Raw genomic sequence first — 141,340 nt, 5'->3', positions numbered from 1 at the left:
GAATATGGTAAAGTTGCAGGATACAAAATTAACATACAGAAATCAGTTGCATTTTTATACACTAACAGTGACATAGCAGAAAGGGAAATTAAGGAAATGATATCATTTACCATCATGCCAAAAAGAATAAAATACCTGGGAATAAGCCTATCCAAGGATGCAAAAGACTTGTATGCAGAAAACTATAAGACACTGATGAAGGAAATTGAAGATGACATAAACAAGTGGAAAGATATACCATGTTCCTGGATTGGAAGAATCAATATTGTTAAAATGGCCAAAATGACCAAGGCAATTTACAGATTCAATGCAATCTCTATCAAGTTAACAATGACATTTCTGCAGAGCTGGAACAAAAAAATGTTAAAATTTGTATGGAAACACAAAAGACCTTGAATAACCACAACAACCTTGAAAAAGAAGAATGGAGCTAGGGGAATTATGCTCCCTGACTCCAGACTATACTACAAAGCTACAGTAATCAAAACAGTATGGTACTGGCACCAAAACAGACACATGATCAATGGAACAGGATAGAAAGTCCACAAATAAACCCTCGCACGTGTGGTCAATCAATCTATGACAAAGTAGGCAAGAATATACAATGGAGAAAAGACAGTCTCTTCAATAACTGGTGCTGGGAAAACTGGACAGCTACTTGTAAATGACTGAGATTAGAACATTCCCTAACAGTATGTACAAAAATAAACTCAAGATGGATTAAAGACCTAAATGTAAGGCCAAATACTATAAAACTCCAAGAGGAAAACATAGGCAGAATGCTCATGGACATACATTACAGCAATATATTTTTTGAACCAGCTCCTGGAGTATTGGAATTAAAAGCAAAGATAAACAAATGGGATCTAATTAAACTTAAAAGCTTTTGCACAGCTAAGCATACCATCAACAAAACAAAAAGACACCATACAGAATGGGAGAAAGTATTTGCAAATAGTGTGACTGACAAGGGACTAATTTCCAAAATATACAAACAGCTTATACACCTTAATATCAAAGAAACAAGCAACCCAATCCAAAAATGGACAGAAGACCTAAGCAAGCAACTCTCCAATGAAGACATACAAATGGCCAATAAGCACGTGAAAAGATGCTCAGCATCGCTAATTGTCAAAGAAATGCAGATCAAAACTACAATGAGATATCACTTCACACCAGCCAGAATGGCCATCATTGAAAAGTCTACAAATGATAGACGTTGGAGAGGGTGTGGAGAAAAGGGAACCCTCCTACACTGTTGGTTGGAATATAAATTGGTGCAGCCACTATGGAGGAAAGTATGCAGGTTCCTTAAAAAACTGAAAATAGACTTACCACGTGATCCAGCAATCCCACTCCTGAGCATATATCCAGAGAAAAATAAAATTCAAAAAGACACATGCACCCCAATGTTCGGAGCAGCACTATTTATGATAGCCAAGACACGGAAACAACCCAAATGTCCATCAACAAATTACTGGATAAAGAAGATGTAGTTCGTATATACAATGGAACACTACTCAGCCATAAAAAAGAGTAAAATAATGCCATTGGCAGCAATATGGATGGACCTGAAGACTGTCATTCAAAGTGAAGTGGGCCAGAAAGAGAAAGAAAAATGCCATTGACATCATTTATATGAAGAATCTAAAAAATAATAAAAATAATAATAAGGACACAAATGAACTAATTATTATTTTGATTTCTTGAATATGTGTAAGCATATCTGACTGTCCTTTATGATTGCATTAGTGCATTCTGTTGTTTCTTATTTTGTAGTTGGCTTTATTCCTGCAATAACTATGTACGTTTAAAAAGCTAAAGATCTAATCTGTTCTTAGAAACAATAATTAGTACATACATGAAAACTAAAAGAATGTGCAGCATACTGTTTATATGTATTTACATGCAATATAATGTGTAAGTGCAGTCGAACTGTAATAATTCTACATAATAAAACTGGGGAAAAAACCCTATTAAAATTTATAGGCCATTTCTTTATGTTATATAAAAAAAGATGTTAACTAACTTTATTATGGTAATTATTTTGCACTATCCATTGATCTACCACTATGTGACGGTAAGAGGTGCCACTCCCACACCACTGAAAATCCGAAATGTAACTTTACAGTGAGCCCCTTGTACCTGTGCTTTTGGATCAGTGGATTCACCACTGGAGTACATATTTAGTGGGAAAAAAAATCATGTATAAGTGGACCTGCACATTTCCAACCTATGTAGTTCAAGGTATCGAGTCATCCCATTGTACACCTTAAACTTGCACAATGTTATGTGACAACTGTATCTCAACAAAGCTGGGGGCAAGTAAGCTACACCAGCAGGTGTAGGCACAGGTGGAAAAGTGAACATGTTCTCTGAGAAGCTGCTCACAGGTCAGATTTTATCGATTTCCATTGATGAATGGATGGGGATTTCCATTAAGCAAGTGAAAACTAACTTTGATCACTTTTCTAGATCCAAAGTTTACTTTATGATGGAAGGTCCACTGGGGCCAATGTACAACCTCAGATAGTGATTATCAATCCTCATTGAAAAACCTAATAAAATTTCCCAGGAGAATCATTTTGCATCTGGGGGTGGGGGGTGATTTGTTGCTCCTCTGGGCACATCAGGATGATTTTCAACAAACAAGGTCACGGAGACAGCGGGTGACAAGGTGACTCATTGGGAGCAGAAGTCCTGCCATCTCATCCTTTATATACAGACTTTGCAGGTCAGACCCAGTCTTTCCAAGATGCCTTATTTTGTTGGGGAAACCGACTGCTTTCCTTAAAGATCGGAGTCTCTCATTCTTGAGAAGAGAAGGAGGTACAGAGACCTTTTCAATATTCCTTGTCCTCATCTTGAGTTTCCTTACAGAGACTTCCTTTTTTATTTACCAGACTTAGCCTTCAGTTAATTTTCTGTCCATAGAAATATACTTTATCTTCTTTCTTAAATTATCACCTCTACGCTCGTTTCTTCCATATACGTTGCTTTAATTTTCTTCAATCTTCATTTCAGTTACTCACTAGTATCTCTTACAGCTCCCCAGTACTGTTTCATTGTCTCTATTTTGCATCAAATTAAAACCTTCTCAGACTTAACCTTATTCACTGTATCTTGACTTTTCAGTTTATTATTAACAACCTTATGAAAATTCAATACATTCCATGTGTTGGCTAATACCACCCCTTATTTATGATTTTTTTCTTTTGTGTTTCCTCCTCCTTCTCTATAGTTCATTGATATTTATTTACATGTGATAAAAATCTGCCTCTTAATTCCACTTCATTCTTTTTCCAGCCATCCGTTTGTCTCACTTTACTTCTCTATCTTTCATTTTCTTTTTATAGATAACACCATTTATTATACTACTTTCATGGATAACACCATTTATCTCAAATTATTATACATCATTTTCAGTTAAAATGCTTTAAACATATGTAGACCGAATTTTATCATTGTTTTCTCTTACAGGTTTTACACGTTTATCATCTACGAACTCCTAGGTTTAACAGATTTTTATGCTCTATTAATAGTGTCACTATTTAAATTGCACTTAAAAACTATTTTTAGGCTGGCATATAGGAATCCAAGTAATCTTTTTTCTTGATTTTGCTTTCAATAACCTTGACAATCACTCTTAGATATGCCAATAATTTAGTTAATGATTTTATTGGTTTCCGTCTTAAAACTTATATAATCTGTCATTAATAAAAAATAGGTTTTTTCCCAATTATAACAAATTTCACTTTCTTTCTTTACAGTAAAGCCCACAAAATCGGAAAATATGAGAAATAGAAGTGGTGAGAGCAGATATTTTTACTCAGAGCCCATCTCGAATGTAAAAGTCTCCCTAGGTAACCTTAAATATGATTTTCCACGTTGTAGATATTTTTGTCAGAGTAAGGTTATTCCTTTCTATTGCTAATAAGTAAAGATTTCTATCATAAATATATGTTGAATATTATCACATGATCTTATTATGTACATATTGAAGTGATCATGTATTTTTGGCTCTTAATCTGCTAGTGTGTGTAATTATGCAGATGAAGTTTCAACTGTTAAACTTGTGTTTTATGTTTGGGATACACCTTTGGTCCAATGCCTGATCTTCTTATGTTCGTGAATGTAATCTTGCAGTTATTCTGTATAGATCTTTTAAAATCTGGCTTATGAAATGGAGTTGTCATTGTCTTCCTCATACTTTCCTTTGTTACTATTTGCTACCAAAGTTAGGCTAAGCTTATAATGTGATGGCTGGAATATTCTCCACTTTTCTTTCGCAGTGGTTCAGAGATATTATATGTATCTGGTGTGTTTGCTATACTTCAACATCGACACTTTCTTTGAGATGCCTTCTGGAACACTTTCTCTCACTGTTCAAGTCATCACGAGGAAACTTGCACCTTTGTGTCTTTCTATGATTTCAATATATTGTTTTGGTAAGTTAAGTCCTCTAGAGTTTTGTCCTGAAATCTCTGAAATGTCCTAATTTATCAGCATAGAAGATCAGTGTATCCTGTTATTTTTCTAATATTTGCAACTTCGCCACTGCTGGCCCTTCAGTATTTTTCATCTTATGTCATTTGGGCCTTCCTATGGGGAAGTATCACATAGCTTTGTCAATTATATTATTTTTTTCAGGGAACTAACTTTTGACCTTCTTCTTTTCCGTCTGAAGGTTGTTAATCTACTAATTTCTGCTTTTACGTGCATCAGTTCCAATGATCTTTTAAGAAATAATTTGCTCGTCCTTTTCTGGCGTTACCATTTTCATTTTTCCTCCCATTTCAATTAGCAAGTTGAGTTCTACCTTCCTTACAAACTTACTTCTATATCTAAGGGTCTCAAGGATTCCCAGTATCTAGTATCAACTTCATGATATAATCAATTTTGTTTCATTAGAAACCTGGTTGACCTCATTATAACATATAAAACATCAATATAATAATGTTTTCAAGTGATGTGATTTGGAGGATTCTCTTCCTATTTCTTCTTTGGACTGGATTTATGGGGAACTCACTGCTCTTCATGTTATATATGTATATCTTCTTGAGTCAAAATCAGCTGACAAAACCAATAGATTTGATATGTGTCCATCTGACTTTGGTCAATGTCTTGGCCATCATGTTGAGGCTGATACCATATCTCGTGTCATCCTTTGGAGTAAGACATTTTCTGGATAATGTTGCTTGTAAGGCAACTTTGTTCACATACAGAGTCACCTGGGGTGTTTCCATCTGTTCAACTGCTCTCCTCAGTACCTTCCAAGCCATCACCATCAGTCCCAGGAATTCTAACTGGGCGTGGCTTAAGTCTAAAATCTCCACATGCATTTACCCCTTCTTCCTTTCCTTCTGGATCCTCAATATACTCATCTATGTTGACCTCATTAGAATTGCAGAAGCCCATCACAATTCCACACCTGTCACTTTTGAGTATGTTACACATTACTGCCAAACGAAGCAGTTTGAACACCACCATTTAACTGCATATACAACTCCCATAATAATTCGAGATCTCCTCTTTGTGGTCCTCATGATGTGGTCTAGTGTCTACACGGTAAATCTCCTCTACAAACACCATGAAAGATCTCAGCATCTTCACAGCTCCAGCCTCTCTTCCCAGTCATCTCCTGAAATCAAAGCCACCCACACAATTCTCCTGTTGGTAAGTTGTTTTATTTTATTTTATTTCTCAGACAACTTTTTTACTTACTATTTGTTTCATAAACCTGAGAAAAATTTACAACTGGAGAGAATGACTGCAATGATTTCATCCTGCTACCCAACCATCTGCCCTTTCGTGCTGATGAAAAATAACATAATTGTTTCCAAATGGACTTCTTCCCTTTCAAGGATGAGAATTATCTTTTCTTGAAAAACATTCAATAGATGATGTTACATCCACAACCTCCTATGGCAACAGAGGACTGTCTACAATGATATATACCAGAAAACAATGCCTTTTGGCTATGGAACACTGACATGGAGCTAGCAGGAACTGAGATGAGCTATACATTAAACATACATACAGATATGAAGTCTTACAATGCAAAAGAATGTATGAATATGAAATTAATAATTTTCATATTGACTCTTGTTTAAGTACAATATTTGGGGTTGAACAAAATAGAAATCTATGATTAAAGTGAACTTTATCTGCTAGGTTTTGGTCTCTTTAAAATGTAGGTTCAAGAAGTTTCAAATTATACTAGGGTTTAAATTAGATTTCTGTAAAACTGCACTGCACTATAGAAAGTCATGTATCTATCAACAAATATATATTGCATGCTTTACATATTCCAGGCACTATTTAAGGGCTGGATATACATTCATGAACAAGAAAGGAAAAATATAAGTACTGAGGAGATTATATAAATGTTTAGGGGGGAGGGTATAGCTCAGTAGTAGGGCACATGCTTAGCATGCAAAGATCCTGGGTTCAATCCCTGATACCTCCATTAAAAAAAAAAAAAGATGTCACTTGGGCCATGCCCCCTCTGAAACATGTAGGGAAAAGATCCTTCCTTGTTTCTTCCAGCTTCTAGTGGCCCCAGGTGTTCCGTGGCTTGTGGATACATTACCCCAAGCGCACATGGTCACATAGCGCTCTCCCTGTGTCTGTTCTTATTGTCTTCCCTCTGTATGTCTGTCCCTGTGTCCAGATTTTCTCTTTTAAAACTCTGATTCGGTGCCACCTAATGACCTCATTTTAATGTGATTGCCTCTGTAGAGTCTCTGTTTCCAATTAAGGTCTCATTCGGAGATACCAGAGTTTACAACCTCAGCATTTTGTGAGGAAGGTGCAGGGAGAGTTATGTTGCAATCCGTAACAGGGCCACAGAAGGTAGATAAGATTTCTGGACTAGTCTTTCTAAAGACTGGTATAGGTAAAGAAGCAAAGAGTCAATGCGGGGGCGGGCAGAGGGCAGAGCTCGTTGGTAGATTGTGTGCTTAGCATGCACGAGGTCCTGGGTTCAATCCCCAGTACCTCTACTAAGATAAATAAATAAATAAACCTAATTACCTACCCCCTCAAAAAGAAAACAATAAAAACCCCCACACAAAAGATGTATTTAAAAAAACTATACCAAAAAATGTTTTAAAAAACGTTCCCCAAAGAGTCTATGCATAAAGGGAATGGGGTGGGATAGCCCCAGCTGGAGGTGAGCAGAAAGACATTAAAGAACTGGGAACTGGCACACAGTCCCAGGCGCTGCTCTAAGTGCTTTCTGGTATGAACTCATTTGTTCCATAGCACGACCTGCTGAGGGAGGCACCATTATGATCCCATCTGATAGAAGAAGAATATGGGGCACAGAATTGTTATGTAATGTGGCCAACATCACAAGCCCTAAGTGGTAGAGCTGGGATTTGAACCTGGATGGGCAACCTTGAGAGTCCACGGTCCTAGCAAGTTCAAAAGGGAACATCAATGCCTGCTGGAGATGGTGTCGTTGTAGGACCCACTTCTTGTCCTTGCTTAGTCCACAGATGAGCTAGAACAATAGTTTCGGGCAACCACAGAGGGGATGTTAGTAACTGTATCTTCAGCAGTCAATGTAGGTGATGTCCATCATTTCTCACTCCTGTCCTCATCCCAGACCAGAGGTAACTCAGTTCAGGAGAGGGCACTGAATATGTGAGAAAAAAGGAGACCCCCTACTTCCACTTCACGTCACTGGAGCCACTGAATTTTCAAATGAGCAGAACCCTTCCTCACTCTCTTTTTCCTCAACTTGTTGGAATTTGGCACCTTTTGAATTTTGGACAAATCCAAGGGGAAAATCCAAGTTGTAAAAGCATTGATTGTATCCGCTGGGATTAGCAGATACAAACTACTGTATATAAAATAGATAAACAACAAGGACCTACAGTGTAGCACAGGGAACTATATTCAATAACTTGTAATAACCTACAGTGAAAAAGAATACATATATATTTATCACTGAATCACTATGCTGAAAATTGGAAATTAACATAACATTGTAAATCAACTATACTTCAATAAAAATAAAATAAAATAAAAAAAAATTGATTGTTTCCAAAGACAGGTGCACATTCCTACTTCATAGTTTTTGTTTGTTTGTTTTTTGTTTTTTGTTTTTTTGTTTGTTTTTTTTTAGGCATTTGGGAAGGGGACAGGTAGGCTACAGGACCTTCTAGCCCTGGTACTCATGTAATTTTTGACTCCTGAACTTTATAATGGAGTTGTGGACTTTGGATGTATATGAAATTTCTGTTAATGTACTGTAAACCAAGTCATCTGTTTGGCATAAGCAAATGCTCTCATGAGCACCCTGAGTCCACTGGACTGCAGAGAACCAGAGGGCTTAAGGCAGTGATAACAGCTGCAGGTGTACTTTTCAATCCTGTGTGATGTGTGACGCTGGTAACAATCAAAACCGTGTTGAATGATGAGGATCCTTGTACTTGGCATGAGAACAGGATGGGAGGGTCACACTGAAAAATGCCTCTTCTTTTTTTTTTTTTTTTTTTTCCCAAAATGCCCCTTGTAAGGCCGTTCTTAGATTCTGCACCTTTTTCTTTGATAACAATGAATTGAGTTTGTTTTACCTTCGTCATGACTAGAATTGGGGAGGGAGGAAGGTTAATGTTTAAGGGCATCTTGACATGAAGAGAAATTTGCTGTTTATTTATATAAATACGCTCAGCTCAAAAGGTGTTTTTCAGACTTGGTATTCCTCAGTGGGATTTGATTCTACTGCATTTTTCGGGGGAAGGTAATTAGGTTTATTTATTTTTAGTGGAAGTACTGGGGTTTGAACCCATGACCTTCTGCGTGCTAAGCACATACTTTGCCACTTGAGCTATACTCTCCCCATGAAGCTCCTTAAAATGTAGTGAGTTTAAATATTCACTTATGTTTTGGCAAACTCTGAATAAGGTCTGTACCTGAGTTAACAGAACTGTACCAGAATCAATCTCCTGCGTTTTCACCATATCCTGTGGGTATCTAAGGTAGTATCATGGGGGGAGCTGAGGGAAGGGCAGAGGGGAAGGCTCTGTGCTATTCTTGCAATTTTTGTGAGACTTAAACAATTTCAAAATAAAAAGCAACCCCCCAAAAAAGAAAAAAAGATCACTTCTACAGGGGCACTAGCCATATTTCTGACACTCAAAGGACCACATGGGCCTGGTGGTTAACATATTAGATGGCGTCCATGCAGAATCTTTCTAGCATTGCAGAAAGTTCTGTTGGATGGCACTGCCCTAACCAGGGCCTCAACTGGACCTGATCACCCTTCATTCCAGCTCTGGGGATCCTGGGCCCTCCTTGGTCCTCCATTGCCTGGTACCCAGCCCTCACCCATCCCGATGCACCCTCTGATGCTGCAGGAGGTTGCTGGGATGCGCGAAGCCCTTGCTGCAGATGTCGCACTTGTAGGGCGTGTCCCCCGTGTGCACCTTCTCGTGGACAGCACGGTAGTTCAGGTCCTTGAAGAGCTTCGGGCAGAAGCGGCAGGCGTGAGGGCGCACAGGGCTGTGCCCGCGGAGCTGCTGCAGGAGCAGCGAGGGTCGGGAGAAGGCCTTGCAGCAGGTGTCGCGGGGCAAGGGCCGCTCGCCCGAATGCACGCGACGGTGAGAGGCCAACACGTTGGACTGCTTGAAGGCCTTGGCACACAGCCTGCAGATGAAGGGCCAATCGCCCGTGTGCGCGCGCTCGTGCACCCGCAGGCTGTGGCCATAGGCGAAGCGCTTGCCGCACACTGCGCACGCGTGGGGCTGGTCCTCGCAGTGCTGCCGTCGGTGCAGAAGCAGGGCAGGCCCAGCTGCAAAGGCCTTGCCGCATCCTGGGCAGGGGAAGGGCGGCGCGGTCGCGTGCAGCCGCTGGTGGCGGTGCAGCTCATAGGGGGTCTTGAAGCACTTCGGGCAGGATGGGCAGGAGAAGGGGCGCTCGCCCGTGTGGATGCGCCGGTGCTCCTGGGGGACAGGGAGTGAGGAAAAGCAGATGACCTTTGCAAGACCCGCTTCTCCGGGTAGACTCACCCTGGTACTTGTCTCCCGAAGAGAGACCACATGTACGTACATATACCAATTGTCTAAACATTTTTTTGACTTCTTTTTAAAATGGTGGTACTGGGAATTGAACCCAGGACCTCGTGAATGCTGAGCACACGCTCTACCACTGAGACTCTATTCACTGCATTCTACCCTCCCCCTAAACATTTAAAAATTATAAATCAAACTGTTAGATAAACTATGTCTTCTTCCTACCTTGACAAATAGACTTTCACAATGACCTGCAAGGCTAGGTTGAAATGTGTATTTTTTGGAACCCTCAGAGTTCCACATGAGAACTTGGTGACCCAGGAGAGCTGGCTGGGGCTTCCCAGGCCTCAGGGGATATCGCACCCACACTGGGGCAGCCCAGCCCACATGCCCCAGGCTCCCTGACACCCTCCCAGCCTAGAGAGCACACGCCAGGCAGGGCAAAGTGCACCCTCGGGACGGTGGATCTGGAGAAAGCCCTGGAAGCAGCCTTGGGGCTCCTTGGGCAGAGAATTCCAGGGTCTCTTGTCCCCTTGGCCACAGAAGGAGGGGCATCAGGAGAGGCTCAGAGCAGCACCCAGTAACAGGAAGGATCCAGGCTAGGGCTCCGAGGACGGGGCTCCCTCCAGGCTAACCCAGGCCTCTCGTTTCCTCCCATCATGCTCTTCAGCACACATGCCCTCCCTTTCCCCAGCCATGGAAGCCTCCCTTTTCAGTACCTTCTCCTCCAGCTCTGACCTTGATCTCCTTCTTACCCTCCTCGAAAACCCATCCCTATTTCCTATGGTCTCATGACCATCTTAACTGCCACCCCCTTCGGTAGCAAGTCTCCTTTCTCTAGGCCTCTCCCCTAACATCTTCAGGGCCACTTCTACATTCTAGCCCACCTCCACATCCTTTTAACCCCTCCCCACCTGTACCGCCTGGTCACCCTACAGCCCCTATTCCCTTCAGGCCCAGCCCTGTTCTCCCTCTTGCGCTGGGCTCTGCTTTTCCCACCCGGCCCCACTCACCTCCAGCCCAAGGCCCTGCTCATCTTAGTCCCGGAAAGCTTCACTCCCTCCCTTCAGACCTGGCGCTGCACCCCATCCACCAACCTAAGCTGCACCTTTCCTGCAGGTCCCGCCCGCCTCCGGTTCATCGTCCTGCCCCTTTCCCGCAGGCCCCGCCCCTCCCTTCAGGCCTCGCCCACTTCTGGTCCACCGCAATGCCCCGCCCTTTCCCCATAGGCCCCGCCCAGGCCCCGCCCCCCGCTCCGCACCTGCAGGTTGCTGGCTCTCTTGAAGCGCTTGCCGCAGGCGTCGCAGCCGTGCGGCCGCTCGTCGCTGTGCACCAGCCGGTGGCTCTTGCAGTCCGAGTGGCGTTTGAAGGCGGCCGCACACAGGCCGCAGCGGAAGGGCCGCGCCGCCGTGTGCACCACCTCGTGGCTCAGCAGCTCCCACGAGCGCTTGAAGGCCTTCCCGCACGCCGCGCAGCTGAACGGCCTGGGCCGTGCCGGCCCCTCGGGGACCTCACGCAGCGAGCCTGGCACCGCCTTCCCAGAGCGCCCCACCGCCGCCCCTCTGCGGACGAGGCAGGCGGTCGAGTACTCCCCGTGCTCGTCGATGAGCTGCACCAGGGTCACAGCCTCCGGCTCGGCCCCTCCGGGCGCCTGGGAGAGGAGGAGAGGGGGCTCAGTCCTCGGGTCATCCCCTCATCCCACCGCGGCCCAGGCGTGACGGACGGTGGGCTTGGGGCTGAGGTCGCCTAGTCTGTGAAATGGGCAGACAACGGGACCTCCCTTCCTGGAGCTGCGATGCAGATTAAATGAGTTAATACGGAAACTCTGATGTCCCCACCCCTAACTCTGCTCCTGCGGACGCCGTCGTTTCAGCAAAAGGCAGCTCCTTCCTTTCCTTCCAAGTGCTCAGGGCAAAGATCGGAAACCCTATTCTCACACACCTTCATCTAATCCCTCATCAAGTCTGTTGGCTCTAACTTGAAAATACATCCAGAACTGGACCACTTCCCACCATCTGCACGGCCCCCACCCTCCCGTAAGCCAAAACCATCTCTTGCCGGGGCTATTGCTGTTTATTGTCTTCTCCCTAGGTTCCCTGCTCGGCCTTGGAGCCTTCAAGGTCTGTCCCCCACACGGCCGCCAGGCGGCGCCTGTTAACACCTAAGTCAGCTCACGTCCCTTCGCTCAGAGCCCTACCCTGGCTCTTTCACTCAGAGAAAAGCCCAAGTACTCACGGCGACCCGGGGAAGGCCCTGTACGACCCGCCTGCGTTCCCTCTTTGACCCCACCTCTCGCCCTCTCCCCTGGCTCACTTGACTCTGGCCGCACTCAAGGTCTCCTTCAGCTTCCTCAACAGAGTTGGTGCCTGGAACCCTCTTCGCCTGGACAGCTGCAGGGTCCCTCCCTCACCTGTCAGGCCTTTGGTCAAAAGTCACCTCTCCCTGAGGCCATTCCTGACCACTCTGTTTAAAACTGAAACCCATGCCCCCACTCTGATTCTTCCTACTGGCTTCCTGGCTTTACTTTTCTCCACAGCACTTATCTTTGGATGTGAGCCTGGAGCTGCCTGTATCCATCTTTTGAGCCCTGTGGGAAGAGTCAGCCTGGCAATGAAATGTCCATAGGAAAAAAATGGCACCAAGTGATGAGAGAGAGAGCTTCCTGATAAGCACCTAGATCTAGCTACACCTGAAGCATCCTTCCTCCGTTCTTTGGTTAGGAGAGGCAATAAATAACTTTTTGTCATTTAAGCAACTTTGAGTTGGGTTTCTTGTCATATGGCAGGCTGAATACCGGTCTCTAAGTATATCCAGGTCCTAGATCCCTGGAACTTGTAGATCTTGCCTTTAATGGTAATAGGGACTTTGCAGATGTGATTAAATTCAGGATCTTTGAAGATGGCAGAAGGGGCCAGAAGCCCAGGAATATAAGAAATACAGCCCTAGAAAAGGCAAGGAAGTGGTTTCTCCCCTGAGGCTTCACAGGGAACCCAGCCCTGCTGACACCTTGATTCCGGCCCTGTGAAATTGATTTTGAACTTCTGATCGCCAGACTGTAAGAAATAAATGTGCGTAGTGTTAAGTCATCAAGTCTGTCGTCATTGGTTCCAGCGGCCATGGGAAACAAATACGTGCCACGTGCCACTGAAACCACAGAGGGGACACTGCTAATTGGAATCTTTTATTTGGCCTTGATTTAACACTTTCTGGATACTAGGTACCAGACGGAGTGCTCACAACAACCCAGTCATCTGCAGAGAGATAGATGCTCAGAGGTGAGTCACTTGCCTGAGGTCACAGAGCTTGGAAGTGGAAGAGTCCAGGTTTGAATCTGGCAAGTCTGGCTTGAAAGCAGCCCTCACAAATCCAGACTCACCTGCGGATTCGGTGACAGCTGATTCGTCATCAGCTAATATTTATTGGCTACTTAGGGGATGCAGGCACTCATCGGAGCCATTCATGTGTATTAACTCCCTGAACTCACTCTAGGAGGTGGGGACTTTCATTATTCCCTTCTGACAGAAAACTGAGGCTCAGAAATTAAGAAACACCTGGATCACATCTTACAGCTAGTAAGAGGCAGGGGTGGGATTTGAACTCACAAGATCCTACCCCTATAATGATGAACTCTCATTTGATAGATGGGGACTCAAGGCTCCAGAGAGGCACAGGAATGATTCCAAAATCATTTAGCACTGATGGTCTTCCTGAGAGAACCAGCACTCCATACATCTACCACTGCCTCCTGTTCTGGGTACCAAAACAACAAATATGTTTGTTCTGCAACTGCTCAGGATCTGACACCATCTCCTGGAATCCCCACAACCAGAAAGATGCCATTTTCACAGAAGGAGAAACTGAGGCTCAGAGGAACGTGTCCGTGTGACAAATCACGAAGCTAGGAAGCAGGAGAGCTGGGAATCAAACCTACAGCTGCCTGAATCCCTATTCCTCCTGAGACCCAGCTCCTGGGATGGGTGGGGATCCAGGCGCTCACCTCTTCTTCTGGGATCTCGGTCTCCTTGGGGTGTATCCTCAGTTGAGATGGACCAAACCCCAGACAGTCTGAGGGGTCTCCGGGACCCACTTCTCCATCTCCCGCCTTCATTGGGTGGGGTCTGTCCCTGACCCAGCCCTTGGGCTCTGGGTGCCGAAGTGTCCGTGAGGTGGGGTGAGGAGGCAAAGGGGGCTGAGGAAGAGAAAAGGGACGTCACAGGCATCAGGGAGGGATTTCTCCATGCTGCTGGTGTCAGGAGAGAGGTCTCCTCCCAGGTTTCTTCGGCCCAGGGGACTCAGGGAGGCCATCTCTCTCCAAGACCGTCCTCGGGGAGATGAAAGGTATTCCCATGGCCTCAACCACCAACTATACACTGGTTTCTCCATCCCCACAGCCCTGAATCCAGCTCCTGCCTGTCCTTGCCCAGCCTCCTCCCTGGCCTCCCTGCTTCCAGTCTCCCCTCTTCAGTCCATCCCCCATGTGGCCCTAGAGGAGTCTTTCCATGCACCAGAGCTGTTCCTGCCTCCTCCCTGCTCACATTCCTCCCCTGGCTCCCCAGTGCCCCAGTAGAAAAATGAGCTCCCTGACCAGGCGTTCAAGACCCTTCACAATATGACCTCTTGAACTGAATCTTTGAGTTCACATCACTTCTCTCTCCCTAGCTGGCCCAATCACCCTCGTGGTACTAAGGACCAACCACAGCTGATAGCACTGGGACTTCACTCCTTGAATGACCCGCAGGTCCCTTACACTCACGACATCTGTGCTCACCTTAGAGTCTTCTTCCAAACACACTGCTCCTCCCAGGGTCCTCATGTGTGGGCGGCCTCATTGTCCACCCAGGGAGGTTCTCATCCCTCCCTCCTCCTCTTCCTCCTCCTCCTCCTTCTCATTCCCTACTCCCCCATCAGTCAGTCCCCAGACCCCATCCTTCCAGAATTTGCTTTGGTCTTGTATCCTCCCCACTGTCCCCACAGCCCCTGACTCAGCTCAGGTCTCTGCCTCTCCTCCAGGATCATCACCCCAGCCTCCTTTCTGGCCTCTCACCTCCTGCCTCCCCACTCCAAACCGTCCCACAGATGGTCCCAGAAAGGTCTTTCTACACCCATAGCTGATCTTGCCCCTCTCCTGCTCACAACTCTCCCATGGCTCCCCAGCACCATAGGACAGGGTCAGGCCCCTCAGCCTTTGATATGCCCCCTGCACACTCTCCAGCCTGTGGACCTTACATTCCAACAGGCAGCCCATCCTTCTGCAAGTAGATCCTTAACTCTTCCACCTGTTTGCACCTGTGGTTCGCCCACATCTCAGACCCTCTACTCCTGCTTCAAGGCACAATTCAAACCTGTAACTCGGGCCAACACTCACCCGGGCCCTCTCCATTCATATGCGCAGAAGTCACCCCAGTACTGCCCAAATCTCCCCGTACAATGGTCTCTCCCAACCAAATTCATCCCGCTCAGAGGGACACGCAGTGAACTGGCCCACCCCAACCTCCCACCCAATGATCTCACCCATTTAGAGGCCCCGCCTTCTTTCCCTGACAAAGGTCTCCCAGGCCCCGCCCCCTTCAAACAAGAGCCCCCTGAAGGCCACTCCGCTTCTCTTCCAACGGCTTGGGCCCCCTTTCCCCCTTTCCGCCCTTTTCTTCTGGCCTCCGTCGCAATGATCTCGCCCCCCGATGATCCCTTCCGCACCCAGGCCCACTCTCTCCATCCCTCTGCTGCAAACTTGGTATGTCCCGGAGTGGGAGACGGGAACGGGAATCGGACGAGACCATTACCCGAGGCGGGAGGGCAGACATGAGTCCCTTCAACTAGAGACTGGCTGGGCGTCTGGCTCCCCCGGTGCCTTTCAAATTCGATCCGTGTCTTCCCAGACTTCCCGCGCCTCACCTTGCAGTCCAGGTGTACTGCAGGTTCACAGGAGTCTCCATCCACTGAAGGACTCGGGGCAGCAGCCCTTTCGCCCCTCACGCCCCAACCCCGGGTGCGCATGCGTAATGAATTTCTGGTCCAGAGGCTGCTTTTTATCAGGCAGTTGACAAAGAGAGTTTTCCCTCCTTCTGCAGCATCACTCAAACCCCCTCAGACGTCAACCCACAGCTTCAGTCTCCCGAAAAGAAATAAGGAGGACTGATATATAATAATAACCAAAGACCGAGGCCCTTAGCATGCGCTAGACAGTGTAAGCACAGTATTTTCAGTTCTCAAAACCGCCTTGGAGAGTTACTATTATCCTCGTTTTCCTCATGAAGAAACTGAGGCTCACAGAGGAGCCTCAACAAGGGCGTGACAGTCGTATTGGGGGTCAGCTGCGTCTGATTCCATCCCCACACTCTTTCTGCTAAAATGAGAGCCATTGTAAGTGCAGGGTTGGAAGCTGAGGGGGCAAACTACCCTCCTCTGCTGTGTGTCCTTAGGCAAGTTACTGAATCTCTCTGATTTATTTTCCCCAGCTGGAAAACGGGCACAGTGCCTGTCTCCTGGGGTTTGGGGGGTGATGCTATAGGTAAACCACCAGCACAATGTCGTTCAGGGCTAATTAAATATCAGCACGGGGGCAGGCCTAGGACTTTGATGACTGAAGAAGACCAGATGGGGAGCTATGAAGAGAGTTCTGTACCATCCACACAGAAGAGACTTCCCGCTACCCATCTCCTGCCAATTTTTGCTACAAAGAACACAGGCCCCGTGTTGCCAGACATTCTGAGCTGGCCTGCTTCAGCAGAGTGGATTTCAAATCAGTTCTTTGGAGCCCTAAGGTTCTTCCCAGGTGCAGTGAGGCCAAGTTGGGGGCTAGGGTAGGGCAGAAGCAGGACCCTGTGTATCCCAACTCCTACTCGAACTTCAGTCATAATTTTGATGATGACAGGCAGTCTTCGAAACACATCCCATGTTTCACTGCAGTGAATCCTCAAACTTTTCTTTTTTATTGAATTATAGTCGAATTACAATGGGGTGTTAATTTCTGGCATACAGCATAGTGATTCAGTTGTACATATATATTCCTATTTATATTTTTTCATTATAGATCATCACAAGTTACTGAATATACTTCCCTGTCATTTGTTTTCTAATGTCCCTCTTACCGCCTTGTGCCCTAATTCCTCTTTTATCATCTGAATTCCTGGTACCAGTTCCTCTCCTATGTCCCCCAACTCCCCTATGACTCTCTTTCTCTAACACCCCCAATCTCCCCTGTAATATCACTGCTCTCAAATTCTGAATAGCCTCCATTCATTTAATCCGTGTAATTTATGGAGTGTCCCCTCCGTGCCAGGTACAATTTTGGGCACTGGAATTGTTCATGGTAAGCAGCTCAAGGCCACCCCCTAGTGGGAAGAATGGACATTGACCAGATAAATGGTGAAAAAGATCATTTTAGACACTGATAAAAATTTCTGAAAGAAATAATACAGGGGGATGGGATAGGTGCTGGTAGAGGGGAAGGGGTGGTGGCTTCTTTCAGTAGGGCTGTCCAGGGGATCCTCTCTTGGGAGGTGACATTTCAGCCTGAAGGGAAAAGAGTCCGATGGGCAGCCCAGGCAGAGGGAACCGCAGGGGCAAAAATTGAGTCAAGCTGGTCTTGTTTGGGGAATGGAGTGGAGTCCACTGCAGGTGACACAGGAGGGCGAGTGATAAGTGATAAGAGATATTCCCGACAATTAGGAACCGGGAAACTCCGCATTCGCTGTAGCATCCCAGTTTACCCTACATATCAGCGCTGGCAGACAGAACTTTCTCCAATGATGGAAATTTTGTAGATCTTCACTGTCCAGTACATTGAGTATCTGAAATGCGGTGAGTGTGACTGAGGAACTGGATTTTTCATGGTCTTTCATTTTAATTAATTTACTAGCCGCATGTGGCTACCTGCTACTCTATTGAACAACATAGTTATACAACTTCTCATTCGCTCTCAAAACACCAAACTCTTCCTATAACTCCCCGACCCTCCCCAGACATCCTAGCGCCCCCTACATGCCTCCACCCGCCCCTCACAGTAAGCTGCACATGCTCAGACAGCCCAGTTCTATGTGTTACAGGGATGACTCCAGGTCCAGACTGCCTGACTCCCAATCCTGGCTCTGCCACTTCCAATGTGTGATATTGGTAAAATTACTTAACGTCTCAGCGCCTGTTTCCTCATCTGTAAAACAGGGCAACAATAGTAATGCTACCTCATTGGATTGTTGAGATGCTTCAACATGGTGCTCATTTAAAGCAGAGATGGTGCAAGCAGTTTCATTATATCATCTGTTCAACTATTGTACCCTTGCCCCTCCATATCCTTGGAGGATTGGCTCCTGGACCCCCGAAGGTATCCACTGATTCTGAAGTCCATTATAGAAAATGGTGTGTATTACATATAACCTACACACATCTTTATACTTTAAATCATCTCTAGATGACTTATGATACCTAATACAATGTAAATGATATGTAAATAGCTGTATATGTGATGCAAATAGTATGCAAACAGTTACCAGGGTAGCAAATTCAGGTTCAGCTTTTTGGAACTTACTGGAATTTCTTTTTGGAATATTTTCCATGGTCGGTTGAATGCTTGAATGTGAAAAGAGATAGTGAGGGCCAACTGTGTAGGGCTGAAAATTCCGATAATAAAAAGCTTTTCAAAACAAAAGCACTTAAATGGGGGAGGGTCGAGTTCAGTGGTAGAGCGCATGTTTAGCGTGCTCGAGGTCCTGGGTTCAGTCCCAGTACCTCCATTAAAATAAATAAATAAATAAATAAATAAATAAATAAATAAATAACCTAGTTACCTCCTCCTACCCCTCCTAAAAGCCCTCAGCATAACCTAATTACCTCCCTCCCAAAATAAAGCACTTAGCACAGCCCCAGGCGTACAGTAAGCACTCCTCTTAGGGCTGGCTTCAACACAGACTACTTTTACTAACTACCCCCACCTCTCTTCCTACAACCCGATTACTCTATAATGTCCCAAGCCCCCTATAATAATCCATTCTTCCCAAACACCCCAGTTCTCCCAAATTAGGTTATCAGATAAAAATGCAGGATGCCTAATTAAATTTGAATTTCAGAGAAACAACGAATAACCGAAATACTCTGCATTGTGAAATTTGAATTTAACTGGGCATTGGTTTTCCTCTAAGTCTGGCGAGCCTATCGGTAGGCTATCTTTGCTCCTTGAGGAATCCCCAGGGCTTCCCAAAGCCTGGTACTTAGTTGGTCTTCTAATAGTGCCAGAATTAATTCACATAATATCCCAATTCCCTCCAACTTCTCCTTATAGCTCTGGTTCTTCCCGATTGCTTGTTTCTCCCATAAGCGACAAAACCCTTCTCTTTCTAGATCACTCTGATTCCTCCATAAAATCCCAAATCCTCTATAGTCACACCTGTACTGCTTCCCACTGTATTCCCAAAATCTAGCGGTGCCTGGCACATAATAGGACCTACAGGTAATTTCTGAATGACTGATAGATTAAACGTCCTAATTCTCCCTTCTGCATTTCCACTTCCCCCAAAGCATCCCAATATTAGAACACCGATTTCTCCAGTGACCTCCCCCTAACCTCTTGTTACATACGAATTCTCCCACGCCTTCAAAACACCCAGCCTTAGTATAATCCAGCTCCCCCTATCTCACACTGATTCCTCCAACACACTCTCCGTTCCACCATGAGCACCTCACTTCCTCGGCTGTTAACTCTAATTCCTCCCACGACATCCCTTAAAACCCTTCGTCTTACCCAGCTCGCTTGCGCTCCAGGGTTACCATGGCAACGCCCATCTTTACATGTCTCTCCACCCCTCCTGCAGCAACCCCTTGCACTGGCCGGGCCATCACCATGGAAACCGGAGCGGTCCCCTCCACCACCTTCACGCCAAGATGGAGATTCTGGGACCCAGACCCTTCGGACCCAGACCCTTCGAACCCAGTGCTCAGCGAGCAAAGGGTCCTCCCCATTCTTTTGACCCCATCAGGCTAAGCGCCCTATAAGCCGGCATACACTCAGATGGCAGCAGATTCTACTGTGCAGGCGCCCGCTCTTAGCAACCCGGCTGGAGGCGCTCAGCCTGCTGGGAGTTGTAGTTTTCGGACTGCTACCGCGGAAACACAGGTGGCCAATGGGTGAGCGGGATAGAAACCAGGTTACTGAAGCTGGGAGTCGTTGGGCGACTGTCACCATAGCAACGAGGAGGCACGATGAACCTCTAGATCTTCTAACCAATCTGCCATTTTTCTTCTTTCATCTTTCTTGCTCAGCGCTTACGTTGTACCGGACAATTCTAGGCATTGAAGACAGTGGGAGCTTATGCTTTGGTGAGGGGAGCTTGCCTATTAATAACACTGACAGACACAGATCACTAGCGAAAACAGTCTGTTCCAAGGTAATTCAGGTGCTTTGGGAGAAATGGAAATGCAGATAATGTGAGAACCTTGGTACACTCACAAAGCCCTGTGAGATAGGTGCCATTATTATCCCGGAACGTCCACAGAGATTAAGCAACAAAAGGGCATATAGCAAGTAGTGGAATTGCGATGCGAACCAAGACCATCTGTAAGGTATAACTACAGTGCTAAACTGTGGAGACCTGCGGCATAATTTCAGGCAGTGGTAAGTGTGGTGAAGAAGGATGCAGAGAAAGGGAATGAGATGACTCTTTAAACAGACTGTTCAGGGATGGCTTTTCCGAGGAGTTGACATTTGAGCAGAGACCTGAAGGGATTGTGCTGGGCACGTAGGGCATGTAGAGATTCAAGGGTCCCTGACCTTTCGATTTTCCCTTGCCTTCCCAAAGGGCAAACTGTTACACATGCTGTTTCCTCTGCCAAGAACGTGCTTCCCTCTTTTTTTTTTTTCCTGTGAAACACATCCTTCAAGATCTGGTCCTGTGGGATAAATTAGGAGTTTGGGATTTGCATATACACACTTGTATATATAAACTAGATAAAGAATAGGGTCCTACTGCATAACACAGGAAACTATACCCAATAGCTTGTAATAGCCTATAATGAAGAATATATATATTTATATACATATATATATACACATATATATAGTATATATATTTATATACATATATACACACATATATATAGTATATATATTTATATACATATATATATAAAACTGAATCACTATGCTGTACACCTGAAACTAACACAACAGTGTAAATCAACTATATTTCAATTAAATAAAAAAAGATCTGGTTCAGTGAAGAAAATACTGCTCTGCCTTGTTTTGCTGATCATAAATCTCTTCCTTGGCTGGACTCACATTTGATCCATTTGTCACAATAAAGCTGCCAGGGGTAATTTTAATTTTGTACAGCCAATCAAGCCATGCCCCTGCTTTAAAAAGTTTGCAACTGTTTTCCACTGCTCTCAAAATAAAGACTTACCTCCTCCTGTACCTATAAGGCCATGCTGATGTCACTATCCACATCTCTCCTTTTCTCCCCACCCCCCCTCACCGACTCAGCCTTCTCCAATTTATATTATGGTATGACCTCTTTCCCTCCCTCAGACTTTCTTTAACCCACATCCCAGAATCTAATGATAAAAGAGTCAAGCGGAGAGGTCTGGGACATTGGTCTGCACTGGACTATTGTTGGGTTTGCCTGCCCAGGATTCATCTTCCCTCCTCACTCTGATTCTGTACATTTTGTCTGCCCTGTCGACCTGCTAAAGGAAAGAGCAGATGTCCAGGCTGACTGATTAGGGCAGTGATTCTCCAAGTGTGGTCTCTGAACCAGAAGCAGCAGCATGATTTGGAACTGATTACACATGCAAATTCTCAAGCCCGACCTCAGACCTCTTGAATTAGAAACTCAGAGGATTGGGCTCCCCCTACCTGTGTTGTAACAAGATCTCTGTGTCATCAGTTTCCTAAGGTCTGCTCAAGTTGGAGCGCCTGATAAACAACAAACCATAAAAGACACATAAACCATAAGTGCTTATTGTTAAATACCTCTGAAGTGTCATGGGTGTTACACAGCATCAACATAACCATAATTAAGACTGATACACTTCGTAAGTCCAATCAGCTTCTTCCTTGAGATTTGATACTTGGATGCTGGTAGGAAGGTCCTTGGGGATCAAGATGTGAGGGGATGAGATTAGGGCTTCATGAAGCACTCATTCTCAGCCACAGGAGATAGCCTTCTTTTGAAGAAAACTATGACACAAAGGACAGAAGACAAGGGCAAAACCTGACATTATTTGAGACCCTGGATTCATCTGCCCTCAAAGACATTGATGTCTCGGTGACATGAATGGCTGGATGACCTTTTACATTGAGCTCCTTTTTTTGCTACTCAAAGTGCGCTCCCCAATCCAGCAGAAACCGCATCATCAGAAAAGCACCGCAGACCTCCGGATCCAGCTTTACTCTAACAAGGATGATGCGTGTTGACATTAAAGTTTGAACAGTGCTGAGCGAATTCCTCCCGGACATCTGTTACCGACAGAACTCAGTCCCCCTCACCAGTTGTGATAACAGAAATCCCAACTCAGATCGCCTCAAGCATGAAAATATCTTTTCTCTTAGGAAGCCCTCCAGTAGGGCAGACTCTAGGGACTCAATCAGGTCAAACATGTGTGCAGATTTTCTTTATCTCTTAGCTCTGTCATCCTCATGTGATAGCAAGATGCTTACAAGCAGGTCTAGTCCTAACCATCTCATTCAGGGGGTTCTCCTCGAGACTGAGAAATCCTTTGAAAGCCTTCCACCCTAAACAGACCCATCGGCCAGGATGGGGTCTCACACCCATCCTGAAACCAATCCCCAGCACAGTGGCCAAGATTGCCATGGTCTAGTCATTGGAGGGTGGAATCCATGGATGTTGGCAAGTTGCCACCATGGCACTCTGGTCCAGGCAGGGAGGATGAGGGCTGAGTTGCCATGGAGATGGATTCATCTGGGGCCCCTTCATTCTATCTAGCCCAGGAGGGCCCTGTTAGAAAAAAAAAAATGAAGGATTGCTGGATCATCTCAATTTCCCTGTGGGTCTGGGCCTCCCACCCTTCCCCATGAGCCAAGAACTCAGCACAGAAACCAAAATAATAGTTTTATTCCAATCTTGCACCACGATAGTCCAGACAGTTCCCCTCCCCCAATGGTGAGCCTCCAGCCCATCCCACCAGACTCCCAGTGTCCCCTCTCATTCTGCCTCTTCCGGGAATGAACAACCTGAAGGCAAAGGGGACCCAAGACTCCAGGCCTTACAGAAATACCAAAATCACTCCCCTCTCACTTCTTCCCTCCCCATCACCTGTACCTTTCCTTTGTCAGCTGCTTTTTCCTTCCCTCTCCACCATTCTTGTCTCTTTCTCCCCTCCCCGGCCCCTCTCTCCTCTCCTGCCTTCCTCTGCCTGCCCCCACTTCTTCCCTATTTCTGCCTCTTTTATTGTCCACTCTCCTCCATGTGTGTCGCCCCTTTGTCCTTCCACCCCTTACCTCTCCTTCATTACCCCTTGCTATTTCCCACCTCTGCCAGGCTGTCCCCTCATCCTGGTGTCCTCCCCTCCCCCACGTTTATCCCCTTCTTCCTCCTGCCCTGGGCTGACCTGTCTACATCCCTTATCACGCATTTCCTCTCCTGAGGGAAGCCCTTGGGATCCACCCTGGCCACCACCATCTCCCACAGCTGCGGCTCCAGGACCTCAGAGACCACACCGTCGGCTTCCCCTTGGACCCAGAGAGGCAAACTGCCAAGATGAGGTCACTGGATGACACAGGGGATGGCCGGGGGGCTGGGGTGGCCTCCTTGGCATCAGCCCTGTTATCTTTGGGATTGAAGAATGCCCTTCTGCCCTCATAGTGGAGGGTGACGGGCGGGGGCTGGGAGACTCAGGGCTCCGGGTCTCTCCCCCAGCAATCCCTGAGCAGGTCCATGTGGAATAAGGCTGCCCCGGTGAGGAGGCGCGCGGCGAAGAGGTGGCGGCAGGGCAGGCGGCGGGCGGCGTGGATGGAGCAGCTGCAGCGCGTCAGGGCTCCATCCAGGAAGAAGTCCGAGGTGCCGTCCTTCAGGGCAAAGCCGGCTCCCATCCAGTGGAAACCACGGGTCCCGTGCTGCCGGGCGAAGGCCAGCTCTTCCGCCACCAGGTCGGCCAGCTCTGGTCCGCAGGCTGCTCGGAACTTGGCCAGGGGCTCCCAGTCCACCTCCTCCTCTTCCGAGGGGCAGCAAGGCCTCTTCGGTTCCCTTGGGCCTTCTTCTCCACTTCCTTCCTGCAGGCTCTCCCCAGCTGCCAAGTCCATCCTCCTTATCCTTGCCCATTCTGGGTCACCCTCAAACACAGTCCCCATGGGGGTGCCGCTCGGGACTCCATTCCCCAGTGCTAGACACCTCCCTCCAGTGTCTCCACACTCCGCCCCCTGCACTCCTCTGCTTTGGGGGCCCCCAGACCGGGCACACCCTCCATCTCCATTCTGCAGGCCTGTCCCCCTCGGGTCCCCCAGCTGGACCAGAACTACATCCCCCAGGTCCCTCCTTCTTTTAACACCCAACCTCACTCCTCTCTCTTCTCTGGTCTCTGGCCCTTTCTGCCTCCCATCTCCCCACTGGGGCCCTCTTTGGTCTCCGTTCTCAGGGGCCAATTCCACCGGCTTCTCCATATGGCTCCCCCTCCAGTTTTGGACCTCCAGCCCCCTTCCTTTCTCCGCTTCCCACTGAGGCCCCTTCCAGTCTCTGGCTTTCAGTCCACTCGCCCTCTCATCTTGCAACCGGGCCCGGCTCCAGGTGTTCCCGTCCAGACTCCCGGCCCTCTCATAATCAAGCGGGGTCCCCCTCCCGTCTGCAGTCTCCAGCACCCTAACTCTTCGGTCCTCCAACTGGGCCACCCTCCGAGTGTACCCGTCCAATCCTCTCAACCTCTGGGCCTCCAACGGGGCCCCCCTCCAAATATAACCTTCTAGTCCGCCATCTTTCTCACCCTCCAACGGACTCCCCCTCCAGTCTCTGATCTCGGGACCTCTCAAGTGCTCCTTCTCCAACTGGGACCCTCTCCAGACATTCCCTTCTAGACCTCTTCCCTTCTGGTTTTCCGACTGGAACCCTCTCCAATCTCGAACTTGCAACCCCCTCCCCTTCTCGCTTTCTGCCTGAGCCCCTCCCCGGTCTCTGGGCTCCAGTCCTCTGATCCACTCCTTCTCTAACTGGGCTTCTCTCCAAATACTTCCTTCTTTCGGGGTCCCTCCCCAGTCCCCAGTCTCCTTCAGGCCCTTCAGCCTCTCCTTCTCCACCCGGCTTCCCCTCCCCGGCTCACTCTCCAGCCAAGGCCCCCCATCGTCGGAGAAGTCGGGCGCCGCCTCCCCAGCCGCATCGGCCCACTGCATGGCCACCAGGTCTCGCAGGCACTGCGCCACGCTGCGCGAGGGACTCAGGCGGCGCAGCAGGCGCCGGCGGTGGCCGCGCACCAGAGCGCACGCGTCCAGGTCCCGCGCCGCCTCGAAGGCGCGGAAGCGCACCCACATGTCGCGGCGAGGCGCCCAGTTGCGCTCGAAGTAATCGACGAAGGCCGCCGGGCCGTGGGCGCGCAGCTCGGCCAGCGCCTCGGCGTAGGCGGCGGGCGACAGGGCGCCCGCCAGGCGACACAGGCGCGGCCACAGGCCCGGGTCCTCGCGGCGGGCGCCGCCCAGCTCCTGCGCCTTGCTGAAGAGCGTCTCCAGGCCCTGCGCGCGGCAGATCTGCACGCGCGCGCCCGGCAGCAGCTGGCGCACGGCGGGCAGCTGCGCGGCCACCTCGGGCCCGGCCGTCAGGCAGCGCACGCGGCCCTTGACGTCGGGCGCGCTCTGCAGCAGCGAGGCCAGCGCGAAGCGCAGCAGGCTCGGCGTGCCCGGCCGCGCCACGCAGCAGGCGGCCTGGCGCGCTCGGCCCGCGCCGTCCACGCACAGCACCGCCAGCAGGTCCAGCGCGCCCTGCAGCCCCGGCAGCCGGTCCACCAGGAGCATGCGCGGGAAGCGCCGCAGCAGCGCCCGCGTGCGCGACGTCAGAAAGAACACGGTCTCCACCACCGCCTGGTCCTCCACGAACACCAGCTTCACCTGTGGGCGGAGACGGGGAGGCAGGGACAGCGGTCAGCAGACGCCGGAGGTCGGCCCGCCTGCGATTTGCCCCCATCCTAGGCAACGCGAATCCATCCATTCTTTCAGACGTGCGTGCATTGATTCCTTTGACCCGCAGGAGGCGGTGCAGGGGATGGTTAAAAACGCGGACCCCGGAGGCAGATTACCTGGTTTTACCATCCTGACACCGCCACCTAATAACTGTGATTTTTGCCTACTAGACCACCTCTCTGAGCCTCAGTTTCCCCTACTGGGAATTGAGTATTCATTCCTTCACGCGCTGCGAGGCAGCCTAGGACAGTGGTTCTCAAAGGGTAGGCCCCGGACCAGCAGTGTCAGTATCACTTGCTGGGACTTTGATAGAAATGCATATTCTCAGCCCCACCGCAGTCCTGCTGAGTCAGAAATTATGGGGAAGGGGCCCAGCAATCTGCCCTCCGAGGGATTCCCACGCATGTTCAAGTAAGAGAGCCACTGGGCTAGGAGTAAAACGCATAGACTGTGCAGGCAGACTGCCTAGGTTTGAGTCCTGGCCGCACCACTTTCTAACCTTGTGACTTCAGCTCCCTGTGCCTCAGTTTCCTCCTTAACCTCCTTGTTTCCCAGTTTTCCCTTCTGGGAACTGAAACTGCCCGGAGCCCCCACTTCCTGGCTGTGTGGCTTCTGGCAACTGCCCTGACCTTCATCTCATTCACCAAATGATGACGATGAGACTATGTCTGTGATTGGAAGAATGAAATGATTAGAACATTGAGAAACACTGCCTGGCACAAATATTACCATTATCCTACAAAACTCACTGGACAAATAGTAAGTGCTAAGTGTTTGTTATACTATAATTATCATCCCTGCTTAAAGACCACATGCTCATAAAAGTTCTCTGACCACCCCACCTAAGCAAATGTAATAAGGAAGAACAAATCTGACTCCATATTGGATCTGTTTCTTTTACTTTAACATTTGTATTCTATTGCTTTTGCTACAAGTTAATCACCAAAGGGATGTTGCCAATAAGCTTAAATTATACGTGAGGGCTCATCTCTGGGAACCCTGCCTCCCATGCCTGAGCCTTAAGCTAAAATGCCTTTGTTTAGCTCACAGGAAACACCCTGACCAGGCCCACCTATGCATGGCTGCAGGAAACAAATTTACACATCCCCTCTGGAGTCTGGCCAGAACCAGGAAATATTTACAACAGCTCACTGCCTTTTTCACTTTACCTCCTCATCTCCCCTGTCTTTGTTCTGTAAAAGAAACTAGCATCCAAACCCGGGCAAGATGTTTCTTTGGGACACTAGTCCACCATCTTCTCAGTCAGCTGGCTCTCTGAATAAAGTTGCTATTCCTTGCCCTAACAAGTCATCTCTAGATTTATTGGCCTGTCGTGTGGCAAGCAGTATGAGTTTGTACTCAGTGGCACAAACACCCTGGCTCTCTCTACACTTACAGCCATGACACCTCCGTGAAGCATGTTACATCTTTATTTATTAGTTTGCTTGTTGCCTGTTTACCCTTCCTAAAAGGTAAGCCCCCCAAGGGTATTGTTCCCGTTCACTTTTGCATCCCTCAGTGCTCTGAATGGCATCTGGCCTGGGCAAAAGCTCAATACATCCTGAATAACTGAGTGCACCAGGGTGCGAGTGTGCAGCATAACCATTGGCCTCTTCTCTGGAGTGCAAGTTCAGGGAATACAGTCTAGGTTTGAATCCTGTCTTTGTCTCTTTCTAGCTGTGGGACCCTGGGCAAGGGACTTCCCCTAGCATTTTAGTCTCAATTTCCTTGTCTGCAAAATGGGAATAATAATGTCTACCTAATAGTTGTGGTGAGGCTACAAGGAGATTATTCATGCTCAGAACTTGCAGTGATGCCTGGCATGTATCAAATCCCAGCCGTCACTACTATCTTACTTGAGTTCTCAGCAGCAATCAGTACAGTAATGCCGACCCTTTCTGGATCATGGGTCTCTCTTGGCTTCTGTCACCCTGGAGAATCCTGACTTTCCTCCTTCTTCCCAGGCCTCTCCTCTGCAGTCTCTTCTGCCTGCCCCTCGCCCCCTGCTCCACCTCTAAATGTCGCTGCATTGCAGATTCTGTCCTGGCCCACTCTTCTCCTCTCTCCTGTCTTTAGGCTCTGCGAAGGGCATCTCATTCAGTCACACGGCCTTCAGCATCTCTAAGTTGACAACTCCTAGGTCTGTATCCCCAGGCTCTAGACCTACCTATTTAACTGCTTCAGCAACAGTATGGCCCCTTGGACAGCTCACATGTCGCCTGAGATTGATGGCCCAAAGCCACCCTTGATTCTAAATACCCACCTTGATTCTAACCTGCCACTTCTGACTCCACCATCCACTCCAGAGCTCAGACTGGCTCTTGGTTCTTCTCTTTCTTCACTCTGCACATGCAATCCATCCCCACATCCTAGCAGCGACCTTCAAAAGGAGTCCAGAATCTGACCTCTTCTCCCCATGCCCATGGCCACTATCCTGGTCAAAGCTTCCCTGCCGTCTCTCATTTGAATTATTGTGACTGCCTCCTCACTGGGCTCCCTGTCTCCTCCTGAGCCCTCTTGTCTGTCCCCACATGGGGAGACATTTTTAAAACTCCAATCAGATCACCCCCACCCCACTTAAAAACCCTTCCCAGAACTTGCGATCACACTTCAAGTCAAATCCAGAGTTCATGCCACGGCTACGCACTGGGCGATCAGGCCCTTGGACCTCATCTTCTATCCCTCTTGTCTGCCTTGGCTTCAGCCAGTCTGGCCTCTTTATTATTGCACGAAAGACCTTTACTGGGGTAGGGAGATAAGCAACGATCAGCTAGGGCCCCCTCTACCAGGCAGGCGGCTATGCTCTTATAAGCCAGTCTCTGTCAGAGCTGACTCAAAGCTGCAGAACCCAGATTGGAATATGGTTTGAGCACGGATCTCTTCACAAATCATTCTGCCATGATCTAACTTCCTCCTACAAAACTGGTTAAAAAGCAATGCACAGTTCTTAGCTTTTAAAGGAAAAACAAAAATCAAACCCAATTCTGTTTTAAAAAAAGAAAGAAAAAAGGTTGAGTCGAGTCCAGAAAGAACAAGAAAATTGCTTCCCTAATCCTGAAATTATACATAAAGCATCTTAAATCAAAAAGAAATTCAATAAATGTTACAAAAAAGCCTACTCAGCTTATCGCTGAATAAGTTACATTTTTTTCAACCATTGTTAATTTTTATATCTGCTATGACTTTATGATTTCATTGGTCTCAGCCGATGTTTCCATCTAGAACTGCTCTGTCCAATATAGTAGCCTCCAGCCACATGTAGTTATTTACATTTAAATTAATATTTTTAAAGATATAAAAATTCAGTTGGTCAGTCACACTGGTCATATTTCAGTGCCCAAAAGCCACATGAGGCTAGTGCCTACTCCATTGGGTGGTGCAGATCAAGGATGTCTCCATCATCATAGAAAATTCTAGTTGACGACACCAGTTGAGAAACTAACATAAAGATAAAAGTCATCAGATGTTAACTAGACATAACATGGTAATCATTTCACTATATATAAATATCAAATCATTGTACTGTACACCTGAAATTAACATAATGTTATATGTCAATTACATCTCCCCCAAAAAAGAAGAACAAAATCGTAATAGGAACAATGGGTTAAAAACCAATACCTTACATGTTTCTATGGTATCAGGTAAGTTCTGATCTTTTTCTCCTTGAGAGGCAGGAATAAGAGAAAAGGAAATACAGCAAAATGTATTTACCTTGAGACTTTCCCAGAGATGGCAAGCACTTGTCTAATTAGAAGCTGACTTCCATTCTTAAAGAGAAAACTTAGATTTCTGATATTGGGGTTTCTTTCTAAAGAGGGCACAGAAGCTTTCCTTGCATAGCCTTTTGTTCATTGAACAGCATTTACTGAGCACCTAGTGTGTGCCTCATGTCATACTAGCCTTGAGGAGAGAGAGGGGACTGAGACTGGCCCCAGTCCTGCCCTGTTGGACTGGCCAAGACTCTGTGAACAATAGCACAACCAGTGTTGCCTTCAGCACAGAGGCCCAATGACTGGACAGTTAAGTGTTCCTGGACCCTGGAGCCAGACTCTAGGGATACAAAGCCAGGTTCTTCCTCTTACTAGCTGTGTGAATGTATGCACCAGCTGTGTGACTTAGGGAAAGTGTCTGAACTTCTCTGTGCTGTGTCTGAGCATGGGAGCTGCTCCCATCCTCAAAGGTGAGGAGCATAGCTACACTGACCCTACAAAGTTGCTATGAGGATTAAATGGGTTAATCTGCGTGAAGCGTGTAGCACAGTGCCTGGTGCAAGACCAGTGTTTATTGAGTGACAACTGTTATTATTACTATTATTATTTCCAGAGCATGGAGGGCATGCTAAAGAGAAGGGCTAGCGGTACTAGGGTTGGTGTGGGGCCCTCTGACTGAGTGAGGTTCATTGCTGAGACGGTGACCATTATCTTCCTTATATCATAGACATGGAAACTGAGGGTGAAAGATTCCAGGTTTGCAGTAAAGGATTAACTCAGCAGGTCTGGGTTGTCCAAATCCTGCACATTCCAAAGAAATATTTGGCTCTATCCTGACTCCTGGGAGAGCGCCTCCAAGCCCTTGGAATGTTCTGCCTGATAAGAGAGACTTCCTTCACCTGGGGGCTTGAGCCAATCTGGACAATCTATGCTAACAGCCGATTTACAGTGGGGGCCTTGGACTGACCTCTAGAGGGGCTGGAGCCTGAGGTCAGCCACTCAGGCAGTCAGTCATGTGTCCATGACCAAACCCCAATGAAAACTCGACTCAGGGCTCAGGTGAGCCTCCCCGGTGGGTGACACCCGGTGTGTGTTGTCACACATCATTGCCAGGAGAAATAATCACTGTCCAGATGCCTCCCCTGGGAGAGACAAATGTAAGCAGCATCTGGTCTCCCCAGACTCTGCCCCATGCACTCGTTGGCTGATTTCACTCTGTATCATTTCACTGTAATAAACTTTAACCGTGAGTATAAATAACAGCTTTGCTGAGTTGTATGAGTCTCATGGAACCCGACGGTGGTCTTAGGGACCCTGACTCCACAGGGGAGTGACTTGTTCCAGGCCATGGAGCCAACAAGCAGTGAGGCTGGGAGTCAAGCCCAGATCATTAAGAATGGTGGGGGCCATTGATATGTTTCCATTTGAATGTCTAGAGTAAGCAAATCTACAAAGACAGAAAGTAGATTGGTGGGTCCCAGGGGTTGGAGGGAGGAGGGAATGGGGAGTGAATGCTAACGGGGTAGGGGGTTTCTTTGGGGGATGACGAAAGTGCCCTGGAGTTAGATAGTGGTGATGGTTTTACAACTTGGTGAATATATTGAAAACACACTGAACTGTACACTTGAAAACAGGGAATGTTATGATATGGGAATTGTATCTCAATAAAGCTGTTAAATGAAAAAGAGAAAGAAAAAGAAAAAGAAAAAGAAAGGGAACGTGAGCCAAAGATTTTTCTGTCTAGCCGAACTGACTTTCAAATGGTTTTCATCAAGAAAGTACTCAGATACTCTCCACGAGCCCCTCCTGATCATCCACTTGACTGGGAGCTTCAGTTAACCAAAGTCCCTGGATCATTAAATAAATATAAATATATAAAATCTTGTGTGTATGTGTGTGTGTGTGTAAAGAAAAAAACAGGGTTGGGGGAAGCAAGGAGTTTGGGGAAATGCGTGGGTGACATTGAAGTGGTGTGGTGACATTTGATGAAGTTGGGGGAATACACAAACGAATGAATTTATCTACCAGATATGTTCTGAGCAAATCAGATGTGCTGAGCACTGCTTCAGGAGCCAGTAAGACACCTTAGAGGGGAAAGAGACAGCCTGCAAACCGAAGATAAACTTGCACAAGTTGATTTCAGGTGTATAAAGTGCTGAAGAGAACGAACCCCACACGCAAAGCGACTTCTCGGTGCCAAAAGTTCCAAGGCATTAACTCGTTCAATCCCCGTAACAATCCTGTACAACCGGTCCTGCTATTACCATCCCCATTTATCAGATGGGGAAACCAAGGCACAGAGTGGTTCAGTAGCTTGCCTGGAGTTACGCAGGTAGCAAGCACCAGAGCTGGGATTTGAACCCAGGCAGCTCGGGCCCAGGGGCCGTGCTCCTCACCACTATACTCTTTGTAAAAGTGATCCCACAGACCTGACTCACATGCTGCTGGGTTGAGGTGCACAGGGGGTGGCGGTGAACGGGGATGGAGCAGCCTAGGACGGGGCAGATTTGAAGATGCAAACGAGCGTGGGTACGCTCTCAGATACACAGATCGGTGGCACAGGGATGCAGCAACCACAGACGGTGGATTCCACAAGTGTGAACGTCGGAAACCATGCTCCTTAACACTTCACATCCGCACCTTTTCCTATATGCAAGCACATGCCCTCCTTTTTCACGTGATCAGAACAATACTATTCTCCAGACTGTCCCACAGTAAACAATGACAGAATAAAAACTATGTCTGAATAGCTACACTGTATAGAGCTTCCTACTTTCTGGGCACTGTTCCTTCCACACACACACATCTAATCCTCACACATCAGTTCTAACAACCTAGGAGACAATATCTATTATTGTCCCCATTCTACAGATGAACAAACCAAGGCCTGGAGAAGTTAAGTAACTTGTTCACAACCTCTTGGATGTTCCCCAGCCAGTAAAGGGCACAGCTAGAATGCATATGAAGCTTCTAGTGTCTATCAATATAAATCAGATCAAGTTTCCAGCTGTTACCATATCACCCCGAAAATGGCTGGTCTGTTGTAAAAATAGGCTATTGGACCCAGAGAAGATGCCCTTTGGGAGCCAGGAGGAGGGCAAAGGCTGAGACTGAGCTTCGAGAGGTCGGTGTTAACTACAGAGCAGGGAAAACAGGAGCCCCGGATTCAGACTGGGCTCCGGGAGGCCCTCACTGAAACTGCCCTCTGTAAACCTGTGGTTGTCTTTTACCCTGTGCCAAGTAATCGCAGCTCTCCCCTGACCTGGGCACTTGGCAGGGCTGCATCTCGGCACTCCTGCAGTTTGACAGGGTCATGTGACTTGCTTTGACCAATGAACAAGACTTAAATTTCAATGGGGCAAACCTGTGAGATTCGAGCGCTGCTTGTTACTACAGCAAAATCCAGGCCATCCTGACTGTCACCGTCTTAGGACCCTCATCGCTTATCCTGAAGTTTTCTTTTCTAGAGAGAAACAGACCAGTGTAGCACACTGGGACTATTGTCTATTTTTCATCTTCTCTCTTAAAATTAATTCTTCAAATGTGCAAAAATTCACGAGATCTCAAAGCCAAATAATACAAAGCTATCCAGCACCAGGTCCTCTTCCTACCTCTGTTTTCTAACCACTTTCTTGCCATTCGTTATTCTCATGTCCATCCACATCTCTTGCTATTATTCTTCCAGAGTTTCTTTATGTGAATACGAGCAAGCACACCTATATATTCTTTTCTTCATTTTATACATAAAACATGTTATGTACACTGTTTTGCTCCTTGCTTTTTTTTTTTTTTATAATGGAGAGATCTGTTCAGATCAGTTCCTAGAGTTGTCCTAATTCTTGCTCAAAGCTGCATAGTATTCCATCAATAGATGTCCCACCATCTTATGTAACCATTACCCATCGGTGGGTTTTAGTTATTTCCAATCTTTTGCTTTCATGAACACAATGATTAATCTTGCACAGAAGTCATTTGAAACCTGAACAACTATGTCTTCAGGACAAATTCTCATCAGGGAGAGGGAGTCAAAGGGTGAGTGATTTGGTCACTTTGATAGACATTGACAAATTGTACCAGTTGACCATTTAGTATTCCTCAAAAGTAGCACACTGATCAATGTTCACCCTTCTCAGACAAAGCATACACGTAAGAGAGGGCTGCAATATTTCCGTGTGAGATGCAGCTCTCTCCAGCTTGCTTGTTGGTTACCCTGGAGCCAGCCACAAAGAAGGCAACGGAGACGTGATTGGAATCCTCAGCCCATCATTCCCACCTCAGGGCAGATTATAAAAGGTCTTAACACCTCCCCAGTTGAAGCAGCCCCTCAGTCTTGACTATGGTTGGGGCTTTCGGGTACACTCTTCTTGTCTGACCCTTTCCCAAGGCCAGGTGAGCCACCTCAATGCAGGGGGTCCCAGACATTCAGCTGCTCAAAAATAATCCCTCTTTTGGGAAACTGCTAGAAGCAGAAAGAATAATATCTGATTGTTGCTGAGCCTAGTCTTGGGATGGGAATAAAGAATTCTTTATTACCTTAATGTGGTAATGATCCAGAACTCTTTTGATGTATCTTACAAGAAAAAAAAAAAAAAAAAAGCCAGGAGAAACTTCCATGTAAAGGTGATGAACTAAACACATCCCTCTAATTTCACTCTTTCCTGAACCCATAGAAAAGGGATTTTTTTTTTTTTTTTGAAGATGCAGAGGCAACAGGAAAGGAAGCCACAGGAATCAAACTTCGGAAGTTGGAAAGCAGATGGATAAGTTGACCACTGCCTACCCCCACCAAAAGAAAACAAAAACAAAAATGAAACTTGTTAGGATAGTGGTGAGGAAACAAACGAACAAACAAACAACAACAACAACAACAACAAAAACCCATGATTCCTAAGCTTGCAAGTGGGACCAACAGCAGAGTCCCCCAGAGGAACTGGCAAACTCAGGCAGGGTAGGAAGGTTTAAACGAAGAGTATGAGGTTGTTTTAGAAGCAGTTAGATCTTGGGCGGGAGGGTATAGCTCAGTGGTAGAGCATATATTTAACATGCATGAGGTCCTGGGTTCTATCCGCAGCACCATTAAAAATAAATAAGTAAACTGAATTACACCCCCAAAAAAAGATTTAAAAAAATTTTTTTTAAAGCAGCAGTTAAATCATCTGATGGCAGGGAGCAGGGGAGGGGGAACTTGAGGACTGAACGCCAGCTCCCCAGCCCTCTTCCCCTGTTGTGGCTCCCAGAAGCTGGCAGCTGGGTGGCTGGAGTTTTCTCAGGGGGATTTGACTGGCCCCAGAGGAAGAACAGAAAACTCTAGCAGCCAGTATGCCCCAACACATAAAGCAAGATGCAAAAAAGTGGGTATAAGATGCTACCTGGCTGGGGTAGGGGCTGAAACACGGTTAAAAATAGACATGCAAATCTATCTATGTAGGTACAGTGCTGTGCTGTCTGATATAGAAGCCACTAGCCACGTGGGACTGCTGAATTTCCATTAATTACATTAAATTAAGTCACACTAGCCACATTGCAAGCACCCAGTAGCCACATGAGCCACCCTACTGGACAGCGCAGACACAGATCATGTCGAGCACCATAGAAACATATATAAAAGATGGATAAGCAACTGGTACTCTGGCAGCCTCTGCGGAGACCTGAGGAATGGGAGGTGATAAGGGTATTTCACTACTTACCCTTCGGAACCTTTTGAATTTAGGACCATGTGTATGTTTTGCATATTCAAAAGGCCAAATTTTAAATGTTTTTTTAAAGGGAGTAACTCTTTCACTGGTCTCTTGGTTTTCTAGAAATTCTTTCCCATTTCTTTTAAAAATATTAAGGCAGGCCAAATCCCGGGATCCAACCTTGGTTTAGGCTAGATTTCACAACAGCTTTCAAATGAGAGTTAAAAGGACAATCCCTTGGCATTGAAGTTTTTTGCTATGAATGGGCCGCTTCTTACAGCGGCGACCCTACATAGGGTGTTTCCAGGAACGAGCTAGAACTGACAGGGAGGGGTCCAAGCCTCATTTCCAAACTGGGGAATAGCAGAGCGATGAAGAGCATGGCAATGGATCCAGAACATGCAGGTCTGAAGTCCAGCTCTGTCATTAAGTAGTTGTGTGACCTCGGGCCAGTTACTTGACCTTTCTGTGCTTCCATTTCCTTATTTGGAAAATGAAGATAAAAATGATGGACTCCTTCCTCGTCATGTGCTGGTAAGAGTTAAATGAATTACAACAGGTAAAGCACATAGCAAGTGCCTGATAAATGTTAGTTAAAATCATTATCAATATTATGTGTGGATAAAGGGCTGGGTTTGGGTTGGTGGCTTGAAAGAGGGCTGGTTATTGGGCATGAGATGGAGGTAGGGGGAGTGCTCTGGACCTGATTCTGGAAAGTGAGTTCATGCCTCATCTTCATCCTGAGTTGGGACCTCTTCCATGCATGAAAGAAAAGCATGTCCAGAAGGAGTAAGCACTTTTCTTCCCTTCCTTCCTCCCTTCCTTCCTTCCTTCCTTCCTTCCTTCCTTCCTTCTTTCCTTCATTCTTTCCCTCCCTTCAAGTCCACCCTGGCCCTGAAGTTGGATCAAAGCAGCAGAAACATTCCTCCCGAAGGGGCAGTATTCTCACTGTTCCTTCAACACATGGATATTGCTAGAGACTCTGGGCCTTAGAATTGGCTGTTCCCTCTGTCAGGAACTCGCTTCCTTCTGAAGACAGAATAGGGGTCCCCTCCCTCCAGTCTCTCTTCTCTGCCTCGCCATCATTTCCTCTGAGAAGCCTTTCTTGACCACTCAAATTAAAATAGCACCGTTACAACTGTCTGGGTCCACACTCTCACCCTCACCCTCGTCTCCTTTATGATACCCCCAGTCCATCACATTATGTCATGTAGCACCTTCCCTTCTGAGTCTTGATCTGCGAGATGGGCACAGAGGTGTTTTTACTTTGTGAACACTCATCAAACTGTATACTAATCATTGGTGCATTTTCTATTTGTGTTGTTCAGTTTAAAAAAAATTTTTTTTTCTTAAGGAGCACTTTCCATCACTTTGGACCCTCTTTTTCCTGGCCCTAACCCTACTGACATTATATCACATTTGGATGTGTCTGTCTATTGTTGGTTTCTCCCACGACAACGGCAGGGTTGTAGTAGCCAATCGCTGCCAGTGGCTATTTAAAATATCGCATCGTTAAAATAAAATAAAAAATAAAATTTAAAAAATTTGGTTCCTCCATCCTCCTGGCTACATTGCAAGTACCCAACAGCCACGCGTGGCTGGGGGCTACCATACTGGGCGGCCCAGAATCATACGGCATGAGCATCGCGGCAGAAAAGTTCTACTGGAGGCGCTGCCCTAGAGGATGAGGGTAGGGATGGTGTGTGTCTTGCCGGCCGCCTCCCCAAAGCCTGGATAAATACGTACGGAATGAACGCGCGAACGGATGAATGAGAGGAGAGGATGGATGGGTGGGAGGATGGATGAATGAATGGGCCCGCGAGACTTGGGAGTGGCTCTCCCCCGCCCCCAGCCTGCCTCTCGCGAGACCCCACCTTGGCCTCGGGGTCGGTGCGGAAGAGCCCCTCGAGCACGTGCAGGGCGTCCAGGACGCCGTGGTCGCGGCCCTTGCAGTAGGAGAGCAGGCGGCGCACGTCGGCCGGGGCCACGAACTGCTTGGAGATCTTGTTGGTGGTGCGCACCGGCAGGCAGGCGTTGGCCAGCAGGTGGCCCGGGCGGAAGTAGTAGGCGAACTCGAGCGGGCAGGCCGGGTGCGAGTGGGTCAGCTGGCACTCCGTCACCACGAGGCGGTCCCGCAGCGGGCTCAGCTTGACGATGATGAAGGCCGGGCAGCCGGGCTGGGGGGGCCTGCGGGAGGAAGGACCACGGCCGCCGTCACACCACCCTGCCGCCTGCCCTCTTCTGCCTTCGCGCTCTCCTTGATGCTTATCGTGATTTTTTTTTTCAACATTAAGAATTGTTTCAAGCATAGAGAAGAGTATGGTTCCCTGATAGTGTTTAAGTGGACGTCTGCTGTCTGAAAGGGGGTCTCTGTTTCTTCACGGAGGAGGGCTGATGTCAGCATTTTTGGTAGGACGTTTTACGTTTATAGAGCAGAGGTGGCGAGCTTGTTCTGCAAAGGTTGGGACAATAGGTACATCCTGTTTGCTAGATTGCAAACACAGCCACGGACCACTTGTAAATCAATGGGGGTGGCTGTGTGCCAATAAAACTTTATTTACAAAGATGAGGTGCAGGCTGCATTTGGCCCGAAGGCTCCTAGTTTGCCAACCCTTGTAACATAGACTGTTGGGGGCCTGGCATATAGTTGAGAAGCCTGGCTCCCAGGTGGTAAATGCCAGGGGCATCCCGCTCCACCAATATGCTCCCGTGTTGTTTCCAAATGGCCCCTGAGGAGGGGGAGACTTCCCAGGACCCACCCGGAGAACCTCTGGTCCAAACATTTAAGAACTGTGTTTGTCAAACCAGAAGAGGTTCCTTCACACAACCCTTTTCTCCTCCACCCACGAGGTAAAGAAAACCCAGGAGCCTGAGCGATTTTCAAAATTGACAGAGTTTGAGGCTTTTGGCCTTAATTGAAAGCAATGAAATCAATTCCCAACCTGCAGCCATTTCTGATCCACCAAAAGGGCAAGTTCATGGCGTTCTCCCCAGTACATTTCACTAGAACAGTTTCTTGGGCTTTCGTGAAACTCTCTTGTCTGACTTCTCTGGGCCTGGGGGTTTCAGCCCCTAGAACGAGCCCCCACTTAGAGGAGGTGACCTCCTCTGTGAAGCCATGCATCTTACCAGAGCATAGCACGTCCCTCTGTGGGGGCCCGGTATCTCAGTGTCTACTGTAGCCTCAACACCCCGTTTCTGCCATTTCTCTCCATCTATCTGGGGGAATAAAGCCACCCCCTCTAACTGTAAACTCCACGTGGGCAGGAATTTTAGTCTCTTTCATTTACTGCTGTGTTCCCTGCACCTCAAACATTCCCTAGTCCCTGGGAGGTGCTTAGTAAACATATGATGAGCAAATGACTGTATCCCACTGTCCGAACCCCAAGCACCAAGGCATACCTCTCATCACTCATCCCATCAAAGCCACCATCACCAAGTCTGGCCTATCATGCCTCCTAAACTCTCTAAACCGCCCACTTATCTTCCATTTCCACTGTTACCAACCGACTGTAAGTTCTTTCCTTCTTCATGAAACATCCTTCCTTCTCCCTTCTTTTCCCCTCGTTAACTCCTACTCATTCTTTGTAACTCAGAGCTAGCATCACCTCCTCCAGGAAGGATCATCCCTAGGCGAGGGCAGATTCCATCACGTATTGGGGTAATGACTAGATTGATGCCCACCTGTAACGAATGGTCCCCTACTGAATGGGGAGCTCTCCCACTGAAATTCCAGCATCTAAAACACACGCATCCTGCACACAGTGGGTGCTCAAAAGAAACCTCTTGGATGAATGAACAAACAGCATGGCCTCTAGGACCAAAAAGCCTTTTGGGTGTCGGCACACTTAACTCTCATATTTATGATCCATGACTGAAATGAAGATGAGAGGAAAGGGAGAGAGGGAGAGACAGAGAGAGAAAATGGTAAGTAAAAGCATGGGCTTTGTGGTCAAACTGTGTGGGTCCAAATTCTGGCTTTCCCCCCTTAGCAGCTGTGTTATCTTGGCAAAGTCCTTTAACCTCTCTGTGCCTCAGTTTGCTCATCTGGAAATTGGGGGTCATAGTAATACTGACCTTGCAGGGTCATTGGGAGGATTTAAACAAGAGGATGAAATTACATTAATGGTTAGAAAAGGGTCTGGTGCCTACTAAGTGGTTACTAAAAAGTAGCTCTATTTTGAAACATCTTTTTTTCTTCTAAAAGGACCATTGCTTTGTGTGGTCCACCAGCCCATTTCTTCGTGAACTTTCAGGTGCTCAAGATCTTTGTGTTTTCCAAGGCTGGTGTGTGTTGGGAAAGGTTGGCAATCTTGTTCTGGCAGGTGGGGCGGGGATAGTGTTGTGAGAGGCTAGGGGGTTGGAGGAGCCAGAGAGAGCTGGGGTGGGAGAGGGGAAGATGCGGCGATGGTGACTTGGGGGCCCCTGTGCAACTTCCAGGAAAGGGGGAGGGAGTGACCGGAAAGACAGTGCCTCTGGTCCAGCTGCCTCCCTGGCCTCTGGTTTCTCCCCTCCAGTCCATCCCCCACAAGTCCATTCCCAGAGGATCTTCCTACATCCAGAGCTGACCCTGCTCACAGCCCTCTGGAGGCTCCCCAGGGCCCCAGGATAAAGTCCCAGCCCTCAGACTCAGCCCCACAGGTCTGGGCCTTGGCACCATTCCAGCCACATCTCCTGCCTTTTCTCACATACAAATCCTCCAGACTTGGACCTTGGTCCCTGGGCACAGAAGAGGCTCTGCCCAAGCAGCTGGAGGGTAGAGGGGCTCAAAGTAATGGGCTCCATGCCATCATCCACCAGCTCATCAACCACCTCCACGCCTGGGCTCCCCATCCAGGGACCATCCCATTGTCCACCCAGTCGCCAGGCCCAAGCCCCAGACACCATTCTAACCCCCTTGACAGCCTGTCACTCTCCAGCCCAACCCTCCTGCCCCCTGGCTCCCTCTGGTATTTGTAGACGGACAGTGCCTTCATGCACAGTACGTGCCATGTGTTTAAGTCAAATACTATACATACATAAATGTGTAAGTAAGATCCTTCAAGACTCCACTTACTGGTCACCTCTTCCAGGAAGCCTTCCAGGACCACCCTGCTGTAAGCTCGCAGTAGAGCTGACCACTCCTCTTTTATCCTCCTCCATCTCCCTCTTTACTCTTTCTCATGACTTTGGGCTACTTTTCTTTTTCTTTTCTCTTTGTTATCTTTGTCTCCTCCATTAGGTCCTGAGCTGCCCAAGGGCAGAGACCAGCTCGGGGTTCATGTGCCCCACAAAGAACATGCACACAGTAGGGGTTCAGTAAGTGTCTGTTTCTAAGTCTGTTTCTAGAATAAGCAGTGGGCAAGCTACTGAGAATCGTAATTCTCACAATAAATGTTTAAATAACTGAGTAAGAATCACTGTTAGCAAGGCTTCTGAACAATTTGCCTGCATTTGCTCATTTAATCCTCACAAAATTTAGGAGATCAGTAGTATTACCATTCCCACTTTCCCAGGGAGGAAACTGAGGCCTCCAAAGGTGACGTCCCTTGCTCAGTGTCAGTGGGCTGATCGGCCGTGGCGCCGAGGCTGGCACCCAGGCTGCCAGCTGGCTGGTCTGTGCTCTCGACTCCTGTAACATCTATCTTGTACGCAGCCGCCCTGTGTTCCAGGCACTAGTTAAACGCCTTCCTGCGCTTGGGCTGCCGGTAGCCTCACAAAAGCCCCACGAGACAAATATGGTGATAACCCCCTTTCAGAGATGAGAACACTGAGGCTTGGAGATGTGAAGTCCTTGCCCAAAGAGACCCACCCAGGAAGTGGGGGAGCCGGCCTCAAGCAGCCTGCAGGCAGAGCCTGTGTTCCAAAGCACTCCCCTCCTGCCCGTGGCTCCTCACTCAAGGGTCTCCACCTCACACGCGTCAGGGCCAGGCAGGCAAAACGAGGAAGGAAGAGGTGGCAGAGAGCAGTGGGGTCTGGGGCAAACCTGAGCACCGATGCCCCACCTAATCAGGGTGGCCCTCTGCCACACGGGAACACTGGCTCAGCCTCTTCCCATGTTTCAAGGGATGCTGGAAACCCGACGTCGTACAGGGAAGGTTCAGGGTTTAAAATTGGGGTCAGTTAAAACACCCCTGGCCACCGGGGTATATTTCCTAGCCCTCTTGGCTTTCTTAAGCCCTTTGTGGCATTACAGTTGGAGGTAACTATTTGGTGAGCTTGTTCACATAATGTCAGTCTTCTGTCCTGTATGAAAGTTCCAGAAGGGTGGGGAATTTGTCGGTCGTGCTAAACTCCCCACCTCCTCTAAGTGAAATATCCTTGCTCCCAGCATGGGACCGGGCCCTGCATTTATTGACTGGATGGCTCTTTTTCTGTCTTTGTCCTGTGGCTTTCTCTGCAGCTCTTTGTATGTGTCCCAAACCTGGCTCTCCCCTGTTTTTCTGGGGTCTCTGGTGCCATGTCTCCATGTTTCTGGAGTTTTCTTTTTCTATGTCTCTTGGGTGTGTGTGTCTGCGTCTCTCTCCGCCTCTGAGTGGGTCTCTGTTACAAAGTCTGTTGTGGGGGGTATAGCTCAGCGGGAGAGCGCATGCTAAGCACGCATGAAGTCCTGGGTTCAACTCTCAGTACCTCCATTAAAAAAAGTTAAAAAAAATAGTCTGTTAAGTGAAGCTCAACCTCTATGTGTGCCTTTATCCCTCCAGCAAACTGGCTCTGTCTCCGTCTCAGGAAGCTTCCCCCCTGGACCCTCCTGGCCTCTCTGTATTTAGCGGTTTTAGGTGGCATCCTTCCCTCGCAGTCTCTGGGTCGGGGCTCATGCTTTCCCCTCCCCCCTGCTCCCCCTCCCCTCCCGCACCGGGCAGGACAGCAGCTCAGCTCACGCACCCCACGGCGGGCCGGCTGGGCGCGCGCACGTCCTTGCACACCAGCCGCACGTAGCTGTACTTGAGCACGTCGATGAGCGTGTAGAGCGGGGGCGCGCTGGCCCAGCGGCAGCGCGCTAGGTGCATGGAGCTCTTAACGAAGAAGAGGGCCAGCCGCTGCTGGCACCATGAGTCGAAGAAGCGGCTGAACTCGGCCCACGAGAAGAAAGCCCTCTCCCGCAGCTCCTGCTCCTCCTGCCCCGCCGCCGTGCCGGGTGGGGGCTCCATCCTGGGGCGCCTGAGTGGCAAGAGTGCGAGGACAAGTGGATGTCAGATCCTTCCCCTCCTGAGGTATCCAGCCTCCTCCATCTGCGGCCTGCGCCTTCTGCGCTGATTCCTCTATCCAGGTGGGGCCTGGGGCAGGATCTACCCGTTAATCTCTAGACAGGAAGCTCCAGCCCATCTCTGATCTCCTCTCACCCACTGCTTTATTCTTGGGACAGTTGGAACATATCTTCCTGATCATGAACTCCAATTCTGGTCCTCTCCTCCATCGCTGTGACCGCTAGGGACAGCTGGGGTCCCTCTCCCAAAATGACCTTTAAACTCAGAAGTGGACACTCCAAAGTGTTCCCAGTTTCCTGATAGGATCTCCTCCCTTTCTAGATGTGTCTCCTACATTTGGTGGTAACCTCTAGTGCCTCCATTTATATGGAACTCACCTTTCCATGCCTACACATGGGCTGTAACCCACATTCAGCTGTGTCCCCCTCTAAAGGCGTTCCATCTCCAGATGTGCTCTGCACACCCACAAATGGACCCCTCATCCCCTGTCATATTCTTCATATTCGGAGCACCCGTGGCTCCCTCCTACCCAGATGTGTCTATAATACTAGGCAGCTGTGGCCCCTCTCCTAGATGTGACCCCTGTGGGTTGCCACATCCTGCTGTGCCCCTGCTTCCCAGAGATGCTCCCATATCCAGACGTCCTCCCCACTAGTATGGACTCTTCGCCTACAGGTGTGTGCCCCATTCCCTTGTGGCCCATTCTCAGAAGTGCCACCAATATTCATCTGTGGTCCCCTCCTGCCCAGATGCACCGCCTAGTCTGCCTGTGACCCCCTCTTCCCATCTACAGCTGTCGTCCTCCCCAGATATGCGTCCTCGTCCTGGACAAGCGCCCCCCCCCGTCCTCAGATGGGCTTCATCACCTCGGTTGCTCCCCCACGTCCAGCTGCGCCTCCCACCTCGTGCAGCCCCTCCCAGCCGTCTCCTACCTCCTCAATCCCTCCCAGCCCCGCCCGCCGCGGCACTCCCCCCAGCCCCGCCCGCCGCAGCACCTCCCATCCCGGCTGTCCCACCCAGCTGTGCCTCTCCCCTCCCCCAGATGTGCACCCTTCCCGCCCCTCCCCACTCACCTACCCGCCCCAGAGCGGCGTCCACCTCCCACAATGCTCCGCGCCGATGCCCGGCCCGGCCCTTGCTCCCGGGATGCCCCGCGCGGCCTCCCGCCTCTCTTCCCGCCGTGCCTCGCGCAGCGGCTTCCACCGAATGTATTTCCCCGCTGGTCACTTCTCAGACCAGTAGCCACATCCACTCATTCAGAGCAAGAGAAGGCCCGGGGCTGTTTCCCAGCGTGCTCTGCGGGAGGGCTCGCCCCACTTCACCCTCTTTCCTGGCAGCCTCGTGTCCCGGAAACTACAACTTCCAGCGTCCTCCCCGTGGCGGCGGCCGCGGACGTCGCCCGGGCTCCGCCCCTCGACTCGGCCCCGCCCCGGCCCGCCGAAGTCTGCGCGCGAACGCCGTGGCGCGAATTTGGGACTGCCGTGTAGCGCCGGGCGGTTCCGGGTGTGACGCTCAGGACAGTGGCGCGCGGGGCCGGCGCGAGGCAAGTGGCACCGCTTGTGCGGGGCTGGAGGGCTGGGGAACGGCGCGCGTGTCGTAAACTTGGGGCTCCTGCCTTCGCCAGGTCGGTCGGCTGCAGAGGAGCGGACGTAGGGGACGCTGAGGCAGCCGGAAGCGCGGTGCGGAGGGGAGAGTGCGAGCAGTGGGCCGCTGGAGGGGGCGGGGCGGGGCGGCGCGGCGTCCGCCGAAGGGACAGAGCCAGGCAGAAGGTAGACGAGGGCCGGATCCCTTGGACTGTGCAAGGTCTGAAGAGAGGCCTGGAGGGGCGGAACTACCTGAAGGGGCGTGATTAGAGAGGGATGGGGGCGGGGTCAGGGAAAAGCTGTCAGTGGGCGGGGCCATCCGAAAATTCCAAGGGCCGGGGAAGGTGGGCTCAACTGGAAGGGGGTGGGGCTAGGGGAAAGTTTAATAGTGGGTGGAGCCGGGGGAAGGGTTGAAGGAGACGGGTCAGCTTTAAGAGGTAGGCCGGATTAAATATGGGGGTGAGGCCAGGGAGAAGTCGACGGTGAGATCTCAGGCTACGCAAAGGTCTTAATGAAAGTTAGGGAAACTTCTAACTGGGGAGAGGTCTGGCCTTGTGTGTGCCTGATGAGGGAGCGGAGCCAAGGGAAGAGCCATGAAGGGGTGGGCTGGATAGCGAGAAGGGGGCCAAGGCCTGGAAAGAGGTGGGGCCATAGAGAAATTTTCAGGGGCCAAGACAGAGTAGCTGAACTGTCCGGGCTTACTGTTGCTCAGCGGGGTGGAGGGAAGGCCATTAGCGCTTGGGAAGGGAAGAGAGAAGGATTTTGAGGTCCTTAAGTGAGAGGGAGTCTTCAGGGGTAAGGGCGAGGGCACTTGGCAGGAGAAGAGGGGCATTTGGAAAGGAGAGCTGGCGTCTGAAAGCTCAGGGGGATCAGTGAGGGGAGACGGCAAACAGTGGGATTAAGGACATCACTCCTTGGCCTCTATCCCCATTTCAGCCCCTTTGAGTCTCTGACTTACCAGGTAGCCTGAGAAGAAGGCATGAGGAAAAGGCAGGAAGGACGAGTGTTAGTAAAGTGAGATGTCTTAATTTCATCTCTTAGGATCCTCTGCATATTACCCCCTCTATTTGCAGAGATTCTGGGAGTCGGGTGGGGATATTTTAAACAGGAATCCCGGTCGGTCCTCAGAACCGGCACCCTCCGTTTCTTGTATCCATCCTTGACCGGCTGTGTGGCCCCAGACAAGACACTTTCCCACTCCTCTCTCAGCTTCCTTAGTTGTCTTTGGGAAGATGTTGAGCTGTTTTAAGCCTCAGAGCATCAGGGAGAGTAGCATATTTAGGGAAAATGGGTAAAACATTTCATAGGGGTGAGGTGGGGCCAGAGGGGCAGACAGGTCAGGAAATGTGAGCTTCTGTGAAGTAGAAGAAATGCAGACTTGAGCCTCCTGGCCTGTCCTCCTCAAACTATTCACCACCAGAGACCCTTTCACATTGCTCTTTGTTACCATGGTCTCCAGTTCTGAAAGATCCTGCTTATAAACCCTAAATTCGTTAGGGATGTTTTTGTTACCCCGATTTTTAGTAATCAAAGGAGTGTGTGTGGGCCAGTGCATCTGGTACTAGCACTGTTTTAGGTCCTATGGCCGTATCACCGAACAAATAGACAAAATCTCTATCTTTATGGAACTTAGATTTACGTCCTGCACAACTTAATACAGCAGCCACTAGCCACATGTAGCTCTTGAAATTTAAGTTAGACACAAATGAAAAACTCAGCTCCTCAGTCGCACTAGCTGCCTTTCAAATGCTCTGCAGCCACATATGGCTAGGGCTACCTTTTTGGACAATGCAGATAAGGCACATTTCTGTCATGCATAAAGTTCTGTTCGAAGCACTGCTCTAGAGGGTGAGACAGATTCTCGTTTATAAAGTCAGGTTGTGCTACGTGCTGTGAAGAAAAAGAGTGAGGGGCCAGTACAGCAGGCCAAGGATGGCAGTAGCGGGACCTGAGTCAGTGGCCACCATGGATTTTTTTAAATATTAAAAAAAAAATTACAGATAGTAAAATTTACTCTTTTTGGTATATAGCTTTGTAAATTTTGAAACATGAGGTATGTGATCACCACAATCACGGCAGAGAACAGTTCCATCACCCCTAAAAATGATGCCTGGTGCTCCTTCTATGTAATCTGCTCTTCCCCCTGGCAGCCGTGGATCCCACCCCACCCCTGTAGAGTGTCACTAGAGCGTTCCTTTTTATGGCCAAGTAAGCGTAAACAAAGTTGAGAACATTCTACAATGGACTACTATCCAACAATTAAAGGCACCGTATGATGTGCCAGTTTGTTCATCCATTCACCCATTGAAAGCCTTTTTTTTTATACAGTTTTTGGTGATTATACATAGACCTGCTGCTGTAAACATTTGCTTACTGGTTTTTGTGTGAACATAGGATTTCACTGGGTAAATACCTAGGAATGGGCTTGCCAGGTCAATATGCTAAATGTGTGCTTAGCTGTTTGAGAAACTGCCAAGCTTTCCGTTGGGCTTTGCAGTGGGCTGGACCATTTTACATTCCCACCAGAAATGTGTGACAGTTCCAGTTGCTCCATGTCCTCCCCAGCACTTGGTATTGTCACTTGTTTGGTAGTTAAATAATAGGTAGGTAGTAGGCTCTGAGGTTTTTGACCTGCGCATCTGGGTGAAAATAGCTACCAAGGCTGAGATGGGGAACATTGGAGGAGGAATAAATGTATGTGTGTCTAAGAGTTTGGATTTGGTTCATTGAGTTTGAGATGTTGAGACATCTGGAGAGAGATAATTAGCATAGAAAACTAGAAATAATGAGTCCTTGAGTTTAGGGGGGAAGTCACAGCCAGCGTTAGACATTTTGGGGTCACCATCACAGAGTATGTTTAAGCCATCAAACGGGGTAAGATTTCCAAGGCAGTAGGTGTAAATAGGACAGAGGAGACCCAGGGATTGGGCCTTGGGCACCGCAACAGAAAGTAAGTTGCTGCTGTAACAAATTACCACAAACTGAGGGGCTTTAGCAGTACATGTTTTATTGTCTTACAGAAGTCTAAAATTGGTTTCACTAAAATCGAGGTGTTGGCAAGGCTGCATACCTTCTGGGGGCTTTCCTTCTGGGGCCTTTCAGGAAAAATTATTTGCTTGCTTTTTCCAGCTGTTAGAGGCCCCCTGCATTCCTTGGCTGATGGCCCCTTCCTCCATCTTCAAAGCCAGCATCATAGCATCTTCAAATCTCTGATTCTAACCCCCTCCTTCTACTTATAAGAATCAGTTATCATCACTGATAGGTGATTACTTTGGGCTCACCTGAATAATCCGAAATACCCTCCCCATCTCAAAACCCTTAACTTCATCGCATCTGCAGAATCTCCCACCGTGTAAGGTAACATACCCACAGGTGTAGGATTTGCCTGTGGACATCTTTGGGGGCCCGTATCTGCTCACCACAATTACCGAGGAAGAACCGTCACAGGAATCCAGGAAATAGTGGACGCTGAGCTGAGGGTGTGGTTTGAAGGAAGAATTTCAGTGGAGCAAGGAGTCAGTTGTTTCTAATGCTGCTGACAGGCCGATATGAGGAGCGAGAAACCACTTCTGGATTTAGCAGCCCCCAGGCTCCCAATGACCTTGATGAGCTGGGTCAGCTGAGTGATGGGGGAAAACTTGAACTTGAAGGCTCTCGTGGCGATGGGAGGAGAGAGACTGGAGACGGTTCCTTGGGACAGTTCTTTCTAGGACTCTGAAAAGGGGAGCAGAGAAGAGGGACAATAGTTGCAGGAGCATGGGGGTCAAGAGAAGGTTTTTGGGGTTTTTTGGATTTTGCTTTTAAGATGGGAGGAACCACTGCAGATTTGTTAACTGAAAAGGATGATCAAGTAGAGAAGTTGAAGATGCAGGTGATAACACAGCATGGGGCTTGAGGAGGTGGAGGGGGCACGAGCTCTGGTGTGCAGGTGCGCAGGTCGAGGGTCTAGCCTTGGATGAGAGCACAGGTGGGTGGGTGGTGGTACCCGCAGCTGGGAGGCCGCAGGTGAGCGCAGGCGCAGTGGCACCACAGGCAGATAAAGCTGCGGGAGCTCGTCTTTCTCGCGACTGCTTCCCTGTCCTCAGCCAAGTGAAGGTGAGTGAAACCCAGTCTGGGAGAGCGAGAGACTTGCGTGGTCTGGGGAAATGGAGAGGCTTGTACCGCAGCCCAAAGGAACCCCAGAGACCAGTGCCTCTCAGCTCTCCGGGTGCCGGTCCGGGGTAGCTGGAGGGTTGGGTTGAATTGGCAGCAGTGGGGTTTTGCCCAGTGGGAGACGAAGGGAGGGAGGCGAGAGCAGGTGAGCGATGATGGGTGATAACGGTGCACCAGAATCCAGCCCAGTGAACGGAGGGAGGGAGGACGCGATGGAGCAGGGACGGTGAAAAGAGTGGGGACAAACCACTGGGGCTGTAGACTGAGGGAAGGGCGGGGACACTTTTGGAGTTGGGTTCCTAGAGGAAACTGGCTGGAGACTTAGGGGTGGGGGTTGGAGAACAGGACGTTTGAAACTGAGATAGAAATCAGCAAATAAATGGTATTTAATGCCAGGGCCCTGAGCTTTGAATGAAGAGACTGGGTTTTAGTGGAGTTTGTTAATTGGTGTATTTGCTCATTCCTTCCTTTGTGTACTCCCGTCTTTGTGTCTGTCCTTTGTTGGAGATGACCTGGCACATCTTCAAGATTGGGGCCCTAGAGCTTTTTCAAGCCAGGGACTGGGTTTCCTTTCCTGTTTGTCCCCAGAGACCAAAAGTCTTGGGAGACGTGCAGTGAATTCTGTGTGAGGCTCTGTTCTTCCTTGTTGTGGGAATGAATCCAGGGGCCCCCTAACTGGGAAGAAAAGATGCCAACATTTACAAAGAATTCATGCACTAGGTAGGTGAGAACTTTCTACAGTGAGGGACTCCTAATAATACTTGAGTGTTTTGAGGGGAAGAGGAGCTGGGTTATTCACTCCCTTTTGACTTTAATGAATTCTGAGCTTTGAGTTGTATATGCAAATTCTATTTTTGGTCCCAATTTTAGGTTACTTTTTCTTGTTTGACTCATAAACCTTTTCAAACTTACAGGAAAACTTATAGAGCAACTAGGATAACAATGTGCTATCACTTTGATATTACAGTTGTTAACATTTTGCTGTGTTTACACCATGTTATTTTCAGAAAAAAAATTGTTTATTGTAGAATTTTCAAACATCCACAGAAGTGAAGAGAGTAGTCTAATGAATCTGTATGTACCCATTACCCAGCTCCAGGAATTACCAAAATATATTTATTCTTACTTCATCTGTATTCTCCTTAATTCCCCCTCAAAAAAAAAAAAAACCTGAATTATTTTAAAGCAAACTTTAGGCATTTGCTGAAATATTTTAAGTAGTTTACAGACATGACATTTTGTCTTTGTTTATTTCAGCATGCTGCTTTAAGCAATAAAGGCAGTTTCCTTCTTTTTTCTTAAATTTATTTTAATTTTTAAAAAAAATTTTCCCCCTTAACGGAGGCACTGGGGATTAAACCCAGGACCTCGTGCACGCCAAGCATGCACTGTACCACTGAGCTCTACCCCCACCCTAGAGGCATTTTCTGATATGTGTTTCACAAATAAAAAAATTAACAAAATTGCCTAAGAAAACAAGGTGGTGTGTAGGTAGGATATTAAATAACCCTAAGGCAGGTGTAATAAGAAAGTGAATCACTTCATAGTCTCTTTCAGGTTGTCTTTAAGAGAAAGGCTTGGTTTGGTGCCCGGACTTTCACACCCCTCTCCAGCACTTGGCTAATTAGGCCTGGGCTCAGAGCCTCCGGCAGCCAACGCTGTTTAACTAGAACCTAATCATCTGGTTTTGTTCTTTTTTCTTTATTCTTGCGGCTGTCTCCTGTTTGTGATGAGCGATGCTCTTCTGTCTGCAGGAGTGACAAGACTGGGAGTGCAGGGCACCTTGGGTCTGGAGCCAGGCTGTCTGAATTTAAAACCTCCGTTTGCCACTTACAAGCTCTATGATTCAGGGCAAGTGATTCAGCCTTTCTGTGCCTCAGTTTTCTCACTGGGGAAATGGGGATGACAATTGAGGATGCTTGGTTGGGGGTTCAGGGTGACGTTATCGTTGTTACACGGTTGCTGTTACCTCAACGGCCCCAAGGTCTAGGGGCTGCCTCCACCTTCCTTGATCCCAGTCCAGAAGGGCTCCTACCTTCCTCATCCTCAAAATGGTGGTGGTTAAGGACACAGACTCTGGAGCCAGACAGTTGGCTTCAGATCCTGGCAACTCATTAGGCTGTGTGACCTCAAGCAAATTACTCTACCTCTCTGTGCTTCTGTGGCCTCATTTGTAAAATCAGGACGATAGTGAATTGTAGTAGGTTTTGCATGAATTAATTCATATAAAGACTTGGAATACTGCCTGCTGCTTGGTAAGCACCCCAGTTAGTAAAAAGATGACTCTTTCACAGAAAAAGTAATTAAGTAGAAAAAAAAGGTTTTATGTTGGCATGGTAGAAATTGCAGAGGTGCTGCGAGGAATGTCTGAAGGTTGGGAAATAAGTTTTGGAGGAGGTAGGAGTGAACCAGGCACAGCCCCCCGGCCCCAGAGCCCACATCTGATTGGGAAGATAAACTCTGAACGCAGTCCGGGGAACACGGGGTTGATGCCCTGTATGAGACAAGAAAAGTACTGAATAACCACCATGGAGAGGTCAGGAAAGTGAGCGGCTCTTACAAGCACCTTTTGTCGGTCCGTGTGGAAGAGGAGGCTTCTTGTCTTGTTCTCTGACTTGTAACTTTCACGTCACTAACAAATCTCACCAGCATGTCATTTTGGTCCATAAAAACAGGAGTTTCTTCCTGACAGGGGAACTCACGTTTCTGATTTTGTGGGCTTTTTTCCTTCTGAAAGGAGGTGTTGACACAAATAGTCAACAGATGATCTACACTAGGAATAGAAAAGAGTATTCTTCGAGCCAGACTGAGAACGCTAGCCGGCAAGACAGCCTCTCTGATAGCTCCGGGGAACCGCTCCGGGGAAGCCTGGTTTTCAGCACAGGTTTACATCTTGTTAGAACAAAGAACATACAGTAGACACGACCAGGGGTACATTCCTTCAAGGTTTCAAAAAGAAAAAAAAAAAGATGAGCGTGTGCACAGCGAGTCAGCATGGCCTTGGCCGTGGGAACGGGCCTTGTCTCTGGAGGGCTACCTGCCTGGTGTAGTAGGAAGGGGGGTGTTTACCTCTGTCTTCAGAGTGGACGTGTTTTACTCCTGGTAAATGCATTCTTACTACCCTTTAATTGGTTAAAGCAGATGTACAATGTCCGTTTGACAGGCCATGAGGCAGGCTGTTCCAGTTAGCATGAAGTTCAAACCAAATCAAGTGTACCCCAGAGCGATGGCCCCACACCTTGCAATGTGGAAGTTTCTCCCATCAGAGGTGTGTGTGTTTTGATCTCCGCACAATCAATATCCTCACCAAGTGTTTGGATGTCTGTTTCAGGAGGAGCGGAGCGGAGGAGTGGAGGAGGAGAGGGGAGGGAAGAATTCGGAAGCCGCCATCATGCAGCGAAGTATCATGTAAGCATCCCACCCGCATCCCACCGCCACCCCACCCGCCACCAGCCCTGCTCTCCAGCTCCCTGCACCTCTCTCTAGCCCGGTGCCTTTTCTTAGAAGATCTCGGGTTAGTCTCCACAGAGGAATTTCCAGGAGTTGAGCAGAATGGAAAATGGGGAGTGGGGTAGGATAGTGACTGAAATTTTTAGTCGCTACGTTCAGAAATGCTAACTCAGTGTTTCTCAGTCAGGGGCAGTTTTGCCCCCCAGGGAATGTTTTGGGTTGTCACAACTTGGGGAGGAGGGGTTCTTCATTAGCCTCTGGTGGGTAAAGGCCAGGCGGGCTGCTCAGCATCCTGCAAAGCACAGGAGAGCCCCATCAGCAAAGAACTGTCTGGCTGGAGATGCCCTGGGTGGGAAACCCTGCACTAACCCAAGCTGGCTTCAGGAAAAACAGAAAAGGAATCCCTCAGCTCCTGGAGTTAGGGGAAACCTGGAGTTAGGGGGCAGATCCAGTTGTCCCAACTTTGTCCCTGGGAATCTTTCTCCATCGTTCGGCTCCGCTTTCTTCGATGTTGTATCGCTCTGTTGGGCCCCCTTCCCTGAGCTTGTGGCAGCGTAGGGTCAGCAGTCCTAGTGGAAAGAGGTGGTCTCTCTCCCTACTGTCCCAACAAGATCTAGAGTCAAGTTTTGTTGGCCCCTCTCAGACTGCATGCCAGTCCCTGAACCAGCCACTGACCCCCGGGGATGCAGTGCCTTGACTGGCCAGGCCTGGGGCATGTGCCCGGCCTGGTTGTGGGGGAGAGGGCAGCCTCAAGCAGACCACAGGGACTGAGAGAATTTAGGGGAAGGCGTGTCCCAAGAGGAACGTGGAGGGCTGTTCCCAGGAGGGAATGGGTCCTAGACAGATCCGGACGAGGACGTCACCCCAGAGACCTGGGAGCTGGTGGCTCACACAGATCCCAGGCTGCGTTTTTCTCAGGTGATGAGAAATCTGGGGACAGTCTCTCCTGGGGTGATAGCACTTTTGATTGCTTTCTGTCACCTTGCTGGATTATATCTGATTTTTTAAAGAGAAAGTAAACTCTTAATGTTGGAGTTATTTCAGATGCACAGAGAAGCTGTAAAGATACCTGTCTTTTCCAGAACACTTAGCACCTCCGGACATTTTATATTTAGCTACTTGCTTAATATTTGCCTCCCCCACCAGTGTCGGCCCCTCGAGGGCAGGGGCTTTATGTGTCTGGGTCGCTGCCGGGCCCCTCGGTTCCCGGGACAGGCCCTGGCACGTAGTGAGTGCATAGCTAATACTTGTGGAGTGGACACTGGGGTGTGTCATCTCTCAGGTGGCAGGTGAGTTGGGAAAGACAAATAAGTGGAATGTTGCCTCTCTATCTGAGCCTCAGTTTCCCTATCGGTAGAAGGGGGTTCTTTGAAATCTTGTGTTGCCTGCTGGGATGTTTCTTGTGTTTCTGTGGGCGTGGAAATCTGTAGAATGTGGCACCTGTGGGAGAGGTTATTGGTACTGTTATAATTCCTGTTTTTGCCCCCTTTTCTGCTCCTCCAGGTCATTTTTCCAGCCCAAGAAAGAAGGCAAAGTGAAGAAGCCAGAGGAGACATCCAACAGCACCAGAGAAACAGAGTCCCCTCCAAAGTACGTTCTGGGCCTGGGTGTGGGGAGTCTGTTCCTTTATCAGTCAGGACTCTCTTGCCTGCAAGAGTTATAATCCCAACTAGGGATGTATCGGGGCCCCACAGGGAAATTTTTGACTCCAGTAACTTGGAAGGTCAAAGGTGGGTTCAGCTTCAGGCACAGCTGGATCCAGGGCCTCAGAGTTGTCTTCAGGGCTCTGTCCTGGTGTCTTGACTTCATTCTGGAGCAGACTTTCCCCATGAAGCAGAGAACCTGCCATTGGCTGCGTCCAAGTGGAAGAGAACAATGTTCTCTCCTCCAGCATCTTTGTCACAGGTTCTCAGGAAGACCCTGTCCCTGGACCAGTCAGCTTTCCAGACCGTGCACTCAAGGTAGATTCCGCTCACATCCCCAGTCTGGGGCCCTGGGCAAGTACCTTCACTTCCGGGCCCCAGCTTCCTCATGGGTAACAGAGTATCACGATCTCTATCAGGCTTTCTGTGTGGATTTGACGCATTAACACACTAACAACTTAGAGAACAGTGCCTGCTTCACCAAAGACGCTCAGTAAGCGCTAAGAATCACGTCATAATTTCTCAATACTCTTGATTTTTCTATCGGCTCCTTTTGCATTTACATTGCTATCTATACACGCTTTGGTTATTTTATTTTCTGTGGAATATTTTAGTTTCTTGAAAAATAGAGATCATACGTGTATGTTGTTTCTCGACTTGCTTTCTTCAGCAACAGTATGACTTAGAGATTTTTTTTCCCACTCGTGAGCACAGAGGGCCATCTGATCCCTTTCACTTTCTGCTTTGTGTTCCATTTTATGGGTGTACTGCAGAAATTATTTAGCATTCCCCTACTGATGGATATTTAGGTTGTTTCCAATTTTGGGCTGAAACAATCCACTCTGCAGTAAATAGTCTAATGTGTGATTCCTTGGGCCCACATGCAGATAGTTTTTCCAAGCACAGATACCCCTAGGCGGACGCACACATGGTAATTTTTCATTCGTCAACTCAGAGAAGTGGGTAAAGTAAAAACTTTGAAGTCCTTTCAGAATTCACTCCCCAGAGGAACTGCTATTGCCAATTTGAGTCATATCTTTCCATACCCTTTTTATATGCATTTAAACATACATGCACCTAACAGAGTTATCAACATAGTAGGTGCTCAGTAAATATTTGTCCCACATTTGTATATTGGATAGCAGGGACTCTTATTTTGATCACTGTTATATCTCAAGGAGCTGGTACAGGCCTGTCATCTAACAGATAATAATATACACCTTTAATTTATTTTTAAATAAGAAAAGCAGGATTGTTGTGTATGCAAGTTGCAGGTATATGCTGGCAAACATTCATGCACTTTTTATGTTCATGGAGTCCTACTGTACAGATTCATTTTTTCAACAAATAACTACTGAGTATCTCCTGTGTGCCCGGTACTGTTCTAGACCCTGTGGGGTTAGCAGTAAAATCAACAGCCACTCCTCTCGGAGATTTGACAGCCTGCTTGCTTTCCCCACAGAAAACATCTCAGAGCCAAGTGCTTCCTATAAACCCACTTTATTCTTTTTGATGATATTCTGTAACATGCTTGTGCCATCATTGACCTGTAAGGAGTGGTCTGTGTACACCTTGGTCTCTGTCCAGACCGCGAGCTCTGAGTGCAGAAAGCAGTAGGAATCAGCTGTATTCTCAGCCCCTTAAGAGACCTCTACCAGCGTGCACGTCACACTTTATTTTGACGGTGGCCTGTGTCACTGGCAGCCTCCCCCGACTTTCCTCCTCTCATGCTCTTATCTGCATCATCCAAGCAAGTCAGAGTACCAGGGGTCAGACAGCAGTGAGGACAGGCAGTCAGGAACAGGTGGCATGCCTCAGTCGGAACGCTTACATCCTGTTGGTCTGAACTCATCACGTGTCCGTACCTAACTGCAGGAGTGGCTGGGAATTGTAGTCCCTAGCTGAGTGGCCATGGACCTAGCTAAAACTCAAGGGGATTATATGACCAAGTGAAAGAAAGCAGGTCACTAGGTGGATGTCGGAGGACAGTCTCTGCCCTAAGTAAGGACATCACCTTCTCAGCATTGCCCACCACAGCGTGGGCACAGGGGAGACCTCCAGAGATGTGGGAGGGATGGATGACTAAGTGTATGCTGAGGAGGCCCCTGGAAAATGTTCGTTGAATGCTTGAAAGGCAAGGAGGGGAATGAAACGTAACGAAGAGGCTGGAGTGTTCTGGGCAGGGTCCCCACTCTGCCTGCCGGAAAAAATCCATTTTTCTCGCCTTCCAGGGCGGCTCTGAAAGAGCGGAATAGAATGGTGCCTGAGGGCGACTCTCCAGTGAAGAGGCCGGGGAGGAAGGTGGCCCGGGTCCTGGGCAGCGAGGGGGAGGAGGAGGAGGAAGCCCCCTCGCCCCTCAAAGGCCAGGTAAGCAGCCTGCCCATTTTTATCAGAAGAAACCGTCATTCCCACTGGGCTTTGGAACTGAGGGCAGCAGCTGCTCAGGAGAACTGGAGATAGCGCTCCAGAAGGTGGAAGAGCTGAGGGGTTGTGCGTGGTCCACACGCTCCTAACTCCGCCTCGGCCAGGATCAGCCAGGCTGCTTCTATACTGTTGCTTGTCGTCCCTAGACTTCCTTGTCCAAGTGAATGCCCACATTCAACCAGTGGGAAGACCTGGGCACCCCACTTGCCCTTAACTGAATGTTATTTGAACCAAGGGAAGTGTACATTATCTCCCCTTACATTGCATCATGTAGACCTAGGGCTCCTGGCCACACCTACCTGCAAGGCACCCTGGGAAGTGTAGTCCTCAGGCTTCTGACCACACCCAGCTGCAAGGCACCCTGGGAAATGTAGTTTTTAGTTGGGCCATATCATGCCTAGCTAAAAATCAAAGATTCTGTTACTTTAGAAAAAGAATTGTTGTTGGGGTCCATGATAGGGACATCTGGGACTATGACACTGTGCAGGTGGGTAGAGTGATGGCGCAGGTAAGAGGGGATGAGGCCTGAACTGGGGCTGAGTCCCTCTGTAGTCTCAAGTGTTTGGAAGATGACTTAGCTGAGTGCTCCCTCCTTCGTCCCCTCACTCAAGAATTGCTCTTTCTCACCCCTTCCAGAAGCCTGCACCAGACTCTCCACAGAACTCCCCTCCCCATCCTGTCACACTTCCCAAGAGCCCTTCCCTCTCCAACACCTCTCCAGCAGTCCTCTCCCCGCCGGCGATCCCGGCGATCCCAAAGCGTCGCACAGGTAATGACCTCCCAGCCCTGCCCCTTCAGTTGCCTGACTTTGTCCGCCCTTGGGTTTCTGTGTCATCCGGCCACCCTCACGACAGCTCTGAGCTTAGTGTTGTGGTAAAGAGCACGGCTCCACCATCCACTGGCGGTGTGACCTGGGGCAAAGGACTTACCTTCTCTGAGCTTTATCTGTAAAACAGATGATAATTACAGCACCTACCACATAGAAGTGCGGGGAGGATTAAAAGTGAACACGTGTGAAGTGCTTGGCACTGGGCTTGGCCCATAGTGAGGGTTCTGTAAATGTCTGTTGTTTTAATTGTGATTATGTGCGGTGATGGAATTCACTGTGGGAGCACAGGGGAGGGGTCATGACTCGAGGGGGACTTCTAGAAGAGAGCTTAGCCCAGCTGAGCCCTGAAGGACAAAAACAGGGACCGAGAAGGGAAGAGTTCCAGGCAGGGGGAGTGCGAGTTGAGAAAGCCCTTCGGGGCTGCAAGTGGGTTGGTGTGCTGGTCCTCAGAGCACAGGGTTGGGGACAGCCAGCCGTGAGACTGGAGAAGGTCTGTGAAAGCCAGCCTGAGGAGGGGTGTCTCTGTGCCCAGGGAGCTCGGGGAGATTTTGTAGAGGCTCAGAGCGACCCCCAGGTGATGCAGGGTGATGTGGCCCGCTGAGCCCCTGAACCGTGTTGGGTGTGACTGAGGAACTGAATTTGTAATGCTGTCTCATTTAAATTTGAAAGCAATGCTGGATTCTGTTATTAGAGACTTCCAAGTACATTTGAAACAACTTGGATAAGTGAATCTCCCTTTTCATGGTAAATTCTATGAACTCTAAATGCAGATGGAGTAATTCTGATGAAAATTGAGCCCCTAGTTGAGATGTCCTTGTAAGTGCATCAGATTTTGAATACTTAGCATAAAAAAAGAATGTTAATAACTTCTTTTAATGTTCAAAACATGTTGGAGTCATAATATTTTGGATATATTGGGTTGGGGAAACTGTATTATGAAAACTAAGCTCACTTGGTTTTTTCCCTTTTTCTCAATGTAGCTACTAGGAAGTTTAAGACGACGTAGGTGGCTCGCCCTGTATTTCCATGGGGTGGGGCTGGTGTGAGAAGTAATAGTGGTAATACCAGGCGCGGGCGGAGCTCAGGGTTGAGCCAGCCCGCAGGAGGTGATGTTGGGGCTGAGTCGTGGAAGATGGCTTAGGGTTGGCTGCATTAAGAAAGGGCAGCTGGGAAGTGTTGCAGCCGAGAAGGACACGTGCAAATGCCTCGGGGTGCACTGTGCAGAGGCCTCAGGGAGGGAACAGCGCGGCACGTCGCGGAACCCCATCACCTCAGTGTTCTGGAGAATCAAGCGCGATTTGAGGAGTAGGGAGCGTTTGTGGGTAGTGTGTGGGAGACACGAGGCAGAGAGGGCAGCAGGCACCAGCTCCCAAGGGGCCTGGCGTGCGGGGCTGCGCCTGGGTCTTGTCCTGGGGGAGCTGGGAGCCCTGGGAGGGCTGCAAGCTGGCAGGGCCACTGCGGGAGAGGTGGTCATAACGGGATAGCGGAGCGGCTCAGGCCCTGCCGGCAGCTCAGGGCCGACACTGAGCTTGGCCCTGGGAGGGGGCGGTGTCAGGGAATTCCTTTTAGAGGCAGTGACATCTGACCCTTGTCTCAGAAGGCCACTGAACAGCGGGTGTGAAGACGCAGAGGTGTGACATGGCCTGGAGTGTTTGGGAACAACAGCAGCTGAGCGATACTGGGGAATAAAGGGGACTGTCGTGTGGGAAGATCACAGGGTTCGGTGGGGAGAGGTCGGAGGGGACAGGGTGGCTAGCAAGTGAATTCATCCTGGAGTGCGGTGGGAGGAGGGGAGGGCTGGGGCCTGCCGCGGCTGGCAGAAGGTGGCTCGGGGGCCTTGTGCAGGAGCCACTGGGGTCCGGGAGACCAGGGAGAAGGTGAGAGATGATGAAAATGATGACAGCCGCCTCTTAGTGCGTTCCTCACCGTGTGTCAGTAGCTTGGTTTGGCGTCTTCTAGAAGCAGGCCCTGAAGCTCTGAAACAAGAATTCAAGTGTGAGCCGTCTCTTTGGGAAGTGCAGAGAGCACAGACAGGGAGGGACTCCGGGATGGAGAGGCAGCTGTGAGCATCTGGAGCTCAGTGGGTGAAGAGGCTTTTGGCCTCAGCGTTGTCCACGCAGGCGCGAAGAGCCGGGGTGTTGTTACCCCGACTCCATAAGTCACTAGCTGAGGGCCCCTCCCAGGGCCTTGATTCCCTGCCACTTCTGGACTTCCAAGGATCCAGAAAAGCTGTCTGGGTCCCACAGAGATGGTAAGACCCTAGGGATGCAGGCAGGGCACCGGGCGCATCTGCTGGAGTCTGGTCCTGGGCCAAGCATGGTCCATCGTGGTATAGCATTGTTCCCTTGGTAGGATTGTGCCCATCCTGCAGATAAGGGAGGGTGAGGCACGGAGAGATTAAGGACACACAGCCAGGGAGCAGCGAAGCCTGAAGGACGAGGCCTGTGCTGGGGCAGTGGCTGCAGGCAGGCAAGGGGGACAGGGGCCTAGGGCCTTCTTGGGGGCCCCATCATCACGGAGTCTGAGCTCACTGGGGCCGGTGGGCCAGTGAATAGGTCACACTGAGCCCTTCACCTTCCCAGCCCGGAAGCAGGTTCCTAAACGGACATTTCTGGAAGTCCTGGAAGAGCAGAGCAAGGACAGGGTCACAGAAGCCAAGAAGAAGAAGGAGGACAAAGGTGAGGCATGGGGGGTAGAGGGGGAGGGAGGGAAACAGAGACACTGGGGCAGGGGTCCTGGAAGGATGGGGGCCTGTCTAAGAGGACAGAGTGTGAGGACCCCACTGATTTGATGCCTCTGTCCAAGAATCCACACTTGTCCACCAGAGTCCCACACCCCAACATGGGGATTTTTGTTAGCAAAGCTTTTTGGAGTATATTCGTTTGGCCATCTTCCTTCAGTGTTAATGCATACACAGTTTCCTGGTTTTCTCTTCTATTTTTATGTTTATTGTATGGAAAACACTTTCCTTTACATGGTTTGTTTTTATTGTAAATTTTACCAGAAAGCAGAGAGGTTCCCAACCTTCCAGTGCCCTTTGTGTCTTAGTGATTTTTTTCATGGTGCCCCAAGGCCAGTGCCTTCACCGTTCCATTTATTAAGTTACGTCCAAACAACCATTTATGTTCTAGCAACTTGGGCATTTGAGAAAATAATACACATACATGGAAAGCAAAAACGCTGTTTGATCTCATTCTTAAATAATCACAATTACTTACTAATAGGATGTCACCTGGGCACTGCACAGTTTCTCAAACTTTGGAATCCAGTTGAGAACTGCCACGCTCACTTCCTGCTCTGTGTTGATTTTTGTGCACTGCTTGGTTTTTTATCACGCCGAGTACCCAGCTTTGCAGAAAGATAGTGTTAGGAATTGCAAAGAAAAGTGATCTAATTGTGATTAGACTACCTGAAGCTAGTTCATATGGTGTCCAACAGATGTCACTGGCCTCCCTTGAAAATGTCAGATATCCTGCTGTGTCCCCGTGGCTTCCCTGAATCTTGGTGCACGCGGGGAAGCACAGCCAGGAAGTCCCAAGCCGCTGATCATCTAGGCCTGCATGAGATCAGAAGGCTTGTAGCCTTTGCCACTGTTGGTTTGTGTGTGTGTTTAATAAAAGGTCCTTATTAGGCTCCTCTTTCCCAAGGAAGATTTGAATTTGGTGGAGATCTGATTTCCTGTTGGCCATTTTCAATCAGTAACAAATTTTAGGGGGAGGATATAGCTCAGTGGTAGAGTGCACGCCTAGTGTGCACGAGGTCCTGGGTTCAATCCCCAGTGCCTCCATTAAAAAATAAATAAATAAACCTACTTACCCCCCCCAATAAACTAGTTAATTAAAAAATTTTTAAATAACCCCATTTTAAAAAGTAATAATAATAAATAATCACCTCTCCCCCCAAAAAACATTTGGTACAAATTTTACTGTCAATCGTGCAGTTTTAGCTATTGTCTGTATCTGGGGGCGTGGTGGTGGGTGGTTTCTTTCTACGAAGGCAGATTTTTTTTCTTAAGTTAGTTGATGCAGTTTTTATTATTACTTAATAATAGCTTTAAAAAAAAGCTTTATGTTTATCTCTAAGAAGTTTCTCATTTGCATACTGAACCCCTTCCAAGTCTATTTCGCGGTGAATCATTCTGAAATAATGGTTTATAAGGGAGGACTGGCCCTCTCTATTTCCTAGCTGTATGGGCGAACACTGGGGTTGGTCACCCCAGAGGAGCCCAGGAGCGGGCTCTTACCCCCCTGTCACTTTACAGTCCAATCAGCCCAGTGCAAAACAAATGGGATCAGTGCCTTGGGAATTGAAATGCCCTTGAGGGGTCATAGTGACTTCCTGCCGTCTGACTTTTTTGCCTGTCAGCAGAACTAGAGACCCCATCAGAAAGCCTCACGGAGCCTGAAGTGGGCAAAAAGGAGGAGGCAGATGCGAAGGAGCAGCCCACGACGCCCCCCAGACCCCGAGAGACCCCCGGTGAGTTTCTGATGCTCATCTTCCCACAGCCCCATCTCTCTGGTTTTGAGGTCGGAGGTCTTTGGAAGACAGGGAATTTAAGTAAGACCTAGATGAGCTAAGCTTTAAATAAGATTCTCAAATGTGTTGTTTAAATGCAAATTCTAGGGAAATCATAGGTTCTGTTACTGTGACTGTTTTTATTGTTGTGGTCCTCCCACAGAATGTATTTTCCAGATATCATGGGCACTCAGTGTTATTAACTGAGCAGTGGTTTTTTTAAGTTAGAAAGCCAGGCTGAGGAGTAAGATCTTGGAGGCTGGGCCTACCCTCACGGGCCAGAGAACAACCCACGTAGTCCCGGCGTCCAGAGACTCCCGTGGTGGAAAGAACGCAGTGGGGGCACCTTCAGGATGCAGAATCCTATCTGACGTTCTGCATCTGCAGGAGCAGCGGGAACCTTTCCTTCTTACAGTGCTTACAGGGCCAGTATTTCTTTTTACCACTATCCATCAGTCTCCAGTGTCAGGCCAGATGCTAGAATTCCGTTGGTTAGCACTGAAGCATCGGGCCCAAGAGGCTCAAAGCCAACACTGTGGAAAGGAAAAGGGCAGAGTTGGTGATGTTTTCCATCTGTAGGTCAGAATGACGGGGATTAAAAAAGAAAAGTCTCAGGGTCTGACCCCTCCTGCTTTAGAAGCCGAGCCCCTGACAGAAAGTGTTTGCAAGCCTGAGATGGCAACGAAGCAGGGACCACAGGAGGACGGCCAGACACAGCCTCCCCGCCCAGCTGCCAAGACACTCAGCAGTTTCTTCTGTGAGTTTCTCCTCCTCACTCCGGGTAGCATGGGGGGGGGGTCTTCGTCCAGAGACAGGAATCCCTCCTGCCCTCCGGCAGGTGAGAAAGTCTGACTGGCCTCTCCTGCCATGTCGCCATCTCCCCGAGCACTGGGGTGATGCTGGCTGGGGAGGGGTCAGCAGGTGGGGGCTATCAGAAGGAGGAAGGACCCACAGTTTCCTGGCTTCATTCCCAGCCCCCCGAAAGCCGGCAGTCAAAAAGGAAGCTGAAGAAGAGGGACCTGGCTCTGTAAGAAAGGAGGCAGCCAAGGGGTGAGTCAGTATCTGCTGCCCAGCAGAGAGGACAGTGGATTGAAAAGAGTAACGCTCTGGGTCCAGGATTTCCTGATCTGGTTGTAGGTGGGCCTCCGAAACAGGCAGACAAACACCACCAGTTCTTTCAGCTTCGCAATTTCCTCATCAAGAGTTAATTATTCCAATCATAATGTTTCAGGGATTCTTTTTTTTTTTATTATTATTGAGATACAGTCAGTTTACAGTGTTGTGTCAATTTCTGGCTTACAACACAATGTCATACATGGATATACATATATTCATTTCCATATTCTTTTTCACCATAAGCTACTACAAGATATTGAATATATTTCCCTGTGCTATACAGTATAAACTTGTTTATCTATTTTATATTTACCAGTTAGTATCTGCAAATTTTGAACTCCCAGTTTATCCCTTCCCACCCGCCTACCCCCTGGCAAGCACAAGTCTGTATTCTGTGTCTGTGAGTCTGTTCCTGTTTTATATATAAGTTCATTTGTCTTTTTTTTTTTTTTAATTCCACATATGAGTGATATCATATGGTATTTTTCTTTCTCTTTCTGGCTTACTTACTTAGAATGATATTCTCCAGGGACATCCATGTTGCTGCAAATGAAATAATTTCATCATTTTTATGGCTGAGTAGTATTCCATTGTATAAATATACCACAACTTCATTATCCAGTCATCTGTCGGTGGACATTTAGGTTGTGTCCATGTCTTGGCTGTCGTAAATAGTGCTGCTGTGAACACTGGGGTGCAGGTGTCTTATTGAATTAGGTTTCCATCTGGATACATGCCCAGGAGTGGAATTGCTGGGTCATATGGTAGGTCTATTTTTAGTCTTTTGAGGATTCTCCACACTTTTCTACAGTGGCTGCACCAAACTGCATTCCCACCAGCAGTGCAGGAGGGTTCCCTTTTCTTCACAGCCTCTCCAGCATTTGTCATTTGTGGGCTTTTGAATGATAGCCATTCTGGTGTGAGGTGATACCTCATTGTAGTTTTGATTTGCATTTCTCTGATAATTAGTGATATTGAGCATTTTTTTCATATACCTGTTGGCCATTTGCATGTCTTCCTTGGAGAATTGCTTGTTTAGGTCTTCAGGGATTCTTAACATCAGTTTTGCCCCCTAGTTGAGACCTGACTAGTGAGATTACTGTGAGTGGCACACTTTAGCACGAGGCTGCACTAGGAGTGGTGCCCTCGCCTGGAATGCTCTTCTCTCTGATGCCCTGTGCCCTCCCTCACGTCACTCTGCCCAAACGCCTCCTCTCCGGTCTTCCCCAGCCACCCTCTGAAGTAGCATGTACCATCCCACTTTCTTCCTCTACTTGGCTTTGTTTTGTTCTCTGAAATATTTTTTAATACCTGAAATTATTGCTTTGCTTTTGTTTTGTTGGTTTGTTTTCCCTGACTCTCCACCAGCTTGTGAGCTCCAGGTTAGCAAATTATTTTCCTTCACTAGGACCTGGCACTTAGTAAGTGCTCAATAAATGTTAGCTGGAGGAATGACTTCTCATTGACCTCGGCATCTCCCCTGTAATATCCCTGTTCCCTCCACAGACACCTGGACCCACCCAGCTACAACCCGGCCAAGAACAACTACCATCCCATTGAAGATGCCTGCTGGCAGCCGGGCCAGAAGTGAGGCTTCTTCCTCCCCAGATTGTCCTCCTTCAGCCCCTGTCACTGCAGGAGGCCCTCCACTGGTGGCCGCAGGGGGAGGAAACTGTCCAATCTCTGCCTTCCGTGTTTTGGGACACTGTGGGCAGCACTGGAGGGCACAGAGAGGAAACCCTGGGCAGTGGGCAGCAGAGTTGCAGATGTGCTCTGGGGGACCAGTAAGGCTGTCCCCAGGGAGGTGTGGGGAGGCAGGAGGGGCCGCATGCGTGTGCACACCACTCTTGTGTCTCTTTTCCTCCCCAAGGGTCCCTTACCTGGCCGTGGCCCGGACCTTTGAGAAGATCGAGGAGGTTTCTGCTCGGTAATTAACCAAGCCTGCCTGGCATGGGCGGGAGGGGTGGGGACTCCGGCTCTGTCCCTCTGCTGGTCCCTGTGCCTCCAGCTGCTTAACCCTTCTGACCTCTCTTCCCTCGCACCCTCACCCTCACCCTCACCCTCACGCCAAGATCACAGACCACAGGCACACAGGAGCAGCCACGGGCCCTGTGGAGGCCCAGGCTCGGAGGGACCATGCCATCATTTCTGCCTCATTTGTTAGTCAGAGCAAGGCGTGAGGGTGAGCCTAGATTCTGGGGATGGGAAAACAGCGTCCACCTCCTGATGGCGGAAACTTAATCTACCCTAAGAAATCAGAAGTGGCCACAGCCTTGCTGACCTTTCTCAGCCTGTGTGAAGAAGTCCAGGTCTTGTTTGTAGCGAGAACTCCACTCCCAGTGGGGCTCTGGGCTGGCCCGGACCTGGTCTTCCCCCTCCCACCCCATCCCCAGGCTTTTCTCCTTTTCCCCCCCGCCCCCACTCCCCCTGTGTATTTAGTTGATGTCAGTGTTATTATGGGGTCTGCCTCTTCTGCTCCTACTGTTACTGTTTTCAGAGCTCTCTTCACTTTACTTTAAGCAGATCTCAGCTTGTTTGAACTGCTTGCTGCTGTCCCTTCATTTTCGCTTCTCCAACATTTAGACTATTCCTGACACCTTGTTCTTGCAAATGTGTGTCTTGGTAAATGTGGAGTAACCTCATCTGGGGCGTAAACCCCACCACGGAATCGCAGGGCACCAGGGGCGCAGGAAGGGCCTTGGATGCCAGGCTGAGGGGCTCACAAGGGCTGCGGAGTGAGGTCCCATGAGCCAAAGCCTTGCCCTGGGGTTCCGACAGGTGTGGGAGTGGGCCCCACTCTGCTGCTTCCTGGCTGTGTGACAGCGGGTAGGCGACCTAATCTCTCTGAGCTGTGGTCTCTCACTAGTAAGGTCTTGATTATCTGTCTCAAGGTTGCCGTGAGAACTGTGAAGTGAAAAAGTGACATGGTGTGGCATTTAGTTTCAGAAGAGACTGTCCAAAATCCCTTAGCTCAGGAGAACTGCGGGAGACTGTTCAAACCCCATCATCTGAAATAAGAGGGTTTAAAATTTTTTTAAACTCTATGGAAATAATTTTAGACTTACAGGAAAAGTGCAGAAATAGTACAGTGTCCCCATCCACCCTGACCTGCTTCCTCTCGTGTTCACATCTTACATCAGCATAGGAGACAGACCAAAACCAGGACATTAACGTCAGTACAGTCGTCCCTCTGTGTCCATGGGGAATTGAGTCTAGAACCCCCCTGCGGATGCCAAAGTCTGGGGGTGCTCAAGTCCCCTGCATAAAGTGGCAGGGTACAGCTGGCCCTCCATGTCGGCCGGCCGTCCATGCTCGTCAGGAATCTATAGACCGTTTGGATTTTGCTAGCTTCTCTGCGTGCAAGGCCAGGATCCACTGAGCTTAGCCGTCCCACCTCTCATCTCCTTCCTCCCCGACAGTTCCTCTGTCTTTATCCTTCCTCACCTCGACACTTGTGAGGAGTCCAGCAATTTCGTAGAATGTCTCTTGTTTAGCTTTGCTGTTTCTTCAGGAGGCGATGCGTCTTCCGTCGGGAGGTGCTTTCTCACAGCCTCCTTTCAGAGCTCGTGCCCCTGGGTGACACGGCTCTGGGACCATCGTCCAGGCATCTCCATCGCCCGTTTGCCTAGTTTCCCTCTGTGAGTTTCCCAGGCGTCTTGTTGGAGTGCGCTTTGAGTCTCTGCAAGGACTCTGTTTCTCCTCAAGCTCTCGCCCACTAATTCTGGCCTCTGAGTGAGTGTCCTAGGACTGCCGAACCAAATGACCGCAGACCCGGTGGCTTCCAACAGCAGGAGTGTGTCTTCTGTATTTTATAAGGACTCAAATCAAACTCAAGGCCCACCCTAATCCAGGATGATCTCGCCTTGGTCTTACCTGAATTACACCCGCCGAGACCTTGTTTCCAGTTAAGGCCCCCCTCTGAGTTCCTGTGTGGACGTGAGTGGGCATGCTGTTCCGTCCACCGCAGCATCCGGTGCCGGGTCTTCCCCGTCACGGTTAAGTCCGTGGTGATCCTGTGTTTCTCACATCGCTTCTGCCTTTGTTAACAGGACTTCGTAAGAAACACAGAGCTTGTCTTTTCAGTGAGACCCTCCGAGTTTGCCAACAGTAAACCCAGACGTTTCCACAGTTGCTGTGACACAGACAGAAATATTCTATTTTTTTAGAGGCAGCACAGCTTGGGAGCTGGGAGCCCAGGTCCTCGAGCAGACGGGCTCGGTTTGGTACTTACGAGCTCTATGACCTTGGGCAAGTTACATAGTCTTGCTGTGCCTCAGTTTCTTCATCTGTGAAATGGAATAATAATACCTGCCTTGGGGAGCTTTGAGAATTCAGGGAGTTAGGGAATGCTGCCGAGGGCTTAAAACCCGCGCCTGGAAAATGATCCGTCCGCATCGGCGGTTATTTCTCTGTAGATGATGGTCACTGGGTCACTGTCTTCATCATGGCTTCGCCAGGTGGAGTTCCTCTCCCTCCAACGGTCTGTGATTGTGTCTCTGCTCAGTCACACACCCGGTCTGGTCCTGAGCCTTTTCCTGTCTCTTTTCCAGATTCCTTTTATCCCCCCACTCCCCCTGACCTTGACCCGGAAATGCAGGGTGGTCTCACCCCCATCCCTCTCCTCACTAGGCTCCGCATGGTGGAGACACTGAGCAACTTGCTGCGCTCCGTGGTGGCCCTGTCACCTCCAGACCTCCTCCCCGTCCTCTACCTCAGCCTCAACCGCCTGGGGCCGCCCCAGCAGGGCCTGGAGCTGGGCATTGGTGACGGTATCCTTCTCAAGGCAGTGGCTCAGGCCACAGGTGAGACATGGGCTGTGGTGGAAGGCCAACAAGAGGGGAGCTTGAAGGAGGAGGGAGAGAGGCCAGGAGCATCTGGGAGATGACGGAGCGGCGCAGGGAAGAGGGGTGTTGGAGAGCCTGATGGGACAGACTGACTGGCAGGGTGCCGGCAGAGAGCATGACTGGGGACACTGAGACTGAGGTCACAGGGAAAGATGCTGTAGGCAAAGAGCAGGGCAGGGGGCTGGGAGGGAAGGTGAGGGCTTATGGAGGTAGCAGAGGTCCTAGAGGATGTCATCCGGTAGCGCGTCAGGAACTGGGCTCGCCAGGAGCGTGCACGCGGCCCAGATCTTGGGGAGATGATCTCGCAGAAGAGATCTCGGGGAGATGCGCGGCCACACCCCTCCTCGTCCTCAGCACCTGCACTCTCTGCTCCCCACCCCCACCCCCGAACCCCCAGGTCGGCAGCTGGAGTCGGTCCGGGCCGAGGCCACAGAGAAGGGCGACGTGGGGCTGGTGGCCGAGAGCAGCCGCAGCATGCAGAGACTCATGCTGCCCCCGCCTGCCCTGACCGCCGCCGGTGTCTTCGCCAAGTTCCGGGACATCGCCCAGCTGGCCGGCAATGCAGTGAGTGGGACAGGGCAGCTCACCCCATGCCCCAGACCCTCCGCTCTTCACCCAGGGGGCCTGAAGCCCAGCGAGTGGCAAGAAGGCTTCTTTCTGGTTAGACTGCTGAGAGCTGGATCGTGTCAGCCCTGCTTGTGTGATCAGAGCTGCCTTTCCTGCCGCTCTCAAAATTGCAGGAACCCCCCCTGAGATTCCAGCCCCGATCTAGTGCCTGCCAGGTGTTAGGACCCCATAAGTACGTGCTGATAAAGCTGCGGAGGGAGGCAGGGAGGAGAGTGAGCTTGTTACTGCAGCGTGAAATGAGAGGCAGGTATCCCAAGGGTGGCAGCTCCCCTGGCAGTGTGGCCAGCAGGGTGGTGTGGCCCCTCCCCTGCCTTCACCCCCAGGCGCTGACTGCCGGTCCTCTCTCTCTTTAGTCCACAACCAAGAAGATGGACATCATCAAAGGCCTCTTTGTTGCCTGCCGCCACTCAGAAGCTCGGTTCATCGCCAGGTGAGTGTGTGGGCCGGTGAGGAGAGCTGAAGGCAGGGAGGGACTGGCAGCCGGATCACCGCCAGTGCCCTGACCACCGTTGATGAGAACAGCGGGGGCGAGAAGCCCAGGCCCCGAGGGGGCGGGATGGGAACATAGGTTTCCTTTCATGGATCAGCTCCCTTCCTCAGTAGTGCAGTCCGGGAAAGGGTCTGGGGCTCACGGGTGAAGAGAGCCGAGATGGATTAGTGATGTCTGCCTTGGCCCGAGTAGGGGCAGCAAGCACGGAGCCAAGTGGTTGCCATGACAGTGAGAGAGGCACAGGGAGGTTACCCCTCCTGCCCACAGTCACTGGACAGGTTCTGGACCATCACGCTCAGGCACCCCTGGGACAGGCCATGTTCCAGTTCCAGGCTCGGCTCTGCCCTGCCTCACCTTCCCCGAGCTGCACTGCTTTCTCAGGGCAGCTGAGGGGAGAGGTGGAGATGCTGGTAAGGCCCCCAGTTCTGCCCACAGGCCCTGCCGGTGGTCATCGCTGTTACTGACCAGCCTTAGTTTCCCCTGTTCAGTGGTGCTGTGTGATCTCAGATCCCTTCAGGATCTGAAAGTTGTTCTAGTTTTGAGGGGAGGGTCGAGATGGGGGAGACTGGGGGAGGCAGGAGCAAGGGGTGGAGGGCACGAGGGTCCAGGGCCGACCAGCCCGCTCCCCGTCGCCTGCTATCTCCCCAGAGCCCTGAGTGGACGCCTGCGCCTCGGACTGGCAGAGCAGTCAGTGCTGGCCGCCCTCGCCCAGGCCGTGAGCCTCACACCCCCTGGCCAAGGTGAGCCCCTGTGGCCGGTCCCCAAAGTGGTTCCCACCTCCCGCTGCCACTCCAGGCTCCTCTGCCCTGAGGAACTTGTCCATGGCAGCCACTACCTACTGTGGACCCTGGGGGAGCTGGGCCCGTCCCAAAGCCTCTTCCTTTGGGCCTTGTCTTAGAATTCCCCCCGGCCGTGGTGGATGCTGGGAAGGGCAAGACAGCAGAGGCCAGAAAGACGTGGCTGGAGGAGCAAGGCATGATCCTGAAACAGACGTTCTGGTGAGACCCGAGCGTGGGCAGAGCCACGGGGGTGGTGGGTGGGGATCGAGGGGTCAGGGGTGATGTGGGAGGGGCCGCAAGCATTCTTGACCAGTGTTGGGCTGGTAAGAGAGCACGGGGTGGGGATCCAGACAAGATGGGTGCTGCACACGGGGAAGTGGAGCAGTGAAGGGATGGTGACACAGGGACAGGGAGAGGCAGAGGTGCTGGCAGCGGAGGAGAGCAGACAGCATCAGGAGGTTTCCAGGTTCCAGACAGGACTGCATGTGTGGAAAGGCCATGGGACCCAGAAAGGCTGGTGACCGACCACACAGTGAGAGGTCGTGAGAATCACAGAGAGGGCATTTGTGGAGTGACAGGGAGGGCTCCGGAGAGAGCCCAGGGCCTGTGACAGCGGGACGGTGACTGCCCAGAGAGACTGTCGGAGGCAGGAGGGCTGATGAGCAGCTCCACAAAGGCCCATGGGGCACCTCTCCAGGCTGCACCCACTGTGCTGGGCACACAAGGCCAAGGGGAACAGCCCCACGGAGCCCCTGGGGCCAGGGCGGCCTTAACTCTACCCCTGCGTGGGGACCGACAGACTAGCGCTCTCAGGCCTGCCCCAGACCAGTGAAACCAGGATCTCTGGAGGTGGAGGCTGGCCTTGAAGAAACACTTTTTCTGTCACGTCCTTGAGTGGTTCTGACGTGTAGTCCAGATGGGGAATCACTGGTCTCATGATGACAGGTGGCGGGTGATGGCAGGCCCAGATCGAGGGAGACGGAGCCAGAGTGATGTGTAGTGACACTGAGGGAGGACGGTGACAGAGACAGGGTGACAGAGGGAGTGGGAGATAGGCAGCAGGCCCCAGGACGAGGTGACAGGCAGAAGTGGATCTTGCAGCCAGGGAGCAGAGTTCCAGAAAGACCCCTCCCTCCTTATTCTTGCTCCCACCCCAGCGAGGTGCCAGATCTGGACCGGATCGTCCCTGTGCTGCTGGCACATGGCCTGGAGCAGCTGCCGGAGCACTGCAGGCTGAGCCCAGGTACGCGCCCCCTCGGGCCCCTCCGGAGCCTGACCACAGCCTCGCTGGGGGCCAGCCCGCCTCCAGGCTCCTCCTGCTCAAAGAACACCCCTCTGAGAAGCCGGAGAGTCCTCTCCTCCCAAATCGAGTCCTGTTCCCAGACTGAAAGCCGTTCTTTTTCTCCTCGGAGTTTCCCCTTCCATGTTAGAGCTGCCAGGACAAAGACGCCCCAGAAGGCAGTGGGTCAGGCCAGACACAATGTCTTTCTTTTGTCCCTTAGAGTCCAGAGGGAGGCAGGCAGCCTGGGAGGGTATGTGCTCGGGCCCAGGCATCACCCACCCAACTTCCATCTGCCTCACCATTTCATCCCCCCGAGGTTGTCACCCTGATGTGCGTGGTCAGAGACAGCCAGTGTTTCTGTTCTAGTTTTTGAGAAGAGGGAAAAGGGGGTGGCCAGGTTCCTTGTGATGACATGACCCAAGCGTTGCACGTGTCACTCCTGTGTGTAATTAGCAGTCTTCACCCCCCCCGCAACTCTGCCCCCATATAACGGAACCCACTCTCTCCTCCCCTCCCAGGGATCCCCCTGAAACCAATGTTGGCCCACCCCACCCGGGGCGTCGGCGAGGTCCTGAAACGCTTCGAGGAGGCAGCTTTCACCTGCGAGTACAAATACGATGGACAGAGGGCTCAGGTAAGGCGGGGGACGTGTCCCTTCAGCAGAAAGGGAAGCACCCTGGAGCAGGGGAGGGGGTCCCTCAGATCCCAGCTCAAGGCCAGCCTCTGCTCTGACTGCCCGTCTGACCTTGCCCATCTCTTGAGGCTTTAGTTCCCACCTCCTTGCAGTGGTGTGGTCATAGCGGCCTGACTGGCTTCTCTGAAAATTGATTTTTCTTGATAACATCGTCCAAATCCTGACCCACAGCAGCGGGCGCTCAAGAAATATGGGTTGCACTGGTGTCCTGTTGGTGGGTGTGTTCATGATAACTGGTGCTGGTGTGACCCTCAGTGCGGGAGACATGTCTGGTCTGATCCAGTTGGGTGCTTCTGGTGGCTCTTCTGTCCTGGCTGGGAGGGTGAGTGGGCACCTCTGTGTTCATCGCCTAGTGGTGGGCGCCCCACTGTGGTGCTTTGAGGCAGTAACACGTAGTGGATTTGAGAGACACGGCATCATAGATGGATCTTTGAAATAGCCCTGAAAAAAAATAAACCAAATGATTTACAGTGGTGACAACGAATTAAAATATATGCATATTTGAAGTCACGTGTCTACATTGTACACACACAACTGTCTCTCGTGATCATTATGTGTAAGTAGAGGGAAGGGTAATCAGTGGTAGAGCACGTGCTCAGCACATACCAGCTTCTGCGTTCAATCCCCAGGACCTTGTTAAAAAAATTAATACATGTGTATGTATGTATATACATGTAGGATGGCATATAGATGCTCAAAGACTGTGACCAAATGTATTAAAACAAATAAATTAAAATCATAGAAACCAAAATGATATTTACAGCATAACAACATTGAGACAAATCAAAATACACACTCACAGCAGAGCAGCCGTGCTTGCAGGGGGAGAAGGGCAGGTCAGAGATGAGGAAGAGGGGGCAGGGGCTTCCGGAAACAGGTGGGAGATGTTGTTTGAACCGAGGGGATAATTCACTCAGGTCTCTGCCCCAGTCCTTCCTCCAGAACTCTTGGAACCTTCTGCCAGTGAAAAGGGGGGTCAAGAAGAGAAAAGAGGGGACCTCAGGGACAGACTGGGCTCTGAGCTCCTCTCTCCTCCCCCGCTGCCACAGATCCACCTTCTGGAAGGTGGGGAGGTGAGGATCTTCAGCAGGAATCAGGAGGACAACACAGGAAGGTACCCCGACGTCATCAGCCGCGTCCCAAAGGTGGGTGTCTGCCGTGGCTTTGACTTGGGTGGGGCTGCAGAGAACTGAGGCTGGGCCGGGCCAGCTCGGCGCAGCCAGGCGCTCACTGGGAGGAGGGCGGAGTGCGTTTGGCTGCAGATGACAGAACACCTGCAGGTGTTCTTCTTCCTCAAAGAAATCTGGAGGCAGGTGGCCCGAGGCTGGCTCTGCTGAGGCTGATGTTCCCCCAAACCCAGCTTGGTTCTCCGTCCCCTGCTGTCCTTGGCTGGCTGCCTTTTCATCCTCGTGCTTGTCCCCTATAGTCTCCAAGTGGCTGCCACGCTTCCTAACAGACAGCCAGCAAAGGGGTTCCGGCTTCTTTTCCCTCCCGCAAGGAAAGTTAACGCTTTTCTATATACCTCTCACCGCCCCTGGCCAACTCCAGCTTGGGGTCCCTGTCCAGCACTGGGTGCCACGGCCACCCCGGTGCAGCAGATGCCGGGAGAGCCTCACTCTGACAGGGAGAAGGTCTGGGACGAGGGCGGAGGGGTCAGCCTGCAGATCAGCCCCACAGCCTAAGTAGGGCCGGGCTTCAAGGAGCCCTGGAGCTGGGGGCGTCTCTGCTACTGAGGGGGGTCTCAGGCCTGTTTCAGGAGTCCTCAGCCAAAGAGCAGTTCTCCTCGCCTACCCCTAACTGAATGAGAAACCAGCTCTTTCCTTGAGCAGCAAGGACAAGGGTACCGCACAGCACAGGCGTTAGTGGGGCTCCTGTTTTAAATCCCTTTTATTAAGACGTAGCTTCCATAAATGGCTCTGACTTTAAGTGTTGAGTTTTCACAGGTTCATACACCCATGTCATCAACATAGAAAACATTTCAGTATTTCCCTTGCTCCGAAATGTTTCCTCGTGCCCCTTGCCAGGCACCCCCTCTCCCCACCCCCACCCTCATCTCCCAGAGGCAGCGACCACGGATCCGCTTTGTCATTGGGACAGGTTAGTTTTCCTGTGCTAGAGCTTCCTGTGGGTGGCATCACACAGTACAGGCTCTTTAGTATCTGGCTTCTTTCACTCATTCATTCACCAAGTGTTCATTGGACATCTGCTCTGTGCTGAGCCCTGTGCTGGAGGCTGGGGGTTTAACCGAGACAGCGGGACAGGCAGGTCTCATTGGAGTCCTGCTGTTGCCTTTCTAAGTATATGTGGAGATTGGGCTCTAAAAAAAACATCCAGCGTTCTATGAGCCTTTACAAGAATCAAGCTCAACTGAGGCTTGATGTCAGGAAAGCAGGGTGGTCACCTTGCGTAGCCCCAGGAGGCAGTATGAATGGTGCCACTGGAGCTGGACAGCAGTGTTCCTTTGAGGGAAAGGAAGTCTTCACAGTGGAGGTGAGGGAAAGGGACAGGCATGCTAGAGTAAATGGCATGTGTAAAGGTCCTGTGGTTGAAGGGGGGCACAGCCTATTGAAATAGAGACACTAGTGTGTTGGGGTGCAGAGAGTGATTCCAAGGGGCCAGGTGAGGTGAGGGAGGGCCAGGGGCTGACCACGGAGAGCTGCCATAGCCTTGGGGAGCTGTGTGATGTAGAAATAAACAGATTTGGGTTTTGCCAAAAGCACTCAGGCTGCTGTGATGAGAGTGGATTAAACAGGGCCAGTGCAGGAGCCGGGAGACCAGTAGGATGCTGTCGCTTAGGCTGGACTGGGCCCAGTAAGCTGGTGAAAAGTGGATGGCTTAGAGATTTTGGAGGAGAAACTGACAAGCTCACTGGGGAACTGAATGTGAAGTGGGAGGAAGGGGAAGATGACAGAGGCTTCTGGGTTTCCAGCTTGGGGGACCAAATAGTAAGTCCTCAAAAAAACTTAGTGTTTTTCATCTCTCAGTGGGGAATGAGAAAAGGAGTCTGTGTTCATATATGTCCCTCTGACATCAGATGTCAGTGGACCTTCAGAGCTGTAGAACAAAGGGTATTTGTTTCCCTGTGTCTTTTGATCTCGTCCACCTCTCACCAGCCCTGGGTCTCCCTCTTCACCTTTCAGATTAAACTCCCATCAGTCACATCCTTCATTCTGGACACTGAAGCCGTGGCTTGGGACCAGGAAAAGAAGCAGATCCAGCCATTCCAAGTGCTCACCACCCGCAAACGCAAGGTAGCCTCTGCCCCAGTCTGCTACCTGCCGTGGTCCCCTACTCCCTTATCTTCTGCCCATTCCTACCCAATCCTAGAGAGAGTGTCAGTTGGGATGCAGTCCTCTCAGCCTTTTACAGTATGGCTGCCACAGCTCCAGCCATCATGGTCTCCTCCCAGCATGTCAAGTAGGAAGGGAGAAAGGACTCCTTTTCTACATCATTTTATTATGAAAGAAGATCTGTTCCAGGAGCCCCCACAACCCGCACCCCAGCAAACTTCTTTCCTCTCACTGGCCAAAACTGTCATTTCACCCCCATTAGCTGCAAGGGTGGCTGAGAGAGCAATTTTCTAGCAAAGGGGAATGAGGTGGTCGGGATTAGCTGAGAGCCATCACAGTTCGGTGCCTGTGGCTGGCAGCGTTGCCTCCTCACCAGTGTGCAGCCTGTCAGCTGGGGAGAAGGGACAAGTGGTCGGGGACAGGGGTGTCTGCCTCAGGCATGATGGGAGGAGACCCAGCCAGGCCTGTCTCACCTTCCCCCACTCCTGGTCTCCATCTGCCCTGACCCAGGAGGTGGACGCAGCGGAGATCCAGGTGCAGGTGTGTTTGTACGCCTTCGACCTCATCTACCTCAATGGAGAGGTGAGTTCCAGCATCAGAGCTCGGGCAGCTGGGCGATGACAGGGCGGGCAGGGGGTGAGCGCTTGGGAGTCAGAGGTCTGAGTTTTGTGTCCGACTCTGCCGTGTCACTTAGCTGCGAGGCCACACTCGGGCAGAGGTTCTCAAAGCGCGGTCCCTGAGGCCCTCCCTTTTCCGACTCCTCCACGTCTGTGTGAGGTGGATTTTCTCTCCGACTGCACCCGAAACAGTGTACTGCAGTGTCTGATGGCAGACACGGAGATGAGAGTCCGGCCCCTATTAAGGCAGATGTGAAAGAATTCAAGGAAATATAAAACAAGGCCCCTCTTCACACTCATTTCCATAAGCTGCGTGACTTGTGACCCGTCCGCTTCCGGCTCCTCCCGGGATTGGGGCTCCTTCTCTTTGTTTCCATGGTGACATCCCATCCTCTTGCCCTGCCCCACAGTCCCTGGTACGTGAGCCCCTCTCCCGACGCCGCCAGCTGCTCCGGGAGAACTTCGTGGAGACGGAGGGCGAGTTTGTCTTCGCCACCTCCCTGGACACCAAGGACACGGAGCAGATCGCTGAGTTCCTGGAGCAGTCGGTGAAAGGTGAGGGCCCTGCTCTTTTCTCTGCTAAGGTCCTACCCTCTGTGCCATCTGCACTGACCCCCGCCCCACCCTAGCCAATCAGACCAGACTCCTGACTGTGTTGGGGGGTGGGGGTAGCCGGCCCTCCACAGGCCTCTCATGTCTCCCTCAGACTCATGCGAGGGGCTGATGGTGAAGACCCTGGACACCGATGCCACCTACGAGATCGCCAAGAGATCGCACAACTGGCTCAAGGTGCCTCCCCCACTAGCCCCGCCTTCCTGCTCAGCTCGGGTCCTGGAGGCCTGTCCCTGCCGGGCAGTCGTTGCCTGGGCTCTGCACCTCACCCAGTTGTAGCTCAGGAGCCCTTGTCTCGATCCCTCCCGCTCCCTAGTGCAGCCAGCCCCAGCTCCTCTTCCCTCTGGCACAAATTCCCCAAGGACTGGTGGAGAAGCCCCAGCTAGGTGCCCCAGGTGCCGGGATGAGGGAGCCCGAGGAACTTTCTGTTCCCTCGGAACTTGCCTTCCATGTCAGGTGAGGCCTTCCAAGTCAGGACACGAATGGAATAAAGTCACAGAGTAATGAGCTCCATGAAGAAAGCACGTCCACTCGGGGCCAGCAAGGGTCCACAGCACTGTGGGCACTTGGGAAAAGCCTCTCCAGAGGCGATGTCTGGGTCAAGACAGGGATGACAGGAAGTGGTCTGTCACATGAAGATCAGGCAGAGGAGGTGGCAAGTGCAAAGGTCCTGAGGTAGAAACAAGCTCAGCGTGTGCAGAGGTTGAGGACAGTGGAGGTGTGAGGTGAGTTCAGGGCAGAGAGCGGGTCACAGATCACACAGCGTGGTGGAGGCTATAGTAAAATAAAACTGAGTTTTCTTCTAAGGGTTTCAGGAAGCCGGGGTAGGGGGGTTGGTTTTTTAAGGCAGAAGTCGCGTGGTCTGGTTGTCATTTTGCACAGGTCCAGTGGTGGTGACTCTGTGGATGGTGGCCGGGGGTGGGCTGCTGGGCAGGGTGGGAGCAGGCGGGCAGGAGGTAAGAGGTGATGGAGGCCTGAGCAGAGAGGGGGCGGTGAGGAGGGGGCCAGCAGACCTGAGCAGGAGAGAGCTGGGAGCCGGCCGGGCCAGACCTGCTGACTGGATTACCTTGCTGCTTTTAGTTGTTTATAGTCTGCCTCCCCAACTAGACTGTAAGCAGCCGTGCGGGTCCGAACCTTTCCTATCTTAGAAGATAGTCACTGTTGTACCCCCGGGGCTGCGCTCCTGCCGGGCACACAGTCAGCACAGTCACAGGGACAGATGTCCTCCACGTGAAGGAGGGAGTGGAGCGTCCCTCCACGCCAAAGGAAAGGGGGGTCCGGGTGACCCCGAGGTCTCCACGTCTCACCTGTCCCCTCCGCCCCGCCCCGCCTCCCCATTCTAGTCGCCTCTTTCTCATTGGCTCTTTCAGCCAAGAGCCCATTCCCTGTCCAGTGTCCTCCTAGGGACTGTCCTCAGCCTTCTCTCCCAGCCCTTCCTCCCTCCGCCGCTTCCCCTCCAGCAGTGGGGGCCACGCAGCCGCACCCCCACCCTCATCTCCCGCCTTCCCTCCTCCCAGCTGAAGAAGGACTACCTTGACGGCGTGGGCGACACCCTGGACCTCGTGGTGATCGGCGCCTACCTGGGCCGGGGGAAGCGGGCCGGCCGGTACGGGGGCTTCTTGCTGGCCTCCTACGACGAGGAGAGCGAGGAGCTGCAGGCCATATGCAAGGTGCCGGGGCCAGGGGCTGGCTGACTGCAGGGCAGGCGAGAGGGAGACTCGCCCAACCTGGGGAGGGCCCGGACCGAGAGGCTCGCAGGTCTTCCCTGCCAAGGATTACTTCTAGTTCTCATGTGCTTTTTCTGATTTTATGAGTAACTCCTACTTCAATGTAGGAGAATTGGGTCACTCTAAAAAGTGTAAGAAAGCTAAGTCAGTTAGGAGTTGAGTGCTGCAGAGGCAGAAAATGGTAGCTTCAATGAGAGAAGGATTTCTTTTTCTCTCATGGAAATAGAATTCCAGAGGAGGGCAGGCAGCACTCCAGGGTCATTATGGACCCAGGCTCCTCTTTCCCCAGAACGGGTTTTGTCATGAGCTTCTGGCCTTCTCTTCACAATGTGGCTGCAAGGGCTCCAGCCATCATGGCCAGGCATGCTCCAAACAGCAGGAAGGAGGAAGGAAGGCCCATGGGCAGGAGAGGCCAAGGACCACTTGGGGCAGCCTCAGCCAGAGAGCAACTTTTTCTTAAATCGCCTTAGTTAGAACTTTGCTCAGTGGCCCACCGCATCTGCGAGGGAGCCTGGAAAACGGAGTGGTTTTGTTTCTGCTTTAAGCTTCCCACATCACTGATTGAACAAATTTGGGGCTTTTGCTAAAGAAACAGAAAAAAACAGTCACCCATAATTCCACTGCCCAGAGGCAACTGCTAGTAACATTTGAGGGGATGTTTTCTTTGTATTTTTACCAAGTTGTGATCTTTCTAGATGAGTAATCTTCTGCTTTTTTTGCCCTATAAATACTTTAAATGCTATCAAATGTATTTAAGTAGTATCGTGGTAAGAAATGTTAGTGTTTTCACTTGCCATTCAGGGCTTTTATAAATGTGACTTGATGCTCACATGAAAGTTTCCAAGTAGACGTGCCCCAGTGTCCTGAACCGGCTCCCTGGCGATAGTTAAGTTGTTGCCAGCTTTTTTCGTACAAATAAGTCAGCACTGTACATACATCAACCCGTGTAATCTGTGATAGAAGTGATTTTACAATTCAGATATCTTTGGGCACCAATCTGTCACCATTTTACATTATTTAGAGTAGATTTTTTAAAGACCTGTTGCCAGGACAAAGGTGAGAAAAGTTTTTAGGATTCTGAATACAAACAGGGCTTCTGGTTGAAATTTCGTATGGCTTGTTTGAAGGTGTCCATCTTGCCACAAGTTTGTGGGGCACAGAACAGTATTTTTTATAAAGCTTTTACTCTTTGGTAGGCGGAGGAAAGCCCTTGACAGTGTTAAGATTGGAGGTAATAGAGTCACGGGGCAGGTGGGATGTGGGCGGCCCGAGGGGCGAGTTCCTGGGCCCGGGAGACAACGGAGCAGAAGGAGCAGGGCGGGCAGCTGGGAGAGTCGCTTCCCATCCGGGGTCGGTGAGGGACTGGTTGGATGCCCGGCGCCCCCGGCCCTTCCTCTGGGGTTTCTGTGGGTACCAGTTAGGCCGGAGCTGGGTGGGGCTCCTCGGGCAGGAGCAGGGAGGAAGCACTGCACGGCTGATCCACCTGTCCTCCTTGCAGCTGGGGACTGGCTTCAGTGACGAAGAGCTGGAAGAGCATCACCAGAGCCTCCAGGTGGGCGGCGGCGGCCGCGACGGAGACCTCGCCACCTCTCACAGCCCTCCCTCCGCGGGCACGGGGCTCCCACCCTCCACCGAGCCTCAGGGCGTGGGCCGGGTCCTGACAAGGGGCAGCGGGCAGTGGAGGGGCCTTTGGAGTCCGGGACGTCTAGGGTCAGGTCTCAGCTGCCGGCCAGAGCGCCGGTCAGGGAGCCTCATCTGCCCGGGCTCCGCGCCGCGGCCGCACAGGGGCCAGGCTCTGGGCAGGGCGCTGGGGCTGGTTCCCTGAGTTCGTCCTCAGGAGGCCAGTGGTCCCCTAGTACCTGGGAGTGTCTGCTGTCCTGGCCCCAGGCATTTGGGGGTGCACTGTCAGCTGTAACTCGCTCTGTCTAGTTTCTTGTCTCAGCTTCAGGCATCTCTGCCTTTTTACCCCCCTCCTCCTGTTTCCCTCACCACCACTTTGTACTTGGAAGGGTCCCTCCCCTTTCCCCGTCTTCCTCACTCCCCAACCCTCCAGCGCTCAGCCTTGACTTTGAGATCTGAGACTCTCTCTTCCTCATTCCCGCACTGACCGCAGGCCCTGGTGCTGCCCGCCCCACGCCCCTATGTCCGGGCAGACGGCGCCGTGACCCCCGACCACTGGCTGGACCCCAGCGCCGTGTGGGAGGTCAAGTGCGCCGACCTCTCCCTCTCCCCCATCTACCCCGCTGCCCGGGGCCTGGTGAGTAATGAGGGGACTATGGGGTGGGGACGGTGAGGAGGGGATCTTGGAGCACACGTCTGCACTTCCTGGGTGATGACTAGGAAAACTCGAGCTTGCGTTTTTTGGGGGTTTCAGATTATAGGGTCACATTCTCATTGAAAAAAAGAAAAGTTCCCCGGAAGTAGAAAGAAAACAGTGAAGTTGGTTTCCTACACATTATAACCTCACATTCAGCTTGTAAGTAATTTTTGAAACCAGTTCTTTGAAGTGAAAACTTCAGACACTTCCTGCTGAGCATTTATGTCAACTACCGCATTTCTTTGTCACCTGTAGTTAATGTTCACGCTACCAAGTTTTAAAATTCCTCGGCCAGTTTCTCTCCCTAGTGGTTCAGTCCTCAACACCAGCTAGCGGATCAGGGTCCGGGGAACCACTACCCCGCGACCAGCACTGGGGCAGCTCTTAGCTCTCACTTCCAAAGAACGGGAAATCTTCAATTAAAAATGCACTTCCTCTGAGATTTTTCCGATCCTTCAAAAATCTAGCATGTGCTGTTCTGATTAGCAGCAGACTCCCACGCCAAGGCAGAACTCATATTTTTTTAAATCTGATTTCCTTCTTGAAATTCCTCACTTGTGCTCCACATCAGGAAGTCGGGGTCCCCTGGACACAAGGGTGAAGGGAGCAGTGTTGACCAAGCGTTTATGTTAAGCAGACATGTCACTCGTTCACACTTATGTCATTGTCACAAAAACACTGAGCGTCCCCGTTTTACAGATGGGGACATAGAGCCCCGGGGGTGGAACTAGCCCCGGGCTGATGTGGCTCTTGAGAGTTGGGAGCTGGGGTTTGAATCCCACAGTCTGGTTCTAGAATCCACACGCGGACCCTGTGCTGTTCGGCCTCCGGGCGCTGATAGCAATGGCAGCGGCGTAAGAGCAGCCGCGGCAGCGGGCGTTCCAGCACTCAGCCACCAGTCACCGGTCCCCAGCACGCGATTACCTCATTTAATTTGTACGACGGCCCTCTGCTCAGCTGCATTGTTCTGGTCAGGAACCTGAGGCCAGAGGTGCAGGAGGAGGGTTAAGGAGGAGACTTTGGGTGGGGAGTCGCGGACTGCGGGCTGGACCCGCGTAGGGCCCCACCTGCACTGTCGTCTCCGCCAGGTGGACAGCGAGAAGGGCATCTCCCTGCGCTTCCCGCGGTTTCTGCGCGTCCGGGAGGACAAGAAGCCGGAGCAGGCCACCACCAGTGCGCAGGTGCGGCCCGGGAGCGGGAGGGCGGGCTCCAGGGGGCGGTGGGGGGGGGGTGGTTAGCCCCAGGCCTTCTGAGCCGCCCCCACCCCGCTCTCGCCTCAGGTGGCCTGTCTGTACAGGAAGCAAAGTCAGATTCAGAACCAGCACGGCGCAGAGCCGGACTCCGAGCCGGAGGATTTCTACTAGATGACTTCTGCTCTCCCCGGGGGCTTGGGCGGCAGAGGCCGAGGGGACCCAGGGGCGTCACCTCTGTGGCTAAGCACATCTGGTGTTGCAGTCTGCGTGGGTTCCGAGAGTCTGGTGTGTGTGGGGGGGGGGTGGGGATGCTTTAAGCTGGGGTCTGGGGTTCAGTCTTTTTTTTCCCCAATAAATAATTATTGAACACCTGCTCTGTGTCCGTGCTGGGCTCCGCGGGCGCAGCTCTGAGAGCTCACACTTCGGGAGCGTGTAACTGTGTGCCAGGAACCATCTAAACCAGCACCTTCCATAGAGATCGCGCGGTGATGGAAGTGTGTTATGTCCACACGTGGCTGTCAGGCACTGAAATGGGACCGGTGTGATTGAGGACTAGAAGATTTTAATTTATTTTCATCTAAATTGCTCCATGTGGTTAAATGGCTATTTTATTGGATGGTGGCCATCTAAACTCTGTAAATTAACTCATTTACCCTCCCAGCAATCCTACCACATAGGCACTGCCCAGAGCACTGTTTCCCAGATGAGGAACCACAGAGAGAGACGGTGGCTCCTCAAGGGCACTGGGAGGGCCAGCACACCGGGGTTCTGACTCAGCAGCCTGGCCCTGGGCCTCCCGTCTTTCAGGTATGGTCCCCATCCTGTTGGGAGACGGTACATGCCAGAACTTTTGTGAGATACCCACCTCTGCCACCTGCCATCTGGTGACCAGGCCTGGCCTCTGAATCGTCAGCGCAGTTTTCCAGACCTGACCCTGTGAGGGCAGGCAGTGGATGCACTGGTTTTACTCATCCTCACTTCCTTGGCCCATATAGCACCGTGCCTGGAGTGTGGTCAGGGCTGTTTTTCCTGATCAAAAAGGAGATCCAGTTGTGGCAGCCCTTCCTTGCTTCCTGCCCTGACTGTGGGTATGATGGTGGGAGCTGGGGCTGCCACTTTGTGATCATGAGGAACAAGGCAGAGAGTCACAGAGAAAGGCGCCCCGATGACCCTTAGTGAACTAAGGGCAGCAGCTGCCTAGCTGGGCTTCTTGTCCCTGGGGTGGACTGGAGGTGGGAGAATGACTAAATCCCACTGGGACTGCATGACTGTAAACATGCTTGCTTTTCATAGCTGAAAGCTGCATCCTGATACAGCACGAGGGGCAAGTTAATGTGCATTTATATTAAGTTCAAATAAAGCATTTAAGGGAAAATATTTGTTTGACTAGGTGTTAAATATTGTGTGTCTGGGGACCCCCAGACTGTCCAGCTCTACGTGGAGGGTTGGGCAGGGACATCCTCGCTTACCAATGACCCTCATGACACCCCCCCAGGTAGCTGCTTTTATCATCCGCATTGAGCAGATGAACACACTGACGCACAGGGATGTAAGTTACTTTCCCCAGGTTCACTGTCTAAGAAATGGAGGGCCAGGATTTGGTCTGGGCAGTCTGCAGGTGACCCTGCGCTCACCCCCCAACCAGAGTGCCTCGTGGAGAGCCCTGCGTGCCCCTGCAGGGGTGTGGAACCTTATCCCGCAGGCAGAGAAAGGGCACAGTGAGGTCTGGGGGTGAAAAGATCACGCTGACTGCTGGAGTACTTGGCCCCTGCAGAGATGAGCCTGGAGCTGAGGGGAGTGGCGGAGACCGGAGTCCCTGTGGTGTAAATCCTGTCCTAAAAATTGTCGGAAGCCATCAGGGGGAGATGATGCTGGGAGGGCTCTGGGAAGAGCATGCAGGAGAGCAGCCAGGGAGCTTTGCTGGAGTAAAAATTCATTATTCAGTATGAATTGAAATCCATCATTTTGATTTGTTACATTACTGATGATCATTTTAATCATTTAAGAAATTGCCAATGTAGGGGGAGGGTATAGCTCAGTGGCAGAGCACGTGCTTGCACGAGGTCCTGGGTCCTGGGTTCAACCCCTAGTACCTCCATTAAAAAATAAATAAACCTAATTGCCCCTCCCTCAAAAACAAACAAAAAATAAATAAAAACAAAAAAGAAAGTGTCTGCTAGGTTTTCCCACTATAAAGTGACCCTCTTTTGAAATTAGTATTTTGTGAGGACATCCTTTGAGCTATGTAAATATTATCAAACTTTCCGCTTATCTTTATCTTTGTATGGACTCCTGGTTTCCCACTTGTCCTATATAACTTGTTACTGTTAGTTTGATTTTCAAATTTCCCCTGATATGGCCAGTGGAGCTTCTTAAAGCTGAGCTCTGTGTTCTTTTGTCCTGTCCCCATAACTGAGCACATTCCTGCTTTATGGTGCCAGATGTTTTAGGCTCATCTTGTAATACTTGTCCTGCTCCAGACATGGAATCAGCTGTTTCTTCTAGGAGTCTTGGCTCCTATTTAGCAGAGAATGGTACTTAGAAGTCAAGATCTGGATGCCAGAGGTGTTCGTTAACACTAGGGTGCCGCTGCTTCCGTGTCCTCTTAGAGAATCTATGTTCCAGTGTCCTACACACACAGTGACATCTGGGCTCTCTGTATTGAAATCCATGAGCACATGCCAATGCTTTCAGTTCCATTCCAACACCACAGAGCTCCATGGACTCATCCTCCCCCTCCCAGGCCCCAACGGTCTGCACCATGCTGCCCCCACCGGGGCCTCCCCCCCACTCTACTACCTTACTGAAACTGGCTCCCCACACTGATGGCCCCCAGTCCCCTCCCCATCCTGAGCAGACAGGATTGCCTCCTTGGGCTCTGACCACCCCCAGCAGCATGGATGCCTACTTTGCCCCTCCCCCTGAATTATTCAGAAAAAAAAGGAAGGGGAGAGATGAGCAGAGGAAGAGCAAATACCATTCTCTTAACCACCACGTATACCTATTCCTAAAATCAGGTTGTCGTGTAATTTTTGCATTCTCATTTACACACATTCCTGACTTACTCAAGAGCTCTTTAATCCAGGCCATGTCCTCTCCATCTTCCCCTGCTCAAAGGGCAGCCGAGGCCAGGCTTACACAGCACTCAATGTGCCTGTTGGAACATGGTATGAATGGATGCCCTCTGCTCTAATCCTCGTTTCAAAACTATCCTTCCAATTCCATTCTGGGGATAAAAGGTCAGAGCCTGACACTGGCTCCCCCTCCAGCCTCACTCGAGCCAGATGGGGAGGCAGGAACAACTCTGATCCCTCCCCAACCCGAAAAGAGATTTCCAACCCAGCTGTCACAGCTCTTAGGGAGCTGGGGGACCGAGGAAGAGGCCAAGAGAGGCAGGAAGAGTTGGCAAAGGAGTGGTAGAGAAGATAAGGAGCCTGAGCCACCAAAGGGGACAGGAAGGAGGGGGAGCCATCTTGAGACTGGCACCTGGTGAGCTCTGCCCTGCCCACTCCATGCAGTTTCCCATGGGCCCTGCCTGCATCTTCTTAAGAAAAGGCATCGCTGAGAAACACCGGGTGAGGTGGTGGACAATGGGGAAGGATGGTGGGCAGGGCAAAGGGAGCTGGGATGTAGGCAAAAGAAGGGACACGGCGGGTGGGATGGAAAAGGGGGAGCAGGTGGGAGAGCAGCAACCAAGAAGGCAGAAGAATTCCAGGGAGCATAGTGGGGACACCTGGGGCAGTGAAATGGGTGAGAGTGAATTAGAAATCAGGACCAGAAAGTGGAAGATGAAGGAGGAGAATTAACAGGGGAACCGGGAAGATGTCACAGTTGTGATCACCATCATTCCTTTCTTTGGGCACCACAGTGATAATGGTGATGGTGGTGGTGATGGTGGTGGTGGTGGTGATGGTGGTGGTGGTGATGGTGGTGGTGGTGGTGATAACAGTACTGCCACTTATAAGTCATTGCCGTGTGCCCAGACTTTGCATCCCTGATGCCATTTAATCCTCAGAATGCCTCATGAGGTCCATAATCCTTTCATTCCCATTTTACTAGATGTGGAAACTAAGGCTCTGAGTCATGAAGTCCCTTGCTTTAAGCTTACACAATTAATAGGTGGCAGAGCCAGGTCTGCTTGATTCCAGTGTGCAGACTTTTAATTGTTAGTCTTTAAGATCACCAAAGAGACAGAGAGAGGATTGGGGTTGGGGGAGAGTAAGAAAGAGAAGCTGGGAGAAAGTCTGCACAGATAAAGGGAGATAGGGGGTGAAAGGGGCCAGTGGTTGACAGAATTTCCCAGTTGGCATGCCATGTACCCAAATCTGACCCTTCAGGTTTGTCCAGGAGTGGGTGGTAACATGATTGGAAATTCTTAAAAGTTTTAGGAATTAATCTTGCTGGCAGTCACCATCCTGCTTGGGTGCCACTGAGCACTGCTCCCACCCAACAGATTCTAACCCTTAGGAGAAAACATGGCGGCAGATGAAAAAAGAGTCAATGGAACAGAGTGGAAAGAATTCTGACCTGGGAGCCAAGAGCCCTGAATTCAAATCCCAGCTCTCAATGCACCTGACTTGCTGCATGACTTCTAGGGAGTGATTTACTATCTCCCTGCTTTGGGAAAGGGGTCTGCCATTATAAGCGGTGTGACCTCAGGCAGGTTCCTTAACCTTTCTGTCTCTCGGCTTCCCCTTAAATAAGATGGGAATGATATTTGGCTTCACCTCACAGAGTGGTTCTGAAGTTTAAATGAAACGATTATGGAAGCCTGGCACAGTCAGCACTCTGAATATGTTAGCTATGATTCCCAGTCTGGCTTCCTTCATCTGGAGAAGGCGGGGACTGGATTCCGTGGCCTCCAAGACCAAGACCCATTTCAGCACAATGGGATAGATGTCTATTTGGGAAAGGCAGGAGGGGAGATACTGAGATTGAAGGATGGGAGAGAGGAAATGAGAAGCGATGAGGAAGAGCAGGAGGAGAAAATAGCCATGGAATGGGAATCAGGAGATGGGAGAACGAAGGTGAGAGTGGTGGAGGGGAGTGAGCAAGGAAGGAAGAGAAACAGAAAAGGATGCGTGAAGGATGGAGAAGTCAATGTGGATCCCTGACCCTGTCTCCAAATCCCCTCCCCACCACATTCCTTTCCAGGAAAGACCACTGGGGCCAGATGAGATTGAAGGTAATAAATACTCTCACCCGCAAATGCCCCATATTGCCATCTACCTGCTTACCTGCTCTCTGTCCCTCTGTGCATTTCAGTACAAATCCCTTGACGTGAAAATTTTACATCACTCTCTCTTCTCACTCAACTGTGATTTTGTGGCAGCTTAAGTAGCTTCCAAAGTGTTTAGAAGGCATACCCATCCCCAAGCGTCTTAGAGATCCAGGAGTGACACATGAGTTTTAGGCTGCATCCAAAATTGTTGTTTTTTCCCTTGATGGTTCTGAAGTTTCCCATAACTTCACCCAAGAATGTGAAGGACTTCGGTGCTGTCATTTAGTGGTCTCAGAAAATTTTCCTCTTGCTAACACATTTCCTACATCACTCCTTTTTGAAATTTTGGGTTTTTATAATGTATTCTTCTTTGAGGAATCTCCAGTCAGTGCCACACTGATAGTTTCAAGGAATGCTATTCTCCCACATTGACTGTTTCAAGTTCCCCAAAGTTCTTCTCTCAACTTTCAGAGCTCCGGGAAGCATTTCTTGAATTTGACAAAGACCGAGATGGGTTCATCTCCTGTAAGGATTTGGGGAATCTCATGAGGACAATGGGGTACATGCCCACGGAGATGGAACTGATTGAACTGGGCCAGCAAATCCACATGAACTGTGAGGCTGGGCAGGGGTGGGAGGAATGACTGGGGTTTGGGGTGGGCTGAGGGTGGCACTGGGAAGGATATGGAGGTTGACAGTAGAGTTGGAGATATGGAGAAGGGAAGGGGGCTCGAAGTCTGGAAGGAAACAGTTTAGATTATACTTAGGGAGGGAGCACTTGAATTGGTTAAAAGAGTGACTTTTAGAGATACGTTGAGTTCAAGTCCCAGTTTTGTTATTTACTAATTGTAGTCATTTTGAAAAGTAGAGTTAGCCCCCACTCTTGAGCCTCAGTTTCCCTATCCACCCAGGGACGATGATATCACTCCTTACCTTGTGGGATTGTGGAAAGGATAAAGATGTTAATACAGGTAAAGGCTTAGCCTCCAGTAAATGCTCATTAAATGTAGGTTATTATCATCACCACTAAGATGCATGAGTGGACTGCAAGATTGGAGCTGTATTTGATGTTGGAAACAAACTTGGAGTTAAAGCCTAATGGTGAATAATTTTGCAAAAAGGATGAGTTTTTAGATGGAGACCAGAGCTGATTTTGTGACCAGAGCTGGGATAAAATTGCTACTGGGTTTGCTTCTGAGCATGTTACTGAGCAAACAATGTTGAATTCAAGGAGGTGATGTTATTCATATCTGGAAGGGATTTGGTGCTCATTTAATTCACACTCTCCCTTCTGCAGATCTACAGATGAGGACATCTAGATCTGAACCAATTAAGAGACTTGCTTAAGGTCACACGAACAGTTAGTTACTTCCACCATGCCACACCCCATCCACTCCTGTTCAGATGAGAGGGGCAAGAGGGCTTGAGTTGGCCAAAACAGGAACCTCTTAGAAGGCAGAGAGATTGAAGCAGATCTATTTCTTGAATGGAGTTGAAGGGAAAATGAGGTAACGGAGGGTTGGGAGCATACAGAATCTCACTAGACCTGCCTCTTCTGTTCACAGTGGGTGGCCGTGTAGACTTTGATGACTTTGTGGAGCTGATGGCCCCCAAATTGCTTGCAGAAACAGCTGGGATGATCGGTGTCCAGGAGATGCGAGATGCCTTCAAGGAAGTGAGTTAAGAGTTTGACAATGTTGGGGGTGGTTGACAGAGACCCCAAGGGTCTATGATTAGTCATTAACCATGGACAGAACCCACCAAAACCAATTCTTTTTCTAACTATGGTGCAATTAATAGGGAAGAAAAATAATATATTTCAAGCACTTGCAATGGACAAGGTCCTCTACGTATTTTATCTAATTTAGCATATTAGGAGTAAGTAGTCCTTTATCCCAATACTGCACATGAAGAAACAGAGGCTCCTGGAAATGACATATCATATCCAAGATCCTACACTTTCCGAAACACATGTTAGGACCTCTAATCTTCATGCCTGTAACAGGAAGAAGGAACTCAAGAATTTGAGATCCCAGGAGGGAACTCAAAGACATCATCTGGTTGAACCCACTTGTTGTAGAGATGCTTAAAAGAGATGAGATCCGAGGAGGGTAAGGGGCTTGCTGAAATTCACTTATATTCCCTAATAAAATGCTGTCCTCAGTCAGAGAGCTTTCAACTACACAAAGCAAAAATAAAGAATCGTATAGTGTTTGGAAGGAAAGACTCTGGAGTTGGGCAAACATGGGCCCAAATTCCAGGAAGATTGCCATCTACTTACTAGCTATGTGGTCCTTCTCTCTCGGCTTCTTGTAAAGATGTAGCGCCATATCATCCAGCAGAACTTCCTGTGACCCCAGAAATACTCTGCCTCCCATGGTAGCCACTGACCCCAAATGTGGCCAGTATGACCCAGGAACTGAATTTTTAATTGTATTGAATTTTGATTAATTTCAATTAAATTATTTCATTTCCACTTGCATTCCATTGACTATCATTTCAATTTGTTCAAATTTTAAAATGAATCCTGAAGACAATTACTGGAAAACTTTCTTTTGGAACAACTTGGGTATGTGAATCGACTTTCTCAACTATGATTTTTCCCGAAACCCAAATGCAAAAGAAATATTTCTGATAATATTTAGTGTCTGAATTGAGAAGTGTTGTGAGTGTAAAATGAACCCTGGGTTAAGATTTAATATCTTAGCTTAAGTATCCTTAAGTGGGCTAGGAAGCCAGTGGAGGTCTTTAAGCAAGGGAGGGACAAGATCTGATTAACATTTGAAATGAATGAGAATATCAAGTCCTGGTGTGTGGAGAACAGATGATGCAGGACCACAGTGAGAGCCAGAGGACCAGTTAGGAGGCTGTGGCCACCATCCAGACACGAGCTGATTGTGGTTTGAAACAGGTTAGCATCAGTGTTGCTAGAGGAGGACAGTTGGCCCCCAGATGTGATTGCACATAGAACAGAAAAGCCTCTCTGGTAGATTAGTTAAATCTCTGAGGAGCTGACTTCTAGCGGATGATGTGCAAAAGCTCTAAGCTGAGTTCCTGTCTCACGGGAAGTGATCACTAAACACTGCTCTGATTATTATTCTGATTATTGTTATTGATGTGGTCGTTGTGGCTAATATCGTCCCCTCTGTTCCTATTCAGTTTGACGCCAACGGAGACGGGGCGATCACCCTAGTGGAGCTGCAGCAGGCCATGCAAAGGCTGCTGGGGGACAAGCTCACCCCCCAGGAGATCTCCGAGATTGTCCAGGAAGCTGATGTCAACGGCGATGGCACCGTCGACTTCGAAGGTGATGTTGTGTGGCCGCGGCCACAGTGGGAGTCCACCTCCATCTCCCCTGTGTGACTTTTTCCCAAGTCAGCCGTTCCTTCTCCGTCTTTAAGGTTGGAGGAGGGGGCTGAGGGTTTGGAAGTGTTGGTTCCATCCCTTTCTGCCCATGTTGTGTCAGAGCGCTCAGGGTCTCTGCTGTCTGCTTGTTTCCGCACCTGGACGCTCCTTGGAACACCCTGTCCAGAAGCCCATTCCCGCTCCGCCTCCCCCATCCCTGTCTGGTTCACTGGGTGCCTCTGTCACAAGAACTGTCCCATCACAAGGAGCGTGGACTAGTTAGCAGCTGGGACACTGGGATCAGATTCGCAGGGCTCAGATTCAGCCTCGATGCTGACTAACTGTGCGGTCTTGTCCTAGTCGCTTACTCTCTTTAAGTGTCAGTTTTCCCGTCTGCAGGATGGGGGTTAAGGATGACACCTTTCTACCAAAGAAACACTAAAAGAGATCATGCACCAAGCACTCACAGAGCACTTCAAGTTCTAACTGATTCAAAAAATTTCAGCATCTAAACTGCTGCCTATGAGGCAAAAGTCCACAATTCTTAGTCTGATGTCCAGGCGCATCCATGATGCCTCCCCACCCACCCACCCACAGCCGTATCTTCTACACCCACTCTCTCAACTCTTATGCTCTGGTGTTACCTGCTCTGTGCTCTCCAACTTCTGTCCCTTTCTCGCTGCTCTTCCTTCCACTTACCACACCTTTTCCACGTCATCGATGCACTTTCCAATCGTATCCATCCCTGAGGAAGCTGCATGCAATGCCGATGCAACCCCTGCTAAGAACCTTCCCTTCATCCTGAGCTGAGTGTGTTCGTTCCAGCCACGAAGACTTACACGGGTTTTTCTATTCCTCTCCGAAGGAAGTTATGACCACAGACCGTGCTGTATTGAGTTGTGTTTGCCTCCTAGACTGTAAAATCTTGGCAGACAGTGAGAGAATTTCTCTAAACCATCTCTGCTCAATGATTTCCAATGTGGAAACTCAGTAGATGTTTGTTGCCGGGTTGCAACTTAGCAAATGTTTGCTGGGTGCCTGTTGGATGTAGCCAGTCTCAAGTGTACAGTGGGCATCAATGAAAAGCTGAAAGAGGTAATGTGATTTGAGAGGAAAGAAGCCTCAGGCCAACCGCAGATAAGGGAAGGACAGATTGGCCTCAAGACCTGGTGGGGCCAGTAAGCTCCTCTGACTTTGAGTCACAGTAAAATCAGGTACAACTTGTGTTCGTTCCAGGCTTCTCCAGTCACCACCTACGCGTCCTCAGACACACTGGGCAACCTCAGCAGCCTCAGTGTGCTCACCTGTAAAATAGTACTTACCCCTCCAGGGTTGGCTGAAAAGATGAAATCAGAGTCTCATAATTACAGTTTGTTGAATGCTGACTGCATCTTAGAAGTATTACATTCTTCAACCATCTTAAAAATCATCTAAGGTCAAAAGCAATCCTATGATTCCCATTTTGTGGATGAAGAAATTGAGGCATCGAGGGGTCAAGTAATTCACCTCCCAAAGACCCATCAGTGGCTCCCGACGTGTCGTAAAGGCTGAAAAAAATAATGGTGGCTGCTCTTACAAATAGGTGCCTCACCAGGAACTTTTTTGTTTTGCAGAGTTTGTGAAGATGATGTCCCGTTGAAGAGATTCTGGAATCCCCAGTCACCCTCCAGCTGGTCAACTGGGACCAAGCGCTGGTGGAGGACCAAATTCCCCAGGGCCCTTAGGGAGGGTGGGAGGGTGAGGTGAGGCTGTGGACTGAGGTTAGACCGGAAGTGAGAGCTCTGGCCGGATGGGGTGGGGGTTACGTCTCTAGAACTAGATTAAGAAGGAAGAGTCTGGGTGGAAATGTGAACAGTGCTGGGGTCTAGTTGCTGCTCCCCCAATTCCAAAGACTAATGACATCTTTTGACATCATATCATCCTAAATCCCTTCAACCTGCCAGAGTCTCTTCCTCAGATTCCTCTGGATTAAAATAGTCTTCTCTTCTGTTAGACTCAAAGAATTCAGCACCCAGTCTCCCCTTCCCCCTTCTTGCTTCAACTGCTTCAAGTCCCCTCAGTTTCTTTCTCTTTGTAGAAAAAAGCATGTCAATCACAAGGATAAAAACAGGGTCCTTGATAAGAGTGGGCTTGGAAATGGTTAATTAAAGAGGCATCCGAATGAGCTCACCCCCCTCTTTCCTTGATTTCCTGGAAGCACAGTCTGTTTTCATCTCTCCAGCCTCCTACTTCCTTCTCCTTGTGTCACATACTCAGGCCACTGAATTAAACCACAAATCTGGATTATCGAGGTTTAGAGCAAGCTGATCCGCCAGGAAATTAATCCCCCTCGAAATGACATCATGCACAGAGAGAGAGAGAAGACGGGACCCTCTAAATCCTCAGCTCGGCCAGGTTGCCGAGAAGCCATTCCTGGAAGCCACTTGCCTCTGTGGCGGTCTGCCCTGGGATGCTGAGAGGTGCCCTCCCACCCTGACCCTGATCTGCGCTGGGAAACCAGGAAGGCATCTTCCTCCTCACCTCTGCCTGTGAGCAGCACACGTCAGTAACGCCAGGGTCCTCACAATAAAGAGTTCCTTTCACACCTTCCTCTGAGTTTCTCTCACATTCAAAGTCCATCAGGTAGACATAGAAAATGGGTCATCTAGTTCAATATCCTCTTTTTATCACATTTCCATTTTAATTTAGAAAAGTGGAACTGGAATAATGTGCTTCCTAGCTCTGTTGCAGCTGCCCTTTTTGACCACTCTTCACTATCCCAAGACCATCTTCTTTTTCTTTTTTTTCCTATCTTTTAATTTTCAGTATTTCAGTTATGTTATATTTCTATGTCCTCTTTATTTATTTTTCTGGATTGAACCCAGGAGCTCGTGCATGCTAAACGTGTGCTTTACCACTGAGCTCTATACCCTCCCCTCCAAGATCATTTTATTTTTAAACTTCTTCCTTCCTTCCTCATTTTTTCCTTCCTTCTTTCCCTCCTTCTGCCCGCCCTTCATTTATTCAACAGCAGCATAGGAAGTGCTGGCTAGGCGCGAGGCACTCCTCCAAGCATGGGGCTGTAGTGGTGAATAAAATAGCCCCAAACCTCAGACCTCAGAAGCTTACATCGTAATGGGAGGAGACAGACACGAAACAAAATAAATGAGTAAATATAGCCATATCTGAGTGTTAGAAGGTGATGAGAGAGGTGGAAGAAATGGAGCAGGTAGTGGGGTTAAGGATGAGGAGGAGTTGCCATTCTAGGTATGGAGTTCATTGAGCACTGGGGTGGGGGGTGTGTCTGGGGAAGAGGTTTCAGACACAGTATAGTGCAAATGCAAAGGCCCTGAGGCAGGAACGTACCTGGAGCGTTGGAGGAATAGCAGGGAGACCAGGGTGGCTGAAGAGGGGTCAGAGTAGATCAGGGGTAAAATCATGCAAGTCTGTTCTTAGAGGCTATTTCGAGAACTTCGGAGGGTTTGGAGCAGAGGAGGGACATGGTCCAGATCACCTTTAAAAGAGGACTCCCGCCTCCTGTCTCAGCTCTGTCTCACTCCATCTATACACTAAAGTATCCACCTACACACTCTTTCGAGCACCTGTTCAATATATTTGCTGAGTCCCTACTAGTTGCCTGGCATTTTCCCAGATGATGGGAAAAGAGCAAGGAGAAGGACTTCAAGGAGCTCGCATTCTAGAGCCCTGCAATCCAGTAGGATCTTTGACGATGGTGGAATATTCTAGACCTGCATCGTCCTTTATGGTAGCCATGAGCCACGTGTGGCTATTGTGTGATAATTGTGGTGAGTGAGGCTGAGAGACTGGATTTTATCAAGTTAACAACATTTTATTAATAAATTATTGATATTACGAATTACTTAAGCTTACACAACCCCGTGTGGTCAGCGCATGTTCGTGCCATGAGTCGGATTATTCTAGGTCCTAGAGATAGCCTGATGATAAAGTCTTTGCTTTCTTGGAATTTATAGTGCAGTGTGGGGGTGGTGGGGGGAGAAAAAAAATCACTTAAGGGAAGTTCAGACAAGGATGAATACTTTGAGGGAGGTAAAGTGGAGTGGTTAGATACCCAGAGAATTGAAGGGAGCTGCAGAGGTGGCTTCACTAGCTAGAATGGTCAGAAAGGGCATTTCTTAGAGACGGGCTGTCTCTAGTTGGGTTCCCAGAGTTGCTCCTCTGTCTGAGAGTGGGAGCATGCAGTTTTATCAAGGAGTGTCCTTGGGATCGATACCTGGGGAAGGAACTTGGATTGGGCAGAGGGAGATGTTGAACGGCAATGCAAACTCAAGCAGTGGCTTGAGTGGAATGAGTGAGGGCACAGAGGTATAAAACGAGCTGAGGGAAGGTGCTAAATGAGATGGAGATGTGGGATCTGGGCAGAGGAGAACTATGCTTCCTATGGCATTTTTACAGGATCAAGTGAGGAGTGGCTCAGGTTGAGCTAAGCTACACTGGAAGAGATCTACCATAAATTTTCAGGCTTCTTTCACATCCATGCAACATAATTTTAATTTGACAACCCGATGGGAACCAGATGAGATTGAATGGCTAACGTCTATTCCTGCTATCTGGTTGTAGTGAGGAACAATGGTAGTCATTGCTCAGAGGGTATGAAGGAGGATGAGGACAGGGAGGGAGAAGAGGAGGATGGAGATAAGAGGGAGGTGGAGGGGGAGAGGGAAGAGGAGAAGGCAGGCAGGGATGGAGAGGAGGAGAAGAAAAATAACATGAGGTTGCATCTGGGCTCACGAACAGCTTCTGTAATCGATTATTGATGTCTGTCATGGGCACAGAAAAGGAATAGTTGAGGCAGTCTTGCAATGAATTTTCCACCTTCCATTTACTTACTAATTTATTTATTAATGATTTTATAAGCACTTGCAGATGCTCTACCCCAAATCTGTGATTTCCCAGAAAGAGACAGCAGGCTGCAATGACTTCCTAGGTCCCTGGGCTGAGAATCTGATCTTCCCACTATGAGACTTGCCAACCCAGTCACCAATGTTTCCTCCACCACACATTTGGATCCCTCACCATATTTCTCATTTTAGGAAGCAGAAGGAGGCAGCCCCAGAGTTAATTTGGGGTAACTTTATTGGTAGTTACACCATATTTTCACTCTGTACTTCACAAAGGACCAAGTGATTAAGCAGGATGGTGGACAGGGTGTTTCTAAAGGTGATTATCCAAGCTTGAAGGATGCAATGAAAAAGATAAAGCATGTTCCAGACTTCACAGGTCAGTCTTCCTCTGAAGATGTCTCCTCCCCTTGAAAACAGAACCAGTAGAGTTCAGGTAAATATGTAAACATTGACTCAACATGTAAAGTGAATTAAGAAGTGACTGTATTGATTTTCAAGACTCAATCAGAAGATGAAGCAGCTGAATCAAAAGCACCCCTGCCCGTCACCTGGCCAGTATGAACCATAAGTGCCTCAACCTCACCTCTACTGTAATAGGTCTGGTGGGAGGGGGACCTGCAGGAAGACAGAAGTTGGTGGCTTAGCACTAAAAATGTTCTCGGTCCTGGCCACAGACTGGGGACCACTGTAGGTGTTTTGTTTTTTTTTTTTTAAATGTCCATCCCATATCCAAATATCCCAAACCTACTCCCTTGCCTCTCCTTTGTTCAGGGAAGATAGCTTTCCCTGCCAAGCCAGACTTCAGGTCCATAAGCCACATGCACTGTAAGGGCAAATATTGCTGGAACAACCAGAACCATCCACACATCTAACGCAAGGGCTTCTTTTACTTTTAAATTCCAGAATTACAGAGTGATTAGGTCTGTGAATTTGAGCAGTAGGTCTAGAGAGAATTTCTACAGACTTTAGAATACAGAAGCCAGATGGAAAAGACTAGAAAAAAAGGATGAAGTTGGTCCTGTGGAGATAGTTGATGGTATGTGTGCTGACGTGGGGGTGGAGGGACAGAGGATGAAGAAGATGAGTGAACCTAATCTTTTCTTTGGTTAAGTATTTGATGATGGGGGTAATGGATCAACATCATGGCTTCTGGGGAGCAGAGGAGTCTTGGATACCTCGTTACAAGTCTGTTTTTTCATTTCACATTCCACTTTGAGAAATTCCACTGTCCCAATGGTTGCCACTCAAAGCTTCCCGGACCAAAACATTGGAATGGTGCTTTTCTGGGTCTGAAATCATTCTCCCACCTCCTCCCCCTGCTCTCCTGCTTGACACAGACATTCCAATTTCTTCCAGCCTTCTAAATTGGGAAACTGTCCCAGTCTTCCACTACCCACCCCTACCTATACCCATACTGAGTCCACTTTCTCTCCGAGAAACAAAACTCACTTTGCTGGGAACCTCAGCCAATCATGCTGGAAGGAAAAGATCTCACCTTTGCATCAACAGTACACCCAGGTGTGGTCCTGGTCATAGTTGTAAGAGGTTGCACACCACAAAAGGTTCTCCTCTGATCCTTTTCTGGTGCAGTTAAAATAATTCTTGTTTTTATAGTTGAATGGGAAGTGGCAGGGAAAGCCAGGAACCAGTGAGGAAACTCCTGAAGAGAAGAGGGAGGTAAGAGGGTTACGCCCGTGTCTTCATGCCCCAGTGAAGGTTTAAGCTTCATCACTGCATGTGGTTGTGTTGTTTGGGCATTGCTCAGGGGCTCCTGATGCAGGGTGAACTACTGACCTAACCCTAAGTGTCAGAAAAATTTTCTTCCCTCAGAAGCTACTCAACTTTAGGACTAGGGAAAGGGTGGGGGACAGACTGGAGGAGTGGAATGGGGACAAAGGGCAGAGTGAAAGCAGAAGGGGTCCTGGAGATGGAGGAGAAAGACAAGGTTAATGTCACCAGGAGAACCAGGGATCGGAGTGGAAGGCATGCAGAGGACAAAGTACAGGATGTCCTCTTTATTCATTCACAGATCTCGAATTTGCAAATTCGCCTACTCACTAAAATTTATCTGGAGCCCTGAAATCAATAGTCATGGTGCTTGGGTTGTTGGTTCACGGACATGGTGGAGTTTGCAGATGGCCTCTCTGGGGAGGTATAGTGTTGTTTGCCTTTCTGTCTGCTTTGATTGGCAACATGGACTCTGGAACGATTAGATGCAATTTGTAGAAGACGGCTACATTGTGAATAATTTTTGTTCAATAATTTCGTTCAATAAATTTTGTTCAATAATTCCAATAATTTCTCTCTGGTAGACAAGATAACCCCTAAGGTTTGATTGCCCTTTAGGTGTGAATGGATTTTGTATCTAATTTAGCAATCTAGTTTCAGCTCAAAGTTTTCTTCACTGACTATATACAGTCAACCTCTGTATCTGTGAGTTCTCTGAGGACTCAACCAATTCACGGAATTCAATACCCTCCACTGGTGAATCTGTGGATGCAGTGCTCGTGGATGTGGAGCCTGCGGATGTGGAACTCGCGAGTACCGAGTGCTGACTATTACACCATTTTATATGAGACTTGAGCATCCACGGATTTTTGCATTGGTGGGGATGTGGGAACCAATCCCCCACGGATGCTGAGGGAGGCTATATGTTTCTTGTAAGTCCTTTGAATTGGCTTTACCATCCTTCTACTTCCCTTATTAATAGATTTTTTAAAAATCTTAGCATGCACTGACTCTGTGTTTGTGTGTTAATATTTTGAAAATTTTATGTTGGTCCCCCATCTCTTGGATCTTCAGCGGACCCTATTTTGCCTGTTGCATTACAGTTTTGTTTATGCTATTGGTTCATCAGACCCATGAAGGGATGAATCTGCCTTATTCATCACTATATCCCCAGTGAGCAGCACAGGGTCTGGCACACAGTAGGGATGGAGTGGACGTTTGTTGAGTAAATGAGGGAAGGCATCCACCCACGCCCACCCAGTCCTCTTCCCCACGTTACTGGTGTCGGCACAGAGACTCCACTTTCTGTCATTATCCATATTCTCCGTGGTTGGGCACCAGAGCTTGTTGCTTTCGTCCTCAATGCACTCAGAGATCACATTATTTCTGTAGATGGAAGGGAAGATGCAGGGCTTGCTGAAAGAATTTCCCCCGTAGTCTGAAAATAAAGATGGAAATGTTACAGGTCAAGCAGAGATGATGAAATGGGCTTCCATTTATCACACATAAACTACATGCCAAGCTGTATCTCACGAACGGCAGTGTAATACTGAACACTCTCAAGCAAGTTCTTGGTGATATTATTTCCACTTTACAGATAAGTGAGAGCCAAAACCATCAACATCCAGTTTACTGTTTACATTCATCAGACTTTACTAGTCCACAGACCTCATCAACGCAGCTCTTCAGTCTAGGAAATTGTTGCCCAGGAACACAGAAATTGCAAATAACTTTACTGTTCACCTCAGGAATTTCCTGAAAAATCACTTCAATAAACACCAGAACTTTCAACTTTTCAGTAGCTCAAAAGACTGTTTAATCTTTCAGACTCTTTGAATCGTTCTCAGAAATTTAACCTTGCCAAGACCACCAACTCTAAACTCTATTTTCTGTATTATGATCCATACTTAATCCTAAGCACATCCCCACATTGAAAGACCCCAAGAACTTATTAATGCCCTGACTTTGCCCTTCCCCTGCAGGACACTATGAATACTCTGTCAAGGTGGTAATCTCCCTTACTTCGGTAAGCAAAAGACTCAGTATTGCCTAATTAAACAGGCTGCTTTGGTGGTGTTTTAAAAGAAGCCAGAATTTGACTAAGTCAGTACTTAGTGGTTAAGAGCATGATTTCTACAAATACATGTAGGTGTATGACTGAGACATTGTGCTGTACACCAGAAACTGACACACTGTAACTGACTGTACTTCAATCAATCAATCAATTAATCAACAATTCTTTTCAAAAAGAGCATGATTTCTGAAGCCTAGACTTCCTGGATCAAATCACAGCTCTACCACTTAGCAATTGAACATCTGTGAGCCTTAGTTTCCCTATCTGTAAAATGGGGCTAATAATCAAACGTTTTATTTTTTACCTCATAGGGTTTGTTGTGATGAATAAATGAGTTATTGCATGTGAAGCACTTAGAACAATGCCTGACATATAGCAAATGTTTGCTATAAGTTCACTATATTATGATCATTATCATTTTTATTATCTAATGTCTCCAAGATCACACAGCCAGTAAACTGCAACAGCAGACTTCTAACTATTAGAATTCTAACTTCAAAGCCCAAGTTTTGACTCCTGGCTCAGATGATAGGGAAGGTGGAAAACTCATATTTCTTAGGCATGTGGTATGTTCAGGACACCACAGCAGATAATTTTTGAAAGTGAACTCTCATTTTACAAAAGCTCTTGAAGGCAGATTTAGTGTCCTTATTTTGCAGTTAACAAAACTGACCAAGAGATTCAATAACTTTCCCCATGTAGATGGTGAAATCAGAACTAAAGGGTACCTTTTCTTCTAGTACCTTTTCTTGGGCATCTGTTTGATAATTTATGCAAATTCTAGAGCATGGAACATGGCCTCAGGACATTCCTGTCCCTTGTGGTTGTCATGATGGACTCTCTGAGAAGAGATTGGGTTCCCAGAAGTATTTCTCCTAGTTGCTCTGCTCTCTATTCTGCCATCATCCCCTCGTGAGCATCCTTGCTGTGCACCCTCCTCCCCACCAAACACATCATCCTTGCTCCAGTGCCTCACCATTTGTCTCACAGTACTTCCACTGCTGCTTCTCATCAAAGCTGGAGGTGACTGAGCACCACAGCCTTCCAAAGATGCTGCCTTCTGTGATGCACTTTTGATAGGATCTTCCTCGATAGATAAAGGGGAAGATGCATCGTGGGTAATCTGTACGGAAAGAAGTCCAGTAGTGGTTTGACTTTCTCTAGTCATTCCTAGGACAGAGTCATTTAATCTTCAGTCAGTCAATCAACCAACCACCAAAGTCCAGGACAAACATCAGGTTTGGAAGAGACTTTATACATTCATTTTATCAAGCATTTGGGAAGGAAAGCCTACTTCATATATGTTCACTCTTGAAGCTTCTCCAGTAGGGTTCCTAATCTCAACCCATGGTGCCCCTCCCAGGTGAACAAATGTAACATAATTCACATGGGGTTTTAAAAAAGAATCTGTTATTTTCACCAAAAGACTTACAGGAATAAAGTCAAAACAAAGAATTGCTATGGTTTATGACCAACCAATGAAGTCAAGGTTTTGATATACACAAAAAATGTTAAAATTACAGGAAAAAAATCAAATGTCAGTGAAGTCAAATATAGTAAAATTATCACCTAGGTGCTGGTGCCTTACTGCAACTTTCAGAAATAGACTGATTCTCCCACCACAAATGTAGGACAACAAATATAGTTTCCAGTATTATGTTTATAGTGGGTGGATGTACTCATGCACAAGGAGGGAATCAGGGTCATTGGGGGGAGAGGGAGGGACTGTCATAGATGAAGGAGTGAGTGAAGTCTTCCTTAAGCAGGTGACACTTGAAAAGACACCACACAATATGGAGAAGCCAGCCCTGCAAAAATCTGTGGGGAGTGAGTTCCAGGTAGAGGGAATAAAAGCGTGAAGAGTACAAAGACAGGAAGGCATTCAGAATATTCGAGAAACATGGCGACCACTGTAGCTGGAGCTCAGCAGGCAAAGAATGGAGTGGTAGAAGATGCAGACAGAGAAAGGCCAGGTCAGGTAGAGCTTTGCAGACCAAGGTGAAGGCTTTTCTTTCTCTCTTTTTTTTCTATTACATTGTATAAGTTCCTTTTATATTGTGGATATCAATCCCTTATCCAATATATAATTTGCAAATATGTTCTCCCATTCCATAGACTGCCTTTTCGTTTTGTTGATGGTTTCCTTTGCTGCACAGAAGCTTTTTGGTTTGGTGTCATCCCATTTGTTTATTTTTGCTTTTGTTGCCTTTGCTTTTGGTGTTAAATCCAAACAAATCATCACCAAGACCAAGACCAAGACAGATGATTAGGAGCTTACCACCTGTTTTCATCTAGGATTTTTATGGTTTCAGGTCTTTCATTTTGAGTTGATTTTTGTCTGTGGCATAAGATAGGGGTCCTATTTCATCCTTTTGCAAGTGGCTGTCCAGCTTCCCAGCACCATTTATTGAAGAGACTCTCCTTTCGCTCTTGTATATTCTTGGCTTCTTTGTTATAAATTAAATTGACCATAGATGCATGGGTTTATTCCTGGGCTCTCTATTTTGTTCCATTGATCTATGTGTCAATTTTTTATGCCAATACCATACTGTTTTGATTACTCTAGCTTTGTACTATAGTTTGAAATCAGGACACTTGATGCCTCTAGCTTTGTTTTTCTTTCTCAAGATCACATTGGCTATTTGGGGTTAGGGTATTCCCTGAAATGTGATGGTGAGCCATGGAGGGTCATGAGCAGGGGCGTGGTACTGCCTGACTTAACCTCAAAAGGTTACTTTGGCTGATACGTGGGGAAATAGATGAGGGATGTTGCTGTTTAGCAATATTTGGGGAACAAAGAGTTGATGGTGATTTGAAGAAAGGTAAGAGCATTGGAGGGGTAGGAAGAAGCTGAAGTTGGTATCTATTTTGAAGCAGAGTCAATGAGCTAGTTTGGGATTCACAGATACACATTACTATATATAAAATAGATAAACAGCAAGGTCCCACTGTCTAGCACAGGGAACTATATTCAATACCTGTAATAGCCTATAATGAAAAGAATATGAGAAGATATATATATTTATATTTATATATATATATAACTGAATCACTATGCTATACACCAGAAACACAACATTATAAACCAACTATACTTCAATTTAAAAAAAAAGGCAAGACTTCATCTGAGCAGGAGCCTAGATGATTTGGCTGCATGAGGCTGAATCAAAAGCAAGTGTTGAATTCTTTAATCTGTTCAAAACAATAAAATGATGGAATTAAATATCTCTAGACCCTGACTGTGTCTGTGTATAAACTCTTGGCAGAATTTTGCCTCCCTTTTGCATGTCTTAAGCATGTTCAGGGACTTCTTTTCTGGAATTAAAAAAAAAATGTCTGTTTCTAATTTTCTAATTCAGTTTCAGCCAGTTGCTCCTGATCTGCATTGTCTGAACTAGAGTGGAGGTTTTCAACAGAAGCAGGACACACACACATAATTTTATTGCTTTATCATGCTAGGCAGATATTGCATTTTTTTACAAATTGAAGGATCCTGGCAACCTTGCATCGAGTAAGTCAATCAGAGCCATTTTTTCCAATGGCATTTGCTTACTTCGAAATTAATAATTAATGTGTGCTCTGATTCCTCCGCCGACTGGCCGTTTCTCCATCTCTCTCCCTCATCCCAGGTCTCCCTGTTCCCTGAGACACAACAATATTGAAATTGGGCCAATTAATAACCCTACAGTGGCCTCTAAGTGTTCAGGTGAAAGGAAGTGGCACACGTCTCTCACTTTAAATCAAAATCCATAAATGAGTAAACTTAGTGAGGAGGGCATGTCGAAAACCGAGACAGGATGAAAGCTTGGCTTCTTTTGCAAACAGTTAGCTAAGTTGTGAGTGCAAACAAAAAGTTCTTGAAGGAAATTAAAAGTGCTCCTCTAGTGAACACACAAGTGAAATGATAGGAAAGTGAAACAGCCTTATTTCTGATGGGAAGAAAGCTTGAGTGGTCCAGGTAGAGGATCAAATTAGCCACAACCTTCCCTTAAGCCAAAGCCTAACCCAGAGCAAGACCCCAACTCTCCTCAATTCTATGAAGGCTGAGAGGGGTGAGGAAGCTGCAGAAGAAAAGTTTGAAGCCAGCAGAGGTTGGTTCATGAGGTTTAAGGAAAGATGCCGTTCCTTCTGGTCAACTTGTCTTATAATATTACAATGGAAAGAGCATAATTTTTAGCACTAGTATTCTTGACATTATTAACTATTATTAAAACTTATTAATGCCTTTCAGGGCATTTTCTATGCACACATACATATTATAACTTGTCTGCCAAAAATATGATCATATTATATGCAGTCCCACATTCTCTTTTGTAATCCATCATTTCAAGAAAGGTGCCAATGGGACGGTGTGGACCACTCACCTTCAACCATGCAGTATTTCCACTTTCCATCATAAACAGTCCTGGTTGCACACCAAGGGGAGAAGCTGTTGGCTCTGGTGCAAGAGAAGTAAGTAGAACCCTTGTAGGTGAAGGGAAAGACACATGAATCTTTCTTATCTGAAGGACAGAGGGACAAAATGGGGGATTAGTCCCAAAGAATGAGCCAAGGATGAGACTTGGTCTGGTTTTCATGATGGTCTGAAGGCTACACGTGTAGTCTTTGCATCCAGCCTCCTAATGACAGAAAGGTGTGTCCAGTTTATGTTTGGACCAAGGGTATTGGGGATGAGTTTCATAAACAATGAAGGCAACCCAAGGTACACCGTTCCTCCAGACCACTGCTTCTGCAAGCGGGCAGCTCTAAGGTCACGCAAGATACATCTGGTGAATCACGAGATCCTGTTAGATAACGTGGAGACACACATTAAACGATTTTGAAACATGGACTGAAAAACGATTTCCTTTTTCAATGCTCTTTCAATCCTTCTGATTATACCAAAGAGAAAGCTTCGATGTAATGCTAGTCTTTCTCTACCATGTCTCTAATACTTAATAATCTCCCCTTTTAACAAAAAGAGAGGGCAGGACTCAGGCTCAAAGCCTCCTTCGGACAAGGGCATCTAGTAGAATTTGATAAAAGGATCTTGTTCTCATGATATTTATTTTTATTTGTACTTCCTATTTATGGCAAGTAGTAGTGCTGTCATGGATTACAGAGCTGACGCTAACTATTCTTTTAAAAGAAATGTATTAAAGTGAAGGAAAGTGAGCACATTTAAAGAAAAATGTTGAATACATAGTATTTCTGGTGGCATAGATGTGGCAAGTATGACAGGGTGACACTTGGGTGAGTAAAGTTTAGGAAACACAATTCTTGACCTTTCTATTTTTCTGTACGAGGACCAGGGCTTTATCTCCTTTTAATTAATTTTTTATTTTATTTTATTTTTCATATATTTTTATTGAAGCGTAGTCAGTTTACAATGTTGTGTCAAGTTCTAGTGTACAGCATAATGCTTCAGTCATATAAGAACATACATATATTAATTTTCATATTCTCTTTCATTATAGGTTACTACAAGATATTGAATATAGTTCCCTGTGCTATACAGTATAAACTTGTTGTTTATCTATTTTATATATATTAGTTAGTATCTGCAAATCTTGAACTCCCAGTTTATCCCTTCCCACCCTCTTCCCCTCTGGGAACCATAAGTTTGTTTTCTATGTCTGTGAGTCTGTTTCTGTTTTGTAAATAAGTTCATTTGTCTTTTTTTTTTTCAAAGCTTCCACATATGAGTGATATCTTATGGTATTTTTCTTTCTCTTTCTGGCTTACTTCACTTAGAATGACATTCTCCAGGTCCATCCATGTTGCTTCAAATGGCATTATTTTATTATTTTGTATGGCTGAGTAATATTCCATTGTATAAATATACCACAACTTCCTTATCCAGTCATCTGTTGAGGGACATTTAGGTTGTTTCCATGTCTTGGCTATTGTAGATAGTGCTGCTACGAATATTGGGGTGCAGGTGTCTTTTTTAATTAAGGTTCCCTCTGGATATGTGCCCAGGAGTGGAATTGCTGGATCAGATGGTAAGTCTATCTTTTACACAGTGTATCCTCAGAACCTAGTATCGTGACTTGCTCATAGCAGATGTTTAAGAAATAACTGACAGAATAAAATAAGTCTGGGAAACGCCAGATGGTATAGGGTTAGTTTCCTTTAGCGAAGGACTTGTCAGAAACGTCCATATGCAAATGAGGATTGAATTCGCAGGAGCAGTATAGAGTGTATTGAGTTTTCCTTTTTTCCCCACCACTCAATAGCTCCAGAGACTAATGATCCTTGAAACACATCTTAAGTTCTTCATTTCATGAAGAAGCAAATGAAGACCCCCATAAGATAAGGAGTGATTTGAAGTTAATAGCTTTTTTTTTTTCAGCAGAACTAGAATGAGGACGTGGATTTTCATCTACTAGTCCAAGATGATGGCTTCACTCCTTGCCTTCATGTGCCTCCTTTCCTCCCCACTTCCTGCCTCCTCCCAGATATCATGATGGATTACTGTGAGTACGATACTCTCATAAGTTGTTTGTGTGTGCACACACATATGTGCACGCACACGTGTCTTCCCGCACGTGTATGTGTGTGTGTTAGCTCATGTTACAAAGATGGTGAGGCAAAGCTTCTGTGTCCTCACCAAATCCAGCTTCCTTTTCTTTCTGAGCTCATCACTAGAATCCATTTTTCAGCCTTTCTTATAGTTACGTGGGACCATGGAGTCAATTATGGCTCATAGGATGTGGGTGAAAATGATGTTATCATTCCGTGCCTCAAAAAGTCCCAAGCACCCTTCCACACCCCTTTCTTCCTCTGTCTGCCAGCTGGGTCTGGAACAGTGGTTCTCAATGGAGAAAGGGTGATTATGACCCAGCTTCCCCAGGGGACATTAGGTAATGTTTGAAGACATTTTTGGTTGTTACAAGAGAGAGTGGGAGACACAGGTAGCTCTGCTACTGGTATCTACTGGGTAGAGGCCAGGAATATTGCTAACCATCGTACCATGCAGAGGACGTGAGTCCAGAGCAAAGAGTCACCCCAATGTCAATAGTGCCAAGGTTGAGAAACTCTGAAAAGGAGGACCCTGCAGAGAATGCTGAGGCCTTAGGGGATGGTGGCACCACAAGACAGAAGGGTCCTGTGTCTCTGAATTACAACAAAAGAGACTTCCCACCAAACACCCACACGGAAGTTCAGACAAGTTCAATGTGAACCTCTATTGAGTTAAGCCACTGACATTTGGAAATTGTTATAGCAGTTAGCCCATTACTAACACAGATGGACAAGACAGTCTCTCTCTTCTGTCTGTAATCTAGCAGCTCCACCCTTGTTCTGGATCAGATTCTTACCCTGATTACTTTGGCAAAGGCCGTGAGAGGGATGAGAGATGGATTGGGAGAAAGCAGAGAAGGCCGATCTCCTTCTTTGAGACTCACCAATGGGTTGATGCCATTAGGGAATCCTTGAGTAACACTGCATTTTCCACCTCTGGGTCTCCTCTGGGTCTCAGAACTCTTTGGTCTTGGTTTTGTAAAGTTTAAAACAGTTAATATCTAGAAAGGGCTTAGAAAGGTATCCAGGCATGACTGCCACTCAACAAAAGTTAGTCATCATCATCTTCAACTTCATCATCATCAATGATTTTCCTCAACCAGTAATACCACTGAGTATGTGGGACGCTGGTGCTGACGGGGAGGGCAGGCAGGTACCCCTCCCCCCGCCCCGTACATAGAATTAAGTATATCCTTGGGAGTTGTTAGTAAAAATCAACACATAATAGATACTATTAGCCATCTGCAAAGTAATCCAGCAGATGGTCTAATCTTCTTAACTGGGTTAAAATCCTCCATAATCCGGGGCCCTGCTGACCTCTCTGTTCTCACTCCCTGATTAACATTTCCTTGACCTTACTCCGTGGTCCTTCTTGTCTCTGGAGTTCTGCTCATGCCCTTCATCCCACCTTGAATGCCCTTCCTCTCTGTCTAGTTTACTCCCTGCTCATTCATCCACTAAGACTTGGCTCAGCCTGGATTAATTCTCTTCTTCCCTCCCATCATACTCTTAGCCACTCTCTATAAATGGACTTACCAATTTTTGAAATGATAGAATTGTCTGTTTACTTATCTCTCACTCCCACTCACTATGAGTTCTCTGAGTGTAGGGAGTGGGTTTTACTTATTGCTCTGTTTCTGGCCCATAACACAGTGCCTGGCACTTAGGAATCACTCAGAAAGTATGTATTGAATAAATTAGTCTGTAAATCTGTGCGGGGTTGGGGTGGGGCTTGGAGATACTGAGTTTCAGCACAGAAATGTTGGGGGGGGTCGGTCTCAGGAAAGCATGACCAAAATGAGACAGTTTGACAATAGAAAGGCTGACAATTACCATACTTCAATATATACACACATACATACACACACACACACACACGCGCGCACGCACGCACACACATACACAAAAAGAAAAGAAAAAAGAAAAGCTGACAAGCAAGTACATTGTCTGAATAAACTATATGTTCTCAGCCTTCTAGGGACTTGTCGGTTCTTTTGGGAATCTGAACTTTCTCTCTAGGAAAATGCTCGTGTGCTCTGTGGTAGACACTGCTGCGTGTTCACCAAAACCAGCTTCATTGGCCTCCCAAACACACTGCTAAACTACATTTCCCAGACTCCCTTGCAGTTAGGCATTATGTGGGTCCTGGCCCTCGGAAGTGGGAGGAAGTGATATATGTAACTTCATGGCCTGGCCAAAAAAACTCTCCTCCCAAATCCTCCAGACTCTCTTGATCCTTGTCGATCAGCTAAAAGCAAAGAAACCACAAAGTACTCTCACGCCCTAGGGGATGGTGGAACCCAGAGACAGAAGGAGCCTGGATCCCTGCTGACCGGGTGTACCCTCAACGGACTTTGTAGGAACAAGTAATAAAATGTTATCGTGTTAAGCTACTGATAATTTGGAATGTGTCTGTTACAACGGCTACCCTCGCTGGCCTGATAATTACACATCTTTTTGATACAAATCCAGGGGTTCATGGACTCCAGTGCTTGCCAAGTGACCCCAAATTAGGAATCTCTGGAATATAGAATGTGATCACTGAAACGGGAATTCACGGGATCAAAGTGTAATGAATATGGGAGTGTTTCTTGAACCTTTTCCAAGGGAGAAAAATGTGTCAGGCAGAAAAAGATTCTAATATGGAGACTGTTTTACCATACCTTGAGTGAACTATGTATAATCAAGTTCTCTCTTTATTCTGCTTCGATGTGTACTGTACAATCTTTGGGTGGTTAATTTAGATTCCTAGATACATTAAGTGTGTAGCCTCACACCCACTAGAGCGGACACAATATTTTTTGTACCAATCCAATTAAAAAAAATTTTTTTTATTTTGGGTTTTTTTTTTTTAAACACCGTTATTTGGGTAAAGATACTATTTTTTAAGCAGAAAACAACACAGTGGCAAGGATTTGGGAAACACGGAACCCTTGTGCACTGCTGGTGGGAATGTAAAATGGCACAGCTGCTATGGGAAATTGTATGGCTGTTCCTCAAAAATTTAAAAACAGAGTTACCCTATGACCCAGCAAGTCCACTCCCGAGTGTATACTCAAAATAATTGAAAGTAGGTTCTCAAAGAGATGTTTCTAATACCCAGGTTCAAAACAGCATTGTTCACAATAGCCAGAAGGTGGAAACAATCCAAGTGTCCATCAATGGATGACTGGATAAATAAAAGTGAGGTGCATATATATATTTATTATATATTTTATATATATATGTATATACACACATACATAGATGTATAATGGAATATCATTCAGCCTTGAAAGGAAATTCTGGCACATTCTGCAGCATGGATGGTCTCTGAGTACATTATGCTAAGCCAGTCACAAAAATGCAAATGTTACATGATTCTACTTACAGGAGGTACCTACTGTAATCAAATTTGTAAAGCCAGGAGGTATAACGGTGGTTGCCAGGGGCAAGGGAGAGGGTGGAATGGGAGCTGTTTAACGGGTACAGAGTTTTAACTTTACAAAATGAAGAGTGCTGGATGCTCGCTGCACAACTATGTGACTGTACTTACTACTGAACTGTGCACCAAAAAAATGATCAAGAAGGTACATTTTATGTTCTGTGTACTTTACCACAATCTAAAAAAATGAGTATGAAGGGAGTGTCCAAGTAGGGGGTCTAGAGATTTCAGTGCATTGGAATTATTGAACCCCTCTTTTTAATTCATATATTTGCCTTCCCCCTGCCATGCTGAGTGTTATAAAAGATGCTTGTGTCTGTTATTTTATTTAATCTGTAAAATAGCCCCATGAGGTAAACGCCATTATTCCTCATTCAAGGTTGAGCACTTACTTTAGAGAGGTTACATCGCATGAGCAAGGTCACACAGAGAAAAAGTAGCAGATCCAGGGTCTAAACCCCACGTCTATGCGAGATTTCTACTAAAGTATCTCCTCCCTACTTGGATCCCGTAATCCTTACTTTGGTCCATTCACTTTTTCCCATTTCTAAATCCTCCCCATCATTTCCCAGTATACTTACCTCCACTTGTTTCACAGGAGGAGAGGAGGAAAGTCACGTATCCCACCAGGTAACTGGACCATCCATACATCTCGACTGGCCTCTTCTCCCTGGATTGAAGGACGACAAAAACTTTGCTCCCAAGGGTTTCTTTTCTCTTCCACTAACTCCCAGGTTTGATGTCATGGGTGCCATTTTCTTTCTATCCCCAGAGGGTGATAAAGAATAACTTATTCTTATAGAAAAGATAATTACCTCTACTGCCATTATGGATGGAATGGAGAGACAAAGCATTTGTTGAGCACTTACTGTATTCCAGGCTAGATGCTCAAATCACTTCATGCCACTTGGTTCTCAAACATCAAATAACAAACATTTTCCACCCCACTTTCTGGATGAGGAAATTGAGGCTCAAGAAGCCAAGTAATCTGCCTGAGGAAGTGGTAGGAGTCTAGCCAACATAAATGACTATAAATTATATCGGATTTTCAACTGGGCAATCAGTGCCCCTAACCCCCACATTGTTGAAGGGTTAACTGTACCTCTTAACTCGTGATAATTGCTGTGCAGGAGAACAGAGGCTGTGAAAAACAGCCTAAACCCCACGTCTATGCGAGATTTCTACTAAAGTATCTCCTCCCTACTTGGATCCCGTAATCCTTACTTTGGTCCATTCACTGGGGGCAAGGTTACTCTTGATTGACAGGTCAGGGGAGGCTCTTTTGAGAAATTCATTCTTTAATTCAGAATTCTCCACCATATTTATAATAAAATCCACAGTCCATGCCAAGCCCTTCCCCTTGAAACTCATTCGTTATCACTCTTGCTTTCCCTTGATCCGTACCCTAGTCTTTTTACTGTTTCTTGCATGAGCCAGCTGCGTTTGTTTTTATCTCAGGGCCTTCCTCTTCTCCCCGCCACCCCATGCTTTCCTATCGGATGCTTTCCTGTCCGCCCTCAACCCCAGCCCACACATTTGCATAGTTTGCTTCTTTGTGCCGTAAAGGATTTTGCACACAATTGAGGAGTTGATGTGGGCTGATATTCTGCAATGTTAATGGGTCCACTTGAATCAAGTCATGCATATTAAAAGAACATATGTTGGGGGTGGTTCAAGACAAAGATTGAACTGTGAAGTGAGCCTTAATAGCCAAATGCCTGGAACACTCAGGTTAGGACCGAGTTATTCTTCCAAAGCAAAGCGTTCAAACGCTTTGGAAGACATTTTGTCTCGGGCCGTGGGGTAGTTGGGGCTGGCATCCTGCCACTGTCACCATGTTGTTGGTTGGTAGGAAAGAGGGTTGCTGTGGCTTTGGAGTCAACCCACAGTCAGATGTGGATGCAGTTTTCTCAGTTATCAAGTGAGGGACAATAAAACCAGTAAGATCTTATAAGTGGGGTAGATGCTAGAAAGCACTTTGCAAATGGCAGAGGGCGTGCCAGGTAGATAATAACGACCATTTACGAATCTGGGGGAGAATCAAATGTTACCACTTCCTCTAAACCCTTTACCTACAGTTTCATGCTTCTGTCCCTGCCTCCTCCAAAACCCCAATATCTATACCTTCATTAATTCATTAACCTCAAGTTTTCATTTACCCCTCTTCCCAAGATTCAAATTTAATTAATATTTTTTTTTTGCTGATATACTCAGATCCCCAAAGGCAGAACTTTGTAATGCTTAAAAGCACCTGAACTGGATTTGAATGCTTTGCCTCTTACTTCCTTTATGACCTTAAAATAGTTATTCGTCCCTCTGGGTCTCAGTTCTTCATCTGTAAAATAGAGACAGTGATCATTGCTGTTGGCTCAGAAAGTTAGTACGAGGTAGTTAGAAGATGCTGTGATAGGCAGAACAGCCATTACCACCAAAAAGGTGTCCACGCCCTGGTCCCTGGAACCTGGGAATCTGTTCTATTACGTGGTAAGATTGGGTTAAGGATCTTGTGATGGGGGGATTACCCTGGATTATCTGAGTGGGCTCAATGTAATTACAAGAGTCCTTGTAAGAAGCAAAGGGAGGGTCTGAAAATCAGATGTAACACTGGAAGCAGAGGTTAGAATGATGCAAGGAAGGGGCCACGAGCCAAGGAATGCCAGTGGTCTCTAGAATCTGGAAAAGCTGGGAGATGGGTTCTCCCCTAGAACCACCAGAAGGCACACAGCCCTGCCAACACCTTGATTTTTGCCCAGTGAGTCTTCTGACCTACAGAGTATAAAAGCATAAATTTGTGCTGTTTTCAGCCAGGTAATTTGTTACAGCAGCCTCAGGAAACAAATATAGACACAAAGGGCTTAGAACACCACCTGGCCCATAAAATGCACTTAATGAGTATCAGTTGTCATCATTTTCATCATCACTGCCTCCGTCAGGGTCAGTCATCCTGGCAGATGTCCAGAAAAGATCGTCTCAAACCCCAGACCTCCCTCTCAAGCTGGCGGTGTAGCTTCAGACTAGCCATTTCACCACCCAGACTTTCCATGGTCACAACCGTTAAGTATATTCTTGGTTATGGCTTTGGCAGAGGACGGTCAGACTCCTCCAGGTGACCTTGAATGTGTTATGGAATGTGACTGACTTTCAATGTCCTCATCTGTATATGGGACTACTGAAATCAATCCCATAGGGTTGTTGTAAGAATTCAAAGAGACCATCCTCGCAGAATTCTTGGTCCATGGTGGGTGCTCAGTCATGGTTAACATTTACAGAGCATTTGCTGTGTGCAAGGTATAACTTTGAGCACTTCATTTAATTAGCATTTTTAAGCTTCTTTCTTCCTTCCTTCCTCCTTTCTTTCTTTCCTAATGGAGGTACTGGGGACTGAACCCAGGACCCTGTGCATGCTAAGCATGCACTCTACCACTGAGCTATACCCTCCCTCCAATTAGCATTTAATTATCACAAAACCCTGTGAGGCAGGAACTATTATTAGCCTGTGTTATAGAAAAATAGGCATGGAAAGGTAAGGTAATAACCTATAAAGGGGGACCCATAACTCAAACTAAGTGACATAAAGAGCCTGTTCTCTTAATCATTATATCAAACTTCTGGAGTGCAATAATGCCATTTGGAGCAACATGGTTGGACCTATAGAAATGATCATAGTAAAGTAAGTCAGACAGAGAAAGACAAATACCATATGATATCATTTATATGTGGAATCTAAAAAAAAAGATACAAATGAACTTACTTACAAAACAGAAAGAGACTCATAGACATAGAAAACAAGTGTATGGCTATCAAAGGGGAAGGGTGGGGGAGGGATAAATAAGGAGTTCGGGATCTGCACGTACAAACTGCTATATATAAAATCAACAGCAAGGTCCTACTGTCTAGCACAGGAAACTACATTCAGTATCTTGTAATAACCTAAAATGAAAAAGAGTATGTCTATATATAACTGCATCACTTTGCTGTACACCTGAAACTAACACTATAAATCAACTATACTTCAATAAAAAATAAAATATTTCAAAAATAATAAAATAAAATTTAAACATTTTAAGGTGGCTCCGTCACACAAAGGATAGCTCGTTGGACTTCTAAAAAATTTTTAAAATACATAAGATGGTCAGTTTTAGGTTATGCATATTTTACTGCCATAAAAAATTATCAAAACCAATTCAGAATGCGGTAAGTGCCATGAAGACAATAAACAGGGTGATTTGGTAGATGGTGCCTGACGGGTGTCTGTGTTAGGCTGTCAGGGAGGTCTTCTCTGAGCAGCTGAGGTTTGAGCTACACAAAGTCGCCGGGAAGAGCGTTCCAGGCAAGAGGACTGGTGTCACAGTGGAGCAGAGAGAGAAGAGTGACATCCAGCCAACCAGGGTTCAAAGCCCACCTCTTCTATTTATCTACTGGGTGGCCTTGGGAAGGCCGTTTTACCTCTCTGACCTCCAGTTTTCAACGTTCTCATCTGTTAAGTGGAAGTCACAATCCAGCCGTGGAAGCTATCATGAGAATTACAGAAGCTCATGGGCTTAAGTTCACTGGAGTAGAGTGTCTTCAAAATACTGAGTCCTTCTGCTCCTCCCCAGCAGATAGCTCCATGTCTGAAACAAAACCTCTCACATAACTAATATACATAAAAGAGATAAACAGCAAGATAAACAGGGAACCTTATTCAATATCTTGTAGTAACTTATGGTGAAAAAGAATATCGAAATGAATATATGTATGTTCCTGTATGACTGAAGCATTGCGCTGTACTCCAGAAACTGACACAGCATTGTAAACTGACTAGACTTCAATAAAATATATTTTTTAAAAGAAGACCTCCTCACAAACACACACACCCCTCGTCTATTCCGGGAGGAAGAAGCAACAGGACCTCAGGACGATCTCTTTGAATCTCAGCTTTCTCCTTCATCAGACAGGGAGAGTGCGCCTTACCTTAGAGGGGTGCTACAAAGACTCATGGACCCATGGAGACGTTAGTGCACTGCCAGAAACTTAACAGGCAGTTTGTCCAGGCTACTTTCCTTCTCTTCCATTGTTTTCCCCCAAGTTGGGATACAGGCAGCCTTCCTGAGCAATACATTTACTCATATAATCTGGCTTCACCCACTCCTTCGAGTTTCTTAACAGAGGAAGGAAGCTGCCCCCAAGACCCCCTCCCCACTTTCTCAGGCTTTTCATTTCCAGAGCTCTAGAGCTGCGCCGTCCAGCGTGGTGGCCGTCAGCCACTCGTGCCTCTGGAGCACTTGAAATGTAACAAGTTCTAATTGCCATATGTCACAAGTATAAAACACTAGACTCTGAAGATGAAAAAAATGTCAAGTATCTCATGAATATTTGCTTCTGCTGATGATATGTTAAGACAGTATTTTGAATATCATAGTTCAGCAAAACATATTATTAAAATAAATCGCATCTGTTTCTTCTTACTTTTTCCCAGCGTGGCCACCACGATAGAGATGGCTCATGCCTAGCTTCCTCCACTGGACGGCACGTCCCTCCTTCTGTGCTTTGGGGCCCCCAGGTCCCGCTTCTCACACCCTCCCAGATTTCCAGGTTGAGGTGTACCTTTGAGAGAGTCCTTCTTGGCCCTAGCTGTCTCCACGAGCCCCTCTTTAAGGTTCTGTTCCCCAGATCTCTGGATTTCCGGGGGACTGGCCCGACTGTTTTGGCCACAGCCTGCCTGTAGGATGAGACTGCAGCTCCCAGAAGGAGAGTGTTCTGTAAGTGGTTACAACCAAGGGCAATTTGGGTGGGATAGCCTCATGGTTAATGATGTCCCGCAATGACCTCATGCATATTCGTGAGGCCCATAAAATTCGATCATGTGTGTAGTAATGGGGTCTTGCGGGGGCTGGGGACAGGGACAGGAATGTTAATGAACAGAGGAGAAAGTGCTCCTGGATATTCAGCTACAAAGAAGTGGACAGATTTCAGCTGAATAATGAAAGACTAAGAGACTAAGAATTTTCTCATGTGAAGGGAAGCGTAGGAGAATCGAAACTAGCTCTCTGAAACACATTATTTGATCGTTCCTGATTTTTAAATTATATTTTCCCATTCTGGAACTTTTGGAAGAAGTCAAAAAAAAAAAAAAAAACCCACTCTCTTGCTAGCTTTCAGGACTGACACCACAGAGACCTACCAAATAATACAGTTGATTCCCCAATAGGACTTCTGGGTTTTACAGATGTGGAAACTGAGGCACAGATGGGCTTAGGAACCTGCCACATTGATAGGAAGAGCGGGACTTGAAGCAGCGCATCTGGGGTCTCATTTTATTGTCAATTTGGCGCCCTGTTCTCATTTCACAGGCTTGGGTGTTTTCAGAATAAGAGGCTTTGAGGTTCCCGTTTTCTCACATGGCAGCCCCCTGTCCACCGTCTGCTCGACCTCCGTCTCTGGCTCTGCCTTTACTTCTTCCTCTGAACTTTAGTAAGTCACTCTCTTTGTCAGTCTCGGCTGCACCGTCTTTCTTCTGCTCTCCCCCTTTCTCTCTCTGCCCGCGTCTCCTTTTCCCTCCTCTTTCTGTCTCTTTCTCTATTTCTGGCTTTGGATCCATCTCCCCTCTGTCTCCTGACTTTAAAATATCTATTTTTTCAAAAATATGTATATTTCAAATATATAGATATGTATGTATACATATATGTATTTCTCTCTTTTCTCGCCACTCTTGGCATTTGGCCAGTCTACGGCCTCGTTCAGTATCTTTCCTGGAATCTGCAAACGCTGGTTTGATCAATGATCTTTGTGATCACCTAGGCTGTTTCACTTTCCATGTGTATAAAATACATTTTACTATGCATGACATCAGCACTGCCAGCAAGGCATGTTGTTAAATTCACTTTTAATATATTAATACTCTTAAATATGAGTGTGCATTCTAGACTTGCCTGGCAAGTGAAACTGCCCGTGTATTTTAAACATAGAAATGATGTCAGTGAGACTATACGTCTCATGAGTTAATACAAAAGCAAAATGCAACAATAATCAGTGCTATTGTGAACACCATCACTTTCATACGAAGAAAAATCAGTTATTAAGCAGGGGAGGGTGTAGCTCAGTGGTAGAGCACATGCTTAGCGTGCATGAGGTCCTGGGTTCAACCCCCAGTACCTTCATTAAATAAATAAATAAATATCCTAATTACCTCTTCTCCACCCCCCTGAAAAAATGCCTATTATGGAGGAGCAGCAGAAGTCATGCAGTTGGGGTGTCAGGGAGGGGACTGTTTCCTTCTCTGTTCCTCTTGAGTTCTTGCAGCTGGACTCATCAACACAGGACAAATGGAAGAAAAAGAGACAGATTTTCATCGTGCTCATGGGGGTCTCATAGAAACGGGACCTAAGGAGTAGCCAAAGTAGGCAGCTTTTATATCTTTTAGGTAAAGGAACAATTGATTTGTGAGGAATTGACGGGACAAAGAAACCTAGGTTTTGGGTGCTGGATTTGTGGAGAATCTAAACAGAGTTTGGGCTGGGGACAGTAAATTAAAGAAGTAACAAGGTTTATTTTATGCAGGCTTCTTGGCTCTGAATTCACCACCTTTGATCATAAGGGTGTCCTTCCACCTCCAGATGCAGAGGGTGCACCTTTCACAAGAGAGGTTTAATTTCCTGCTTTCGGGGGGACAGAGGAGGGTAAGAGTTTCTTTCTTACATCAGTTGTTTCTCAAGCAACTTCCATTCAAAACAATCAATGTTCCTTTGTGGCATATTTAGTGGGCAGCCCACTCTGATCTGATAGCTGTTGATACTTTGATGGTTGTCATTTGGGGTCAGGACTTCCTTTTGCCATTTTTGTCCTCAAAGGAAATTTTCATCTTACTGATAAAAATAACAGAGACAAAATGGTTGACATGCTTTCAACTTTTAAGAATATTAATTAAGAAGACAGGAGGAAAAAAATACAGGAGGGTGTGTCTCAGAATTCATAGTTCATTTCCTTTTCAGAGTTGCAAAATCTGAGTGACCATAAATGGTGCATTGCTGTTCCCAGACCTGCACAGTCACCTGCAGCTCATTAGGTAAATCACCAAGGGCCACCAGAGAACACTGGTCCACACTGATCATTCCCAGAGCTTACGCAGAGATGCTTGGGTGGGGGAAGCAAACCGGCTTCTCCAGGCAGCCCCCTGGAACCCTCCAGGGGATTGTTCAGCCCTGGGCTTTCAAAGATCCATAAGGTCCAAGACATGGATGAATCTCTGACTGTTCCTGTGATTCTTGAGGATTGTTGTCATAGAAACCACCAGGAATTTCTCATCATGGCTCTAATCCTTGTCTTCTTGATTGCCAGTTAATTATTTCCTTTTGTGTATTTCATCCTATGCAAGGGGGGTGGTCTAGCTTTGGGGCAGAGAGAGAGAGAAAAAGGATAAAGACAAGGAGGAGGATGAAAAGGTGGTGGGGGAAGGGGGCATTAGAAGTAGGAAGGGGAGGGACTAAGGAGGTGACTGGGGCCAATGGAAGAACAGGAGAGGGAGGAGAAGGAACTAGGGAGAAGGAGGAGAGAGGAGGAGACAGGAGGAGAGAGGAGGAGACAGGAGGAGACAGTGGTTGTGGCTATAAAATCCTGAGGATGAGCTGGTGGACCAGCAGTCCCTGGAGGAAGGAGGATGGTGCTGCCCGTGGTGCTTCTGTTGGTTTGGGTCTGCTGGCTTCACAACGTGGCTGGTCTCCAACTTGGAGGTGAGGAGCAGTGTGACAGCGGCTGGGGTTGGACATTTAAAAACCGAGTCTTTGTACATCTCCTGCCATATGTGATCAAAGCTGAGATGCCATGGAGGGTAAAGGCCATCCTTATTTCATGGACCCTCAGAAAGAAAAACACACTCGTGTTTTTGAGGTATTTCCATTCAAGAGACACGATCCACTGACAGCCTTCTTAAAACAAAGAAGTAGATTCGACAAATAAAAACATAAGGACGGGAATGTACATTAGGAAATTTTATTGGCCAGAGTCGTGTTACTTGATCACCACGTGTCTTCTTCTGCACTAATATATTCTAAATGCCATCTGTTCCCCTCTCTCCTTCCCCAACGCGTCCCACCTCCCTCCAGGTAGAGGTGTCTCCTGGCTCCATCTGTGACCTCCCGCAAGGCTCTGAGCCTCAGGGTCTTGCTCTGAGTTTTCTTCATCCATTCATCCATCCAATGACATTTAGGCTGTTTCCATGTCTTGGCGATTGTGATCAATGCTGCAGTGAACACGGGAGTGCAGCTATGTCTTCAAGATCTTGGTTTCAATTCTTTCAGATAAATGCCCGCAAGTAGAGTTGCTGGATCCTATGGTAATTCTATTTTTAATATTTGGAGCAACTTCTATACTGTTTTCCACAGCGGCTGCATCATTTTACATTCCCGCCACAAACATTCCGTAATTCCTAATATTATGATTCGGTCAGGTTTTCTTTTAAAAACGTTTAAAATTCTTTGTGTCAGGGAAACATTCCCATGTCCTCCAAAGAATTGCTAATGCCCTCCCCTCTGTGAGTGGCAGAAAAAATTTCTAGAGACATTTCTCAGTTTGCTCACTAGAAATGTTTGAGTGAGACTTGCAGTGGAATTTTATCGCACAGGTGATACTGTATTACTTTTGCGTTGTGTTAATTTTGCTTTCTTTTTTAAGGGTGAACATTCCATCATAGGTATATACCATATTTTGTTTATCCAATTATTCATCAGTGGATATTTGGGTTGTTTCCACCTTTTGGCTATTGTGAATAATGCTGCTGTGAACATGAGTGTGCAAATACCTGTTTGACTTACTGATTTTAGTTTTCTTGGGAACATACCCAGGAGAAGACATTATCAGGATTTTTTTAAATCTCAGCTGGTAATTCTAATATGTAGCAAAGTTTGTGAACCACTGCTCTCGTCCATCATGGATATTTATTAATATGAATATTAATATGACTCAGGAAAAAGTTTTAATTTCCAGCCACCTTGGCAGCCAGAAGGATTCAGCTGAAACATAACCTTGTGGGATGAGAAAAGCAAAACAAAAAACACGAGCAAATAAGTAAACAGTCATTAAATAAACAAAAAGTACAATTTTGATGCATCGCCTTCAAAATGTTATTGTTCTTACTCAAATAGAATTTGGTAAAGTATTTTATTTCATTTTAAAGCTTAATCTAGTGAAATAAATATTCGCTTAAAATTGTGTCTTTCAGATGAATTTCCACCAACTGTTGGTGAGTTGATCAAAACTGTTTTTAAATTTTGCAATAAAATGTAAAGCCATTGAATATCATGCTTTTTTTCCTGGTAAGAAATCATATTTTTCATGAAACCACAATTTTATGTCCTTGTATATAAGATAAGTACATTCCATGTTTAAAGAAAAGTTAAGGAAAAGAAGAAAGAAATCATAATGTGATTTTATTTTTGCAAAAATAGAGCCTTCTAGAACATAATGAAATGGAAAATTTCTTTTGTCACCTAGAGATGAAGTGCAAATGTTTCCATATCTATTCATGTGCTCATCTTTGTTAATTCCTCATATTAAAAAGCTATATTTTATTTTTAAATTTCCTTAGTGATTGATATTTTTCAATTTATCTGTTTTTTTTTTTGTTTTGCTTTGTTTTTACTGTTATTAACCATGCCAAAATTAGCATTCTTAACCTGCATGTCATTCCAACTAAAACCAGGAAAGCACAGAGGTTTCTATTGTAACCAGTACTAATTACCATTATTGGGAGGGGATGGTTCTAACATATGTGATATTTCCAAAAGGAAATAATATATAAGGAAAAAATTATTTTATGATTGTATACTTGAAATCCCTAGGAAAACTCATTAAGACGTTTCGTTTCAGTAAGAGAATCTGGCTATAAGGCTGGATCTAAGCTAGACATACAAGAGTCAGCAGTTTTTCTCTGTACTGGTAAGAACCAACTAGACATTTATAGAAAAGGAAATCATTCTATTTTACATCAACGCCAAAAAAAATGCTTCGGAGTTAAATCAGCAGGAAGTATGCAGGACTTCTATAAAGTGAATAATAAAGTCCTGTTGAAGAATATAAAACAAGTTTTTTTTTTTTAAAAAGGCTCATGCCCTGGTCTTGGTTGGAAGACATGAGAATAGTGAAATAAATGTCAGCTTCAAATTTTATTTTTCAGAAACTATCACTCACCTTCCAGAAGTCAAAGGTAAGTTGATCAGAAAACTTTCACTATTAAAACATACTTTCTTTTAATTTTGTAAAAATAGAGAGATCTGTGGGGGGTTTTTTTCTGGTTAAAAAAAATCTTTTTTCTTTTCTCATAAAATGTAACATAAGTACCTTGTAAACAGAGAAAGAAAAATGAGAAAGAGAAATCACTCTGAACTTTCACTGGCACTGTATGTTTCTAGTCTTTAATTTCTGCCGATCTAATAGAGAATACCTGATTTTAAAATTCATATAGAAAAACTCATATAGAAAAAACGCCCAATAGTGATGAGGAATATTATGAGCAAAAATAGTGCTGGGGTGAAGAAACAACTTGTATTATCAGATATTTAAACAAACCACAAATATAGCAATATAAGTAGCATGGTGTCAGCCTAGAAAGAATCAAAGAAGAAAAGAAGAAAAAAGAAGAAATACTCTTTTTGTTGCTTGCTGCCCCCAGACCCTGTTCATTTGACCCCCATCTACCCCACGTCTCCAGTAATTTCAAAACACTTGATAGGAAATATAGACTGGATCCCAGGATGGATTCGAATCTAATACATGGTTTCAAATGTGTGCATGTTTAGAGGTACAAGCGGTTTATTTTACTGTCAATTTGTCTTATTGAATGTCTACTTGGAAGACAACAAAGTCGCACTCTCATCTTGTATTATGTACCAAAATAAATTTCTATTGAATCAAATTTCAAATGTAAAAGAAACAAAATCATTTAACGTAAGAAGAAAGTGGAGGAAAATATAGGTGTGTCTTGAGAACCAGGTCTTTTAAAGCATGACAGAAATCATCTGCTAGAGAAGTCAGCCTTTTAAAAGGGTATAGAAATGCTTCATGCCGGTGGAAATTCAGGTAAAAGAGGGCACTGGTGGGAAGCATGAATTACTATTATCCTTTGAGAGACCAATATCCATAGATGTTAAAAATTCAATGCACTTTAACCTAAAAACCTTACTTTGGAGAGTCTACGCTATAGAAACAAATGCTTTGATGCATAAGGCTTTACGTACATGGAATGCTTGCTGCGTCTTATTTATAGAGGGAAAAAAATCTGAATTCGGAATATATTGAGTAAATTGGGGCACCATCCATATCATAAATTATGAGTTAACAGTGGAAAGAGGTAAGAGCTACAGAAGTTAAAAGGATAAATGTTAAAGGATTTCTATGATGTGTTAAGTTAGAAAGTCAAGTTATGGAGATAAAGTATGATTCATTTCAGGAGGGAGCAAAAATCTGTGTGTGTGCCTGTGTGTGTGTGTATAATATATAAATAATTTCTGTCAATGTGAAAAGATACAAATATACAGGCTATATACATTGTGTGTTTGTGTGTGTGTGTTTGTGTGTGTGTGTGTGTGTATGTGTGTAAATGCCCATGATGGTGGGAGGGGATGAAGAAAAGAGATAGGGGAAGGCAGAAATCATTTAATAGATGCCCGCATTTATGTTTCTAAGCTTAGAATAGATTTCTAGAACTGGGGCCAACTGCTAAGCAAAATTTCAAGACTGTTTATACCATGGGAAAAGGTGGGACAGAAATACTAGTATAAAACAAAACAATTTTATCAGTAGAGGTCCAACAGCCCTGCTATTGTGTGACTCAATAGAGTTCAATAGAACTAGGTCCTGGCTTTGATTTCAGAGTGCAAACACCTGTAGCAGCAAAGTAGCTTTGTAACATCTCAACTAACTCCCCCAGAGAGGGACGAAGAATTTTTGTTCTCTCTAGATGGCAAGTGTTTCTTTCCATTCCACCACAGAGATGGAATCTTCTATGACTGTGTCAAGTTCAAGTCAAAACACAAGTGGTGCTCCTTGAATGAAACGTATCAAGGATACTGGAAATATTGTTCTGAAGAAGGTGAGTGTCTTGCCTCTGAACACAAGGTCTTGGGGACTGAGGGTCTGTGAGATTGCAAGAGGGTTCTGAAAAGGGAATCCAAAGTCTATTAAATTGTGAAAATAAAGTATGCACAGTTCTCTGACAGTACGAAAACCACATTATGAGAGCTCCAACCACATTATCATGAAAGGCAACCTTTCATCAGAACCTCAATCCCTCACCAATACTATTTCATATGCTTTTGCTGGACTAGAGCAGAGCAGACGGAGTGGGGTGTGTGTGTGTGTGTGTGTGTGTGTTTGACAAAGAGGAGGTACCAAATAGAAAGAGTTCTTATTTTGATTGCTTTTCCCTTTTCTATAGACTTTGCAAAATGTGTGTTTCCCTTCTGGTACAGACACCTGATATACTGGGAATGTACTGATGATGGGGATGCGTTTGGGAAAACATGGTGTTCACTGACCCAGAATTATAACAAGGATAAGATTTGGAAATACTGTGACTGATGGTGAGATTAACTGGGGGAGGGGATGAAGAGGTTTAATCATTCTCGTGGGAAAGAATCTACGGTTTTTGTTGGACAAGGAGGTAGGACCCTCACAAAAAAGGCTTTGTTTTTCTGAGGTATGAGTTGAAGGTGATCTGACTGTAAATAAGTTGGGGTTTTGATGACAGACTATGAGGTTTTGATTTGGAAACCTACACGCTAGTCTCAGCGCTTTTACTTGCTGATTGTGTAAAATTAGCCCCTTAAAAAAAATGTATGAATTTTAGGTGATAATGATGTGTCCATGTAGGTTCAGAAATCATAACAAATGTTGGGGGATGTCGATCATGGGGAAGGCTGTGCATGTGTCAGGGAATCTGTCTATCTTCTGCTCAATTTTGCCATGAACCTAAAACTGCCCTCAAAAAAGAAAGTCTGTTAAAATGCATTACCATAAGTCATTTTTGGGGAGTTCAAGATTTGCAGACACACTACTATATATAAAATAGATAAACAACAAGTTTCTACTGTCTAGCACAGGGAATAATATTCAATATCTTGTAGTAACCTATAATGAAAAAGAATGTGAAAAGGAATGTGTATATGGATGACTGAAACATTATGCCGTCCACCAGAAATTGATACCACATTGTAAACTGACCAGACTTCAATTTTTTTTTTTTAAGTCACGTTTTAAAAAACAAAAAAGTGAGTGACAACTGAGGTGGGACCTGAGGCAGGATCATAGGTGTTGATGAGATGATGTGTTAGAGTGAACAGTCTGTTTTATGGCTGACCCAAGCTGCACTGTACATCTGCTTTAGGTGTCAAAGAAAAGAACACATTTCAAAATCAAAATGGAGTGACTATGGTTCAGGCATCCAAATAGAGCCAGGTGGTCCTTGTGGATGTGGTTTCTGAGACGTTCCTCCATCACTGAGAACTTGACTTTTCACACTCGAGGATACCACCCATCATTCGCAAAACAATACCTGCCAGCAGCTGGCAGCTGTAACCTGATGGTCTCGAGGTCTTCCCTGGTTACTCTGCAACCATTGTGGACCCTAACCAAGCCTTGCGTAACAAGCACCCTTACTTCTTGCCAGCTCCAGTCCTAATTCTCGACAAACTTACATAATTTTGTGGCTTTGGCCTATATATGCTTCTCCCATTTGTAGTCTAGGAGAACACAATTCAAGTGTTTCTGGAATCTGTGTCTCCCAGGTTATAGTTCTTAGTCTGTCTTAAATAAAACTCTTTTCTATTCCTGTTACTGATTGTTTATTATTTTTATTGACACCCCTCATAGGGAAAATAGGTATTTTCAAATACAAAGCAACAGTCCTTGATGAATTTTCAGGTCCTTAGCTGTTCAGATACTTCCTTTTCTGTTTGCTCTTTGCGAGTTTGTTAGGAGACATTTTTGGGATAAGCCCATGGAGAGTGTTTATTTGTTTTGCTTTTTTCCATTACTATGTAAAGATTCAGGTCCTAAGAAAAGATCAAAACCCTTCCATAAATGCAATTTGCCTCCAAGGGTCAAATGAAAACTAGTTGTCAAAGCTGTGAAGTATGCTTTCAAATCTGTTTCTATAACATGTGAACAATATTCAACAGCCGCCCCCCTACCCCCCATGCCAAGTCAGCTTTTCATCTACCATTTATTTTATACTGGCCTAACTGAACTATAGAATTTCAGATATTAGTGGGATGGGAAATGCCGTAAGTCTTACTGAAACATTAAATTGCAAAGTGCCGTATAATAAATGTTTGAGTTCTTCTTGCAGGTTTTAAAATTATAAAGTTTCAAAAGAAAATAGAAACAAAAGTAGCAATCTAAAAAAAAAAAAAAAAACGGACATAAGAGCTCACAGAACTCAGTATCAAAAAACAAACAACCTGATTCAAAAATGGGCAGAAGACCTGAACAGACATTTTTCCAAAGAAGACATACAGATGGCCAACGTGCACAATATCATTAACCATCAGGGAAATGCAAATCACAACCACAATGAAATATCACCTCACACCTGTCAGAATGGCTATTACCAGAGACAAGAAATAGCAAGTGTTGATGAGGATGTAGAGAAAAAGAAACTCTCATGTTTTGTTGGTGGGAATGTAAATTGCTGCAGCTACTATGAAAAACAGTACGGTGGTGCTTCAGAAACATAAAAATAGAGCTACCAGTTGATCCAGCAATCCCACTTCTGAGCATTTATTCAAATGAAATGAAAAGATTAATTCTAAAAGAGATATGCACTCCTATGTTCATTGCAGTATTAGTTACAGTACCTAAGATATGAAAGCAACCTAAGTGCCCATCAATAGAAGAACAGATAAAGAAGTGGCAGATAGATAAATAGAAAGACAGACAAACAGATAGACAGATAGAAAATAGACAGATATAGAGATATTAGCATTGGGAGGGAGGACACAAACAAATGAGATCTTGCCGTTTGCAACAACATGGATGGACCGAGAGGGTGCTATGCTACATGAAATAAGTCAGAGAAAAACAAATACTATATGATATCATTTATAAGTGGAATTTAAAAAGTAAAACAAATGAACAAACAAAACAGAAACAGAGATACAGAGAACAAACTGGTCATTGCCAGAGCAGAGTGGGTGGTAGGGGAACGAATGAAATAGCGAAAGGGGATTAAGAGGTACAAATTTCCAGCTATAAAATAAGTAAGTCATGGGGACATAACGTACAAGTAGGGAACATAGTCAATAATACTGTAACAACTTTGTATGGTGACGCATAGTAACTGGTCTTATTGTGGTGATCATTTCATAATGTATAAAAATATTGAATCACTATGCTGTACACCTGAAATGAACATAGTATTGTATGTTAATTACAACTCAATAAAAAATTTAAAATGTACAGTTTGAATACATCTTTTGGATCTAAACAAGAGGTTCTAGTGAAAAAACAGAATTCTCTTTAATTTGATATATGAGTTATAACTGGTAAATGCAGGGACCTTTGTCTCATTCATCGCTGTGTCCTCAGCATTGAGAGAAAGACACTGGTTTAAAGAGGAAGCATAATAAATATTTGTAGACTGAATCTCTCAGAATCCTAGCAGCTGGGAGTCCAGAGTGCGGCGTTCAGGAGCATGACTCTCTCACTCCCACTGGCCATCCGCTAGGTCGTTTCTGGTGGCCATGGAGTGTGGTGGAAGTCCTGTGACTGCTTCTTCTGGGGGAGCTGCCCTTTACCCACTCATGTGTTTCTGGTGGGATTTCCAATATGGCACCACACCTCTATGAGTGCAGTGATAAGAATATCATCCAAGTGTACCTTGATTCTTTCCCAGAAATGTGACTTTTGAGTAAGTAGAAACGCCCCAAGAGGAGTGAGGAACTTCCTTGGTCACCTTATGTAGAAGCTGGAAAGAGATGGTCCAGGACCTCCTTCAGGTCTTATCTTCACGTTGCTGGGTTGTTCAGCTCTCTTTTTGAATTCTATGAGCCACCCAGAGCCTTCTAATAAATGCTGGGGCTCTTCATTGGTTTGTTTGATGCCTACATTGGTCAAAGTTGACCGTTGGCTGTAGCTAAAAAACCCCGAGTCAGATGTTAATTCCACAGAATCAGGACAGACAACAGATCCTTAGGGAAATGTGATGGATTTGTGAGTGGCGATCAAGACGTAAGGGGACAAAAGATGGTGAAACCCCTAATCATGTTTTATTTTTAAATTTTTTTACTTAAAAAAATTTTATTGAAGTATAGTTGATTTATAATGTTAAGTTTCTAGTGTGCAACACAGTGATTCAGTTATACATATACATTCTTTTCTTTTTCATTATAGGCTATTACAAGCTATTGAATATAGTTCCCTGTGCTATACAGTAGGACTTTGTTGTTTATCTATTTTATATATAGTAGTTTGTATCTGCTAATCTCAAACTCCTAATTTATCCCTCCCCCCACCTTCCCCTTGGTAACTGTAAGTTTGTTTTCTATGTCTGTGAGTCAGTTTCTGTTTCGTAAATAAGTTCATTTGTACCATTTTTTAGATTCCACGAATAAGTGACATCATATGATATTTGTCTTTCTCCATCTGACTTACTTCACTTAGTATGATAATATCTAGGTCCATCCATCTTGCTGAAAATGGCTATTTCATTTTTTATGGCTAAGTAGTATTCCACTGTGTGTGTATGTGTGTGTGTTTGTGTGTGTGTGCGGAGGAGGAGGAGTATCCCATTGTGTGGGATATTTTTTATCCAATCATCTGTCAGTGGACATTCAGGTTGCTTCCATGTCTTGGCTATTGTAAGTAGTGCTACTGTGAACATTGGGGTGCATGTATCTTTTCGAATTAGAGTTTCCTCCAGATATATGCCCAGGAGTAGATTGCTGGGTCATATGGCAAGTCCTTTTTTTAGCTTTTTAAGGAATTTCCATACAGTTTTCCATAATGGCTGTACCAAACTACATTCCTACCAACAGTATAGAAGGGTTCCTTTTTCTCCAGACCCTCTCCAGCATTTATTATTTGTAAACCTCTTGATGATGGCCATTCTGACTGGTGTGAGTTGATACCCCATTGTAGTTTTAATTTGCATTTCTCTGATAATTAGCTATATTAAGCACTTTTTCATGTGCCTATTGGCCATCTGTATGTCTTCTTTGGAAAAATGTCTATTTAGGTTTTCTGCCCATTTTTTTTTTTTTGCTTCTAATCACGTTTTATAATGAATTTTAGCATCAGCCCATGCAGAGGTGAAACAGATAAGATGATGATGAATTGGACCATCGGAAATGCTGTTGTGTAGGTAAAACATGGCTAGATGTTAGCAGTTTCCTGTATTTCAACCCAGTATCGTCCCAAAGCCCGTGTCCCACTGAGAGGGAGTACCCGGGCCAGGTCATTCCTTCTAAAGATATTGGATAAAATCAGGAAATAGATGTTCAAATTAAAATTTTGCTTCAGGGTCTACAATCAAAATAAGATTTTTGTGTGTGACTGTGCTGAAATAATTTCACACCCTATTGGCCATATGGCTAAACTGGCACCAAAAAAAATTCACTCAGAAATAGATACTTGAATATGTGAGTTCCTAAATGTCATGAAGCCAGTCCACTGCTGTTTCTCTTGTAATGAGGATTAGAATTTGACATGTTTGGGAGGACATAAAATTCAGAATCAGATGAGAAAAAATAATACCTGGTTAGAATTCCAAGAATTCACTGCCTGCTGTTTCCCATCACTGAGTCATGATTCTGGACTTGGCAAGTCATCTGGAATCACCCAGCTGTTTTTATTTAGTATTTGTGAAAGGCAGTTGGTTGCAGTTTCAATCATTTACTAATAATCGGTTAATGCAAATCTACACCAAAACTACAGGCATTATTCCAAGGTGTGTTTAGGCTTTTATAAGCCTGAAACAGACTATTGCAACATCAAAAGCCTAAACAACTCTTGGGATATATAAAATATCTTAAAACCTCCACCCTCAAACCCATCCATACCAAGTCAGAGAACACTTTGAGCAGTGTTTTTCAAACCGTGGGTCATGATATCAATTTAATGAAGCACTGCCAGCATTGTTTAAATTAAAAATGTGCTGTATAGCACAGGGAGCTATATTCAATGCCCTGTAATAGCGTATAATGAAAAAGAATATGAAAAGGAATATATGTGTGTAAGTGAATCACTATGCTGTACACCAGAAATTAACACCACATTATAAATCAACTATATGTCAATTTTTCTAAAGTTTTTAAAAGTGCTGCAGAATTGGATAGAAAATCACAGAGTGCATCATGTGTTTCCAATGCATTATTTCTAAAACATTTGAGTCCATTTTATAAGTAGATATGAGTGCCTTTATAAGTAAAAACCTATATATGCACCAGATCGTATTTTGAAATATATTCTTAGGGTAGATCATGGCAGGGGGGAGTCTGGAAACACTGTCTTTGTGGACCCCAAAGGCCCATCGTAATCTTTCATGAGGAATGGGCAATCCTCTAAAAAGAATGTTTCTGACTTGTCTTTCTAGTCTGGTGGAAAGGATTGTCTCTGAAATGAGTTTAATTGTCCCAGTGGAGAGCAGCGGGACCCACGGTGACTGAGCCCAGGTGGTGGCAGTTAGTCCTTAAGGCACAAAGGGATCATGGTTCTTGTAACAGGCATCAGGGACTAGTTATTAATTATATCCTAGACCCAGAGAGACATCTGGGGGTGATAAACAAAATATAGGTTTTTCTCAGAAATAAAAACAACTGACTAATCTCCCCATTTGGTCCACGTCAGGTCCCCTGGTGCCCACCCTTCTAATTCTCTTAGCTTTCACACATAAGTGAGGTCATACACTGTTTTTCTCGTGGCTTATTTCACTTAGCATAATGCCCTCCAAGTTCATCGATATTGTCACATATGGCAAGAGTTCCTTCTTTTTGAAGGCAGAATAATATTCCATTAAACATATAACATTTTCTTTATCCATTCACTCATTAATGGAGACTTAGATTGTTTCTGTATCTTGGCTGTTGTGAATTATGCTGCAGTGGACTTGGGGGTACAGCTCTCTCTTCAGGATAGTGACTTTTTTCCCTTTGGATATATACCCAGAAGTAGCATTGCTGGATCACATGGTAGTTCTATTTTTTGTTTTCTCAGGAACCTCTATGCTCTTTTCCACAATGTCTGTACCAGTGGGCAAAGACTTGAATAGACATTTTTCCGAAGAAGACTTACAAACGGCCAACAGGTATATGAAAAGGTACTCAACATCACTAATCATCAGGGAAATTCAGATCAGTTCCACAGTTATCATCTCACACCTGCTAGGATGGCTGTCATCAAAAAGTCAAAAGGTAGGTGTTGGCTGGGATGTGGAGGAAGGGGAACCCTCCCATGTTCTCCTTGAGGAATCCACTAGGGGTCAGGCTTGAGCTCATCACTGTTCAAGCTCCATGGGAAAGATGAAGTTCTGCCTCACATCTTAACCTGGACGCTTGGAGTAAAGTGTAATTTGGGGAACTTAGCAGGCCCTGTCCAACGGGGTCATGCAGCATGGTGGCTTAGAACGCTCTGGAATCAGACAGCATGGGATTTGAAGCCCCCTCCACATTTTACCAGTTGTAACACTTCAGACAAGTTGTTCACCTTTTTTAGGTCTTGGTCTCTCCATCCACAAACTGGGTTCATTGCTTACCTTATAGAAGTTTTGTTTGGATTATATAAGGATAATTGTAAATAATCATTTTATTAGTAGTAGTATTGTATTCAGAGTTGTCACAGCAGTAGTAATGATTAAAAGAAAACACTGAATGCTCACTCTGCGCTAGGGATTGCTTTAACGGCTTTGCACACAATGACCCATTTCCTGCAGCAATCTTAGGAATCAAGCACTATTGTTAACTCCACCTTTTTTGTCAGTAAAATGAGGCACAAAGCAGTTGGGGTCACACAGCTAGTAAGTGGAAGAGCCAGGAATGGAATCCGGGCACTGTGACAACAGGAGCAGGATTCTTGACATTAGTAATTATTTACGACGATGACTTTGCTCATGAGCAGAAGTGGAACTCAGACCTAGATTTATCTGACTTGAGGATTCACAGTATTTTCCATCAAACCAAATAGCCTCTATAAAACATATATATATAACATAAAATATAAATAATATTATATATATAAATATTTTTTCACACTGTGCTCCACACAGAGTGAACATGAGGACTTGTGGCCTGGTAACAACTATCCCATCTGGCCCACACACAAGGCATTCTTTGCCTTTAGCAATGTACCCAAGAGGCGAACTGGACATTTTAGGTATTACTGTCAACAGTGCCTAAAATTGGCTCTCAGCTCTTCAGAAACTAGAACCAGAATTCCTAGTTTCTCATAAAAACAAAGAGTTACATCGCTATAGCCAGCCATGGAAAAACTTTGAAAGCCATTCCCATCTACTCTCTGCTGGGCGCAAATGACTTTCTGATGGTTACGAAGCAAGTCAGAGTCACCAGACTGACAATAACAATAACCCTCCTTTCTAAAAAAATTGTCATATAGTCAGTTACAAAGTGTCGATTTCTGATGTACAGCATAATGTCCCAGGCATGGACATATATTTGTTTTCATATGTTTTCATTGAAAGTTATTATAAGATACTGAATATAGTTCCCTATATTCCATATATTGCTATACATAAGAAATTTGGGGCTTTGTCTATTTTTATATATAGTGGTTAACATTTGCAAATCTCAAGCTCCCAAATTTATCCCTTCCTATCCCCTTTCCCAAGTAACCATAAGATTATTTTCTATGTCTGCGAGTCTGTTTCTTTTGCAGATGAGTTCATTAGTGTCCTCTTTTTTCTTTTCTTTTCTTTTTTTTTTTTAGATTCCACATATGAGTGAATGACCATCATTAAAAAGCCCAGTCAGAATGACCATCATTAAAAAGTCCACAAATGACAAATGCTGGAGAGGGTGTGGAGATAAGGGAACCCTCCTACACTGTTGGTAGGAATGTAGTTTAATGCAGCCATAATGCTAAACTGTATGGAAATTTCTCAAAAAACTAAAAATAGACTTACAATATCATCCAGCAACCCCACTCCTGGGCATATATTCAGAAGAATCTCTAATTTGAAAAGATATATACACCCCAATGTTCATAGCAACACTGTTTATAATAGCCAAGACATGGAAACAGCCTAAATGTCCATCAACAGATGACTGGATAAAGAAGAATCTGTGGTGTATTTATACAATGGAATACTACTCAGTGATTTAAAAAAATGATAAAATAATGCCATTTGCAGCAACATGGATGGACCTGGAGGTCATCATTCTAAGTGAAGTAAGCCAGAAAGAGAAGAAAAGTAATGATGACCCCTTTTTATGAGGGCTACATGTGGGCCAAGTTTTGGCTTGGTTGGTTTACCACATGAGCCCACAAAGCCCTGCCATCGAGCCTTTGAGGGAGGTCTGGCCAGTTCGTTCAACAGTGGCTGATGAGTGAGTCCTATTTTTCAGGTGTGGTTTTATTTTACTGGCAATAAGAGTATTAAATGGGAGAAAGTCCCTGCCTCCAGAGTCCAGAATCCAGTGGAGCAGAAAGATAGCAAGCTAGTAGGCACACAGGCCAGAGATAAGGATGCAGGAACCCCTGTGGGAGTGAATGTGGCACCTTCGGTCAGGTGGAGATGAGCACTGTGTAAAACACTAAGTAATCGTGAGAGGGAAGGAGAGCGCGTTACGGGAGCCACGACGTTAGAGAACGTGGCTCAGGAGGCTTTTCTGAATTTCCTTTTTTTATGCCATATGATGTCACTTATATGTGGAATCTAAAAAAATGATACGCATGAACTTATTTACAAAACAGCAACAGACTTACAGACGTAGAAAACAGACTTATGGTTACCGGGGGAAAAGAGGAGAGGAATGTTAGGCGTTTGGGGTTTACAGGTACTAACTACTATATATGAAATGGATAAACAGCAAGGTCCACTGTCTAGCACAGGGAACTATATTTAATACCTTGTAATAGCCTATAATGAAAAAGAATATGAAAAGGAATATATATATATATATATATATATACATCTACATATATAAAACTGAATCACTGAATACACCAGAAACTAACACATTATAATTAAAAGTAAACTCTACTTCAATTAAAAAAATAATAAATACACAGAGGAAAAAAAGAAAATTACATTAAATTTTCTGAGCAGATGCCATTAAATCGCAGAGATCTGAAGAAAGGGCGGGAGGGAGTGCTGCTTGCCATCTTCTGGGAATAGAGCTTCTGAAAGGCATGCAAATGAGAGAGACAGCATTGTGTTTCGGTGTTCAAGGAATAGCGGGGGGCTGCTTGGTTTGAGCAAGGGATGGGGGACATCAGAAGTCAGATCCAGTAGGGCCTTTGGTGTTTTTCCTGAAGTCATGGAAGGCCATCGGGGATGCTCATCCTCGCAGCAGCAGGATCTGTCTCCGGCTACTGTGTGCAGAGAATTAGAGGAGGCTGAGGTGAAACCCAGGGAGACTGGTTAGGCAGCTGTCATGGTCCACGGGGAAAATGATCATGGCTGGGTCAGAGAGAGGGACAGAGCATTGGCAGCAGTGGGAAGTGGCTGGATTCAGGACAGACTTCAGTGGCAAAGTCTGCGGGGTTGGCTGGTGGACTGGATATAAAGTGGGAGAGAGGAATCAAGGGTGACTCCAGTGGGAGCCATGCTGCCAGGTGAATGGTCGTGTCGCGTACGGAGATGCAACAGCAGGAGAAATAAAGAGTATTTGGTGGGGGAAATAAAGATTATCTGGATGATCCCAACTTTACAGATGAGAAAAATCGGATTGAAATAGGTTAAACCAGTTGCCCAAAGTCTCAGAGTGGGAAAGAGGTGGACATTCAATGCAAACCCAGGCATTTCCAGCCCCTCACGAAATACTCACCCTCTGTCTCTTTGATACTTCTACGTGTGTCGGTGAATTCTCACATCTCTCATTCTCTCTAGAAACGCTCACCTGCACGAATGCTGTAGATTAGAATTAAGCTCCACTTGTCTACATGTGGGTGCAGGTCAACTTTTCCAAGAATCAAGACATCTTTGCTTTTCAGGTTGGCTCTCAATTCATGCCCATGATCTCAGCTTTTTCCACGGTGTCAATGATCCCATTCTGCAGAGACAAATCAGGGTATTAGGGACTGAATTGTGTCTCCCTCAAATTCCTATGCTGATGCTTTAACCCCCAAAGATACACGAGAGATGTCTTTCTTTTTCCTCCTTTCTTCCCCCCCACCCCGCCTCCCTCTGTCTCTGTCTCTGTCTCTGTCTCTGTCTCTATCTCCTTTTATGAGCACAGAGGAAAGACCTTAAGCATGGTGAGAAGGTAGCCTCTCCAGAAATCGAATTCACCAGCACCTTGGTCATGGACTTCTAGCCTCCAGAACCATGAGAAAATGAATGTTTGTTGTTTAAGCCACTCAGTCCGTGGTATTTTGCTATGGCCACCTTTACAGACACACAGGGTGTCAGGATTTATGTATCTTATCTGCAATTACTCACCTCTTAAAAAAATAAGAGATACTACTGGAGGTTTAAACACCTGCCATTCATCTGGTGCCATGTGTCAATGAAATATAGATATTAAACAACTCTTGTAAAAGATCATGGTTACGTTATTTAACCAATGTCCCCAACTAAGAAGTGAGAAGTCTGGGATTTGAAAGTTAGTCTACCAGACATTAATGCTTGTAATATTTTCCACTGGGTCTAGAGTTGGCATTGCAAGTACCCAAACTCAGTGCTATATATCTCTTCATTTTTTCAGAAGATAAAACTGAACCCCCCCCCGCAAAAAAAAAAAAAAAGGACACTAATGAACTCATCTACAAAACAGAAACAGACTCACAGACATAGTAAACAATCTTATGGTTACCGGGGAAAGTTGGGGGGAAGGGATAAATTTGGGAGTTTGAGACTTCCAAATGTTAGCCACTATATATAAAAATAGATTTAAAAAAAAAGTTTCTTCTGCATAGCATAGGGAACTATGTTCATATCTTGTAATAACCCTTAATAAAAAATTGAAAATGAATAGATGTATGTATATGCGTAAGAGGGACATTGTGCTGTGCACCAGAAATTGTCACATTGTAATTGACTGTACTTCATTAAAGAAATAAGTTAAAAAATAAAGTATCTCCAAGAAAAAAAATCAAAATACAAAACAAACAAATTTAAAAGAAAACTGAACTGCACACCATTCCCTTGCTGCTAGAGTCGCTCGTAATTTCTCTCTGTTTCCCTGTGGTTAGAGGTATTCATATGGAAGCTCTAGAATCCACGTCCCACTCTGCCACTGGGTAGGTTTATGACTTTGTAAGGTTTTTCTTTCACCTTCACCCCATCCCTCCCAGTACTGTTGGCTAGATTCCAACTTTGGTTTTGAAAAATAGTTTATCATAGTTGGTTGAGTGCCTTGGGGCATAATGATCATTTGGTTGAGCAAGAAAGGAATAATGAGTTCTCTCTGCCTTTTCCTTCAACCCTTCCAGAGGACAGGGTGTTCTGGATCCTGTTCACAGTGTCCTGCCCATGCCTTTAGCGTGTGGGGTCAGATGAATCTCTACAATGTGCCTCACCAACTCAGGATCATCACCACCTCCGTAGCCCAGTGAATATTCAGGACTATAACTTCTCATTATCTTTGGAAGAAGTTATAATTAGAACTAAGAGTGTTTTTTAAAATTCACCAAGAGACAAAGTCAGATGCACAAACTATCTTCCTTAATAAATGACAATAACTCAAATATCTGCCACAAATATTAGCTTATTAAATAATAGCCATAGAAAATAATAATTATGATCCAAAAAGCAGGCCTCATATTCCTACGGATTTTTGTTTGTAGGGATCCTGGATGGAGGTAGTGACAGACTGAGGTGTGATGGAAATAATTAACCGGAATTACTCCCCACAAAAAAGGCCTATTCACTGGGCTCTCAACAATCGGATGCAGGTAGCCCAGACATTTTCCAGACCAGGCATGCAAGCTCACAAAGCAAAAGGGATTTTCCAGAGTGACTCAGCGAACAAGTGTCAGACGGGAAGCAAGTTCATCGAGAGAGAGTAAGGGTGGAACCTGTGACTCTGAAGAGAGCGGGCTTCCGATGAAGTCTCTTCGCCTGGAAGAGCTCGCTGGCGGCGGGCTCGGCGCCGAGCCACGTGGCTTGCCGGCAGGCGCCTGTGCTGCGTCTGTGCCCTTCCACCTCCGCTCGAGCCGCGTAACTTTGACACATGGTTTTTTGCCTCTTGGGGCCTCCGTTTCCCCAGATGTCAAACCTGGGATACAGTTCCCATGCCACCAAGTTGCGGGAGATGTGTCTCAGCTCGGGCGGGGGAAGCACGAACGCCCACCACACTGCTTACTCGTGATTGACAGGTGACCACATCTCCTGCCCTGCGTTCAAATCCATCAATTCAGCAAAATAGCAACATAGAAAAAGCAAAAGCCTGTGTATCAGACAGGAGAGGCCGCCTCTCCAGGCCTTTATTGACATTTCTCGACTTCTCTTGTGTTCCGTTTTCTCTTCTCTTTGAAAGAGGCAAATGTGTTTCTAAGCCATAGCCAGTCCCCATGTGTTTGCAGATGAGGCATAAGTGAAGTCGCATCTGAAAAGACCTCAGCACAGACAGATGCTGAAAGATGAGTGTTAATAACCTCCCTTCCTGACGCTGCCAAGATGCTTGGTCTCTGGGACGGCCTGTTCCTCATTTTGGATTGCCCTGAGGATTCCCCCAGGACACCCGCCTCCTTAGGGGAAGTCACTCTTCCAACCCTTTGTCTCTCTTATAAAGTGCTCTTGTCTCTTCTGCTCTACCTGGATCCCTCCAGAGATGGTGGATGGGAAAGGAAGTCTACAGTGGGCCAAGCCCACAGCAGTGGACCTGAGATTGAGATCTGTCCTTTCCACATACTGGCTGATCACAGGCATGGTGCTTTCTGAGCCTCACTTATCCAGGAAGCTAAAACTGGCTTTGCCTTTCTAGCTGGAATTTCTTTTTTTTTTCAATAATCAAGGGAGTAAATGATATGAAATGGATATGAAAATATTCAGCAAGCTCCAGAGAGCAGTGGTTCTCAAATTTTATCAAACAGCGGACTCACTTGGAGGGCTTGTTACAACACAGGTGACTGGTCTCATCCCCTGAGTTTCAGCAGCTCTGGTGGTGGGGTGGGGGTTGGGGGGGCCTAAGGATTTGTATTTCTAACAAGTCGGCAGGTAAAGGTGATGGAACTGGTCCAGGGACCACACTTTCAGAATGCTGCTAGAGAGCCTTCTCAGATGGAGGCTCCTACTTTTTCTAGGCACTCTGAGATTTAGGGCTTAGGGGGAAGAGGCTGTGGAGTAAGGCTGTGTGCTGTGGGAGCAGCTGGAGTAGGAGGGGTAGAAATTGGAGCATATAAAACCAGAGGCCACATTTGCAACGGTGCAGGCCACCTGCAGGTAACTGGAAATGGTGAACAGTCTGGCAAGCTGGGTGCCCCTGGTTCTCTGTGTGTGTGGGCTGAAGGCAGGTGAGATGGCAAGATGCGTGAGAGAGGGGAGAAGGGGAGGCCAGAGGAAGAAGGAAAGACCTAGGAGGCAGTGGCTTGGGGTGAGACGGGCAGGAAACATTCTGTCCAATGTCCCTAATCTCTTTGAAATGCAGCATAATGGTTGATGCAGAATAGAGGATTTCGAGAGTTCTGGGTTCAAATTTTGCCTCTTCTTCTCAATGGTTGAGTGATCACGAGCAAGTAACTTTGCATTTCTTTAAGCCTCAGCCTTCTCATCTCTAGAATGGTTATGATAGTCTTTAAGAAAGAGGAAGCTAGGAAATCCTGCCGTATGTGACAACATGAATGAACCCGGGAACTCAACGCCGAGTGAAATAAGCCAGACACAGAGGGACAAATACTGCATGATTCTACTTATATGAAGTATTTAAAATAATCAGACTCGTCAAATGATTATAAATCAATAAAAAATGAAAAAAAAGAAGAAAATATAAAATAATCAGACTCACAGAATCAGAGCGTAGAATGGTGGCCACCAAGGCTGAGGAGAAGGGGCAATGGGGATTTGTTCAACAGGTAGAAAGGCTCAGTAATGCAAGGTGAGTGAGTTCCAGAGGTCTGCCGGTAACACGGCACCTAGAGCTAGCAGTGCTGGACTGTGCACTTAAAGCTTTGTAAAAAGGGTAGATCTTATGTAAAGGGATATTATCACAATAAGTGAGAGAGACAGGAAGGAAGGAAGAGGTGGGGGGAGAAAGGAAAGAAGAAGCTTAGTATGCATTGCTTTGGAAAGTTCTCCAAGACCTTTTAAGGGAGCAAGTTTCAAAATAAATGGTATGTAGGCTAAGCTCTCCTTTGTGTAAAAAGGGAGTGAAATGTTATTAATACGTGCAGTGGAATACTCATAAACGATTTCTGTAGGTTTCACAAGAATCACAAAATGGTTATCTGTGGGGAGACTGGGGTCAGGGATGGCCAGGAAGACTTACATGATTTCACTCCATAACTCACTTGAAATTTGAACCATATGCATTGCCTCTTCAGAAAACAAATAAATTAAATAGAGGGCAAGTGATCTTATCTCCCATTGTTGTTCTAAGGATTAAAACAGGAAAGGTAGGCAAAATCCTTGGAACTGTCAAAGTCCTGCATCCAACCCAAGCCCGCCAGGAACACAAAGGAGTTGAACAAATTGGGTTTATGACTCATTGGAGCCAGGAAGACCACACAGCATGGCGTACCATGGGCTGTCTCAGTAAGAGGGTGTCAGAACCTATTTCAGGGTTTGGGCTCTGGGTGGGAGATCTGGGGTGGGAGGGCTTGGATTAAGAAAGCTAGGGCTCACCCAAGATTGGATGCTATCAGAAAGGGGAGGCAATTCTATGCCTGGGTATCTCAACAAATCTTCTCTAAATGAAGGCAGACTGTCACAAGGAGAGAGGGCTGTAACTGGCTGAGAAGCAGCAGTCACTCTCTTCGGCCAAGGGGAGGAGGTGTTTGATAATTTGTGACAAGTGAACCTGCTTTCGCCTGTGCTTACACACAATTCTGAAGGAGTCTCGCTTTATCCTGTTGTCTCATGAGCTCAGTAACCTGGTCTGAGACTGTGATTCTCTGAGTTCTGCCCAGTTGGGGAGGGACATGCCTAGCTAGCCCCGGGTGCCAGGCCAGCTTTCAGATGCAGGGGGCTGGCTTGTGTTTCTTCTTTCTCAGAACACACTGTGCACAGTGTAAGTCCTCAATAAATACTGGTGGTGGTGTTTCCTCTCGTCATCAGGGAGGAGGAGGAGGAGGAGCAGGATGACGGAGATCAGATGGTAAATGTGTTCATGTTTGGCCAGGCGTACAATGTGGTAACGACATAAAGCACAGTGACAGGGGATCTGTAAGGATTTCGACATGTTCAGCAGTATCAGTAGACGAGATGGCAAAGGACAACTTCCGGAGGGCACCAGGGTCTAGAAGGAACAGCTTATTTCCTGGGATCAGACAGGGCTGGTTGAGAGTCTAGGCTGCACCCATTTTTGACTGCAGAAAAGGCCTAAATGAAAATATCTCTCTGCTCTTTGATCTGTAAAATGAGGAGCAGGCTCTGGAGATTAAAAACAGAAGAGATAAGAGGTAGTAAAGGTTAACCACCACACCTGGACAAAGCAGAAAACTCAGCCAGCCAATGCAACAAAATATAAGTAAGCCATGGTTTTATCCCAAAGTGGCCCTCACCTGCACGCAGCAGAGCTTCAGCTTTGTGGCAGCTCCCTCCTGAAAGTATTCGCAGGTCAGCAGCATCCCCCAGAGGCAGGATTCTTTCAGAGGCACAGCCACCTGGAGCCAAGAGTACCTGAAGTACTTCTCACTTCTCTGATTTTGAACAAATGACTTCCCTCTCCAAGCCTCGGTTCTGGTATCTACAAAATGGGGGTCATCATTAATCATATATAACTTATAAATACAGCATGTAATAATACCAGCCTTACAGGGACGTTGCAAGCATCCGTTTCTATGAGATAATTAGCATAAGGCATTAAGTACAGGAAACCACCCATAAATAATGATTTATTTAACCATGACTTCAAAAACGTTGACACTTTGTCAGCTACTTTCTGAAGAGCAGGGCTGCGACCAGCTAACATGGATGCCCTACTCACCACACGGCAGATCCTGCATCAAAGTCTCATGCAAACCTACGAATTAGCATCACTATATCAAAGATCAGGAGAGTGGGGCACGTAGGGTAAATCACTTGCACGGATCAGTGACAGTGCCAAGGTTAATACCAACATCCTGTCCAGAACACAGTCTCCAAAACCAGACTTCTTGAGTTTAAACCTTGTTCCCACCAGCCAGTGGTCATGTAACTTCCAGTAGTTCCCTGTTGCCTGTTTTTTCCCTCTGTAAACCTTTGTGGGGATGGGGAGGAGAAGAGAGCTCTAAGGTATAATCTGTCTTTCATAACATTGTTGTGAAGTTCAACTGAGGCAATGACTGGAACATAGAAATGGCCAATTAAACATTGGCTAATGTTACTGATTAATAGGTCTTCATATTTACTTTTTAGCCCTTATCCAGGTCCAATCTGGCTGAGATATTTCCTCAAACAGGTTCAAGGATGATAAAAGTGCAAAATTATAAAAAAAAAAAAATTTTTTTTTGCCTGCCATCCCCAGGTACAGGCAGCCAAACACTAGCCTACTGTCTGCCTCCACAGATTGATCTTTTCCAGACATTTCATATAAATGGAATCATACATGTGATCTTTTGTGTCTGCTTTTAAAGTTGAAAAGTTAATCATGGAACTCACATGGGTTCACTGTAGATAGGTCAGTGCGTCAGTTCTTGGAAGAGTTGAACCATATCCACACGTAGACAACTAAGACTCAACTTTAACCTCCAGCTGTCATCAAACAAAACCATCAAGGCTACTGGAAATATTCAACCTCTAGCACGGAACAAACAAACAAGCTGTTTTCCTGAAATGTTGGCATGTGGGCGAAAGCGAGAATGTTCCCTCCAACAACCTTTCAGATGTGTGCAGTTTCAACCCATGGGTGGAAGTTGAATGACGTTGAATAGGATGGATTTGCTCTAACTTAGTCAAAGAAAGAGCTTGGGAACAGTCAGAGCTCATACCTGAACTGACGGGCTGTCTTGGGTTGATGCAAAACCCCCCACCCTCAACTGGAAGTAATCATAAGTTGTCCAAAATGTGATTGTTTTTCTGCAACAGGAGAACAGTTGGCTGCATGAACTTCAAGGTACTTACAGTGGCCTTGAGCCTAGGAATTTTAGGAGATGGTTTAGGAGAATTTTAGGAGGTGGTCTAATTTTTACCCTTTTTTCTTTCTCTGTCAGACTTGATTGTCCATTTACGCCCTCCGTTTCCAGGTGAGGAGACATTTCTTTATTAGCATCTCAAATGTTAGCACCTACCCATGAGAAAATATTATATTCCTGAAAGCTCCTTGCACTCCCCTGCTGTTTTACTCTTTCCTTCACTGTTCTTCTGGCACAAAAGGCCTTCCTTGGTCATGGTAGCCAAACCATGTATTTCAAGATCCAGGTAAGTTAGCCCTCTGAGATCTCCTCTCCTGCCCCTCCGGAAAAGTCCTCTCTTCTCCACTGAAATTAACATCAGCATTTGTGGGTTTTATCATTTGTATGTTTGTTACTTTCAGCAGCCTTATAGAGAGAGAGATTATCTACACACCATAAACTTGACCCATTTTAAGTGTACCATTTAATGGTTTTTGGTAAATTTACAGAGTACTGTGAACATCACCACAATCCAAGTTTAGAACATTTCCGTCACCCCAAGAAGATCCTTTGTATTCATTTGCCATCATGCGCCCCGCATTCTCATCCCCAGGCACAGGCAACCAACTGCTAGTCTACTGTCTGTCTCTACAGATTGATCTTTTCCAGACATTTCATATAAATGGAATCATACATGTGATCTTTTGTGTCTGCTTTTAAAGTTGAAAAGTTAATCATGGAACTCATGTGGGTTCACCATAGATAGCTTGGTCTCAGTGTCTCAGTTTTTGGAAGCGCTGAACCTTATCCACATGTAGACAACTAGGACTCAACTTTAACCTCCAGCTTTGATGAACTTGAGAGTTTCAGGAGAGACATAGAGATGTGGGAACGCTTTCTGGGGATAGTTAAGCCAGCGAAAGGGACACTTTGATTACAAAAACACTGATTGGCTTTTTAACTATTTCAGCCACCAGTTACTTGTTTAAGGGGCTGAGCCAACATAGCCTGGAGTATATGGTGGGAGAACGTGACCTATCAGCCTTTTTGGTTTTGAGAGTCAGAAGGAAGTTATTTTCAGAGCAGTGGACTGCAGGGTTCTTTCTATATAAATAGGGATCACGTGCTGAGGACCAAAGCTGAACTTAGGAGGAGGCTAACGACAGTACTCAGCTCATTGGACTGATGTAAGGATATCATTAAATGTGTTAGTGTTTGTAAATTGCGCACATTATGTCCAGCACAGAGTAAGCTATAAAATAGCTCGTTATACAAATAAGTTACAATAACTAATAAATAATGAACATAGCAATAGCTAATTCTATGTAAAAGAAGTTGTTAGATAATAATTTAAAATATTAAATGATCGATATTATGATAACAACAGTTATATAATAAAAGTTCAAGCATGCTTGTTTAAAGTAGTAATATAATTATTATTAAATAATAAACCATGTATATTGATTAAATAATAAGTAATTGCTAAATAGTAAAAATAAATGAATCTTGTTTCAAAATTATTTCTGGCTTTTCTATAATGGAAAAAAAAATTTTGATTATGGACCAGTCCTTATCAGGTGATACCATGGATCTAGCATTGAACAGGATACATGTGGTCACTTCTGACAGATAAGAAAGATTCTGAACAAGTCATTACATGTTAAGTAAATAAAAATGTTCCCTGTATGGGGGAGGCTATAGCTCAGTGGTAGAGCACGTACTTAGCATGCATGAGGTCATAGGTTCAATTCCCAGTACCTCCACTGGAAAAAACAAAAAGGAAGTTCAGTACAAGTGGATCTAGTGCAGTCTGGACATTCAAGGGAATTTCATGGGTATTTACACTTAGGCTGAACATCAGAGGTGGGTAAACATGCAGAGGGTATGTGGTGTTCCTGCCAAGCAGAGATCGCATCTAGTAAATCCCCAAGGCAAGAAAGATGGTGGCACACTCGGGACAC

General features: G+C 46.9%; 6 protein-coding genes across 13 annotated transcripts; 3 read left to right on the top strand and 3 right to left on the bottom strand.

Moving 5' to 3' along the window:
• Positions 1-9,335: 9,335 nt before the first annotated feature.
• On the bottom strand, positions 9,336-15,516 carry LOC116154979 (zinc finger protein 501). The gene is made up of 4 exons (XM_064490019.1): positions 15,388-15,516; positions 14,020-14,211; positions 11,284-11,673; positions 9,336-9,953 (listed from the first exon to the last, which is right to left on the bottom strand). The coding sequence occupies exons 1-4, from the start codon at positions 15,400-15,402 to the stop codon at positions 9,336-9,338; spliced, it is 1,215 nt and encodes a 404-aa protein (XP_064346089.1). The 5' UTR covers positions 15,403-15,516.
• Positions 15,517-23,063: 7,547 nt separating this feature from the next.
• On the bottom strand, positions 23,064-43,618 carry ZSWIM9 (zinc finger SWIM-type containing 9). Its single transcript, XM_031458991.2, has 4 exons — positions 43,083-43,618; positions 42,383-42,658; positions 37,393-37,705; positions 23,064-26,055 (listed from the first exon to the last, which is right to left on the bottom strand). Exons 1-4 carry the CDS (start codon positions 43,088-43,090, stop codon positions 23,863-23,865), a joined length of 2,790 nt encoding a protein of 929 aa, XP_031314851.2. The 5' UTR covers positions 43,091-43,618; the 3' UTR covers positions 23,064-23,862.
• Positions 43,619-44,119: 501 nt separating this feature from the next.
• Positions 44,120-81,185, top strand: LIG1 (DNA ligase 1). 7 transcript variants are annotated; one of them, XM_064489466.1, is made up of 28 exons: positions 44,120-44,248; positions 51,772-51,848; positions 53,394-53,480; positions 55,765-55,900; positions 56,594-56,726; positions 59,369-59,464; positions 61,152-61,262; positions 61,939-62,058; positions 62,276-62,351; positions 63,924-64,004; positions 64,288-64,344; positions 67,047-67,219; positions 67,659-67,825; positions 68,242-68,318; positions 69,027-69,118; positions 69,277-69,376; positions 70,315-70,400; positions 70,958-71,073; positions 72,183-72,278; positions 74,274-74,384; positions 74,934-75,005; positions 75,451-75,595; positions 75,747-75,829; positions 77,170-77,322; positions 78,878-78,931; positions 79,493-79,636; positions 80,756-80,877; positions 80,977-81,185. In XM_064489466.1, the coding sequence occupies exons 2-28, from the start codon at positions 51,832-51,834 to the stop codon at positions 81,062-81,064; spliced, it is 2,793 nt and encodes a 930-aa protein (XP_064345536.1). In that variant the 5' UTR covers positions 44,120-44,248; positions 51,772-51,831; the 3' UTR covers positions 81,065-81,185. The 7 variants fall into 7 exon arrangements, with proteins under 7 accessions (XP_064345536.1, XP_031314853.1, XP_064345535.1 ...); XM_031458993.2 differs by having other exon boundaries at positions 44,142-44,248; positions 61,155-61,262; positions 80,785-80,877; XM_064489465.1 differs by having other exon boundaries at positions 44,142-44,248; positions 61,155-61,262.
• A 3,124-nt stretch (positions 81,186-84,309) lies between these two features.
• Positions 84,310-91,094, top strand: CABP5 (calcium binding protein 5). Its single transcript, XM_010991691.3, has 6 exons — positions 84,310-84,464; positions 86,044-86,074; positions 86,582-86,725; positions 87,676-87,785; positions 89,270-89,417; positions 91,069-91,094. The coding sequence occupies exons 1-6, from the start codon at positions 84,402-84,404 to the stop codon at positions 91,092-91,094; spliced, it is 522 nt and encodes a 173-aa protein (XP_010989993.1). The 5' UTR covers positions 84,310-84,401.
• A 4,725-nt stretch (positions 91,095-95,819) lies between these two features.
• Positions 95,820-108,714, bottom strand: ELSPBP1 (epididymal sperm binding protein 1). 2 transcript variants are annotated; one of them, XM_010991690.3, is made up of 6 exons: positions 108,625-108,714; positions 103,040-103,044; positions 102,484-102,612; positions 99,096-99,242; positions 97,325-97,483; positions 95,820-95,977 (listed from the first exon to the last, which is right to left on the bottom strand). In XM_010991690.3, exons 1-6 carry the CDS (start codon positions 108,696-108,698, stop codon positions 95,820-95,822), a joined length of 672 nt encoding a protein of 223 aa, XP_010989992.1. In that variant the 5' UTR covers positions 108,699-108,714. The 2 variants fall into 2 exon arrangements, with proteins under 2 accessions (XP_010989992.1, XP_031313357.1); XM_031457497.2 differs by lacking the exon at positions 103,040-103,044 and having other exon boundaries at positions 102,484-102,621; positions 108,629-108,714.
• A 7,968-nt stretch (positions 108,715-116,682) lies between these two features.
• BSPH1 (binder of sperm protein homolog 1) lies at positions 116,683-121,706 on the top strand. Its single transcript, XM_064490018.1, has 4 exons — positions 116,683-116,755; positions 119,197-119,226; positions 120,979-121,110; positions 121,456-121,706. Exons 1-4 carry the CDS (start codon positions 116,683-116,685, stop codon positions 121,596-121,598), a joined length of 378 nt encoding a protein of 125 aa, XP_064346088.1. The 3' UTR covers positions 121,599-121,706.
• The last annotated feature ends 19,634 nt before the right edge of the window (positions 121,707-141,340 follow it).

The sequence above is a fragment of the Camelus dromedarius genome, chromosome 9 (genome assembly GCF_036321535.1).
Source record: "Camelus dromedarius isolate mCamDro1 chromosome 9, mCamDro1.pat, whole genome shotgun sequence".
Classification (NCBI taxonomy): Eukaryota; Metazoa; Chordata; class Mammalia; order Artiodactyla; family Camelidae; genus Camelus; species Camelus dromedarius.
The sequence above is the reverse complement of the archived record's forward strand: the minus strand, read 5'-3'. Positions and strand labels throughout refer to the sequence as shown.

Excerpts from the sequence above, each read along its gene's own strand:
- LIG1 (XM_064489466.1), top strand. Across the intron at positions 61,263-61,938 it reads CAGACCCCGAGAGACCCCCG|AAGCCGAGCCCCTGACAGAA; the intron begins GTGAGTTTCTGA and ends CTCCTGCTTTAG. Across the intron at positions 74,385-74,933 it reads TCACCACCCGCAAACGCAAG|GAGGTGGACGCAGCGGAGAT; the intron begins GTAGCCTCTGCC and ends GCCCTGACCCAG.
- ELSPBP1 (XM_010991690.3), bottom strand. The coding sequence starts at position 108,698 with ATGTATGGATGGTCCAGTTACCTGGTGGGATACGTGACTTTCCTCCTC. Across the intron at positions 99,243-102,483 it reads GAAATACTGCATGGTTGAAG|ATTACCCACGATGCATCTTC; the intron begins GTGAGTGGTCCA and ends CTTTCCGTACAG. Across the intron at positions 97,484-99,095 it reads GAAGTACTGTGAGACAAATG|ACTACGGGGGAAATTCTTTC; the intron begins GTGAGGCACTGG and ends CTTTATTTTCAG.
- BSPH1 (XM_064490018.1), top strand. The coding sequence starts at position 116,683 with ATGGTGCTGCCCGTGGTGCTTCTGTTGGTTTGGGTCTGCTGGCTTCAC. Across the intron at positions 116,756-119,196 it reads GGCTGGTCTCCAACTTGGAG|AAACTATCACTCACCTTCCA; the intron begins GTGAGGAGCAGT and ends TTTATTTTTCAG. Across the intron at positions 119,227-120,978 it reads TCACCTTCCAGAAGTCAAAG|ATGGCAAGTGTTTCTTTCCA; the intron begins GTAAGTTGATCA and ends TGTTCTCTCTAG.
- ZSWIM9 (XM_031458991.2), bottom strand. Across the intron at positions 37,706-42,382 it reads CCCAGCCGGCCCGCCGTGGG|GCCCCCCCAGCCCGGCTGCC; the intron begins GTGCGTGAGCTG and ends TTCCTCCCGCAG. Across the intron at positions 26,056-37,392 it reads GCACCGACCCCGAGGCCAAG|GTGAAGCTGGTGTTCGTGGA; the intron begins GTGGGGTCTCGC and ends CTCCGCCCACAG.
- LOC116154979 (XM_064490019.1), bottom strand. Across the intron at positions 11,674-14,019 it reads CCGAGATCCCAGAAGAAGAG|GCGCCCGGAGGGGCCGAGCC; the intron begins GTGAGCGCCTGG and ends CTCCTCTCCCAG. Across the intron at positions 9,954-11,283 it reads AGAGAGCCAGCAACCTGCAG|GAGCACCGGCGCATCCACAC; the intron begins GTGCGGAGCGGG and ends CCTGTCCCCCAG.
- CABP5 (XM_010991691.3), top strand. The coding sequence starts at position 84,402 with ATGCAGTTTCCCATGGGCCCTGCCTGCATCTTCTTAAGAAAAGGCATC. Across the intron at positions 86,726-87,675 it reads CCAGCAAATCCACATGAACT|TGGGTGGCCGTGTAGACTTT; the intron begins GTGAGGCTGGGC and ends TTCTGTTCACAG. Across the intron at positions 89,418-91,068 it reads TGGCACCGTCGACTTCGAAG|AGTTTGTGAAGATGATGTCC; the intron begins GTGATGTTGTGT and ends TTTGTTTTGCAG.